The 143,439-nt window shown below is 50.1% G+C and overlaps 2 protein-coding genes and 1 long non-coding RNA gene across 3 annotated transcripts; 1 reads left to right on the forward strand and 2 right to left on the reverse strand.

The window, feature by feature from the left end:
* Positions 1-6,286: 6,286 nt before the first annotated feature.
* Positions 6,287-7,201, reverse strand: LOC137847004 (olfactory receptor 14J1-like). Its single transcript, XM_068665184.1, has one exon. It carries the CDS (start codon positions 7,199-7,201, stop codon positions 6,287-6,289), a length of 915 nt encoding a protein of 304 aa, XP_068521285.1.
* A 34,659-nt stretch (positions 7,202-41,860) lies between these two features.
* On the reverse strand, positions 41,861-100,835 carry LOC137847000 (uncharacterized). Its single transcript, XR_011090710.1, has 2 exons — positions 100,756-100,835; positions 41,861-42,677 (listed from the first exon to the last, which is right to left on the reverse strand). It is a non-coding gene; the product is annotated as an uncharacterized lncRNA (long non-coding RNA).
* On the forward strand, positions 84,033-84,977 carry LOC137846784 (olfactory receptor 14J1-like). The gene has a single exon (XM_068664894.1). It carries the CDS (start codon positions 84,033-84,035, stop codon positions 84,975-84,977), a length of 945 nt encoding a protein of 314 aa, XP_068520995.1.
* Positions 100,836-143,439: the final 42,604 nt, after the last annotated feature.

Here is a 143,439-nt window from a genome sequence, read left to right on the forward strand (position 1 = left end):
CATACCGGTCCCAGGACAGACCCCTGAGGTACAACACTTATCACCAGCCTCCACTTGGACACAGAGCCATTGAGCACCACTCTCTGGGTGTGACCTTCAAGCTGACTCCTTACCCACTGAATGGTGTACCCAACAAATGCGTATCTCTCTAATTTGGAGACCAGGATGTCATGTGGGACCATGACAATGGTCTTACAGAAGTCCAAGTAGATGACATAGGCTGGTCTTCCCTTGTTGTCTGATGTGGTCACTCCATTGTAGAAAGCCACCAGATTGGTCAGGCAAGATTTATCCTTTGGTGAAGCCATGCTGGCTGTCTGAGATCACCTCTTTGTCTTGCATGTGCCTTGACATCGATTCCAGGAGGATCTTTTCCATGATCTTTTGAGGCACAGAGGTGAGGCTCACCATTCAGTAGTTCCATGGGTTCTCATTTCTACCCTTTTTAAAAATGGGAGTGATGTTTCCTTTTTCAGGTCACCAGTGACTTCACCTGACTGCCAGGACTCTTCAGATATGATGGAGAGAGGCTTGGCAACTACATCAGCCAGTTCCCTCAGGACCCTGGGATGCAAGTTGTCATGCCCCATAGACTTGTACTTGTTGAGTTCCATCAGGTGGTCTCAAGCCTGCTCTTCATTTAGAGTGGGTGGGACTTTGCCCCCCAGCCTCCATCTATGAGTTCAGGGAAGTGAAAGACTTGGGAAGCCTGACTGGCAGGGAAGACTGAAGCAAAGATGTTGTTGAGTCCCTCAGCCTTCTCCACATCTGTCATTACCAGTTCACCCTTCTCATCTATCAGAGGGGGTACACTCTCCTTGGCCTTTCTTTTCTGAGCAGTGTATCTGTAGAATCCCTTCCTATTATTCCTTGTATCCCTTGCCAAGCTGAGGCTTTCTCACACAAATGCCTTCCCTGGACACTAGTATTATAATGCTCTATTTATCCCTCGATTTCTTGGCAGACCTCAATAAAATGCTACACTACAGAGCTTGCCATTACCCTAATCACAGAAGAACACCAAACATTCCCCAAAAAACTGTCTTTACTCTCTAACCCAGAAAAGTGAGTCCTAGTCCCTAAGGGACTTGGGAGATGCGAGATCTGCTTCAGGATCTCCTGCCGCAGCAGGAGGAATGTGACTGTGGCAGGGACTGTGAGGTCACTTCTGTCTCTGCACTTGATAGGGCAGCAGCAGGAACGTGTCACGGAAAGGGACTGGGAGGTCACTTGTGTCTGGAGGTGTCAGGTCACCCTTGACATAGATCTGGGATCTGGACTTTTAGGTTGACATCTGGCAGTGGCCCTGCTAGGCCAGCAGAAGGCCCGTGCTTGGCATGCTGACTGTGGGATCCCCTCTGCCTCTGTGTCTGGTTGGCTGACAGGCCACAAGGAGCCTGCTGGGTTGGGATGCCTACTTCAGGAGTGGTTTCCACCCTGATGGAGCATCTTTGGTAGTAGGAAAGAGCAGGAGAGAAAAAACTGACACAAAGTGTGCATTGGAAGGATGGCACTGGCCATGAGGAGGAAGAAATGTCCAGGGGAACAACTGATTTTGATGCTAATAACAGAGGCAAAGCACGCATTAAGTGTCTCAGCCTTTACCTCATCCCTTGTCACCGGGTTTTCCCCCCAAAATCCAATAAAGGATTATGATTCTCCCTAATCTTCCTTCATTAAAAGTATTTTTATTTTTATTTTTATATATTTTTTTTTATTGTCTTTGACAGTAATAGATGGATTGAGCTTATGTTGGGCTTTGGCCTGTCCAATTTTGACCTGCACAGCCCCATAACATTCAGGAGACGACTACAGACACACTGACAGCATGCATGAGAAGAAAGTGCAGCAAATGTGGAACCACTGGAGGTTTTCCCTGGTGGCTTATGGTCAGACAGCTGAATGTCCCCTTTTCCACCTGCCTGTCTGGACCCATGCACTTCCCATGGTTCTCCTGGTTTGCCCTCCCCTTACTCTTTAATGATTCAGACCGCTTTCACCAACCCAGTTGCTGCTTTGAGTTTCAGTGAGTTCAAGCTCACCCATCTCTCAGCAGTCTGTCTAATGGCTTCCTTAGTAAGACCCTCAACATTTATCATTGAATTTATACGATATGGATTATTATTAACACAACTATCTGAAATTTCCTATTAATCACTGTAAAATACATCATGTACAGTCATCCTTTTGGGAAGGTAAACATCACTGGAGGCAACAAAATAAGGAACTTGAGCTTTGTTTTTTTTGAAAATTGCAGCATGATTTCTGATGTTTGTTTTGAAATAGGAAAACCCCTGTTCTTCCCACCTAAGCAGGGCTTCAAAGGAGAAAGCCTAGACCAATATAACCAGGAGAATGATGCTCTAAACTGAAACAGCCTTTGAAATGAGGAAAGATTTTTATTAGATGCTCTTTGAAATCTTCCCCCTTAACTACAACATGAAAGCTCTCCAATTAGCTGAATAAATCTTGAATACTTGAAGAAAGTGGTGGGAGAGATGTGGCTCATTAAGAGTTTCTGTGTTTTGATGAGTTCCATGGTATATTTTGGTGCTGAGTCAATGAAACTTGGGTACTGAGAGGAGAATGATGCAACTGAGTGAAAAAGCTAACTCAAAAGGAAAAGCTGAAGTGACTTGGAGTATTAATGGGCCCTATCAAGTGCAGAGACAGAAGTGACCTCACAGTCACTGCCACAGTCACATTCCTCATGCTGGGGCAGGAGATCCTGAGGCAGAGCTGAACTCCTCAGAGCATTTCCACCCATCCCCTCTTTGTGGCCCACAAGCTGATCAGATCCGTGGCCCCTCACATTCATTTGGAGTTAGGGTTTTTTTTAGGTCTCTTAAGCAGTTGTCTAGTGTTAAATAGGCCATTTTAGTGCTAGTATTAAGGGCTGAGATCAGAGTGATTAAGAGAGTAAGAGCTGAGGGACTCAGCTATGGGCTGAGTTTTGTCTTCAAGGGATACTTTGAGGTCAGTCATTAGAGTAGTGGATTCCTGTCAGGGTGCTGAGTAGCATGTAGGTTTAGGAATTTAGTTTACAGGTTGAAGCCAGGGAATACCCTTGTATGACTATTTAAAGTCACAGTTACAGCAGCATCAGCATAACCTGAACCCTCTTACTTCTACAAAATCCTTAATTTCTGCTGTCCAAGCCCCTATTCCCTCCTCTCAATTTCACATTTCTCCTGGCCAGGCTTCTCCTGATTTCCCCATATCAGTTATCTTTTTAGGGGCATGTGTATGATGCCTTGCATGATCTTAGACTGTCAGTGCTCTGTTGGCTACTCTATTCCTGAGAAAAGCGTCACTTAAGACACAATGGTAAAGGACACAAAAGTCCATCAGAGCACCCTGCACTATGTGCCCAGCAGCTCGTCACCATCCCAAAAGTGCGGTTCCTGCCAACAAGTTTTCTTTCCAGAATGGCTCCTATGGCTCCAGGGTAACTTTTCCCAGGCCCTCACTTCCCCAGGCCAAACCACTCTTGTCTGCAGGCCCCATGTGTCTCTCCAAGCCTCCCCTCTCACCCTGCAGTAGTGGCACCTCACTGCAGCAGGTTGGTGCATCTCCAGGCTCAGGGGTGTTTCCTGAAGGCCTGTCCCATGTGGGGAGTGGTGGGAAGGAAGAGAGCAAGGTCATCTCCCGGGGCATGGCTGAGCACAGCACAGCCATCGCGCACCGCGGGCAGGCCCCTGCTCCCAGGCTGAGGAACACATGCAGGGTGGACACTTCTCCGTCAGCCCAGCTTCACGCAGGGACCTTCAGCCCTGCCCCAGTCCCAGGAGTGACCTCGTCCTCCTACTCCATCCACAGACAGCTGCTAAAGCTCTGAGTGTCTCTGTTTCTCACAGCCTAAACACAAGTCTTTCTCCTGGCCCTCCCCACTGCTCAGCACTGCCTCTCTGTGACCCTTCAGAAGGGCCTTTGGGCTTCCTCAGTTTTCCTGGTGCTTATTAGCACCTCCTTGGCTCCTTCCATAGCTCAGAGGGAGCCTTCTAGTCCAGCACAGGGCCCTGCACTGGTTGTGGCTGGGATGGCCTTACTCTGTGCAGATCATCTCCTGTGGTTCTGTGTTTTTGATGTGTCTAGAGCAGTGTTGGTCACCCATGGCTCTGGTCCGTGTTCCTGAGCATTGCTTGCACAACATCAAGGCCTTCTCTGCTTCTCACTCTGCCCGACCAGCAAGGTGGTTGAGGGTGGGGAAAAGTCTAGGAAGGGAACCCACTGTGACAGCTGACCCAGCCTGACCAAATGGATGTTCCATGGCACATAACATAGTGCTCAGCAATACATCATCTTTCCAAGGCAAGGTGGCACTCTCTCAGAGACTGCATGCACAATGGTCTGCTAGTGGGAACTGATGAGTTACAAAATGATCGTCATGTTTGGCTTTTGATTTTTGTTTCTCTCTTTTTTCTTTTCCTTTCCTATCCTTATGTGTCTTTCTCTCAATTTGTGAGTTTCACTTACTTATACTGTTCCCTCCCCTCTTCCCTCTAGAGGAGGAGGAAGCAGGCAGCCCATGAAAGTTGCTGTCTGGGGTGAGCAAGGAGGAGGCTGGCTATGGTGCCAGGAGATGGAAGTCTGTGAAGCTTCAGGAGCCCTGCTCTCTTGCCTGGCAGATCCCCAGCACACAGTGCCTGTGCTCCGCAGGGCCAGCCCCGCTCCCCAGGCCAGCACAAGAGGCCTGGCCCAGCCACAGAGCAGCCTGCCCCGAGCAGGGGCCTGCACAAAGAGCTTTCCCTTTCCCCTTTCCCCATCAGTGCAGGCCCAGCAACGCAGTTCTGCTCTTCCCCAGGGCCATCCCTGCTCCCAGAGAGGGCCCAAGGCAATGTGTCCATGCTGGTCTGGACGGCCATTGCTGCTTCCCTCCCAGTGCCCCCTGCAGGGCCCCAAGCTGGCGGTGCTGCTGTGAGAGCCAGGGGCTGTGGTGCCCTGGGACCCCCGCGGGTCTTCGCCCTGCCCGTGCTGCTCAGGGTGGGCAGCAGACCCAACTCCATGGGGGTCTCTGCTGCTGAGCCCTTTTCCATCTGCCCTGATGGCTCAGCAGCACAGGGCAGTGCTGGGCAGGAGCATGGGGTGTCTCTCAGGGCACAAAGGGCAGGCGAGTGCTGCACCAGACCTCGCCCACAGCACTTCAAAATGCCTATCCTCAATTACTCTGCAGTCTTACGGGCCTTCACCTGCTGGCTCTTCACCACTTCTGCTGGCATTGCAGAGCCCTCCTTTAGCCCATGGACTCCTCAGATTCCCCTTTTCCTTTACCAGATCCTTCTTTGCATGGTCACACATTTTACGAGGTTCTAATCACTACCCACTGAGCACATTGTCCCTGCAGATCCCCTGACATCTCCTGGAAGCTCCAGATTCCTCTCCAGGCTGGAATCTGTCGCCTTCCCCACTGCAGGGTGTGCAGTCCCATGCAGATGAGTTTGAGATCAGTTGTCATCTCCTTTGGCAAGTGCTGCCATAATGGAAGCTCTTAGTGCTGCCCTTGGTTCCTCAGCAATCACCCTGGGCCTGTGTCCTTCACTCTATGACGAACCCCCAGAATACAGAAGAGCAGGGAGCAAACCCTTGGCTGTGTTCCTGATAGCACATTTGGAAGAGGTGTCCAGGCTTCTGGGTTTGCCCTCAGCAGCCCCTCTTGTTACTGTGGTGCTAGCAGGGAGACAGCTGTGACCCAGGGCTGCACAGTGCCTGCTGCTGCCTGCAGCCACAGGGATGCCACTGCAGAGAGAACAGGACTGTCACCAAGGTACACAAGATATCAGGGCTTACACAGATACAAAAACCACAGTGTATAAGCAAAAAGAAAGCAGCAGTGAAAAGGCCACATCCTGCTGCTGGCCTTGGCCATGGCTCCAGGGAAGCAGCAGCCCCGACCCGAAGGCAGCAGAGAGGCAGAACCCAGCGGGCAGGGAGGGGCAGCCCCAAGGGACACCGGGGCTGCTCCTGCATGTGGCAGCTGGGCTCTTGGCGCTGAGCCCCTCCTGTGTGCTGGAGGTGCTCCCCCAGCTCCAGAGAAGGGAAGAAACAGAAGCTGAGACCTATGAAATTCGCAAGGTAACTTCAGTAGCTGTATGTACACAGGAAGCCAGTTTCTATAGGAAAATAATTGACAGCTATGAGACTAAGAATAACATTATGTAATCAAAATCAAATTAGTTAGATAAAATAATATTACAGGCATTTAATAACAGAAGCAATCTTTTTCAGGGAAAAGATGGAATTTCTAATTATAGCCATACTAATATAGGTGAATATGCTGAAGATGTGTCTATACAAGTAGAGTCCTCACTGAATCCCTTAGTTCCTGGTTCCTCATGCTGTAGATGAGGGGGTTCACTGCTGGAGGCACCACCGAGTACAGAAATGACACCTCCATGTCCAGGGATGGGGAAGTGAAGTAAGGGGGCTTCAGATAGGCAAACATGGCAGTGCTGACCATCAGGGAGACCACGGCCAGGTGAGGGAGGCACGTGGAAAAGGCTTTGTGTCGTCCCTGCTCAGAGGGCATCCTCAGCACTGCCCTGAGGATCTGAATATAAGAAATAACAATGAAAATAGAACAACTAAATAATACAGAAATACTTAGTACAAGTGCACCAAATTCCCTTTGATAGGCATCTGAGCAGGAAAGCTTGAGGATCTGGGGGACTTCACAGAAGAACTGGTTCACAGCATTGCCATGGCAAAGGGGTAGAGAAAACGTAGTGGCCGTGTGCAGGACGGCATTGAGAAAGCCACTGCCCCAGGCAGCTGCTGCCATCTGGGCACAAGCTCTGCTGCCTAGGAGGCTCCCGTAGTGCAGGGGCTTGCAGATGGCAACGTAGCGGTCGTAGGCCATGACGGTGAGAAGGAAATACTCTGCTCCAACCAAGAAGAAGAAAAAGAAGACCTGTGCAGCACACCCTTGATAGGAGATAACCCTGGTGTCCCAGAGGGCATTGGCCATGGCTTTGGGCAGAGTGGTGGAGATGCAGCCCACGTCGAGGAGGGCGAGGTTGAGGAGGAAGAAGTACATGGGGGTGTGGAGGCGGTGGTGGCAGGCTATGGCGCTGAGGATGAGGCCGTTGCCCAGGAGGGCAGCCAGGTAGATACCCAGGAAGAGCGCGAAGTGCAGGTGCTGCAGCTCGCGCGTGTCTGCGAATGCCAGCAGGAGGAACTCGCTCACTGAGCTGATGTTGGGCATTTACTTTGGACATGGAGACTGCAAAATGAGAAACAAATATACATACACAGAGTCTTACGAGTAAAGTCTCTGTCTAAAATTCAATTAATTCCCAGTGAAAGCCTTACATTCCCTGTTTCCTAGAGGACCTTTGTCTATCTCCCTGTCTGGAGACCTGCTTTGTGTTTGCCGAGTGTCCTGTACACAGCAGCCACCTCTGCCCATCAGCCTCCAGTGTGCCACTTATGCTCCACTGCACTGGCAAATGTCATTGCTGTGGGGGCAAAGCTCAGCCAGAGGTCACATTTAGGAGGGCTGCTCTGTCCATTCCCTGGTGCCCAGCTGCTGGCTGCTTGCATCACTCACCTTGGGGATGGATGCACACAGAGGCTGTGCTGAAAAACCACATCCCCTTGTCTGCAGGTCCTAAAGAACCACTCAGAAAAGCCCTGGTGCAATCTGTAAGCAAAGAGAATAGAAGGGATATTCTCACGTTCATCGCTAACCTGTTTGTGTCAATGCAATAGGAAGCTCAGTCACCAGTGCAAATCCAACTACCCCAATAACATCGAGCCTGCCCCACAGTCAGAGCAGGAAGAGGCAGGCAGAGAGTGCAGAAAGTGCCTTCTCTTTGCAGGCAGCCCCTGCCCTGCCCTTCCCTGCCCAAGCCCCTGGGCTCCCCGGGCAGGCTGAGTGCAGGGACCCTGCTCTGCACCACAGCCCTGGGCAGCCCTGCCTGCACCCCCGGCTTCTCCTTCCTCCAGGACCAAAAGCTGCATTGCCCTCCAGCCAGAGACTTACCGGGTTCAGGGCTGGGAAGTGTTCTCCCCCAGTGAGCTCTGTGCATCCTGCCACTTCTGCCTGCCTTTAAGCACTCTATCTCTGCAGGCAGTGCCCCCAGCCCTGCTGCGCTGTGCAGAGGAGCTGCTCCTGGGCACAGCTGTCTCTCTGCACCACGGCCCTCTTGCCACGAGCTCTCTCTGTCCTATGAGCCCAGCCCAGCTCAGCAGCACAGCACCAGCCCAAGGCACTGCAATCACTCCTCTGGGGGCTTTGCTGATGAGCCCACGAACCTCAGGCACTCTGAGACAATTGAAGACATCTCTCCAGAAGTGCAAGTCAGAGGCAAGTTTCCTGCAGTGTCCCCCTGAGGGCCAGCACTGACACAGCCTCCCTTGGAGCTCGTTAGAGCAGAACCCTGGAGGCAGTGAGGACAAGGAGACAAAGGCAATGTGAAGATGACCCTGAGGTGTAGACAAACTGGATGTGTGTCAGCAAGCACAAGGGCCAGGCCTTGACCATTGTCCTCTGGGAATGGAGATCCTTGCCCTTCACACCTTCCACAGGACGCTTCCTGGTCAGTAGGAGGTGGGGGTGTGCATGGCCAAGTGCAGGAGAATGGTACGAGCCCTGCCTGGTTCATGGGTGGCGGCAAGGAGGCAATGAGGCCCTGGTGCTTTAATGAGAAGCTGTGTCCTCATAGGCCTGAGTAAGAGAGACAACAGCCATAGCTGCCCCTTTGGCTACAGCTTAGGAGGAGATATGTTATACTCATTGTGATGGGGCTTCATTGATTCATTTCAGTGTTGTACAGCACCTCAGAGGTGTCATACCACTGTTCTCACGGCATTACACTGCCCACAACATCCCACAGACACCAGGAAGAGCCCTGACACAGAGGTGGGGGTGCAGGATCTCCCCTCCCACTTCCAGGGATGAGGCCTTGGCTCTTCTGCTTCGTCAGAAGAATACAAGACTTTTTTCAGCACAGTGCCTTTGACTGTCTGTAACCATGGCCTCCAATTATCTGCCCTAACAAGGCCCTGGGGAGGCTTCATTAGTAACAGCCCTCAGTGGGCCCATTAATACTCCAAGTCACTTCAACTTTTCCTCCCGACTTCACTTTCTCTAGCAGTTGCATTATTCTCCTCTCAGTACCTGAGCATCATAGCATCAGACCAAAATACACCATGGTACTCATTAAAATGCAGAAACTCCTGACATCTCTTCCATAGTTTTCTTCATGACTTCAAGACTTGTACAGCTAATGGCAGAGCTTGCATGAAGTAGTTAAGAAAGAAGATTTCAAAAAAAAAACAGCTAATACAAATCTTTTTTTTTGTTTTAAAGGCTGAATTTTGCTGCATTTCAGTTTTGAGCATCATTCTCCTATTGCTATTGATCCAGGGGGACTTCTTTGGAGAACTTCATTGGGAAGAAAAACAGAGTTTGGAGGTCTGACAGCTCCACTGCCAGCAGTGGTCTTTGTCCCTGTAACTGTAGCACAGTTCATCATATGGAAACATTTTTAAGATAATAAGGGAACAAATAAAAAATAAAATAAGATAAGATAAGATAAGATAAGATAAGATAAGATAAGATAAGATAAAATAAATTTGAAATGACAGTTGGATCCTGAGAAATTCTAAATGAATCTTAGTAGACAAGTGGACATCCAGAGTGTCTCTTGGGTCTTCTGTGGAAAACTCAAGGTAAAAAGTGAAAAAAAAATCTTCCTGTGGCTGTAGCTGTACCCATGAGCTTGGCCTCTTTTGGGAAATTGTCCCCCTCCAGCCACACAAACCTAAACTGAGTAATGTGAAAAGAGCTGCCCAGTCAATAAAGCAGGGCAAAGTCCTACTACTTCCTGTGCTTTAGATGCAGAAGGCAAAAAGAATTGCATTATGCCTTACACTACTCAAGGAAGTGTAACCCAGGTCAGGCAACTTTACCTTAGTGCTGACAAGTCCATCACTAAACCACGCTCCCAAGCTCTACATCTACACCTTGGCTCTCCAGTTGATGACCCAGCTCATGGATGGCAATCAGGGAGTCTTGGTTAGCACAACGCTGCCTCAGGTGCGCCACCATGGTAGCCATTGGCACCTGCTGTTCTTCAACCCTTAGCAAACCCACAGCAGAAGAAGTCTGTGGAAGGCCAAGCAAGGTAGACAACTGTTTCATGTCCTTTGTCTCCAAGGCAGCTCTACCAAAGCCCCACCGGTGGTGCCCTCTTGGAACTCTGAATTCTCTCTGCTGAAGCAGTCTATGCCAAGGATGCACATAGCCTCCGAGCAAGTTCCAGTGGGATGCTTTTGCCATTCCTTCCCAGTTATACTCACTTCAGCCTCCAGTACAGTTAACTTCTGGGATCCCCCTGTCACTCCAGAAATACAGGTGGGTTCTATCTCTTTCTAGCTTGATGGCATTAGGGTACACTGTGCACTGGTGTCTAGTAGAGCCTGATACATTTTGTGGGTCTGATGTGCCAGGCCATAATAATAATTATATCTGCGTCTATAATAAATAAATAAATAAATAGTGTCCAGAGGAGGGCTACGAAGATGGTGAAAGGCCTGGAGGGGAAGACGTACGAGGAACGGCTGAGGGCACTGGGCCTGTTCAGCCTGGAGAAGAGGAGGCTGAGGGGAGACCTCATCGCAGTCTACAACTTCCTCGTAAGGGGGTGTCGAGAGGCAGGAGACCTTTTCTCCATTAACACCAGCGACAGGACCCGCGGGAACGGGGTTAAGCTGAGGCAGGGGAAGTTTAGGCTTGACATCAGGAGGGGGTTCTTCACAGAGAGAGTGGTTGCACACTGGAACAGGCTCCCCGGGGAAGTGGTCACTGCACCGAGCCTGACTGAATTTAAGAAGAGATTGGACTGTGCACTTAGTCACATGGTCTGAACTTTTGGGTAGACCTGTGCGGTGTCAAGAGTTGGACTTGATGATCCTTAAGGGTCCCTTCCAACTCAGGATATTCTCTGATTCTATGAAATAAATAAATAAATAAATAAATAAATAATAATAATAATATATAATAATAACAATTTATTGTTGTTGTTATTATTATTTCCTTTGTGTCCTATTAATCTGCTTTTATATCAACTCATAAACTTTTACTTTTTTTTTCTCCCTCTTCCCTCCTGCAGCCCATTGGATGAATATCTGTACAGTTCTTAGCTGCCTGCTGGATCAAACCACAGGAAGGCTTTTTGGTGCCTAGCGTGGAGCACAAAGGTTGAGATGACAGAGCTGACCATAGTGTTTTAAAAGTAAATTGTTATAAGCATCAGATCAGTTTAAAAGTCGCTGATCACAATGTTGATATTTTTGATCTGGGGTCTGTGGTGCTTGTTTTCAGAATTGTGTTGTACAGCACATTACTAATTGTCATCCATGGCGTGCTCTTTATCAGTTCTGGGGGCTGGTTTAAGGTTACTGTTTTGCTGTATTGGATAACGCTGACTTATGACAGGATAAAATAATTGCTGCCTCCATACCTCAGGAACCATCTCTTCATCTCTTAGAAATTGTTTAGAATTACACTCTTTTAAACTCTTTGCCTTTTCTCCTTGGGGAGTAAACCTATGCAGGGTGGGTGGAACTGGGATGGACAGTGGGGGATGCTTTTCACCACTTCTTCCTTTTCCCTTTCTCCTGCACCTCCCCCTTCTCCTCCAGGACAGACATATAGCCTGTCCAAAGCCACTCCAAACCCTGCAACAGGCCCTGCAGGCACTCCAGCTCCTGAGGTGCGCCCAAAGTTAAATTGACACTCGTGACAGGCCCTATAGCTACTCCCAAACCTGCGATAGGCACTGCAGCCACTCCAACTCATCCAGAAGGCCCTGCAGCCAGAACAACTCCAGTGATGGGCCCTGCAGCCACTCCAGCACCTGCAATGGGCCCCATGGCTGGGCCAGAGAGCCGGCCTGTGCCTGTATCGGTTGCTTCTTTATGCAAGAGAAAACAATGGGTGTAAAAGTCATTTTTTCTTTAGAAAGGAAAGAAACCCAGGCACCCAGACAAGAAAGGAGGAGGAAATAGAAGAGGCATGTTTCTCCTAAGTTGGGCCATCATGGAGGCAGGATGACCAAGAAGAAGAGGTCATATAAGCATCAGAAACCATGTGATCCCTATCCCAGTGTAAGCTACGAGACATGGGAAAATATTTTAGCCATCATCTCGGTGAGCACATTGTCAGCTGGATGCTCCAGTGCTGAGAGAAGGGGGCTAACAGTCTGGATTTAGAGGGCAGGGAAGCCAAGCAGCTGGGATTCTCCTGTAGGTGAGGGGTGATTGAGAAAGCCAGTGGAAAAGGGCACAAGGAACTTAATCCTCTCAGGCCTGAAAGAAAGGTATCCCTTGAAGGAAGATCTTCTATGTCAACCAGGCAAGTGGACCACCATGCAAAGGGGTATCCTGTACCTGAGGGAATTACCCATGCTGAAGGCGATTTGTAGAAACCTAGAAAACTAACAGCTGTCCAAAGATCCCGATGAAGTCAACTGCACATGACCCATGTGACAGAAGTTTGTACAGAGCACACCATAATCATATGTCAATTCGTTGGCAGTAATGACCAGGAAAGACCAAGAGGAACCCATGGTGGATGAATCGGCTAGCCAGCTATGGCATTACAAAGAAACTCTCTCTTCTTCCCTATGAACCTGTGTCTTGTCTATGGAGAAACTGTCTGAGTAGGTCCAAGAACTACAAGAGAATACAGCTTCCTCCCCACCTGTACGAACCAATACCTCAGCTCTCAGGTGTAAGTGAGACTTCCCTCTACTCAAGAAAGGTGATATAGTGGGTACATACCACGCAGAAACCTGTGGTTTTAACTGTGTGACGACAGAGAAGCCATGAGTAAATGGGATGGAAAATCTACCTCCATCCTAGAGGCATGGATACATGAAGCACAAGGAAAAACATTCACAAAAAGTGGTTCTTCTGAGAAAATTGCTGCTCCTGTTTCTAGCAGGCACTCCTCCAAACAGAGTCATGAATACTATGAGCAGGACTAGAGGGGTTCTACCTCCAACTGGGGGGAGGAAGGAGGCAACTGGGTGTATTGGACTTTGAGGATTACTCGCTTGGCACATCAGACCCACAGCAGGTGCTAGGTTTTAAAGGACACCAGTGCACAGTGTAGTGTAATGCCATCGAGCTAAAAGGGCCAGAACCCAATTGTATTTCTGGAATGGTGGGAGAATCCTAGTAAACTGTATTGGAGGCTGAGGTGAGTCTAATGGGAAAGAGTGGCAAAAGCAACCCATTGGGACTGGCCCAGAAGCTCTGTGCATCCTTAGTATAGACTCCTTCAGGAAAGGGTACTTCAAAGATCCAAAGGCTTACCTTTAAACAGTTGTCTACCTTGCCCACTCTCTCACAGGGCCCTTCTGCTCTGGAGGTGCTGATGGCCAATGAGCAGCATGTGTCAATCACTACCACAACTGTGCACCTGAGGCAGTATTGCACTAACAGAGACTCCCTGATTCCCATGCATGAGCTGGTTCATTGACTGGAGAGCCAAGGAGTGATCAGCAAGGCTCTCTCACCCTTTAATAGACCCATATGGACAGTGCAAAATTCTAATGGGGAGTGGAAGATAATGGTGGACGTCTGTGGACTGAATGGAGTCCCACCACCACTGATTTTGACGTAAAACAAAGTAAGGTCAAAGGACCTACACAGGAGATCCTGAGGCAGGCTGCCCAGGTTCAGGGGGACCCCTGCTTGGGGACGGGCTGGGTAACGGTCAGTGTGTGGTGAGCAATTGCACTGTGCATCACTTGATTTATTAAACTACATTATCAGCAGCAGCAGCAGCAGCAGCAGCAACATCTCTTCCTTTCCTTTGCTATCAAACCATCTTTATCTCAACACATGAGCATTTCGGAGGTGAGGATGAGCTATGTGGTTCTGAGCTGTCTGCCAGGATAAAGCACAAGATGCTTGACAACCACAGTCCAAAGCACAAATCACACTTTAAAAAATCAGTCTGTGACATCTACAGGGAGAAGCCTTCCTCTGAGGCCAAACCTGTCTCTGCAGGGGCAGTGCCCGTGTGCAGGGGTGCAGAGGAAAAGAGTCCCATCCCAGCAGCACGGCCAGGGAGCACCAGTGGACAGAGGACATGCCAGAGGACATGCAGAGCTGCTCTCTTGCCACTGCCGCCCTGTCCTGCTGAGCCCTGCTGGTGGGGTCAGGCCCGGCTGCTCCTCTCACTTGGTGCCAGTGCTGCTGTGGGGCTGTGCTGGGAATGCAGGCAGGGACAGGTAGTGGGCATGGCAGTGGCACAGCTGGCTTCCACTGCAGCACTTCCCTCCTAAGGGGGGATCTCCTCCAAGGTGGACTGAGCAGAGCTCAAGTGCTTGATCTGGTGTGAGCAGGCAGAGGAGAGCTCAGCAGTCACAGGGCACGCAGCAGCCCCAGCAAAGGAGCCTGGAGAGTGATTCCTTGCAGCCCTGGGGCAATGGCAGTGACTCCATGAGCTGGGTGTGCCTCCCCGCCTGCCCAGCACGGCCCTGCAGAGTGCCCCCGTGCCCCAGGCACCACAGCCGCCTCACTCTGCAGAGCAGCACCGCCAGCTGGGGCTGGGCCTGGTGTTGGGGCTGGAGCTTGGAGGGTGCTTCCCCTGAGTGTCTTCTAGGCCAGCTTCAGGCTTATGGAATTGAGCGTGATCTTCACTGTACACAAGGAGCTGAGAGACCACCAACAGGCACGGGGCTGGAACATTGCCTGAAAGGTCTTTCCTGCCCTAGCACCTCCCAGAACTGGCACGGAACTGGCTCCTGTGTGTCAGAGAGGCTGGGAGCCCAGCAGGTGTGCCATGAGCTTGGAGGATCACAACCAGATCACTTCCACCTGGGCAGGTCCTGGCCCCAAAAGGGGGTGTTTTGTAGGTCTGGTATTATGATGGCAGAGGTGCCTCAGAAGTTGTCAGCCCAGTAGGAAGCTAATGGCTGTCAAGTGGCTGTGAGTTGAGCTCTTTCTGAAGTAGCCGACAGCTCAACCCTTGACTCCTGGCTGGGATATGTGCCTTTAGGCTTACATCTACTGGTCTCCATGACAGGACAGCAAATGCATCTGCTCTGCACACAGTTTGTCAGATCGCCTCTTTCTAAGTACCTGGTAGGCCCCATAGAGTTGCAGGTCTTTTACAGGTGTTGTCATGTGTCCTGGTTTCAGTTAGCACAGAATTAATTTTCTTCCTAGTAGCTGGTGGAATGCTGTGTTTTGGCTTGGGATGAGAAGAGTGCTGATAACACCCCGATGCTTTAATTGTTGCAGAGCAGTGCTTATACTAAGCCAAGGACATCTCAGCCTTTTGCTCTGTCCTGCCAGCGGGCAGGCTGGGGATGCAGTAAGAGCTGGGAGGGGACAGACCCAGGACAGGTGACCCAAACTAGCCAAAGGGGTATTCCATACCATCTGACGTCATGCTAAACAATATATAGGGGTGGCTAGCCGGGGGGAGGGGGCCGGACTGCTCGGGGTTAGGCTGGGCATCGGTCAGCGAGTGGTGAGCAATTGCATTGTGCATCACTTGTTTGTACATACTATTATTACTTTCCTATTATCACCATTGTATTATTATTGTTATTATTTTATTATTATTTTGTTATTATTATTTTCCTGTCTTATTAAACTGTCTTTATCTCAACTCACGGGCTTCACTTTCCATTTCTCTCCCCCGTCCCAGAGAGGGAGGGGGGAGGGTGAGCGAACGGCTGCGTGGTGTTTAGCTGCCGGCCGGGTTAAACCACGACAGTCTTTTTGGCGCCCAACGTGGGGCCCGAAAGGTTGAGATAACGGCAGATCTGATCAGAGTGTGTTAAACTAAAATTGGTGTAAGGATTAGACCTGCTTAATAGCCACTTGTTATAATGCTGATTGCTTTAATCTCAACTCTGCTGCGCCTGTTTTCCAAATTGAGTATTATAGTACATTATTTTCCGTATTTGCTCTCTGTCGTGTTGTTTATTCTCTCCGGGCCCTGGTTTCAGATCATTATGGTGCTGTGTGTTGTAGCAATGGCTTATGAGACGATGAAATATGTGATCATGACTCTAACTTGTTATTTGTATTCAGTAACATCGTCGACTCTGTACTTTGGAAACTGTATCTTGGAAACTATTAGCAATTATACCTATTGTTTTTTTCCATTATGGAGTCAATCTGTGGAGGGGAAAGGGGAAGATATTTTTCCTTACTTGCTTACTCTCCCTTTCTCCTTCACCACCCCTGTATCCTCCTGGGTCACTCTGCCTTCCTCCTTCACCACCCTCTTATCCCCTGAGCTTGTCACAATAGCTCTCCAAGATATTGAATATTTCTGGAATACTCAGAATACCATAGTCTTGTTGTTCTGCCTCATGAATGCACTTCAGATTCTGCTTATAGTTAAACAACTACTTATGAAGCTCATCCGGAGATCTGCCCGGAGGCAGGATAGTTGTGGGTGGCAGGGAGTATGGGTGGATATGGGCAGGCATCTAGAGCAGTTGGCACCCCCAGTGTGTTGGAAATTCACCCCTGAACAATGGCAAAATCCTCAAAAACTGGCAGAATGCTTGAAAAAAAGGTGTCATGATTCTGGCAGTTCTAAAGTAACACAAATCATTGTAACGTGCTGGGGCCTGGCTCATGCCTATCGAGCTGCCATTGATACTGCTATCAACTTAGTGACAGACCCTGCGGCCACTCCAAGCCCTGTGACAGATCCAACGGCCACTGTGACCCCTACGGTGGACTCGGCAGCTGCTCCAGATCCGGTTCCTGCAGCCACTCCAGATCCGGTTCCTGCAGCCACTCCAGTCCCAGCTCCTGCAGCCACTCCAGTCCCAGCTCCTGCAGCCGCTCCAGTCCCAGCTCCTGCAGCCACTCCAGTCCCAGCTCCTGCAGCCACTCCAGTCCCAGCTCCTGCAGCCGCTCCAGTCCCAGTTCCTGCAGCCGCTCCAGTCCCAGTTCCTGCAGCCGCTCCAGTCCCAGTTCCTGCAGCCGCTCCAGTCCCAGTTCCTGCAGCCGCTCCAGTCCCAGTTCCTGCAGCCGCTCCAGTCCCAGTTCCTGCAGCCGCTCCAGTTCCAGCTCCGGCCACTACTCCAGTCCCAGATCCTGCAACTGCTCCAGCTCCAGCTCCTGAAGCTGCTCCAGCTCCAGCTCCTGAAGCCGCTCCAGCTCCAGCTCCTACTGCTGCTCCAGTCCCAGCTCCTGCAACTGCTCCAGCTCCAGCTCCAGCTCCTGTAGCCGCTACAGCTCCGGTTCCTGCAACTGCTCCAGCTCCTGCAGCCGCTCCAGCTCCTGTGGCCGTGTCAGAGAAACGAGCTGTAGCAGTGCAAGTTGACCCTGCAGAGGGTATTCCAACCCCTGTAACGGGGTCAGAGAAACGAGCTGTAGCAGTACAAGTTGATCCTGCAGAGGGTATTCCAATCCCTGTAACGGGGTCAGAGAAACGAGCTGTAGCAGTGCAAGTTGACCCTGCAGAGGGTATTCCAATCCCTGTAACGGGGTCAGAGAAACGAGCTGTAGCAGTGCAAGCTGCCCCTGCAGAGGGCATTCCAACCCCTGTGGCAGACCCTGTAACAAAGTCAGAGAAACGAGCAGTAGCAGTGCAAGCTGCCCCTGTAGAGAAGGTGAAAATATGGTACAGAAATTCAAGTCGTTTAGAACGCAGAGAGTCTTCTGCCAATCCAGGTAAGGCTTCTGCCAAAACTAAGTATAGAGATGACGAAGATGATGACGACGCTGGGCCATCAAGGATTCAGGAGGAGGAAGATGAGGATGCCGAAAGAGCAACAGTAACTACCCGAAGCCTAAACGAGCGCGAGCTACGAGATGTGCGAAAAGATTTTGGTCGCTGTATAGGTGAGCAGCTTGTCACCTGGCTGCTCCGGTGCTGGGACTCTGGAGCCAATTGTGTGGAATTAGACGGCAGGGAAGCCAGACGGTTGGGATCCCTTGCTCGAGACGCCGGCATTGACAAAGCAATTGCAGATGGAGCACGACCCACCAGCCTCTGGAGGCGTCTCCTCTCAGCTGTGAGGGAAAGGTATCCCTTCAAGGAAGATATTTTATGTGTACCAGGCAAGTGGACCACTATGGAGAAGGGAATCCAGTACCTGAGGGAATTAGCCGTACGGGAAGTGATTTATGAGGATCCAGACCAGACACAAACATCCAAAGATCCAGATGAAGTCAAGTGTACACGACCCATGTGGCGGAAGTTTGTACGGAGTGCACCATCATCATATGCCAGCTCATTGGCAGTAATGGCCTGGAAAGAGGATGAGGAACCCACAGTGGATGAAGCGGCTAAACAACTCCGGCAGTACGAAGAAAGTCTCTCCTCTTCCTTACAGGCCTGCGTCTCAGCTGTGGAGAAACTGTCTGAAGAGGTCCACCAACTTAAAGAGAATCTATCTTCCCCCCAACCTGAACCAACCAGTGTCCAACGACCGAAAGAGAACACCTGGGAGAAACTTTCTGAAAAGTTTCACCAACTTGAAGAGAGATTATTCTCCTCCGCACCTGTACAAAGCAGTGTCTCAGCTATCAGGGGTAGGCGTTCACCCACACAAGGAAGACGATATAGTGGGTACTCACCCCGTGCCACCCTGTGGTTTTACTTACGAGACCATGGAGAGGACATGAGGAAATGGGATGGAAAATCTACCGCGACCCTAGAGGCACGGGTACGTGAGTTGCAAAAGAAAACAATCAGGAAAAAAGGATTCTCCGAAAAGTTTGCTGCTCCAACTTCCAGCAGACAATCCTTCAAACACAGAAACAAAGAAGATTCTGACCAGGATTAGGGGGGCCCTGCCTCCAGCCAGGGGGAGGAAAGGGACAATCGAGTTTATTGGACTGTGTGGATTCGATGGCCTGGCACATCACGCGCACAGAAGTATAAGGCTTTAGTAGACACCGGTGCACAATGTACTATAATGCCATCGAGCTATAAAGGACCAGAGCCCATCTATATTTGTGGAGTGACAGGAGGATCTCAGCAGTTGACTGTATTGGAGGCTGAAGTAAGTCTGACTGGGAATGAGTGGGAAAAGCACCGCATTGTGACTGGCCCGGATGCTCCATGTATCCTTGGCATAGACTATCTTAGAAGAGGATATTGCAAGGACCCAAAAGGGTTCCGGTGGGCTTTTGGTATAGCTGCCTTAGAGACAGAGGGCATTAAACAATTATCTACCTTGCCTGGTCTCTCAGAGGACCCCTCTGTTGTGGGGTTGCTGAGGGTCGAAGAACAGCAAGTGCCAATTGCTACCACAACTGTGCACCGGCGGCAATATCGCACTAACCGAGACTCCCTGATTCCCATCCATAAGCTAATTCATCAATTGGAGAGCCAAGGAGTGATCAGCAAGACCCATTCACCTTTCAATAGCCCCATATGGCCAGTGCGAAAGTCTAATGGCGAGTGGAGACTAACAGTGGACTATCGTGGCCTGAACGAAGTCACGCCACCACTGAGTGCTGCAGTGCCGGACATGCTGGAACTTCAGTATGAACTTGAATCGAGGGCAGCCAAGTGGTACGCCACAATTGATATCGCTAATGCATTTTTCTCCATCCCTCTAGCAGCAGAGTGCAGGCCACAATTTGCCTTCACTTGGAGGGGAGTCCAATATACTTGGAATAGGCTGCCCCAGGGGTGGAAACACAGCCCTACCATTTGCCATGGGCTGATCCAGTCTGCGCTAGAGCAGGGGGAAGCTCCTGAACACCTGCAGTACATCGATGACATTATTGTGTGGGGTGACACAGCAGAGGAAGTTTTCGAGAAAGGGAAGAAAATAGTCCAAATCCTTCTGAAAGCCGGTTTTGCCATAAAACAGAATAAAGTCAAAGGACCTGCACGAGAGATCCAGTTTTTAGGAATAAAATGGCAAGATGGACGTCGTCAAATCCCAATGGATGTGATCAACAAAATAACAGCTATGTGTCCACCAACTAACAAAAAAGAAACACAGACTTTCCTAGGTGTTGTGGGGTTTTGGAGAATGCACATCCCAAATTACAGTCTGATTGTAAACCCGCTCTACCAAGTAACCCGTAAGAAGAATGAGTTTGAATGGGGCCCTGAACAACGACAAGCCTTTGAACAAATCAAGCAGGAAATAGTCCATGCAGTAGCCCTTGGGCCAGTTCGAACAGGACCAGATGTAAAGAATGTGCTCTACACTGCAGCCGGGGAGAACGGCCCCACCTGGAGCCTCTGGCAGAAAGAACCTGGGGAAACTCGAGGTCGGCCCCTGGGGTTTTGGAGTCGGGGATACAGAGGATCTGAGGCCCGCTATACTCCAACTGAAAAGGAGATATTGGCAGCATATGAAGGAGTTCGATCTGCTTCGGAGGTGGTCGGTACTGAAGCGCAGCTCCTCCTAGCACCCCGATTACCGGTACTAGGCTGGATGTTCAAGGGAAGGGTCCCCTCTACGCATCATGCAACTGATGCTACATGGAGCAAGTGGGTTGCACTGATTACTCAGCGGGCTCGAATAGGAAACCCCAGTCGCCCAGGAATATTGGAAGTGATCATGGACTGGCCAGAAGGCAAATACTTTGGGATATCATCAGAGGAGGAGGTGGGTCGTGCTGAAGAAGCCCCACTGTACAACCAGTTGCCAGAGAATGAAAAGAAATATGCCCTGTTCACTGATTGGTCCTGTCGTATTGTGGGGAAGCATCGGAGATGGAAGGCTGCTGTATGGAGTCCTACGCGACGAGTTGCAGAAGCTGCTGAGGGAGAAGGTGAATCGAGTCAGTTTGCAGAAGTGAAAGCCATTCAGCTGGCTTTAGACATTGCTGAACGAGAAAAATGGCCAGTTCTCTATCTCTACACCGATTCATGGATGGTAGCAAATGCCCTGTGGGGATGGTTACAGCAATGGAAGCAAAACAACTGGCAGCGTAGGGGCAAACCCATCTGGGCTGCTGCATTGTGGCAAGATATTGCTGCTCGGGTAGAGAACCTGGCTGTGAAAGTACGCCACGTAGATGCTCATGTGCCCAAGAATCGGGCTACTGAAGAACATCAAAACAACCAGCAGGTGGATCAGGCTGCTAAGATTGAAGTAGCTCAGGTGGACCTAGATTGGCAGCATAAAGGTGAATTATTTATAGCCCGATGGGCCCATGACACTTCAGGCCATCAAGGTAGAGATGCAACATACAGATGGGCTCGTGATCGAGGGGTGGACCTGACCATGGACGCTATAGCACAGGTTATTCATGACTGTGAAACATGTGCTGCAATCAAGCAAGCCAAACGGTCAAAGCCTCTTTGGTATGGAGGACGATGGCTGAAATATAAATATGGAGAGGCCTGGCAGATTGATTACATCACACTCCCTCAAACTCGCAATGGCAAGCGCCACGTACTTACAATGGTGGAAGCAACCACCGGATGGCTGGAAACATATCCTGTGCCTCATGCCACCGCCCGGAACACCATCCTGGGCCTTGAAAAGCAAGTCCTATGGCGACATGGCACCCCAGAAAGAATAGAATCAGACAATGGGACTCACTTCCGAAACAACCTTATAGACACTTGGGCCAAAGAACATGGTATTGAATGGGTGTATCACATCCCCTATCATGCACCAGCCTCCGGGAAAGTTGAACGATACAATGGCCTGTTAAAGACTACCTTGAAAGCAATGGGCGCTGGGACGTTCAAAAACTGGGATACGCATTTGGCAAAGGCCACCTGGTTAGTCAATACTAGGGGATCTACCAACCGAGCTGGACCTGCCCAATCAAACCTGTTACGTACTGTAGATGGGGATAAAGTTCCTGTAGTGCATGTAAAAAATATGCTGGGTAAAACAGTCTGGGCTACTCCTGCCTCAGGAAAAGGCAAACCTATTCGTGGAATTGTTTTCGCTCAGGGACCTGGATACACTTGGTGGGTGATGCAAAAGAACGGAGAGGTCCGGTGTGTACCTCAAGGAGATTTAATACTGGGTGAGAATAGCCCATGAACTGAATTGTACCATGTTAAATAGTATATTATACTGTATGTTATCACTACCATGATTACTATAGGTGACTAATTAGAATGTATGGAAAAAAGTGTAACCTGAGCATGACATAAATGGTATGGAATAAGGGGTGGATAGATGTCCTGGTTTCAGTTAGCACAGAATTAATTTTCTTCCTAGTAGCTGGTGGAATGCTGTGTTTTGGCTTGGGATGAGAAGAGTGCTGATAACACCCCGATGCTTTAATTGTTGCAGAGCAGTGCTTATACTAAGCCAAGGACATCTCAGCCTTTTGCTCTGTCCTGCCAGCGGGCAGGCTGGGGGTGCAGTAAGAGCTGGGAGGGGACAGACCCAGGACAGGTGACCCAAACTAGCCAAAGGGGTATTCCATACCATCTGACGTCATGCTAAACAATATATAGGGGTGGCTAGCCGGGGGGAGGGGGCCGGACTGCTCGGGGTTAGGCTGGGCATCGGTCAGCGAGTGGTGAGCAATTGCATTGTGCATCACTTGTTTGTACATACTATTATTACTTTCCTATTATCACCATTGTATTATTATTGTTATTATTTTATTATTATTTTGTTATTATTATTTTCCTGTCTTATTAAACTGTCTTTATCTCAACTCACGGGCTTCACTTTCCATTTCTCTCCCCCGTCCCAGAGAGGGAGGGGGGAGGGTGAGCGAACGGCTGCGTGGTGTTTAGCTGCCGGCCGGGTTAAACCACGACATCATGTCAGAGGTATCAGCTTTTGCCTGAACTCATCCTTCAGGCCTGCTTCTGTGGTGTTGCAGAACTCCTGGGCACATTGTGCACGGTGCTCCTACAGACATTTCTCTCCTTCTCCATGCTCGTTCTCCAAACTTCCCCTAAGAAGATGATTGATATGGGGAAGTCAGGAGAAGCCTGGCTAACATAGATGTGAGATTTGTGGGAGGGCAACGAGTGTGGACAGCAGAAGCTAATGATTTTGCAGAGGTAAGAATGTTCAGGTAATGTTGATCCTACCATAAAGCAGTCATGTGAAGCCATTGCCCTATTTTAACCTGTAACATTAATCCGTAAACATCAAAGCTACTCCACACACTGATAGGAATCCACTGCTCTAATGTTTGACCACAAGATCCCTTGAAGCCAAAACTAGTCCACAGCCTCATTACATCACGCTTACTCTCTTGCTCACCCTGATCCCTGCCCTTAACACTACGATTAACATGCTCTATTTAGCCCTAGATTTCTTGCAGACCTAAACAAAACCAAAGAACTTGCACGTACCCTAACCACAGACCTGACACCACAAGCCAAACACCAAACCCTTCCACTACGCATTTGATTAATCTCTATCACAGAAAGCTGCGCCTTAATCCCTAACCTCATGCATGAATGCCTAACAGCCAAAGCCCTGATTCCTTTGCATTCACTTCTTCACATCCAACCCTTTTCCTAACCCTTATCTTAAGCACTTAAGGTGCTTGGCCCTTATCCCAAGCACTTAAGGTGCTAGGCCCATGGGGCAGGGTAGGAACCATGAGGTTGCTCTGCAGTCACATGGCATACAAAGCTTAATTTTGAGGGGTCATGGATCTGATCAGCCTGTGGGCCACAAAGAGGAGATGGATGGGAATTCTCTAAAGAGCTCAGCTCTGCCTCAGGATCTCCTGCCCCAGCAGGAGGAATGTGACTGTGGCAGGGACTGTGAGATCACTTCTGTCTCTGCACTTGATAGGGCAGCAGCAGGAACGTGTCATAGAAAGGGACTGTGAGGTCACTTCTGCCTGAAGTAGGTGGCAGGTCACCCTTGACTTCTCCCTGGGATCTGCACTTTTGGGCTGACATCTGGCAGTGGCCCTGCTAGGCCAGCAGAAGGCACCTGCTTGGCATGCTGACTGGGGGATCCCCTCTGCCTCCAGACCCAGGAGGACCCAGGCAGAAAGAAGGCCCCCATATGGGTTGTCCTGTCCCTTCTGCTTGAGTCCATGAGTGGGCAGCAGGAGGCAAAAGGCTTGGCTGTGTCTCCACAAGAAGCTGCAAGGCCAGCAACAGGCCCATGCCTTGGATGCTGCTGGTGAGTGTCTATGATCTGACCTTAGCTTCATTTTTCAAGGAACAGCTGGTGAGGGTTGATGAGACATTGGTGAAATGATGGAAATGCTGGGATGAGAGCAAGTTGGTAAACACAGATGGGTTTCTGCAGACTTCAAGGAAATAGGACAAAGTGTGGGACAGCATATTAAATCCTGCAGAGGAGAAAGCAGAGGGTGCTGGCAAGAATGGAAGGACCCAACAGCCCTGTCACTTTGGCTAGAGCTTATGAGGAGATGAGATAAAGTCATTGCAGTGTTTAATTCCTTGCAACCCTGTGCAGAGGCAGGGTGGTGTCATACCAGTGTTCTTCTCATGGCATCACACTGCCCATCGTATTCCTCAGACCCCCAAGAAAAGTCCTGAGCCAGACAGAATCACACACAGAATCACAGAATTTCTAGATTGGAAGAGACCTCAAGATCATGGAGTCCAACCTCTGACCTAACACTAACAGTCCCCACTAAACCATATCCCTAAGCTCTACATCTAAACGTGGGGGTGCAGTATTTCCCCTCGCAGTGGCTGGGGTCAGGCCTTAGACCTTGTCTTCACCAAAACCAACCAAGACTTTTCTCAACACAGTGCTTTACCTGTCTGTAATCATGGCCTCCAATTATCTGCCCTAACAAGGCCCTGGGGAGGCTTTGTTAGTAACAGCTCTCTGTGGGGCCCATTAATACTCCAAGTCACTTCAACTTTTCCTTCTGACGTTACTTGCTCAAGTGGTTACATCACTCTCCTCTCAGTACCTGAGCCTCATCGACGCAGCACCAAAATGCACCATGGAACTCATTAAAATGCAGAAACTCCTAACATCTCTTCCATAGTTTTCTTCAAGCCTTCATGCCTTGTGCAGCTAATTGCAGATGTTGCATGGCGTTCTTAAGGAAGAATATTTCATAAAGCAGCTAATAAAAAATATTTTCTGTTTTTAAAGAGTGAATTTTTCTGCATTTTCTCCACATAGTATCTCATAACAGTCACCAGCAGTCACCAGTTATTATCAGTTGTTCTGAAACTCCCAAACAGCTTGACGACTCATGAGCAATTAAAACATTCTTTCCCAGCTATTCACAGTCATCTATATAACATCTATAGCAGTGTTAAATCAATCTCGAAGAAGACAAAAAAAACCTGTAACTGTTAGAACTAGAAGTCAGGAATAACAAAAGCAAACAGGTTCATAAATTTAAGGAGTGTTTTCTGAAGACTTGATAAATTGACTAGAATGAGGGGGAGACTGGGACACACTGCATCTGTGGTTCAAGAATTAAATTGCCAGTGCAGGGCCCAGAGGCAGACAGGATTCAAACAGAATTGTTCTTTATGGACACGAATTTATGGACACGAATTGGAATTGTTAAATCGGCTCACAGACACCAATGTGAGCCGATGGACCGAGTGGCCTGGGGTTGGTCGCCATGCCGTTCCTGAACCAGGTTGCCACTGCCCCCTGAAGGCAAGAAGTGGTGCTGAAACCCGGGAAAACTCCTGGATTCGGGTGAATGGCGACCGGAGCGGCGGGACCAGCCTGGCGGGGAGGATGCTCCCGGACCAACAAGGAAGATGGAAGCCCTTGTGAAGGTCGTATCAAAATTATGGAAGCTATGGGGTGGCTCAGCTGACGAAGCCAGGGGTGCCGGTGGGGAACCAGAGCCTGAGGAAATCTGGGAGAGACCACCGCCATGTGTGCCCCAATACAGAGCCGAACTAGAAGACGAAGGGTGGGGCGAAGAAGCCTCCTGCGGGAACAGGAAAGAAGTGCTAGGTTTTACTAACACGTGCAAATGGGATAAAGAGAACAGCTATGGGGGCGACCGGGGAGGAGGTAAAAGCGCGAGAGAGGGGCAGAGAGCCAATCGGAACGGCCATCCGAAAAAACGCTCTTGTGGGGCAAACACCTCGCTGAGAAGGCGGCGGGGCGAGCCACGAGGGAGAAAACGGCCCGCCCGCAGGGGTAGTGGGGGGGCCCGAACTCGATGGGAGGGTACCGGAACTCGGAGGTGACCAGTCAGTCGAGCTTCGACTCCAGATCAGATACCGATTCAAATTCGGAGGAGGAAATGGGGACAGATAGCAAAAATATCCACAAGCGAAATAAAGCTGCACCGCAAGGGGGAGAAATTCCTCTCACGGATTGGAGGAAAATTAAGATTGCGTGCGCCGACTGGGCCCCATCGGCCACGCTAACTTTCCCGGTCTGGGTGACAGACGGGGGCTAGAGGGTTCATTCACCAATAAACCCTAAGGATGTACAAGCAATTGTTAAAGCCATTGAGGACAAAGGGCTTCATTCTGCAATGGTCTCCACCCTCATAGATGGTGTTTTCGGGGGAGACGACATGCTCCCGTTCGATATAAAACAAACTTGTTGACTGATCTTTGACGGGTCAGGGATGATCGTTTTTAAACAAGAATGGGCGGATAACTGTACGAGACAACTGGCCCAAGTAACTGGGGCAGATCACCCGCTTTATGGCTCTAGCCTGCAGCGGCTAATAGATACGGACCCAACAATGATCACCCCCAGGCACAAGCCCAGGGCCTGCGGGCCCATGAAGTTATGGCAACTACTCGTGCGGCCAGAGAAGCTATTCATACAGCCTCTAGAGTTATTGCCAAACCATCCCCATGGTCAACAATAAAACAAAGTGAAAGCGAGAGCTTTGCACAATTTGTAGATCGTCTCCAGGCAGCGGTCAACTCTTCGTCACTGCCCGTGGAGGCAAAAGGCCTAGCCGTAGCAGAATGCCTACGCCAGCAGTGTAATTCAGCAACCAGAGAAATCTTGCGATCACTGCCAGCGGGGTCTAGCATCGCGGACATGATTAAACATGTCATGAGAGAGGAGCACCTAACCCCGATCCAAGTAGCTGTTCACACCGCATGATGGCATGTTTTAAATGTGGCCAGGCAGGCCACATCATTGCAAATTGCCTCAGTTGGGGGGTCCGTCAACAACACTCCCCCCATACCAAAACCAACCCAGAGGACCGTGTTCGGTTTGTGGAAGGAAAGGGCACTTCGCCAAGGAATGCAGATATAAAACCCAGGGAAATGGGAGGGGGAGAGGGCAATTGGGCCACGCACAGCCCTCTCCCACTTGGGATCTGAGGCGGTCCAACTATGCCAACCCCGGATGGGGCGCGGTGCCCCCGAACCCACTGCACCCCCAAGAGGTGACCAATTTTATGGCTCAACCGACGGTCCAGCCGAACCTGTCCTTATCTCAGGGACAGCAAGCCCCCCCTCTCTGGGGGCGAGACCCCAGGGTGGCCCTGGCAATAAAGTGTGATAACCTGCCAGTGGTGTGGGGGATCTGTTCCCTTTATGATACCCTATATGATACCACCATTAGTGTCCCCTTTTTGATTGATACTGGAGCAGAATTTACAGTTATTCCTGAGACAAACTGGCCTCCGAGTTGGAAATTGGAAGATGCCCCCATGGTGGGTGGAGTTGGAGGATTAACCCGAGCTCGGAAGAGCGCTCAATTGGTTGCAATCACACTACACACTGAAAAGGGACCAGAGAAAACCATTACTCTCTTCCCATATGTCATGTCAAGAGTCTCTCTCCTGTTGGGAAGGGACGTTTTAGCCCTATTAAAAGCCAGGGTGACAAATTTACCGTAAGGGCCACTGCCACATACCCACTTCCACCGATTAGACTGAAGTGGAAATTGTCCAACCCAGTGTGGGTCGAGCAGTAGCCCCTGTCGAAGCCTTGAATGGATGCTCTTCTCAAGCTAGTCGACCGTGAACTACAACGAGGTCATATAGAGCCTTCTACTAGCCCATGGAACACCCCAGTTTTTGTAATACCCAAGCGAACCGGTGAAGGATTTCACCTCCTCCATGACCTGCGTGAAGTAAAGAAGATAATTCAACCAATGGGTCCTGTCCAAACATTGTTGCCTATGAACTCTATGATACTGGAAGGGCAACTTTGTGCCGTTCTTGGTATTAAGGACTGTTTTTTCTCAATACCTCTACATGAAGAAGACAAGGAGCGGTTTGCTTTCTCTGTCGTGTTTCCAAACTGCCAACGCCCCAACTTACACTTCCAGTGGAAAGTGCTGCCTCAAGGAATGATCAACTCACCTACTATCTGCCAGATCACTGTGGACCGGGTGCTGGCGCCAGTTCGGCACAGTGACCCGACCGCGACTATCATCCAATACATGGACGATATCCTGATCGCTGCACCGTCAGGAAGTCAAGTGGACCAGCTAGTGTCAACAGTCTCAGAAACTTTAAAAACAAATGGGTTTGAAATCACGAGCGCAAAAATTAAAAAGGGACCATGTGTAAGTTTTTTGGGAGTGGGGATCACAAGTTCTTACATAACCCCCCCCCCAGATAAAAATCCGTCGGGACATCAAAACACTCCATGATATGCAACAATTAGTGGGATCCTTACAATGGCTCCGCAATATTGTCCTGATTCCTCCTGAAACCATGGCTCCCCTGCACGATCTTTTAAAAGGAAAAACCCATGGGAGCAAAAGACTCTGACGACAGAAGCAATGAACTCTCTCGATTTTATCGAGCGACAAGTATCATCAAGCACTCTCGCCAGGTGGAACCCAAATGAACCCCTTGATCTGTATGTATACTTCATGGAAAGGGGGGGAGTAGGGGCACTAGCCCAGGGCCCCCCTCAAAAAGTTCAACCAATACAGTGGATAGTCCTAGGAAAACTGTCACGCGCATTCTCTCCAGGAGTCGAGTGCCTTGGTAACCTCATCATGAAAGGACGAAAACTCACCCTAAGACACCTAGGTATCGAACCTGCCACGATATATCTACCCTTTCGTAAACAGCTGCTACCACAATCAGTAGCGATGTCAGAATCTCTAGACATAGCCCTTGCTGGATTTTGTGGAGAAGTTCAATACGCTATTAAGCCCCCTTGGTCTCAAATGCTGAAAATTGTCAACATCGACCTCCCACAGAAGATCATGGACCCAACAGGGACCAACGGTCTTCACAGATGCATCCTCAGCAACCTCAACCGCAGTGGCAGTATGGCAATCGGGAAGAGAATGGCACAGCATTAAAATGACCGATCGTGCGCTTTCAGTCCAGCAATTAGAAGCGATGGCTGTAGTACTAGCCTGTGGACTGTTCCCAATGGAACACCTCAACATAGTGACCGATTCAATGTTTGTAGCCAAACTTTGCTTGGCCATGTCGGGGCCCGGCGTGTCAACATCCACGGTTGCTCTAATGCTAGAAGAAGCACTTTTCTCCCGAAAAGGCACCATATCGGTCATCCACGTCAACAGCCACAACCCAATCAAAGGGTTTTACCAAATCGGTAATGACAAAGCAGATGCTGCTGCAAAAGGATTAAAAGGATTAGGGACACTAAAAGATGCCCACCAGCTACATGAGTTCCTCCACGTCGGAGCTAAAGCACTAGCTAAGAGATGTGGGATTTTGTCCACTGACGTGAAACACATAGTAGCCATGTGTCCCCACTGTCAAAAAGCACCACTGTGGTCCAGTGGAGTCAACCCCAGAGGTCTCAAAGCCTCTGAGGTGTGGCAGATGGATTTTATGCTCTGTCAGTTGCTGAGACCTAGAGCGTGGCTAGCGGTAACCGTAGACACATATAGTGGAGTGATCGTAACCACACAACACCTTAAGGCCGACTCCAAAGCAACCACCCAACATTGGCTGACAGCCATGGCGTGGTTTGGCATCCCTAATCAGATTAAAATGGACAATGGTTCGAATTTTGTGTCCAAATCAGCCCAGGCATTCTCTCAGAAATGGGGTATTACTCTAATATACGGCATCCCGTATAATAGTACAGGACAAGCCATAGTCGAACGAGCGAATCGAACTCTGAAATCTAAGTTAGAGGTATTAGCAAAAACAGAAGGTTTTACCACCACCGTTCCCTCAGGAGAGCAAGCACACTTGCTAGCGACCGTTTTGTTAGCACTAAATCAATTCCCCAGGGGAGAAAAGGTGAATAGCCCCGTCCAAAAACATTGGGCCACTCGAGCGCTAGAAGAAGGCCCGTCAGTTATAGTTAGAAACAAGCTGGGAGAATGGAAACAAGGGTGGAAATTAGTTCTGACAGGGCGAGGGTATGCTGCAGTTAAAAAAGATGGCAGGGTCAAATGGTGTCCGCTTAAGTCCATCAAACCAGACCTTACTAATGAAAACTGAGTTTCTGTTCACAGGAATGGATCATCGGACACCTCCGTAATCTATATACCCCGGTGACAAGAGAAGACAATAAGTCAACAAGCGTCCTGTCTAAGCCTGAGAGTTCCACACTGGCAGAACCCAGACAACAGCGAGGCGGCCTCCGTGGGTGGGGGGCTGGGATGCCTTTGTATGATCTTATCTTTGGACCTTGTATACTAAACAAGCTTGTGTTGGTTGTTAAAAGTTGGTTAGAGAAAGTTTACGTTATGTTGGTAGAACACCAACAACTACTTTAAGAGTGTATTTACTCAGGGTTACCAATTACCTCCTAGTTTTCTCCTGGTTATTGTGCCTTATGTTTTTTATTTAAGTTATGATGTCTACATCTTAAGATTGTTATATTTTAGCTAATTTGGTTGTGCATAGGGAGGGGGGAAATGTGGGTAATTAGGGTCTGGCGGCCGGAAGATGTCGCACTGTACGGAAAGGTGGAGCCCCTCCCTTGATGGACAGTAGCGCGTGGTCTGTGATGTAAGCAAGCGGAAGTGGCGTTGTGGGCCTCATGTGGGCCTCACACCCCATGTGACTTGACAATAAACGCCATTTGCCATCCACCACATTGGTGTCTGTGAGCCGATGGACCGAGCGGCCTGGGGTTGGTCGCCATGCCGTTCCTGAACCGGGTCGCCACTGCCCCCTGAAGGCAACAGGTGCTTGACACAGAACTGTAGCTGGGAGGAGGAGCAATAATTACTGCACATGAGAGAAATTCACCTGGTTCAGGTACAGCTGCCTTCTGGAGTCAGACCTTCCACTTCTCGAATCTTGCAGAGAACAGGGATGGCATACAGCCCAGGGCTGACCGTAGGACATGGCCCCCAGCAGGAAGCAGTGTGGTCATGCAGAAGGTGCAGCTGAGAGTGCTCCCACCTCTGTGAGCAAAGGGGGTGCTGTCCCCAGCCAAGAAGCTGGCCAGCATCTGGCGCAGGGTGCTGGAGCCGTGCAAGGAGGACAACTCTCCCTCAGGAAGAAGGCCATGGGCATCTGCAGGTGTTTGGTGTCAGACACCAGCAAAGTGATGAGGGTGTTTCACATCCCAGTCACCATGCTGGTCAAGTAAGAGAGGAGGAAGGGATTTGTGTATGGGTAGAGGATCTCCCAAATAGGAAAAAGATGAGCTGGTTCATCGACTGGAGAACCACGGTGTAAATGTCGAGCTTGAGAGCATGTTTTAGTGATGGACTTGTCAGCACTAAGGTAAAGTTGCCTGACCTGGGTTACACGTCCCAGAGTAGTGTCAGGCACAATGCAATTCTTTTTGCCTTCTGCATGTATAGCAGAGCAAGCAGGACTTTGCCCTACTGTATTGACTGGGCAGGTCTTTTCACATTACTCAATTGAGTTTTCCATGGCTGGAAGGGGCAATTTCCCAAAAGAGGCCAAGCTCATGGGTACAGCGAAGAGTTGACCGCTGCCTGGAGACGATCTACAAATTGTGCAAAGCTCTCGCTTTCACTTTGTTTTATTGTTGACCATGGGGATGGTTTGGCAATAACTCTAGAGGCTGTATGAATAGCTTCTCTGGCCGCACGAGTAGTTGCCATAACTTCATGGGCCCGCAGGCCCTGGGCTTGTGCCTGGGGGTGATCATTGTTGGGTCCGTATCTATTAGCCGCTGCAGGCTAGAGCCATAAAGCGGGTGATCTGCCCCAGTTACTTGGGCCAGTTGTCTCGTACAGTTATCCGCCCATTCTTGTTTAAAAACGATCATCCCTGACCCGTCAAAGATCAGTCAACAAGTTTGTTTTATATCGAACGGGAGCATGTCGTCTCCCCCGAAAACACCATCTATGAGGGTGGAGACCATTGCAGAATGAAGCCCTTTGTCCTCAATGGCTTTAACAATTGCTTGTACATCCTTAGGGTTTATTGGTGAATGAACCCTCTAGCCCCCGTCTGTCACCCAGACCGGGAAAGTTAGCGTGGCCGATGGGGCCCAGTCGGCGCACGCAATCTTAATTTTCCTCCAATCCGTGAGAGGAATTTCTCCCCCTTGCGGTGCAGCTTTATTTCGCTTGTGGATATTTTTGCTATCTGTCCCCATTTCCTCCTCCGAATTTGAATCGGTATCTGATCTGGAGTCGAAGCTCGACTGACTGGTCACCTCCGAGTTCCGGTACCCTCCCATCGAGTTCGGGCCCCCCCACTACCCCTGCGGGCGGGCCGTTTTCTCCCTCGTGGCTCGCCCCGCCGCCTTCTCAGCGAGGTGTTTGCCCCACAAGAGCGTTTTTTCGGATGGCCGTTCCGATTGGCTCTCTGCCCCTCTCTCGCGCTTTTACCTCCTCCCCGGTCGCCCCCATAGCTGTTCTCTTTATCCCATTTGCACGTGTTAGTAAAACCTAGCACTTCTTTCCTGTTCCCGCAGGAGGCTTCTTCGCCCCACCCTTCGTCTTCTAGTTCGGCTCTGTATTGGGGCACACATGGCGGTGGTCTCTCCCAGATTTCCTCAGGCTCTGGTTCCCCACCGGCACCCCTGGCTTCGTCAGCTGAGCCACCCCATAGCTTCCATAATTTTGATACGACCTTCACAAGGGCTTCCATCTTCCTTGTTGGTCCGGGAGCATCCTCCCCGCCAGGCTGGTCCCGCCGCTCCGGTCGCCATTCACCCGAATCCAGGAGTTTTCCCGGGTTTCAGCACCACTTCTTGCCTTCAGGGGGCAGTGGCAACCTGGTTCAGGAACGGCATGGCGACCAACCCCAGGCCACTCGGTCCATCGGCTCACATTGGTGTCTGTGAGCCGATTTAACAATTCCAATTCGTGTCCATAAATTCGTGTCCATAAAGAACAATTCTGTTTGAATCCTGTCTGCCTCTGGGCCCTGCACTGGCAATTTAATTCTTGAACCACAGATGCAGTGTGTCCCAGTCTCCCCCTCATTCTAGTCAATTTATCAAGTCTTCAGAAAACACTCCTTAAATTTATGAACCTGTTTGCTTTTGTTATTCCTGACTTCTAGTTCTAACAGTTACAGGTTTTTTTTGTCTTCTTCGAGATTGATTTAACACTGCTATAGATGTTATATAGATGACTGTGAATAGCTGGGAAAGAATGTTTTAATTGCTCGTGAGTCGTCAAGCTGTTTGGGAGTTTCAGAACAACTGATAATAACTGGTGACTGCTGGTGACTGTTATGAGATACTATGTGGAGAAAATGCAGAAAAATTCACTCTTTAAAAACAGAAAATATTTTTTATTAGCTGCTTTATGAAATATTCTTCCTTAAGAACGCCATGCAACATCTGCAATTAGCTGCACAAGGCATGAAGGCTTGAAGAAAACTATGGAAGAGATGTTAGGAGTTTCTGCATTTTAATGAGTTCCATGGTGCATTTTGGTGCTGCGTCGATGAGGCTCAGGTACTGAGAGGAGAGTGATGTAACCACTTGAGCAAGTAACGTCAGAAGGAAAAGTTGAAGTGACTTGGAGTATTAATGGGCCCCACAGAGAGCTGTTACTAACAAAGCCTCCCCAGGGCCTTGTTAGGGCAGATAATTGGAGGCCATGATTACAGACAGGTAAAGCACTGTGTTGAGAAAAGTCTTGGTTGGTTTTGGTGAAGACAAGGTCTAAGGCCTGACCCCAGCCACTGCGAGGGGAAATACTGCACCCCCACGTTTAGATGTAGAGCTTAGGGATATGGTTTAGTGGGGACTGTTAGTGTTAGGTCAGAGGTTGGACTCCATGATCTTGAGGTCTCTTCCAATCTAGAAATTCTGTGATTCTGTGTGTGATTCTGTCTGGCTCAGGACTTTTCTTGGGGGTCTGAGGAATACGATGGGCAGTGTGATGCCATGAGAAGAACACTGGTATGACACCACCCTGCCTCTGCACAGGGTTGCAAGGAATTAAACACTGCAATGACTTTATCTCATCTCCTCATAAGCTCTAGCCAAAGTGACAGGGCTGTTGGGTCCTTCCATTCTTGCCAGCACCCTCTGCTTTCTCCTCTGCAGGATTTAATATGCTGTCCCACACTTTGTCCTATTTCCTTGAAGTCTGCAGAAACCCATCTGTGTTTACCAACTTGCTCTCATCCCAGCATTTCCATCATTTCACCAATGTCTCATCAACCCTCACCAGCTGTTCCTTGAAAAATGAAGCTAAGGTCAGATCATAGACACTCACCAGCAGCATCCAAGGCATGGGCCTGTTGCTGGCCTTGCAGCTTCTTGTGGAGACACAGCCAAGCCTTTTGCCTCCTGCTGCCCACTCATGGACTCAAGCAGAAGGGACAGGACAACCCATATGGGGGCCTTCTTTCTGCCTGGGTCCTCCTGGGTCTGGAGGCAGAGGGGATCCCCCAGTCAGCATGCCAAGCAGGTGCCTTCTGCTGGCCTAGCAGGGCCACTGCCAGATGTCAGCCCAAAAGTGCAGATCCCAGGGAGAAGTCAAGGGTGACCTGCCACCTACTTCAGGCAGAAGTGACCTCACAGTCCCTTTCTATGACACGTTCCTGCTGCTGCCCTATCAAGTGCAGAGACAGAAGTGATCTCACAGTCCCTGCCACAGTCACATTCCTCCTGCTGGGGCAGGAGATCCTGAGGCAGAGCTGAGCTCTTTAGAGAATTCCCATCCATCTCCTCTTTGTGGCCCACAGGCTGATCAGATCCATGACCCCTCAAAATTAAGCTTTGTATGCCATGTGACTGCAGAGCAACCTCATGGTTCCTACCCTGCCCCATGGGCCTAGCACCTTAAGTGCTTGGGATAAGGGCCAAGCACCTTAAGTGCTTAAGATAAGGGTTAGGAAAAGGGTTGGATGTGAAGAAGTGAATGCAAAGGAATCAGGGCTTTGGCTGTTAGGCATTCATGCATGAGGTTAGGGATTAAGGCGCAGCTTTCTGTGATAGAGATTAATCAAATGCGTAGTGGAAGGGTTTGGTGTTTGGCTTGTGGTGTCAGGTCTGTGGTTAGGGTACGTGCAAGTTCTTTGGTTTTGTTTAGGTCTGCAAGAAATCTAGGGCTAAATAGAGCATGTTAATCGTAGTGTTAAGGGCAGGGATCAGGGTGAGCAAGAGAGTAAGCGTGATGTAATGAGGCTGTGGACTAGTTTTGGCTTCAAGGGATCTTGTGGTCAAACATTAGAGCAGTGGATTCCTATCAGTGTGTGGAGTAGCTTTGATGTTTACGGATTAATGTTACAGGTTAAAATAGGGCAATGGCTTCACATGACTGCTTTATGGTAGGATCAACATTACCTGAACATTCTTACCTCTGCAAAATCATTAGCTTCTGCTGTCCACACTCGTTGCCCTCCCACAAATCTCACATCTATGTTAGCCAGGCTTCTCCTGACTTCCCCATATCAATCATCTTCTTAGGGGAAGTTTGGAGAACGAGCATGGAGAAGGAGAGAAATGTCTGTAGGAGCACCGTGCACAATGTGCCCAGGAGTTCTGCAACACCACAGAAGCAGGCCTGAAGGATGAGTTCAGGCAAAAGCTGATACCTCTGACATGATGTCGTGGTTTAACCCGGCCGGCAGCTAAACACCACGCAGCCGTTCGCTCACCCTCCCCCCTCCCTCTCTGGGACGGGGGAGAGAAATGGAAAGTGAAGCCCGTGAGTTGAGATAAAGACAGTTTAATAAGACAGGAAAATAATAATAACAAAATAATAATAAAATAATAACAATAATAATACAATGGTGATAATAGGAAAGTAATAATAGTATGTACAAACAAGTGATGCACAATGCAATTGCTCACCACTCGCTGACCGATGCCCAGCCTAACCCCGAGCAGTCCGGCCCCCTCCCCCCGGCTAGCCACCCCTATATATTGTTTAGCATGACGTCAGATGGTATGGAATACCCCTTTGGCTAGTTTGGGTCACCTGTCCTGGGTCTGTCCCCTCCCAGCTCTTACTGCACCCCCAGCCTGCCCGCTGGCAGGACAGAGCAAAAGGCTGAGATGTCCTTGGCTTAGTATAAGCACTGCTCTGCAACAATTAAAGCATCGGGGTGTTATCAGCACTCTTCTCATCCCAAGCCAAAACACAGCATTCCACCAGCTACTAGGAAGAAAATTAATTCTGTGCTAACTGAAACCAGGACATCTATCCACCCCTTATTCCATACCATTTATGTCATGCTCAGGTTACACTTTTTTCCATACATTCTAATTAGTCACCTATAGTAATCATGGTAGTGATAACATACAGTATAATATACTATTTAACATGGTACAATTCAGTTCATGGGCTATTCTCACCCAGTATTAAATCTCCTTGAGGTACACACCGGACCTCTCCGTTCTTTTGCATCACCCACCAAGTGTATCCAGGTCCCTGAGCGAAAACAATTCCACGAATAGGTTTGCCTTTTCCTGAGGCAGGAGTAGCCCAGACTGTTTTACCCAGCATATTTTTTACATGCACTACAGGAACTTTATCCCCATCTACAGTACGTAACAGGTTTGATTGGGCAGGTCCAGCTCGGTTGGTAGATCCCCTAGTATTGACTAACCAGGTGGCCTTTGCCAAATGCGTATCCCAGTTTTTGAACGTCCCAGCGCCCATTGCTTTCAAGGTAGTCTTTAACAGGCCATTGTATCGTTCAACTTTCCCGGAGGCTGGTGCATGATAGGGGATGTGATACACCCATTCAATACCATGTTCTTTGGCCCAAGTGTCTATAAGGTTGTTTCGGAAGTGAGTCCCATTGTCTGATTCTATTCTTTCTGGGGTGCCATGTCGCCATAGGACTTGCTTTTCAAGGCCCAGGATGGTGTTCCGGGCGGTGGCATGAGGCACAGGATATGTTTCCAGCCATCCGGTGGTTGCTTCCACCATTGTAAGTACGTGGCGCTTGCCATTGCGAGTTTGAGGGAGTGTGATGTAATCAATCTGCCAGGCCTCTCCATATTTATATTTCAGCCATCGTCCTCCATACCAAAGAGGCTTTGACCGTTTGGCTTGCTTGATTGCAGCACATGTTTCACAGTCATGAATAACCTGTGCTATAGCGTCCATGGTCAGGTCCACCCCTCGATCACGAGCCCATCTGTATGTTGCATCTCTACCTTGATGGCCTGAAGTGTCATGGGCCCATCGGGCTATAAATAATTCACCTTTATGCTGCCAATCTAGGTCCACCTGAGCTACTTCAATCTTAGCAGCCTGATCCACCTGCTGGTTGTTTTGATGTTCTTCAGTAGCCCGATTCTTGGGCACATGAGCATCTACGTGGCGTACTTTCACAGCCAGGTTCTCTACCCGAGCAGCAATATCTTGCCACAATGCAGCAGCCCAGATGGGTTTGCCCCTACGCTGCCAGTTGTTTTGCTTCCATTGCTGTAACCATCCCCACAGGGCATTTGCTACCATCCATGAATCGGTGTAGAGATAGAGAACTGGCCATTTTTCTCGTTCAGCAATGTCTAAAGCCAGCTGAATGGCTTTCACTTCTGCAAACTGACTCGATTCACCTTCTCCCTCAGCAGCTTCTGCAACTCGTCGCGTAGGACTCCATACAGCAGCCTTCCATCTCCGATGCTTCCCCACAATACGACAGGACCAATCAGTGAACAGGGCATATTTCTTTTCATTCTCTGGCAACTGGTTGTACAGTGGGGCTTCTTCAGCACGACCCACCTCCTCCTCTGATGATATCCCAAAGTATTTGCCTTCTGGCCAGTCCATGATCACTTCCAATATTCCTGGGCGACTGGGGTTTCCTATTCGAGCCCGCTGAGTAATCAGTGCAACCCACTTGCTCCATGTAGCATCAGTTGCATGATGCGTAGAGGGGACCCTTCCCTTGAACATCCAGCCTAGTACCGGTAATCGGGGTGCTAGGAGGAGCTGCGCTTCAGTACCGACCACCTCCGAAGCAGATCGAACTCCTTCATATGCTGCCAATATCTCCTTTTCAGTTGGAGTATAGCGGGCCTCAGATCCTCTGTATCCCCGACTCCAAAACCCCAGGGGCCGACCTCGAGTTTCCCCAGGTTCTTTCTGCCAGAGGCTCCAGGTGGGGCCGTTCTCCCCGGCTGCAGTGTAGAGCACATTCTTTACATCTGGTCCTGTTCGAACTGGCCCAAGGGCTACTGCATGGACTATTTCCTGCTTGATTTGTTCAAAGGCTTGTCGTTGTTCAGGGCCCCATTCAAACTCATTCTTCTTACGGGTTACTTGGTAGAGCGGGTTTACAATCAGACTGTAATTTGGGATGTGCATTCTCCAAAACCCCACAACACCTAGGAAAGTCTGTGTTTCTTTTTTGTTAGTTGGTGGACACATAGCTGTTATTTTGTTGATCACATCCATTGGGATTTGACGACGTCCATCTTGCCATTTTATTCCTAAAAACTGGATCTCTCGTGCAGGTCCTTTGACTTTATTCTGTTTTATGGCAAAACCGGCTTTCAGAAGGATTTGGACTATTTTCTTCCCTTTCTCGAAAACTTCCTCTGCTGTGTCACCCCACACAATAATGTCATCGATGTACTGCAGGTGTTCAGGAGCTTCCCCCTGCTCTAGCGCAGACTGGATCAGCCCATGGCAAATGGTAGGGCTGTGTTTCCACCCCTGGGGCAGCCTATTCCAAGTATATTGGACTCCCCTCCAAGTGAAGGCAAATTGTGGCCTGCACTCTGCTGCTAGAGGGATGGAGAAAAATGCATTAGCGATATCAATTGTGGCGTACCACTTGGCTGCCCTCGATTCAAGTTCATACTGAAGTTCCAGCATGTCCGGCACTGCAGCACTCAGTGGTGGCGTGACTTCGTTCAGGCCACGATAGTCCACTGTTAGTCTCCACTCGCCATTAGACTTTCGCACTGGCCATATGGGGCTATTGAAAGGTGAATGGGTCTTGCTGATCACTCCTTGGCTCTCCAATTGATGAATTAGCTTATGGATGGGAATCAGGGAGTCTCGGTTAGTGCGATATTGCCGCCGGTGCACAGTTGTGGTAGCAATTGGCACTTGCTGTTCTTCGACCCTCAGCAACCCCACAACAGAGGGGTCCTCTGAGAGACCAGGCAAGGTAGATAATTGTTTAATGCCCTCTGTCTCTAAGGCAGCTATACCAAAAGCCCACCGGAACCCTTTTGGGTCCTTGCAATATCCTCTTCTAAGATAGTCTATGCCAAGGATACATGGAGCATCCGGGCCAGTCACAATGCGGTGCTTTTCCCACTCATTCCCAGTCAGACTTACTTCAGCCTCCAATACAGTCAACTGCTGAGATCCTCCTGTCACTCCACAAATATAGATGGGCTCTGGTCCTTTATAGCTCGATGGCATTATAGTACATTGTGCACCGGTGTCTACTAAAGCCTTATACTTCTGTGCGCGTGATGTGCCAGGCCATCGAATCCACACAGTCCAATAAACTCGATTGTCCCTTTCCTCCCCCTGGCTGGAGGCAGGGCCCCCCTAATCCTGGTCAGAATCTTCTTCGTTTCTGTGTTTGAAGGATTGTCTGCTGGAAGTTGGAGCAGCAAACTTTTCGGAGAATCCTTTTTTCCTGATTGTTTTCTTTTGCAACTCACGTACCCGTGCCTCTAGGGTCGCGGTAGATTTTCCATCCCATTTCCTCATGTCCTCTCCATGGTCTCGTAAGTAAAACCACAGGGTGGCACGGGGTGAGTACCCACTATATCGTCTTCCTTGTGTGGGTGAACGCCTACCCCTGATAGCTGAGACACTGCTTTGTACAGGTGCGGAGGAGAATAATCTCTCTTCAAGTTGGTGAAACTTTTCAGAAAGTTTCTCCCAGGTGTTCTCTTTCGGTCGTTGGACACTGGTTGGTTCAGGTTGGGGGGAAGATAGATTCTCTTTAAGTTGGTGGACCTCTTCAGACAGTTTCTCCACAGCTGAGACGCAGGCCTGTAAGGAAGAGGAGAGACTTTCTTCGTACTGCCGGAGTTGTTTAGCCGCTTCATCCACTGTGGGTTCCTCATCCTCTTTCCAGGCCATTACTGCCAATGAGCTGGCATATGATGATGGTGCACTCCGTACAAACTTCCGCCACATGGGTCGTGTACACTTGACTTCATCTGGATCTTTGGATGTTTGTGTCTGGTCTGGATCCTCATAAATCACTTCCCGTACGGCTAATTCCCTCAGGTACTGGATTCCCTTCTCCATAGTGGTCCACTTGCCTGGTACACATAAAATATCTTCCTTGAAGGGATACCTTTCCCTCACAGCTGAGAGGAGACGCCTCCAGAGGCTGGTGGGTCGTGCTCCATCTGCAATTGCTTTGTCAATGCCGGCGTCTCGAGCAAGGGATCCCAACCGTCTGGCTTCCCTGCCGTCTAATTCCACACAATTGGCTCCAGAGTCCCAGCACCGGAGCAGCCAGGTGACAAGCTGCTCACCTATACAGCGACCAAAATCTTTTCGCACATCTCGTAGCTCGCGCTCGTTTAGGCTTCGGGTAGTTACTGTTGCTCTTTCGGCATCCTCATCTTCCTCCTCCTGAATCCTTGATGGCCCAGCGTCGTCATCATCTTCGTCATCTCTATACTTAGTTTTGGCAGAAGCCTTACCTGGATTGGCAGAAGACTCTCTGCGTTCTAAACGACTTGAATTTCTGTACCATATTTTCACCTTCTCTACAGGGGCAGCTTGCACTGCTACTGCTCGTTTCTCTGACTTTGTTACAGGGTCTGCCACAGGGGTTGGAATGCCCTCTGCAGGGGCAGCTTGCACTGCTACAGCTCGTTTCTCTGACCCCGTTACAGGGATTGGAATACCCTCTGCAGGGTCAACTTGCACTGCTACAGCTCGTTTCTCTGACCCCGTTACAGGGATTGGAATACCCTCTGCAGGATCAACTTGTACTGCTACAGCTCGTTTCTCTGACCCCGTTACAGGGGTTGGAATACCCTCTGCAGGGTCAACTTGCACTGCTACAGCTCGTTTCTCTGACACGGCCACAGGAGCTGGAGCGGCTGCAGGAGCTGGAGCAGTTGCAGGAACCGGAGCTGTAGCGGCTACAGGAGCTGGAGCTGGAGCTGGAGCAGTTGCAGGAGCTGGGACTGGAGCAGCAGTAGGAGCTGGAGCTGGAGCGGCTTCAGGAGCTGGAGCTGGAGCAGCTTCAGGAGCTGGAGCTGGAGCAGTTGCAGGATCTGGGACTGGAGTAGTGGCCGGAGCTGGAACTGGAGCGGCTGCAGGAACTGGGACTGGAGCGGCTGCAGGAACTGGGACTGGAGCGGCTGCAGGAACTGGGACTGGAGCGGCTGCAGGAACTGGGACTGGAGCGGCTGCAGGAACTGGGACTGGAGCGGCTGCAGGAACTGGGACTGGAGCGGCTGCAGGAGCTGGGACTGGAGTGGCTGCAGGAGCTGGGACTGGAGTGGCTGCAGGAGCTGGGACTGGAGCGGCTGCAGGAGCTGGGACTGGAGTGGCTGCAGGAGCTGGGACTGGAGTGGCTGCAGGAACCGGATCTGGAGTGGCTGCAGGAACCGGATCTGGAGCAGCTGCCGAGTCCACCGTAGGGGTCACAGTGGCCGTTGGATCTGTCACAGGGCTTGGAGTGGCCGCAGGGTCTGTCACTAAGTTGATAGCAGTATCAATGGCAGCTCGATAGGCATGAGCCAGGCCCCAGCACGTTACAATGATTTGTGTTACTTTAGAACTGCCAGAATCATGACACCTTTTTTTCAAGCATTCTGCCAGTTTTTGAGGATTTTGCCATTGTTCAGGGGTGAATTTCCAACACACTGGGGGTGCCAACTGCTCTAGATGCCTGCCCATATCCACCCATACTCCCTGCCACCCACAACTATCCTGCCTCCGGGCAGATCTCCGGATGAGCTTCATAAGTAGTTGTTTAACTATAAGCAGAATCTGAAGTGCATTCATGAGGCAGAACAACAAGACTATGGTATTCTGAGTATTCCAGAAATATTCAATATCTTGGAGAGCTATTGTGACAAGCTCAGGGGATAAGAGGGTGGTGAAGGAGGAAGGCAGAGTGACCCAGGAGGATACAGGGGTGGTGAAGGAGAAAGGGAGAGTAAGCAAGTAAGGAAAAATATCTTCCCCTTTCCCCTCCACAGATTGACTCCATAATGGAAAAAAACAATAGGTATAATTGCTAATAGTTTCCAAGATACAGTTTCCAAAGTACAGAGTCGACGATGTTACTGAATACAAATAACAAGTTAGAGTCATGATCACATATTTCATCGTCTCATAAGCCATTGCTACAACACACAGCACCATAATGATCTGAAACCAGGGCCCGGAGAGAATAAACAACACGACAGAGAGCAAATACGGAAAATAATGTACTATAATACTCAATTTGGAAAACAGGCGCAGCAGAGTTGAGATTAAAGCAATCAGCATTATGACAAGTGACTATTAAGCAGGTCTAATCCTTACACCAATTTTAGTTTAACACACTCTGATCAGATCTGCCGTTATCTCAACCTTTCGGGCCCCACGTTGGGCGCCAAAAAGACTGTCGTGGTTTAACCCGGCCGGCAGCTAAACACCACGCAGCCGTTCGCTCACCCTCCCCCCTCCCTCTCTGGGACGGGGGAGAGAAATGGAAAGTGAAGCCCGTGAGTTGAGATAAAGACAGTTTAATAAGACAGGAAAATAATAATAACAAAATAATAATAAAATAATAACAATAATAATACAATGGTGATAATAGGAAAGTAATAATAGTATGTACAAACAAGTGATGCACAATGCAATTGCTCACCACTCGCTGACCGATGCCCAGCCTAACCCCGAGCAGTCCGGCCCCCTCCCCCCGGCTAGCCACCCCTATATATTGTTTAGCATGACGTCAGATGGTATGGAATACCCCTTTGGCTAGTTTGGGTCACCTGTCCTGGGTCTGTCCCCTCCCAGCTCTTACTGCATCCCCAGCCTGCCCGCTGGCAGGACAGAGCAAAAGGCTGAGATGTCCTTGGCTTAGTATAAGCACTGCTCTGCAACAATTAAAGCATCGGGGTGTTATCAGCACTCTTCTCATCCCAAGCCAAAACACAGCATTCCACCAGCTACTAGGAAGAAAATTAATTCTGTGCTAACTGAAACCAGGACACATGACAACACCTGTAAAAGACCTGCAACTCTATGGGGCCTACCAGGTACTTAGAAAGAGGCGATCTGACAAACTGTGTGCAGAGCAGATGCATTTGCTGTCCTGTCATGGAGACCAGTAGATGTAAGCCTAAAGGCACATATCCCAGCCAGGAGTCAAGGGTTGAGCTGTCGGCTACTTCAGAAAGAGCTCAACTCACAGCCACTTGACAGCCATTAGCTTCCTACTGGGCTGACAACTTCTGAGGCACCTCTGCCATCATAATACCAGACCTACAAAACACCCCCTTTTGGGGCCAGGACCTGCCCAGGTGGAAGTGATCTGGTTGTGATCCTCCAAGCTCATGGCACACCTGCTGGGCTCCCAGCCTCTCTGACACACAGGAGCCAGTTCCGTGCCAGTTCTGGGAGGTGCTAGGGCAGGAAAGACCTTTCAGGCAATGTTCCAGCCCCGTGCCTGTTGGTGGTCTCTCAGCTCCTTGTGTACAGTGAAGATCACGCTCAATTCCATAAGCCTGAAGCTGGCCTAGAAGACACTCAGGGGAAGCACCCTCCAAGCTCCAGCCCCAACACCAGGCCCAGCCCCAGCTGGCGGTGCTGCTCTGCAGAGTGAGGCGGCTGTGGTGCCTGGGGCACGGGGGCACTCTGCAGGGCCGTGCTGGGCAGGCGGGGAGGCACACCCAGCTCATGGAGTCACTGCCATTGCCCCAGGGCTGCAAGGAATCACTCTCCAGGCTCCTTTGCTGGGGCTGCTGCGTGCCCTGTGACTGCTGAGCTCTCCTCTGCCTGCTCACACCAGATCAAGCACTTGAGCTCTGCTCAGTCCACCTTGGAGGAGATCCCCCCTTAGGAGGGAAGTGCTGCAGTGGAAGCCAGCTGTGCCACTGCCATGCCCACTACCTGTCCCTGCCTGCATTCCCAGCACAGCCCCACAGCAGCACTGGCACCAAGTGAGAGGAGCAGCCGGGCCTGACCCCACCAGCAGGGCTCAGCAGGACAGGGCGGCAGTGGCAAGAGAGCAGCTCTGCATGTCCTCTGGCATGTCCTCTGTCCACTGGTGCTCCCTGGCCGTGCTGCTGGGATGGGACTCTTTTCCTCTGCACCCCTGCACACGGGCACTGCCCCTGCAGAGACAGGTTTGGCCTCAGAGGAAGGCTTCTCCCTGTAGATGTCACAGACTGATTTTTTAAAGTGTGATTTGTGCTTTGGACTGTGGTTGTCAAGCATCTTGTGCTTTATCCTGGCAGACAGCTCAGAACCACATAGCTCATCCTCACCTCCGAAATGCTCATGTGTTGAGATAAAGATGGTTTGATAGCAAAGGAAAGGAAGAGATGTTGCTGCTGCTGCTGCTGCTGCTGCTGATAATGTAGTTTAATAAATCAAGTGATGCACAGTGCAATTGCTCACCACACACTGACCGTTACCCAGCCCGTCCCCAAGCAGGGGTCCCCCTGAACCTGGGCAGCCTGCCTCAGGATCTCCTGTGTAGGTCCTTTGACCTTACTTTGTTTTACGTCAAAATCAGTGGTGGTGGGACTCCATTCAGTCCACAGACGTCCACCATTATCTTCCACTCCCCATTAGAATTTTGCACTGTCCATATGGGTCTATTAAAGGGTGAGAGAGCCTTGCTGATCACTCCTTGGCTCTCCAGTCAATGAACCAGCTCATGCATGGGAATCAGGGAGTCTCTGTTAGTGCAATACTGCCTCAGGTGCACAGTTGTGGTAGTGATTGACACATGCTGCTCATTGGCCATCAGCACCTCCAGAGCAGAAGGGCCCTGTGAGAGAGTGGGCAAGGTAGACAACTGTTTAAAGGTAAGCCTTTGGATCTTTGAAGTACCCTTTCCTGAAGGAGTCTATACTAAGGATGCACAGAGCTTCTGGGCCAGTCCCAATGGGTTGCTTTTGCCACTCTTTCCCATTAGACTCACCTCAGCCTCCAATACAGTTTACTAGGATTCTCCCACCATTCCAGAAATACAATTGGGTTCTGGCCCTTTTAGCTCGATGGCATTACACTACACTGTGCACTGGTGTCCTTTAAAACCTAGCACCTGCTGTGGGTCTGATGTGCCAAGCGAGTAATCCTCAAAGTCCAATACACCCAGTTGCCTCCTTCCTCCCCCCAGTTGGAGGTAGAACCCCTCTAGTCCTGCTCATAGTATTCATGACTCTGTTTGGAGGAGTGCCTGCTAGAAACAGGAGCAGCAATTTTCTCAGAAGAACCACTTTTTGTGAATGTTTTTCCTTGTGCTTCATGTATCCATGCCTCTAGGATGGAGGTAGATTTTCCATCCCATTTACTCATGGCTTCTCTGTCGTCACACAGTTAAAACCACAGGTTTCTGCGTGGTATGTACCCACTATATCACCTTTCTTGAGTAGAGGGAAGTCTCACTTACACCTGAGAGCTGAGGTATTGGTTCGTACAGGTGGGGAGGAAGCTGTATTCTCTTGTAGTTCTTGGACCTACTCAGACAGTTTCTCCATAGACAAGACACAGGTTCATAGGGAAGAAGAGAGAGTTTCTTTGTAATGCCATAGCTGGCTAGCCGATTCATCCACCATGGGTTCCTCTTGGTCTTTCCTGGTCATTACTGCCAACGAATTGACATATGATTATGGTGTGCTCTGTACAAACTTCTGTCACATGGGTCATGTGCAGTTGACTTCATCGGGATCTTTGGACAGCTGTTAGTTTTCTAGGTTTCTACAAATCGCCTTCAGCATGGGTAATTCCCTCAGGTACAGGATACCCCTTTGCATGGTGGTCCACTTGCCTGGTTGACATAGAAGATCTTCCTTCAAGGGATACCTTTCTTTCAGGCCTGAGAGGATTAAGTTCCTTGTGCCCTTTTCCACTGGCTTTCTCAATCACCCCTCACCTACAGGAGAATCCCAGCTGCTTGGCTTCCCTGCCCTCTAAATCCAGACTGTTAGCCCCCTTCTCTCAGCACTGGAGCATCCAGCTGACAATGTGCTCACCGAGATGATGGCTAAAATATTTTCCCATGTCTCGTAGCTTACACTGGGATAGGGATCACATGGTTTCTGATGCTTATATGACCTCTTCTTCTTGGTCATCCTGCCTCCATGATGGCCCAACTTAGGAGAAACATGCCTCTTCTATTTCCTCCTCCTTTCTTGTCTGGGTGCCTGGGTTTCTTTCCTTTCTAAAGAAAAAATGACTTTTACACCCATTGTTTTCTCTTGCATAAAGAAGCAACCGATACAGGCACAGGCCGGCTCTCTGGCCCAGCCATGGGGCCCATTGCAGGTGCTGGAGTGGCTGCAGGGCCCATCACTGGAGTTGTTCTGGCTGCAGGGCCTTCTGGATGAGTTGGAGTGGCTGCAGTGCCTATCGCAGGTTTGGGAGTAGCTATAGGGCCTGTCACGAGTGTCAATTTAACTTTGGGCGCACCTCAGGAGCTGGAGTGCCTGCAGGGCCTGTTGCAGGGTTTGGAGTGGCTTTGGACAGGCTATATGTCTGTCCTGGAGGAGAAGGGGGAGGTGCAGGAGAAAGGGAAAAGGAAGAAGTGGTGAAAAGCATCCCCCACTGTCCATCCCAGTTCCACCCACCCTGCATAGGTTTACTCCCCAAGGAGAAAAGGCAAAGAGTTTAAAAGAGTGTAATTCTAAACAATTTCTAAGAGATGAAGAGATGGTTCCTGAGGTATGGAGGCAGCAATTATTTTATCCTGTCATAAGTCAGCGTTATCCAATACAGCAAAACAGTAACCTTAAACCAGCCCCCAGAACTGATAAAGAGCACGCCATGGATGACAATTAGTAATGTGCTGTACAACACAATTCTGAAAACAAGCACCACAGACCCCAGATCAAAAATATCAACATTGTGATCAGCGACTGTTAAACTGATCTGATGCTTATAACAATTTACTTTTAAAACACTATGGTCAGCTCTGTCATCTCAACCTTCGTGCTCCACGCTAGGCACCAAAAAGCCTTCCTGTGGTTTGATCCAGCAGGCAGCTAAGAACTGTACAGATATTCATCCAATGGGCTGCAGGAGGGAAGAGGGAGAAAAAAAAAGTAAAAGTTTATGAGTTGATATAAAAGCAGATTAATAGGACACAAAGGAAATAATAATAACAACAACAATAAATTGTTATTATTATATATTATTATTATTATTTATTTATTTATTTATTTATTTATTTCATAGAATCAGAGAATATCCTGAGTTGGAAGGGACCCTTAAGGATCATCAAGTCCAACTCTTGACACCGCACAGGTCTACCCAAAAGTTCAGACCATGTGACTAAGTGCACAGTCCAATCTCTTCTTAAATTCAGTCAGGCTCGGTGCAGTGACCACTTCCCCGGGGAGCCTGTTCCAGTGTGCAACCACTCTCTCTGTGAAGAACCCCCTCCTGATGTCAAGCCTAAACTTCCCCTGCCTCAGCTTAACCCCGTTCCCGCGGGTCCTGTCGCTGGTGTTAATGGAGAAAAGGTCTCCTGCCTCTCGACACCCCCTTACGAGGAAGTTGTAGACTGCGATGAGGTCTCCCCTCAGCCTCCTCTTCTCCAGGCTGAACAGGCCCAGTGCCCTCAGCCGTTCCTCGTACGTCTTCCCCTCCAGGCCTTTCACCATCTTCGTAGCCCTCCTCTGGACACTATTTATTTATTTATTTATTATAGACGCAGATATAATTATTATTATGGCCTGGCACATCAGACCCACAAAATGTATCAGGCTCTACTAGACACCAGTGCACAGTGTACCCTAATGCCATCAAGCTAGAAAGAGATAGAACCCACCTGTATTTCTGGAGTGACAGGGGGATCCCAGAAGTTAACTGTACTGGAGGCTGAAGTGAGTATAACTGGGAAGGAATGGCAAAAGCATCCCACTGGAACTTGCTCGGAGGCTATGTGCATCCTTGGCATAGACTGCTTCAGCAGAGAGAATTCAGAGTTCCAAGAGGGCACCACCGGTGGGGCTTTGGTAGAGCTGCCTTGGAGACAAAGGACATGAAACAGTTGTCTACCTTGCTTGGCCTTCCACAGACTTCTTCTGCTGTGGGTTTGCTAAGGGTTGAAGAACAGCAGGTGCCAATGGCTACCATGGTGGCGCACCTGAGGCAGCGTTGTGCTAACCAAGACTCCCTGATTGCCATCCATGAGCTGGGTCATCGACTGGAGAGCCAAGGTGTAGATGTAGAGCTTGGGAGCGTGGTTTAGTGATGGACTTGTCAGCACTAAGGTAAAGTTGCCTGACCTGGGTTACACTTCCTTGAGTAGTGTAAGGCATAATGCAATTCTTTTTGCCTTCTGCATCTAAAGCACAGGAAGCAGTAGGACTTTGCCCTGCTTTATTGACTGGGCAGCTCTTTTCACATTACTCAGTTTAGGTTTGTGTGGCTGGAGGGGGACAATTTCCCAAAAGAGGCCAAGCTCATGGGTACAGCTACAGCCACAGGAAGATTTTTTTTTCACTTTTTACCTTGAGTTTTCCACAGAAGACCCAAGAGACACTCTGGATGTCCACTTGTCTACTAAGATTCATTTAGAATTTCTCAGGATCCAACTGTCATTTCAAATTTATTTTATCTTATATATCTTATCTTATCTTATCTTATCTTATCTTATCTTATCTTATCTTATCTTATCTTATCTTATCTTATCTTATCTTATCTTATTTTTTATTTGTTCCCTTATTATCTTAAAAATGTTTCCATATGATGAACTGTGCTACAGTTACAGGGACAAAGACCACTGCTGGCAGTGGAGCTGTCAGACCTCCAAACTCTGTTTTTCTTCCCAATGAAGTTCTCCAAAGAAGTCCCCCTGGATCAATAGCAATAGGAGAATGATGCTCAAAACTGAAATGCAGCAAAATTCAGCCTTTAAAACAAAAAAAAAGATTTGTATTAGCTGTTTTTTTTTTGAAATCTTCTTTCTTAACTACTTCATGCAAGCTCTGCCATTAGCTGTACAAGTCTTGAAGTCATGAAGAAAACTATGGAAGAGATGTCAGGAGTTTCTGCATTTTAATGAGTACCATGGTGTATTTTGGTCTGATGCTATGATGCTCAGGTACTGAGAGGAGAATAATGCAACTGCTAGAGAAAGTGAAGTCGGGAGGAAAAGTTGAAGTGACTTGGAGTATTAATGGGCCCACTGAGGGCTGTTACTAATGAAGCCTCCCCAGGGCCTTGTTAGGGCAGATAATTGGAGGCCATGGTTACAGACAGTCAAAGGCACTGTGCTGAAAAAAGTCTTGTATTCTTCTGACGAAGCAGAAGAGCCAAGGCCTCATCCCTGGAAGTGGGAGGGGAGATCCTGCACCCCCACCTCTGTGTCAGGGCTCTTCCTGGTGTCTGTGGGATGTTGTGGGCAGTGTAATGCCGTGAGAACAGTGGTATGACACCTCTGAGGTGCTGTACAACACTGAAATGAATCAATGAAGCCCCATCACAATGAGTATAACATATCTCCTCCTAAGCTGTAGCCAAAGGGGCAGCTATGGCTGTTGTCTCTCTTACTCAGGCCTATGAGGACACAGCTTCTCATTAAAGCACCAGGGCCTCATTGCCTCCTTGCCGCCACCCATGAACCAGGCAGGGCTCGTACCATTCTCCTGCACTTGGCCATGCACACCCCCACCTCCTACTGACCAGGAAGCGTCCTGTGGAAGGTGTGAAGGGCAAGGATCTCCATTCCCAGAGGACAATGGTCAAGGCCTGGCCCTTGTGCTTGCTGACACACATCCAGTTTGTCTACACCTCAGGGTCATCTTCACATTGCCTTTGTCTCCTTGTCCTCACTGCTTCCAGTGTTCTGCTCTAACGAGCTCCAAGGGAGGCTGTGTCAGTGCTGGCCCTCAGGGGGACACTGCAGGAAACTTGCCTCTGACTTGCACTTCTGGAGAGATGTCTTCAATTGTCTCAGAGTGCCTGAGGTTCGTGGGCTCATCAGCAAAGCCCCCAGAGGAGTGATTGCAGTGCCTTGGGCTGGTGCTGTGCTGCTGAGCTGGGCTGGGCTCATAGGACAGAGAGAGCTCGTGGCAAGAGGGCCGTGGTGCAGAGAGACAGCTGTGCCCAAGAGCAGCTCCTCTGCACAGTGCAGCAGGGCTGGGGGCACTGCCTGCAGAGATAGAGTGCTTAAAGGCAGGCAGAAGTGGCAGGATGCACAGAGCTCACTGGGGGAGAACACTTCCCAGCCCTGAACCCGGTAAGTCTCTGGCTGGAGGGCAATGCAGCTTTTGGTCCTGGAGGAAGGAGAAGCCGGGGGTGCAGGCAGGGCTGCCCAGGGCTGTGGTGCAGAGCAGGGTCCCTGCACTCAGCCTGCCCGGGGAGCCCAGGGGCTTGGGCAGGGAAGGGCAGGGCAGGGGCTGCCTGCAAAGAGAAGGCACTTTCTGCACTCTCTGCCTGCCTCTTCCTGCTCTGACTGTGGGGCAGGCTCGATGTTATTGGGGTAGTTGGATTTGCACTGGTGACTGAGCTTCCTATTGCATTGACACAAACAGGTTAGCGATGAACGTGAGAATATCCCTTCTATTCTCTTTGCTTACAGATTGCACCAGGGCTTTTCTGAGTGGTTCTTTAGGACCTGCAGACAAGGGGATGTGTTTTTTCAGCACAGCCTCTGTGTGCATCCATCCCCAAGGTGAGTGATGCAAGCAGCCAGCAGCTGGGCACCAGGGAATGGACAGAGCAGCCCTCCTAAATGTGACCTCTGGCTGAGCTTTGCCCCCACAGCAATGACATTTGCCAGTGCAGTGGAGCATAAGTGGCACACTGGAGGCTGATGGGCAGAGGTGGCTGCTGTGTACAGGACACTCGGCAAACACAAAGCAGGTTTCCAGACAGGGAGATAGACAAAGGTCCTCTAGGAAACAGGGAATGTAAGGCTTTCACTGGGAATTAATTGAATTTTAGACAGAGACTTTACTCATAAGACTCTGTGTATGTATATTTGTTTCTCATTTTGCAGTCTCCATGTCCAAAGTAAATGCCCAACATCAGCTCAGTGAGCGAGTTCCTCCTGCTGGCATTCGCAGACACGCGCGAGCTGCAGCACCTGCACTTCGCGCTCTTCCTGGGTATCTACCTGGCTGCCCTCCTGGGCAACGGCCTCATCCTCAGCGCCATAGCCTGCCACCACCGCCTCCACACCCCCATGTACTTCTTCCTCCTCAACCTCGCCCTCCTCGACGTGGGCTGCATCTCCACCACTCTGCCCAAAGCCATGGCCAATGCCCTCTGGGACACCAGGGTTATCTCCTATCAAGGGTGTGCTGCACAGGTCTTCTTTTTCTTCTTCTTGGTTGGAGCAGAGTATTTCCTTCTCACCGTCATGGCCTACGACCGCTACGTTGCCATCTGCAAGCCCCTGCACTACGGGAGCCTCCTAGGCAGCAGAGCTTGTGCCCAGATGGCAGCAGCTGCCTGGGGCAGTGGCTTTCTCAATGCCGTCCTGCACACGGCCACTACGTTTTCTCTACCCCTTTGCCATGGCAATGCTGTGAACCAGTTCTTCTGTGAAGTCCCCCAGATCCTCAAGCTTTCCTGCTCAGATGCCTATCAAAGGGAATTTGGTGCACTTGTACTAAGTATTTCTGTATTATTTAGTTGTTCTATTTTCATTGTTATTTCTTATATTCAGATCCTCAGGGCAGTGCTGAGGATGCCCTCTGAGCAGGGACGACACAAAGCCTTTTCCACGTGCCTCCCTCACCTGGCCGTGGTCTCCCTGATGGTCAGCACTGCCATGTTTGCCTATCTGAAGCCCCCTTACTTCACTTCCCCATCCCTGGACATGGAGGTGTCATTTCTGTACTCGGTGGTGCCTCCAGCAGTGAACCCCCTCATCTACAGCATGAGGAACCAGGAACTAAGGGATTCAGTGAGGACTCTACTTGTATAGACACATCTTCAGCATATTCACCTATATTAGTATGGCTATAATTAGAAATTCCATCTTTTCCCTGAAAAAGATTGCTTCTGTTATTAAATGCCTGTAATATTATTTTATCTAACTAATTTGATTTTGATTACATAATGTTATTCTTAGTCTCATAGCTGTCAATTATTTTCCTATAGAAACTGGCTTCCTGTGTACATACAGCTACTGAAGTTACCTTGCGAATTTCATAGGTCTCAGCTTCTGTTTCTTCCCTTCTCTGGAGCTGGGGGAGCACCTCCAGCACACAGGAGGGGCTCAGCGCCAAGAGCCCAGCTGCCACATGCAGGAGCAGCCCCGGTGTCCCTTGGGGCTGCCCCTCCCTGCCCGCTGGGTTCTGCCTCTCTGCTGCCTTCGGGTCGGGGCTGCTGCTTCCCTGGAGCCATGGCCAAGGCCAGCAGCAGGATGTGGCCTTTTCACTGCTGCTTTCTTTTTGCTTATACACTGTGGTTTTTGTATCTGTGTAAGCCCTGATATCTTGTGTACCTTGGTGACAGTCCTGTTCTCTCTGCAGTGGCATCCCTGTGGCTGCAGGCAGCAGCAGGCACTGTGCAGCCCTGGGTCACAGCTGTCTCCCTGCTAGCACCACAGTAACAAGAGGGGCTGCTGAGGGCAAACCCAGAAGCCTGGACACCTCTTCCAAATGTGCTATCAGGAACACAGCCAAGGGTTTGCTCCCTGCTCTTCTGTATTCTGGGGGTTCGTCATAGAGTGAAGGACACAGGCCCAGGGTGATTGCTGAGGAACCAAGGGCAGCACTAAGAGCTTCCATTATGGCAGCACTTGCCAAAGGAGATGACAACTGATCTCAAACTCATCTGCATGGGACTGCACACCCTGCAGTGGGGAAGGCGACAGATTCCAGCCTGGAGAGGAATCTGGAGCTTCCAGGAGATGTCAGGGGATCTGCAGGGACAATGTGCTCAGTGGGTAGTGATTAGAACCTCGTAAAATGTGTGACCATGCAAAGAAGGATCTGGTAAAGGAAAAGGGGAATCTGAGGAGTCCATGGGCTAAAGGAGGGCTCTGCAATGCCAGCAGAAGTGGTGAAGAGCCAGCAGGTGAAGGCCCGTAAGACTGCAGAGTAATTGAGGATAGGCATTTTGAAGTGCTGTGGGCGAGGTCTGGTGCAGCACTCGCCTGCCCTTTGTGCCCTGAGAGACACCCCATGCTCCTGCCCAGCACTGCCCTGTGCTGCTGAGCCATCAGGGCAGATGGAAAAGGGCTCAGCAGCAGAGACCCCCATGGAGTTGGGTCTGCTGCCCACCCTGAGCAGCACGGGCAGGGCGAAGACCCGCGGGGGTCCCAGGGCACCACAGCCCCTGGCTCTCACAGCAGCACCGCCAGCTTGGGGCCCTGCAGGGGGCACTGGGAGGGAAGCAGCAATGGCCGTCCAGACCAGCATGGACACATTGCCTTGGGCCCTCTCTGGGAGCAGGGATGGCCCTGGGGAAGAGCAGAACTGCGTTGCTGGGCCTGCACTGATGGGGAAAGGGGAAAGGGAAAGCTCTTTGTGCAGGCCCCTGCTCGGGGCAGGCTGCTCTGTGGCTGGGCCAGGCCTCTTGTGCTGGCCTGGGGAGCGGGGCTGGCCCTGCGGAGCACAGGCACTGTGTGCTGGGGATCTGCCAGGCAAGAGAGCAGGGCTCCTGAAGCTTCACAGACTTCCATCTCCTGGCACCATAGCCAGCCTCCTCCTTGCTCACCCCAGACAGCAACTTTCATGGGCTGCCTGCTTCCTCCTCCTCTAGAGGGAAGAGGGGAGGGAACAGTATAAGTAAGTGAAACTCACAAATTGAGAGAAAGACACATAAGGATAGGAAAGGAAAAGAAAAAAGAGAGAAACAAAAATCAAAAGCCAAACATGACGATCATTTTGTAACTCATCAGTTCCCACTAGCAGACCATTGTGCATGCAGTCTCTGAGAGAGTGCCACCTTGCCTTGGAAAGATGATGTATTGCTGAGCACTATGTTATGTGCCATGGAACATCCATTTGGTCAGGCTGGGTCAGCTGTCACAGTGGGTTCCCTTCCTAGACTTTTCCCCACCCTCAACCACCTTGCTGGTCGGGCAGAGTGAGAAGCAGAGAAGGCCTTGATGTTGTGCAAGCAATGCTCAGGAACACGGACCAGAGCCATGGGTGACCAACACTGCTCTAGACACATCAAAAACACAGAACCACAGGAGATGATCTGCACAGAGTAAGGCCATCCCAGCCACAACCAGTGCAGGGCCCTGTGCTGGACTAGAAGGCTCCCTCTGAGCTATGGAAGGAGCCAAGGAGGTGCTAATAAGCACCAGGAAAACTGAGGAAGCCCAAAGGCCCTTCTGAAGGGTCACAGAGAGGCAGTGCTGAGCAGTGGGGAGGGCCAGGAGAAAGACTTGTGTTTAGGCTGTGAGAAACAGAGACACTCAGAGCTTTAGCAGCTGTCTGTGGATGGAGTAGGAGGACGAGGTCACTCCTGGGACTGGGGCAGGGCTGAAGGTCCCTGCGTGAAGCTGGGCTGACGGAGAAGTGTCCACCCTGCATGTGTTCCTCAGCCTGGGAGCAGGGGCCTGCCCGCGGTGCGCGATGGCTGTGCTGTGCTCAGCCATGCCCCGGGAGATGACCTTGCTCTCTTCCTTCCCACCACTCCCCACATGGGACAGGCCTTCAGGAAACACCCCTGAGCCTGGAGATGCACCAACCTGCTGCAGTGAGGTGCCACTACTGCAGGGTGAGAGGGGAGGCTTGGAGAGACACATGGGGCCTGCAGACAAGAGTGGTTTGGCCTGGGGAAGTGAGGGCCTGGGAAAAGTTACCCTGGAGCCATAGGAGCCATTCTGGAAAGAAAACTTGTTGGCAGGAACCGCACTTTTGGGATGGTGACGAGCTGCTGGGCACATAGTGCAGGGTGCTCTGATGGACTTTTGTGTCCTTTACCATTGTGTCTTAAGTGACGCTTTTCTCAGGAATAGAGTAGCCAACAGAGCACTGACAGTCTAAGATCATGCAAGGCATCATACACATGCCCCTAAAAAGATAACTGATATGGGGAAATCAGGAGAAGCCTGGCCAGGAGAAATGTGAAATTGAGAGGAGGGAATAGGGGCTTGGACAGCAGAAATTAAGGATTTTGTAGAAGTAAGAGGGTTCAGGTTATGCTGATGCTGCTGTAACTGTGACTTTAAATAGTCATACAAGGGTATTCCCTGGCTTCAACCTGTAAACTAAATTCCTAAACCTACATGCTACTCAGCACCCTGACAGGAATCCACTACTCTAATGACTGACCTCAAAGTATCCCTTGAAGACAAAACTCAGCCCATAGCTGAGTCCCTCAGCTCTTACTCTCTTAATCACTCTGATCTCAGCCCTTAATACTAGCACTAAAATGGCCTATTTAACACTAGACAACTGCTTAAGAGACCTAAAAAAAACCCTAACTCCAAATGAATGTGAGGGGCCACGGATCTGATCAGCTTGTGGGCCACAAAGAGGGGATGGGTGGAAATGCTCTGAGGAGTTCAGCTCTGCCTCAGGATCTCCTGCCCCAGCATGAGGAATGTGACTGTGGCAGTGACTGTGAGGTCACTTCTGTCTCTGCACTTGATAGGGCCCATTAATACTCCAAGTCACTTCAGCTTTTCCTTTTGAGTTAGCTTTTTCACTCAGTTGCATCATTCTCCTCTCAGTACCCAAGTTTCATTGACTCAGCACCAAAATACACCATGGAACTCATCAAAACACAGAAACTCTTAATGAGCCACATCTCTCCCACCACTTTCTTCAAGTATTCAAGATTTATTCAGCTAATTGGAGAGCTTTCATGTTGTAGTTAAGGGGGAAGATTTCAAAGAGCATCTAATAAAAATCTTTCCTCATTTCAAAGGCTGTTTCAGTTTAGAGCATCATTCTCCTGGTTATATTGGTCTAGGCTTTCTCCTTTGAAGCCCTGCTTAGGTGGGAAGAACAGGGGTTTTCCTATTTCAAAACAAACATCAGAAATCATGCTGCAATTTTCAAAAAAAACAAAGCTCAAGTTCCTTATTTTGTTGCCTCCAGTGATGTTTACCTTCCCAAAAGGATGACTGTACATGATGTATTTTACAGTGATTAATAGGAAATTTCAGATAGTTGTGTTAATAATAATCCATATCGTATAAATTCAATGATAAATGTTGAGGGTCTTACTAAGGAAGCCATTAGACAGACTGCTGAGAGATGGGTGAGCTTGAACTCACTGAAACTCAAAGCAGCAACTGGGTTGGTGAAAGCGGTCTGAATCATTAAAGAGTAAGGGGAGGGCAAACCAGGAGAACCATGGGAAGTGCATGGGTCCAGACAGGCAGGTGGAAAAGGGGACATTCAGCTGTCTGACCATAAGCCACCAGGGAAAACCTCCAGTGGTTCCACATTTGCTGCACTTTCTTCTCATGCATGCTGTCAGTGTGTCTGTAGTCGTCTCCTGAATGTTATGGGGCTGTGCAGGTCAAAATTGGACAGGCCAAAGCCCAACATAAGCTCAATCCATCTATTACTGTCAAAGACAATAAAAAAAAATATATAAAAATAAAAATAAAAATACTTTTAATGAAGGAAGATTAGGGAGAATCATAATCCTTTATTGGATTTTGGGGGGAAAACCCGGTGACAAGGGATGAGGTAAAGGCTGAGACACTTAATGCGTGCTTTGCCTCTGTTATTAGCATCAAAATCAGTTGTTCCCCTGGACATTTCTTCCTCCTCATGGCCAGTGCCATCCTTCCAATGCACACTTTGTGTCAGTTTTTTCTCTCCTGCTCTTTCCTACTACCAAAGATGCTCCATCAGGGTGGAAACCACTCCTGAAGTAGGCATCCCAACCCAGCAGGCTCCTTGTGGCCTGTCAGCCAACCAGACACAGAGGCAGAGGGGATCCCACAGTCAGCATGCCAAGCACGGGCCTTCTGCTGGCCTAGCAGGGCCACTGCCAGATGTCAACCTAAAAGTCCAGATCCCAGATCTATGTCAAGGGTGACCTGACACCTCCAGACACAAGTGACCTCCCAGTCCCTTTCCGTGACACGTTCCTGCTGCTGCCCTATCAAGTGCAGAGACAGAAGTGACCTCACAGTCCCTGCCACAGTCACATTCCTCCTGCTGCGGCAGGAGATCCTGAAGCAGATCTCGCATCTCCCAAGTCCCTTAGGGACTAGGACTCACTTTTCTGGGTTAGAGAGTAAAGACAGTTTTTTGGGGAATGTTTGGTGTTCTTCTGTGATTAGGGTAATGGCAAGCTCTGTAGTGTAGCATTTTATTGAGGTCTGCCAAGAAATCGAGGGATAAATAGAGCATTATAATACTAGTGTCCAGGGAAGGCATTTGTGTGAGAAAGCCTCAGCTTGGCAAGGGATACAAGGAATAATAGGAAGGGATTCTACAGATACACTGCTCAGAAAAGAAAGGCCAAGGAGAGTGTACCCCCTCTGATAGATGAGAAGGGTGAACTGGTAATGACAGATGTGGAGAAGGCTGAGGGACTCAACAACATCTTTGCTTCAGTCTTCCCTGCCAGTCAGGCTTCCCAAGTCTTTCACTTCCCTGAACTCATAGATGGAGGCTGGGGGGCAAAGTCCCACCCACTCTAAATGAAGAGCAGGCTTGAGACCACCTGATGGAACTCAACAAGTACAAGTCTATGGGGCATGACAACTTGCATCCCAGGGTCCTGAGGGAACTGGCTGATGTAGTTGCCAAGCCTCTCTCCATCATATCTGAAGAGTCCTGGCAGTCAGGTGAAGTCACTGGTGACCTGAAAAAGGAAACATCACTCCCATTTTTAAAAAGGGTAGAAATGAGAACCCATGGAACTACTGAATGGTGAGCCTCACCTCTGTGCCTCAAAAGATCATGGAAAAGATCCTCCTGGAATCGATGTCAAGGCACATGCAAGACAAAGAGGTGATCTCAGACAGCCAGCATGGCTTCACCAAAGGATAAATCTTGCCTGACCAATCTGGTGGCTTTCTACAATGGAGTGACCACATCAGACAACAAGGGAAGACCAGCCTATGTCATCTACTTGGACTTCTGTAAGACCATTGTCATGGTCCCACATGACATCCTGGTCTCCAAATTAGAGAGATACGCATTTGTTGGGTACACCATTCAGTGGGTAAGGAGTCAGCTTGAAGGTCACACCCAGAGAGTGGTGCTCAATGGCTCTGTGTCCAAGTGGAGGCTGGTGATAAGTGTTGTACCTCAGGGGTCTGTCCTGGGACCCGTATGGTTTAATATATTTATTATTGACAAAGACAGTGGGTTCGAGTGCACCCTCAGCAAGTGTGCAGATGACACCAAGCTGAGAGGTGTAGTTGATGCATCAGAGGAAGGGATTCCTGTGCAAAGGGCCCTGGGCAACCTGATCTCATGGGGGGCATCCCTGTTTATGGCCAGGGGGTTGGCAATAGGTGATCTTTAAAGTCCCTTCCAACAGGAGCCATTCTCTGATTCTATGGTCTCACTAGCTCTACCTCAAGCATGACTCCCATGCCATCAGCCTTCCTGTGGTCTCTCACCTGACAAGAACAGAAGATGCCTCACAATCATCTTCAATGCCATGTGTTTGCTTCTGGCCTTTACGGTCCCTATCTGTGCCACATTCCTGCTGCTGGTCCGTCAGCTCCAGAGACAAAAGTGACCTCCCAGCCTCCTTCACATCTACATGCCTCCTACATGCCCAACAGATCCTGAGGCACACCTGACCTCATCACATCATTCCTGTCTAGCTCCTCCTTGTGGCCTCTGATCTGATCACATACCTGTCACCTCACATGCCTCTTCCAATGCCATGGGACTGCTGCAGGACCTCACAGTCCCTGCCCTACCCCAAGCATAAAAACCACACAAAGTAGGGGTAGGAGTGGGGTTGAAGCTGAGATGTGCTGTGTGCATGGTGGAGGGCTTTGGGGGTTAGATGATCAGATTAATGGTTAGGAATAAGAGGTCACATTCCAGGGTTAAAGGAATGGCAAGGACTTCAAGGAACTGTTTGGTGTTGTGCCTAAGGATAATGCTCAGGGTTTAGAATAAAGACAAGCTTTGAGGACTTGAGTTTAATTCTGGTTTGCGGCCTAAGGCTAAGGCTGGCACTTTTCTCCTTGGTTAGGCTTAATCATGCTTCTGCTTGCCCCTCTACTAGAAGCTGGGTTTGACATCTGCCTTTTCCAAGTCCCGAGGAAAGTCTTTGATCCATCTCTCCTTTCCAAGGTATTTGAGATAGGTCTTATGACAATGTCAGCATCTCCACCAGCACCTCTCTCACCCTTCCCACACCACCGCTAAGAAACCTGAGGATTGACCAGGGGGATGATGAAGGTTTGGAAAGAGCTTGGTTAAGATCTGTGAGGTGGGCTGTTCCGTGCTTCACACAGATAATGATGATTGTGCCATAGAAAACAGTGACACCCGTGAGGACAGAAGAGCAGGTGGATAAAGCCTTGGGCCTGTCAACACAGGACGCACACACATGAAATCTGCATGATTAGGAATAGGAAGATTAGATAAAAATGTAAATTTTGAAAGCAAAACCAAGAGTATCACTGTGGCACTGCAGGACAGCTCCAGCAATGGGGGAAAAACAAAGAAGGTGTCTATGACACTGGGGCCACAGAACTGTAGCTGGGAGGAGGAGAAAGAATTCCTGTACATGAGAGAAATTCCCCTGGTTCAGGTACAGCTGCCTTCTGGAGTCAGACCTTCCACTTCCCGAACCTTGCAGAGAACAGGGATGGCATACAGCCCAGGGCTGGCCGTAGGACATGGTCCCCAGAAGGAAGCACTGCGGTCATGCAGAAGGTGTAGCTGAGAGTGCTGCCACCTCTGTGAGCAAAGGGGGTGCTGTCTCCAGCCAGGAAGCTGGCCAGCATCTGGCGCAGGGTGCAGGAGCTGTGCAAGGAGGACAAATCTCCCCAAGGAAGAAGGCCATTGGCATTTTTTTAGGTGTTTGGAGGCAGGCACCAGAACAGTGATGAGGGTGTTCCACATCCCAGTCACCGTGCTGGTCAAGCAAGAGAAGAAAAAGAGATTTGTCTGTGGGTAGAGGATCTCCCAGATAGAAAACTGATGAGCTATTTCATCCACTGGAGAGCCAAGGTGTAGATGTAGAGCTTGGGAGCGTGCTTTAGTGATGGACTTGTTAGCACTAAGGTAAAGTTGCCTGACCTGGGTTACACGTCCCAGAGTAGTGTCAGGCACAATGCAATTCTTTTTGCCTTCTGCATCTGTAGCACAGGAAGTAGGACTCTGCCCTACTCTATTGACTGAACAGGTCTTTTCGCATCACTCAATTGAGTTTTCCGTGGCTGGAAGGGGACATTTTCCCCAAAGAGACCAAGATCATGGGTACAGCTACAGGAACTTGAAGATATATTTTCTTTACTTTTCATCCTGAGTTTTTCACAGAAGACCAAAGAGAGTCCATGGATGTCCAGGTGTCTACTGAGATTCGAGCTGAATTTCTCAGATTCCAAATGTCATTTCAATTTTATTTTTAATACTTTATTTTACTTTGTATTTTATTTCATTTCATTTCATTTTATTTTTTTTTCTCAAGGACCCCGAGTTGTCTTGGAAAGGGTTTCATGCGCTGGGCTGGGCTGCAGTTACAAGGAGGAAGACCACTGCTGGCAGGGGAGGTGTCAGACCTCCAGACTCTGCTTTTGCTCACAATGCAGGTCTCCAAAGAAGTCACCGTAGATGAACAGCAATAGGAGAATGATTCTCCAAACTGAAATGTAGAAAAAATCACTCTTTAAAAACAGAAAACATTTTTTATTAGCTGCTTTTTGAAATTTTCTTAAGTACGCCATGCAAGCTCTATAATTAGCTGCACAAGGCATGAAGGCTTGAAGAAACTATGGAAGAGATGTTAGGAGTTTCTGCATTTTAATGAGTTCCATGGTGTATTTTGGTGCTGAGTCTACGAAGCTCGGGTACTGAGAGGAGAGTGATGCAACCGCTTGAGAAAGTAAAGCCAGGAGGAAAAGTTGAAGTGACTTGGGGTATTAATAGGCCCCACTGAAGGCTGTTACTAACAAAGCCTCCCCAGGGCCTTGTTAGGGCAGATAATTGGAGGCCATGGTTACAGACAGGCAAAGCACTGTGCTGAGAAAAGTCTTGGTTTGCTTGGTGAAGAAGAAGAGCCAAGGGCTGACCCCTAGAACTGTGAGAGGAGATCCCACACCTCCACATCTGGCTCAAGGCTTTTCCTGGGGTCTATGGGATGTGGTGGGCAGTGTGATGCCATGAGAACAACACTGGTGTGACAACTCCAAGGTGCTGCACAGGGTTGAAAGAAATCGAAGAGGCCTCATCACAATGAATAAAACATATTTCCTCCTAAGCTCTAGCCAACAGGACAGAAATTTCAGGGCTGTTGGGCCTTCCATTTCTACCAGCACCCTCTGCCTTCTCCTCTGCAGGCTTTCCTTTGCTGTCCCACAGTCTGACCTATATCCTTGAAGTCTGCAGACACCCATCTCTGTTCACCACCTTGATCTAATTTTTTTGCTTTCACCCATGTCTCGTCAACCCTCACCAGGTGTTCCTTGAAACACAAAGCCAGGGTCTGATCAGAGGGTGACCTCTGGCACCACAGCAAAACCCTTTGAGGGACATTTCTTCCTCCTTGTGGACAATGTTTAACTTCCAAGGTGCACTGTGTGGAAGATTTTTCTTCTGCTCTTTCTTACGGACAAGGGAAGCTCCATCAGGGTGGAAACCACTCCTGAAGTAGGCATCCCAACCCAGCAGGCTCCTTGCGGCCTCTCAGCCAACCACACACAAGTCACCTCAGCAGCAGCTTCCAAGCCAGGGGCCTGCTGCTGGCCTTGCAGCTTCTTGTGGAGACACAGCCAAGCCTTGTGCCTCCTGCTGCCCACTCATGGACTCAAGCAGAAGGGACAGGACAACCCATATGGGGGCCTTCTTTCTGCCTGGGTCCTCCTGGGTCTGGAGGCAGAGGGGATCCCCCAGTCAGCATGCCAAGCAGGTGCCTTCTGCTGGCCTAGCAGGGCCACTGCCAGATGTCAGCCCAAAAGTGCAGATCCCAGGATGAAGCCAAGGGTGACCTGCCACCTCCAGACACAAGTGACCTCACAGTCCCTTTCTGTGACATGTTCCTGCTGCTGCCCTATCAAGTGCAGAGACAGAAGTGACCTCACAGTCCCTGCCACAGTCACATTCCTCCTGCTGGGGCAGGAGATCCTGAGGCAGAGCTGAGCTCATCATAGCCCACCCATTTCCTCCTTGTGGCCTACAAGCTGATCAGATCAGGGTGAGCAAGAGAGTAAAGGTAAGGGAAAGGGGCTATGGGCTGACTTTTGGCTTGAAGGGATACTTACACCTCTCCTGGCCAGGCTTCTCCTGACTTCCCCATATCAGTCATCTTCATAGGGCAGCTTTCTGATGGCTTTCATGATCTCAGAGTATCTGTCTCATGTCTGTTGGCTACTCCTTTCTTGAGACTGACGTGGCACCTAAGTCAGGATGGTGAAGAACACAAAGGCTGTAGGTGAACCCTGCACAATATGCCCAGCAGTTCTTGTACTACCCCAAAATTTTGTTTCCTGCCTCCAACTTTTAGATATGGAATGGCTTCTGTTCACCAAGGGTACCTCTTTCCAAACCCTGGCCCCAGGGAGGCAGCAGACTTCCCTACGGGTAGGGTCAGGCCAACAAATAGGGCCCTCTGTTCCCCTAAGGATAGAGGCTCCCACAACAATCACCCTTCTTTCTTTCTTGATGGAGGCAGTCCTGAGGTGTGGAGTCGACCTCCTTGCCGATAATTGGAGGCCATGGTTACAGACAGGCAAAGGCACTGTGCTGAAAAAAGTCTTGTATTCTTCTGACGAAGCAGAAGAGCCAAGGCCTCATCCCTGGAAGTGGGAGGGGAGATCCTGCACCCCCACCTCTGTGTCAGGGCTCTTCCTGGTGTCTGTGGGATGTTGTGGGCAGTGTAATGCCATGAGAACAGTGGTATGACACCTCTGAGGTGCTGTACAACACTGAAATGAATCAATGAAGCCCCATCACAATGAGTATAACATATCTCCTCCTAAGCTGTAGCCAAAGGGGCAGCTATGGCTGTTGTCTCTCTTACTCAGGCCTATGAGGACGCAGCTTCTCATTAAAGCACCAGGGCCTCATTGCCTCCTTGCCGCCACCCATGAACCAGGCAGGGCTCGTACCATTCTCCTGCACTTGGCCATGCACACCCCCACCTCCTACTGACCAGGAAGCGTCCTGTGGAAGGTGTGAAGGGCAAGGATCTCCATTCCCAGAGGACAATGGTCAAGGCCTGGCCCTTGTGCTTGCTGACACACATCCAGTTTGTCTACACCTCAGGGTCATCTTCACATTGCCTTTGTCTCCTTGTCCTCACTGCCTCCTGTGTTCTGCTCTAACAAGCTCCAAGGGAGGCTGTGTCAGTGCTGGCCCTCAGGGGGACACTGCAGGAAACTTGCCTCTGACTTGCACTTCTGGAGAGATGTCTTCAATTGTCTCTGAGTGCCTGAGGTTCGTGGGCTCATCAGCAAAGCCCCCAGAGGAGTGATTGCAGTGCCTTGGACTGGTGCTGTGCTGCTGAGCTGGGCCGGACTCGTGGGACAGAGAGAGCTCGTGGCAAGAGGGCCGTGGTGCAGAGAGGCAGCTGTGGCCAGGAGCAGCTCCTCTGCACAGCGCAGCAGGGCTGGGGGCTCTGACCGCAGCTGGCACGGGGAGGGGAGAGAAGGAGAGAGGGCTTGGAGGCAGTTGGCAGTGGGAGGATGCTGAGAGCTGCCTGTAGGAGAAACCTGCACAGCCCTCGACAAGGGAAGGTTCTGGCTGTAGGGCCATGTAGCTGCAGGTCCTGGAAGGGTCTCCTCCTGGGTCTTGTTTCTGGGAGGGCAGTGGGCAATGCAGTAGGCTTTGAGAGTCCTGCTGGGTTGCAGTGCAAGGTGAGGAAGTCTGGCAGAAACCTCATGTATAGCCATAGGCCAGGTCTCCCTGGTCTGCCCTGAACACCCTGCTCGAGCAGGCCATGTCAGGCTCTCTGTCAGATGCCTCATAGTTCTTGCAGCCATGGAAAAGAAGACAAGCTTCCAAGCTCCATCTGGCTTACTGTGGCACTCCTCCCTCAGAAGCCTTCTCAAGTGTCTTCTCCAGTTTTTCAGGGAAACAGTCTAACAGGATCGTCCTGCAACTCATATGGGGGTGACACAGGGCAGCTAAGAACAGGACTGGTGGGCAGAGCTGCTCTGCTTGATCTTCACCAAGGGACACTCCCACAGGGTATCAAGAGGAATGCACAGGAAATTTGAGGACGTTCAGCAACCCAATACCTATCCTAAGCTTTGCCAGGCCTACTGGGATAGAATAAAGCAAACAAAATGTTATAAATGGCTCAGGATTCAAATTAGGATTAAATAAAAACATAGGATTTATTAAAAGAATATAAAGGAATAGAGGTAAGCAAACAGCGCTGGGTGCACCGGGAGTCTCCGCTCCACCAGGACACACACCAGTTACATCAAGCAGCTGATTTTTATGCACCTAGACTAATACATATTCATTACTACTTCTAAAAAAATAGATTATTATAATTAGCTTCTGGGGTCCAGTCCCTCCTACTGGAGCATGCGCATCAGTCTCCTCTGGGGGTCTCTAGGGGTCTTTCATGCTGAAGGCTCGTAGTCTTCCTCTCACCCCTTTTACTCATTTGGCACCATTCCAAGTTTATGGAACACTTTCTGCAGTTCTTGTCTCCCAACCGTCCTTCAGCTTCTTTTTTCTTCCTCTTAATCTCTTGGCCCCCCTAGCCAGATACCAAGGATCCTCATAGTATCCCATAACAGTCACTAGTTGTTATCAGTTGTTCTGAAACTCCCAGACATCAAACACAAACAGCTTTCTAATTTGACGCTTCACGAGTAATTAAAACATTCTTCCCCAGCCATTCACAGACACATCTATAGCAGTGTTAAGTTAATCTCGAAGAAGACAGGAAAAAAGGCTGTAACTGTTAGAAATAGAAGTCCGGAATAACAAAAGCAAACAGGTTCATAGATTTAAGGAGTGTTTTCTGAAGATGTGATAAATTGACTAGAATGAGGGGGAGACTGGGACACACTGCATCTGTGGTTCAAGAACTAAATTGCCAGTGCAGGGCCCAGAGGCAGACAGGATTCAAACAGAATTGTTCTTTATGGACATGAATTGTTAACACATTCCTCACACAAAATACCTACAGCTCAGCTCTGCACTCAGATGAGTTGTTTGCAACAACTAACAAGTAGAAGGCACTTGAGGTTCCATCATGTTCCTGCTTTCCTCCTGCTGCACAGAAGGAAGGAACGCTAGGGAGCCTACAACTACCCATTCTTCCAGTGCCACTCTCAGCTAGCACCAGCTACAGCTCAAGCATGACAGCTGCAGAAAATGTCTTCACATACTGAGGCTTGGTCTGGGGTGTACTCTAAGGCTTGCAGTAGTTCTTCCTCAAAGAAATCTTTTCTAAAATTTTCTACCATTTTCTCTCAAATAGGCAGCCGTGTTCAAAGTCAGAAAATGCCCAACAGCAGCTCTGTGAGTGAGTTCCTCCTGCTGGCAATCGCAGACATGCACGAGCTGCAGCTCCTGCACTTCGCGCTCTTCCTGGGCATCTACCTGGCTGCCCTCCTGGGCAATGGCCTCATCATCACCACTGTAGCCTGCGACCACCGCCTCCACACCCCCATGTACTTCTTCCTCCTCAACCTCGCCCTCCTCGACGTGGGCTGCATCTCCACCACTCTGCCCAAAGCCATGGCCAATGCCCTCTGGGACACCAGGGCCATCTCCTATCAAGGATGTGCTGCTCAAGTTCTTTTTGTCTTCTTCTTTGGTTCAGAGTATTCAATTCTAACTATCATGGCCTATGACCGCTACATTGCCATCTGCAAGCCCCTGCACTACGGGAGCCTCCTGGGCACCAGAGCTTGTGCCCAGATGGCAGCAGCTGCCTGGGGCAGTGGCTTTCTCAATGCTGTGTTGCACACAGCCACTACATTTTCCCTGCCCCTCTGCCAAGTCAACTCTGTGGACCAATTCTTTTGTCAAATTCCACAAGTTGTGAAGCTGTCCTGCTCAGATGCCTACCTCAAGGAAGTTGATCTACTTGCGTTCAGTTTTTCTTTAGTCCTTGGTTGTTTTTTTTTCATTGTGTTGTCCTATGTGCAGATCTTCAGGGCAGTGCAGAGGATACCCTCTGTGGAGGGCCGACACAAAGCCTTTTCCATGTGCCTCCCTCACCTGGCCGTGGTCTCTCTGTTTGTCAGTACAGACATGTTTGCCTACCTGAAGCCCCCCTCCCTCTCTTCCCCATCCCTGGACTTTGTCGTGGCAGTTCTGTACTCAGTGGTGCCTCCAGCAGTGAATCCCCTCATCTATAGCATGAGGAACCAGGATCTCAAGGATGCCTTGAGGAGGCTGATGACTAGAGATGTTTCAAAATCAAAAAATAACCCCTTTTCTTCTGCATATGACCCAGAATGCATTGCACAGATAACACACATAGAGAGATGAATACAAGCAAGCACAAATGCCATCAGCCATTCCTACAAGTCTCACGAAGGCCAGTGGGACAGACAGTGTCACAAGGTTAATTAACATGCCTTGGGAAGTCACCTTTATCCAGCTCTGAGATGTGCTTGCTTGCCTGAGACCATTCCTCATGCCTTGGGGCACCTCAGAGGAGGGCAGAGCAGGGCAAAGCACTGCAGGGCTGAGGTGCCTCCCAGCCTCTGGCAGTGGCTGCAGGAGCCAGAGGGACACTGCAGGCACTGCAGTGCACTGTGCGTGGTGTGCAAGGCAGAGACCGTGTCTCGCAATAGCCCTGTGTGTATGAGGAGCATAGGAGGCCAGCTCAGATGCAGACACCTCACAGAGCGCTGCCATTGCCCTGTGTGACTCCAGAACCAACCCCCAGTGTCTCTGTGAGATTTCTCTAACCCCCCCCTCTCACAGGCTCATTGCAGATGCCCCTCTCTGCTATGTCACACTACCCTGCCTTTCTGGACCAGGCCATCAAGCGTTTGGATCACAGAGATTTCTGGGGACTTGGAAAAAGCAGACATCAAACTTGTCTTCAGGAAGCACAAGAAAAAGGACTGGGAGATTTGCAGTTGTCATCTCTGCCCATGGGAATGTGATGGGGAAAGTCCTACCGCAGGTGAAGCAGTAGGGGAGGGGAGAGAAGGGAATGTGGTGAACCTGGATTTGGCAAGGCCTTTGCCATAGTCTCCTGGAGTCTCCCTTTAGCCACATTGCTGATATTCACACTGAAGAAGGGGATGAAGTTGGGGGGGAGAAGTTGGCTGGACATTAGTGATACCAAGTCCTCCTGCCAGCCAGTTACCAGCAGCACCCTTCAGTCATGGGCACTTGGGCCAACACTGTTGACCCTTTTTTATCTCCCTTTATGATGGCATGGAGCACTTTTCCAAGTCATCATCTCATCAACATGAATTATTCTTTAATTCAGTGACTTCTTCCCTTGGAGTTCTGCTTGAAGACCAGGAGGTGGAGGAAGAAGGGAAAAAAAAAAAGTTGGGAAATATCTTTTGGTAAATGTTTGCATAAGACTATTCACAGAAAAAGCATACTTTGGTAGATAATCCTTGTCCACCATGCTGTCAATAATAAATAAATAAATAAATAAAATAATAAAAAACCTATGAGACTAAATCAAGAGAATTCATAGGAAAAAAAGCTGGTGGTGCTGTCATAAAAGACTCTTTCACCTGTTACTTAGAGTCCTTTTATGCACAGGTTTCCATTTTTTCCTAGGTCTACTTTCATGGCTGGTTTCCATTCTCTATTCAGAGGTGGCCACTGCCTCCAGGATGCCCTAGGGTAGCTGAGGAACGCAGATGGGACAAGTGACGTGAGGGAGCACTTTTGGAGCACAAGCTGAGAGGCATGAACTGAGGCTAGGCCCTACAGGGGCTGTACAGGGCTGCTAAGCACAGAATCATAGTTGGAAGACATGAAGACAGCTCATGTTGGAAGGGACCTTAAAGATCCTGTGGTTCCATAATGTTCACAAACACCCAAATCTCAAGCCTGTGCCACACCGGTGCTGGCCTAGGCCTTTTACTTCAGACGTAGGCCTTTTCCTGCAGCATATACCACGTTGGTCATGGCACAAAAATGCTGTTTCTATACCAGTGATCTGGAGCCTCCTTCATGTTAGGCCACATTTCAGTGTCCTTCGTGCTGCTTACAGGGTTTTGTCTCATGGATGAACTGGATCACAGAATCCCAGAATCACCTAGGCTGGAAGAGACCTCCAAGATCACCTAGTCCAACCTCTGAACTACCACTAACAAGTCCTCCACTAAACCATATCACAAAGGATAACTGAGTATTCTGAAACTCAATATCATGCTTTTATTATTGTTATTGTTATTGTTATTACTGTTATTACTGTTACTATTACTTTGCCTCTGAATCACAATCACAGAATCAGAGAATCATACAACAGTTGAGTTGGAAAACACCTCGACGATCATCTAGTTCCAACCCCCCTGCCATAGGCAGGGACAACACCCCCTAGATCAGGTTGCTCAGGGCCTCATCTAACGTGGCCTTGAATATCCCCAAGGATGGAACATCCACAGTCTCAGCCACAGGATTCCGATCCCTGAAAGACATCAAGCCCCATAGACTTGTACTTTTTGAGCTTCTTCAGGTGGCCTCAAACCTTCTCTTCACTTACAACAGGTGGGAATTTGCACCCCCAACCTCTATCTATGGGTTCAGAGAATGAAAGACTTGGGAAGCCTGACTGGCAGGGAAGACTGAGGCAAAGATGTTGTTGAGTCCATCAGCCTTCTCCATGTCTGTCATTACCAGTTCACCCTTCTCATCCATCAGAGGGGGTACAATCTCCTTGGCCTTTCTTTTCTGAGCAAGGTACCTACAGAATCTCGTCCTGTTATTCTTTTCATCCCCTGCTAAGCCCAGTTCCATCCGTTCCTTGGTTTTCCTTATCATATCCCTGCACATCCAAAACTGAAACATGTGAGAGGGCCTGGGAAAAGTAGACTGGGATCCACAGAAGCCACTTGGCTACTTGATCCACAGAAGCAACTTGTAGGTAGGAAGTGTGATTTTCTGGAGGTGCAGAGCTGATGGGCACGTTGTGCAGGATGTTCCTAAAGACCTTTGTGTCCTTTTCCCTCCTGACTACAATGCTACTTCCTTCTCAGGAATGGAGGAGCCAACAGAGGTGAGACAGATGCACTGAGATGTTAAATGTCATCAGAAAGCTGATCCCAACAAGATATGGGGAGGTCAGGAGCAGCAGTGAGATTTTGGGGTGGTAAGAGGAGCATGGCCAGCAGAAATTAATGATTTCATAAAGGTAAGAGCATTCATGCAATGCCGGTAGTGCCGTAAAACTGACTTAAAACATTCACATATGGCCCTTACCTTACTTGAAACAGTAATTTTATTCCCCAAGCTAAATACTAATATAATACTCTGAAATGAAGCAGTTTTCTCTCTTGATTACCCTAATCCCTTCCCTTAACACTAACATTAAAATGCTCTATTTAACCCTAGACTTCTTAGCAGACCTAAAATATCCCTAAACCACAGAGCTTGTCCATACCTCAACCACAGACCTGACAGCACAAGCAGAACACCAAACACTCCCACTAAAACTTTGCTTAATCTCTAACCCAGAAAGTGAAAAAGAGGTACTGAGGAGACTAGAGTGAGCTCAGCTCTATCTCAGGATCTCCTGCCCCAGCAGGAGGAATGTTTTTGTGGCAGGGACTGTGAGGTCACTTCTGTCTTTGCACTTGATAGGGCAGCAGCAGGAACATGTCACAGAAAGGGACTGTGAGGTCACTTGTGTCTGGAGGTGGCAGGTCAGCCTTGCCTTCTCCCTGGGAGCTGCACTTTTGGGCTGACATCTGGCAGTGGCCCTGCTAGGCCAGCAGAAGGCACCTGCTTGGCATGCTGACTGGGGGATCCCCTCTGCCTCCAGACCCAGGAGGACCCAGGCAGAAAGAAGGCCCCCATATGGGTTGTCCTGTCCCTTCTGCTTGAGTCCATGAGTGGGCAGCAGGAGGCACAAGTCTTGGCTGTGTCTAGCCAAGAAGCTGCAAGGCCAGCAGCAGGCCCCTGGCTTGGAAGATGCTGGTGAGTATCTATGATGTGACCTTAGCTTCGTTTTTCAAGGAACAGCTGGTAAGGGTTGATGAGACGGTGAAATGATGGAAATGCTGGGATGATGGCAAGGTGGTGAACAGAGATGGGTGTCTGCAGACTTCCAGGAAATAGGACAAAGTGTGGGACAGCATATTAAATCATGCAGAGGAGAAGGCAGAGAGTGCTGGCAAGAATGGAAGGCACCAACAACCCTGTCCCTTTGGCTAGAGCTTATGAGTAGACGACATTGCAATGAGTAGTCATTGCAATGCAGCCTCTTTGCTTCCTTGCAACCCTGTGCAGAGGCAGGGAGGTGTCATACCAGTGTTTTTCTCAGGCATCACACTGCCCACCACATTCCTCAGACCTCCAGAAAAAGTCCTGAGCCAGACAGGGGGGTGCAGGATCTCCCCTCCGAGTGGCTGGGGTCAGGCCTTGGCTCTTCTGCTTCACCAAAACCAAGAAAGACCTTTCTCAGCACAGTGTTTTGCCTGTCTATAATCATGGCCTCCAATTATCTGCCCAAAGCAGTCCCTGGGGAGGCCTTGTTAGTAACAGCCCTCAGTGGGGCCCATTAATACTCCAAGTCACTTCAGCTTTTCCTTTTGAGTTTGTTTTTTCACACAGTTGCATCATTCTCCTCTCAGTACTCAAGTTTCATTGACTCAGCACCAAAACATACAATGGAACTCATTAAAACACAGACACTCCTAAGGAGCCATGTCTCTCCCAACATTTTCTTCAAGTCTTCAAGACTTGATCAGCTAACTGGACACCTTTCATGTTGTAGTTAAGGGGGAAGATTTCAAGGAGCATCTAATAAAAATCTTTCTTCATTTTAAAGGCTGAATTTTGTTGTGTTTCAGTTTAGAGCATCATTCTCCTGGTTATATTGGTCTAGGGTTTCTCCTTTGAAGCCCTGCTTAGGTGGGAAGAACAGGAGTTTTCCTATTTCAAAACAAACAACAGGAAATCATGCTGCAATTTTCAAAAAAAAAAAATAATGTTCAAGTTCCTTATTTTGTTGCCTCCAGTGATGTTTACCTTCCCAAAAGGATGACTGTACATGATGTATTTTACAGTGATTAATAGGAAATTTTAAGTAATTGTGTTAATATTAATCCATATCATACAAATTCAGTGATAAATGATGAGGGTCTTTCTAAGGAAACCATTAGACAGATGGCTGAGAGATGGGCGACCTTGAACTCACTGAAACTCCAAGCAGCAACTGGGTCACTGAGAGTGGCTGAATGATTAAACGGTAAGAGGAGGACAAACCAGGAGAATGATGGGAAGTGCATAGGTCCAGACAGGCAGCTGGAAAGGGGGCATTCAGCAGGGTCTATGTAATCAAGATGAGTTTTGTGCCTGGATGATGAGGGAGGGAGCACACCATGATAGAAAAGCGATGACAATGCAACTACAGGTGAACACCAGTATATCTACTCCTGGGATGAATATGAATCCTGAAAAATCACATTTCTTCATGATAGAAATTACACTTCACATGAGACATTTTACAGAAAGGATTGAGTCTTTTGAGCTGATGAGTTGTAATGCTTTATTATTCAAGTACTGAAAAAAACCACTGGGTATTCTGGCAGAGCTTTGCTGTCTGACCATAAGCAACCAGGGAAAACCTTCAGTGGCCCCGTTGTGTTTGAGGCACTTCCCCGGACCAGCAGATGTCAGAAAAGACCTGCAGGAGGCCGGAGCCCTTTGGGAAAACCAGGTGGAGCCAGGTGGAGTTCCCAGGGCACCTCCACTGCCAGCAGTGGTCTTTGTCCCTGTAACTGCAGCCCAGTGCAGCACAGGAAACCCCTTCAAAGACAAACCTCTTCTTCAGTGGGTTCCTTGGACTGACCTAGATCTGAAATGGCCACTGGAAACCTGAGATACTGTCCCTTACTTAAACTAGACACTTGAACATCTGTTGATGACCTTCCTGGGTCATCTTTAGCAAACTCAGGCTGAAAAACTCAAGTATAGCATGCTTCAAATGGCTGAGGCAGGACACATCAGCTTGCCCCACTTTGCAAATGGCCCCCGTCCAAATAACATTTTGAAAGCAACCAATATGGAATGACCCATGAGGTTAATGTGCAGAGTAAGGGAAAGTCACACATATTGTGCTGGAGTAGCAGAAGGCAAAAAGCACTGCATTGTGCCTCAGAATAATCAAGGAGACCTAATCCAGTTCATCCATGAGGAAAAGCAGAGAGCAGGACGTTGAGTTTGGCCTAACATGAAGAAGGATGTGCATCACTGGTGAAGGAACCGTCATTTGTGCCATCACCGATGTGAATTACACCAGCACCAGCACACCTAATGGTAACCTGTCTGCCCCGGCTTGGTATTCCCACGGGACAGTGGAAAGGGAGCCGACAGCCAAGGGACACATGTTAGTGTGGAAGGTGGGGCCCAGCAGAGACAAGGAGTCAAACCCGGGGCCAGGCGGGTGGCAGAGCTCCATGCCCCATGCAGGGGCTGTCTGGGGGTCCCCTCTGCTGCAGCCAGTGCTTGCAGTGTGGAAAGAGGAGGGCTCCCTGCACATCACAGGTCACAGCCTGGCCCCGCAGGGGCTCTTCCTGACATCCCTGCAGCTCCTGGCAGGTTGCAGTGAGGTGCCCCTCAGCCTTCCCTCCTGTGCTCCCAGGGCATATGGCTGCCTCCTGCCCAGCTCACTGCCCACCATGAACGTCCAACACAGCTGCTTCCCAGGTTGGGCCTTGCCCAGGGTCAGTCTCCTTCAGGGGCATAAAATGGCCCTTGTCCTGGTGGCTTTTTATAAACTTCCTCTCAGTACATGCTCTTCTCATCCTTGATCTCTTTTTACTGAATACAGAGGCCTCGGTGACCATTTTGGTTCTGACTAATACCAAGAAAACATGTCTAGTTCATCTCTGTCTGCTGCTATGAGCTGTCTGTGAGACATGGATTTGCATTCAGATCTTTTCCTCTGATAGTCTCAGCAATGCCCGGTGATTGGACAAGACATGGGAATTGCACACAGGAAAACACTTTTACTGTGAGCAATATCAAGAACTGGATCATGTTTCCAATACCAAGCACTTGATCATGTTTCCCCAAAATGGGGGAGTCCTCCTCAACTGGAGATACACCAAACCCAACTGGAAATGGGCCTGGGCTGCCTGGTGTATGTGTCCATGCGTGGCTAGTGGGGGTGGCTAGATGGGCTTTGGAGGTCCCCTCCAAAGGCTGCAGGGAGGGAGTGCCTGCCAGGGCAGAAAGGGCAGCCAAAAACGACACCAGGGGTTTCCACCGCGTTGCAGCAGGGATCTTCATCCCACAACCATTGCTGTACCCGAGAAGAATTTATGAGAAATGAGATCCACAGAAACTACCTACCTGCTGGTTCCTTTATTTAGTTAGTTACAAAGAGCTTAGCAGCACCTCTATATGAGGACTTTGGGTTAGAAGAAAAGGTAGACGAGGAATAGAAATATCTTAAATTTATAAAATAAAGAGATAAAAAATTATTTAGCATATTGGAATAATATTGAAAAGAATGAACAATTTTTGAAATATATGAAGAAAGATGTTTCTGCCTTGTCCACATATATTTCAGGGAATCAGATGCAAAAGATGGGTTCCTCTCTGAAATACTGAATATTGCGATAACATCCTCAGTGCCTCCTTGAGCTCTTTATTCCTCATGCTGTAGATGAGGGGTTCACTGCTGGAGGCACCACCGAGTAGAGAAATGACACCACCAGGTCCAGGGATGAGGAAGAGATGGAGGGGAACTTCAGGTAGGCAACCATGACAGTGCTAACAAACAGGGAGACCACGGCCAGGTGAGGGAGGCACGTGGAAAAGGCTTTGTGCCGGCCCTGCTCAGAGGGAATCCTCAGCACTGCCCTGAAGATCTCCACATAGGAAATAAGAATGAAAACAAAAGAACCAAAGACTAAGGAAAAACTGAAAACAAGTAGCTAAAATTCCCTGAGGTAGGCATCTGAGCAGGAGAGCTTGAGGATCTGGGGGATTTCACAGAAGAACTGGTCCACAGCATTGCCTTGGCAGAGGGGTAGGGAAAATGTGTTGGCCGTGTGCAGGACAGCATTGAGAAAGCCACTGCCCCAGGCAGCTGCTGCCATCTGGGCACAAGCTCTGCTGCCTAGGAGGCTCCCGTAGTGCAGGGGCTTGCAGATGGCAATGTAGCGGTCATAGGCCATGACGGTGAGAAGGAAATACTCTGCTCCAACCAAGAAGAATAAAAAAAAGACCTGTGCAGCACATCCTTGATAGGAGATGGCCCTGGTGTCCCAGAGGGCATTGGCCATGGCTTTGGGCAGAGTGGTAGAGATGCAGCCCACGTCAAGGAGGGCGAGGTTGAGGAGGAAGAAGTACATGGGGGTGTGGAGGTGGTGGTGGCAGGCTACAGCACAGAGGATGAGGCCGTTGCCCAGGAGGGCAGCCAGGTAGATGCCCAGGATGAGCGCAAAGTGCAGGAGCTGCAGCTCGCGCGTGTCTGCGAATGCCAGCAGGAGGAACTCACTCACAGAGCTGACATTGGACATCTCTTATTCCTGTCATGAGGTCCTGCAGAAGGAAGACAAAGGCAGTGATAATGTACCACAGATAATTCACATGAATACCCTTTCCATTTTCTCATTTAAAATCAGCAAAAGATTGCCCATCTCCAGGCAGATATTTTGAAGCTCTCTTTCATTGATTCTGCCTGAGAGTGCCTCTGGGAGCTGGGGAATCCTCTGTGGCAATGGAAGAATCAGTCCTGCACTACTGCCAGAAGAAGCAGCATGGTAGCAACATGGTAGTAACGTGGTAGGAACATGGGGTAGTCTCAGATTAACTTTACTGCTGATATCAAAGAGATATCCCCAGTTTTACTCCTAGTTCACCCAACTGCAGAGCAGAGGTGTGGAGGTTTAGATATGTAATTATTTGTTTTGTGGATTTGGTTCTAGCTGCCCCACCATAATGGAGAACTGTTTCTAAGGCATAAATCCTGGGCATTCTGCTGCACTCCAAGTAAAACCTTGTGGATCCTCAGAGGCAAAGAGACTGTCCCTTCAGTGCGGAGTGTCCCTCAGAGACGACAGCCAGTCTCTCCATCAGTGCTGGTCTCAGCTGCCCTGTGAGAGCTGCAGGAAAGTTGTACTCAGTTGTTCATCTGAAAAGAACCTGAACACTGTTGAAAGCAGAAGAATCCAGGCTCAAATTGCACATCTCCAGACCCCTCACCCCGTCCCCATACTCTACTTCCCCCAAGCACACCGAGGGCTCATTCCATGGGCATGTGAAACCCCCATCCCCAGCCAGCCTGGGAACAAGACCAGCAGCAGCACGGCCAGCTGGAGAAGCCAGGAGGAATACCAGCGTGCTGCTGCCAGGGGAGGCAAGGCAAGGGAGGGACAGACGGACACTCAGCAGACCCTCCTGTGCTGCAGCTCTGCCTGCAGAGGAGGCAGCTCCTGCTCATTGCAAATGCTTTCTGCTCTGCTTTGGCCTGCAGACACCTCCCAAAGACAGGAGATTTCAGTGAGTTTGAAGCTCTTAAAGATCAGCTAGGATAAAACGTGAGAAGACCACTTTATGATGATATTGATGCAGTCTATGAGATGAGGTTTGGGAAGGTAGTTTTCAAATTTCATCAATGACATATTAATTTCTTAATGCCGTGCTCCAGGAGTCTCAGTCTCCTGTACAATCCTGACAATCCATTACCATGAAACCTGCCTCCGCTCCACTGCAGTAACCTGAAAGCACAGACTGCAGAAAAAGTCTTGCTTTTCAGGTAGACTCTGCCTTGGTCTTTCTCTTGAAAAATCCAATCATATATACCATTCTTTAAAACATCTACTTCTTGCTGTAGAAACAGAGACCAACCCTGGCAGATACTATCAGCTGTTGGATGTGCCAGCTGTACAAGACCCCTCTGGCAACCCCACTTGCAGTGCTCTCCTGCCAGAGCCTCACGGTGCCAAGAGCCTGCAGATGTGTCCTGCCACACACTGCCCTCTCTTGTTGCGCTCCTCAGTGCCTCCAAGCCCTCTCTCCTTCTCTCCTCTCTGCATGCCAGCTGCGGTCAGAGCCCCCAGCCCTGCTGCACTGTGCAGAGGAGCTGCTCCTGGGCACAGCTGTCTCTCTGCACCACGGCCCTCTTGCCACGGGCTCTCTCTGTCCCACGAGCCCGTCCCAGCTCAGCAGCACAGCACCAGCCCAAGGCACTGCAATCACTCCTCTGGGGGCTTTGCTGATGAGCCCACGAACCACAGGCACTCAGAGACAATTGAAGACATCTCTCCAGAAGTGCAAGTCAGAGGCAAGTTTCCTGCAGTGTCCCCCTGAGGGCCAGCACTGACACAGCCTCCCTTGGAGCTCGTTAGAGCAGAACCCTGGAGGCAGTGAGGACAAGGAGACAAAGGCAATGTGAAGGTGACACTGATGTGTAGGAAAACTGGATGTGTGTCACCAAGCACAAGGGCCAGGCCTTGACCCCTGTCCTTTGGAAGGGAGATCCTTGCTCTTCACACCTTTCCCAGAGCTCTTCATGGGGCAGTAGGAGATGGGGATGTGCGTTGCCAAGTGCAGGAGAATGGTATGACCCCTGCCTGCTTCATGGGTGGGGGCGAGGAGGCAATGAGGCCCTGGTGCTTTCACAATCAGCTGTTTCCTCATAAGCCTCTGTGGCAGAGGCAACAGCCGTAGCCATGGATACGAAGACCTGGGTCCTGCTGGCAGTCTCAGTCTTGTCACAGCCTTTAATGCTTTCCACAGCAGCCTTACCTAAGGACTCTCATACCTGTACCTCTTTCCCTGCTGGCTGCAGAGCCGTCTGTTGGTGGTCTCTTACACAGATGAGCTGAGTCTGATAACTCAGATCTTCTTGGTTGCCATGCTCCTCGTAAGGCAGCTCTGTAGGAAGCTGGCGTGGTTCCTGGTGAGCAGGCACCACTGCTCATATGGCATCCCTTGTGGTGCCCAGGCCCTCGTCCTCCTGGGCACTGCTCACTCCGCAGCGTCCCATGCTGTCCTGATGTGTGGGGTTACTCTTCATCAGTGCAGGACAGGGCTCTTCTTGTAAAGGGCACGATGTTCCTTTAGACAAATCTTGAGGTTTCTCAAGGTTCCCGTGGACTGACTCTCCATTCTGTCAGGCGTTAAGGTCTGCAGGCAGACAGTTCTAATTCCATGTGATTGTGCTATCTCTGACAAGACAGCAGCATCAGGACTTGAGGAAAGTCTTCTGTGCTTTCCTCCCATGCATGCTTTCAGTTTGTCTGGAGTTGTGTCCTGAATGTTATGGGGCTGTGCAGGTCAAAATCAGAAGGGCCAAAGCCCAGCTGCAGCTCCATCGGTATATTACTGTCAAAGACAATAAAAACTGCTTATGTAAATACTTCACATAAAGGAAGATTAGGGAGAATCATCATCCTTTATTGGATGTGAGGGGAAACCTGGTAACAAGAAAGGAGATAAAGGCTGAGATTAGAATCATAGAATCATAGAATATCCTGAGTTGGAAGGGACCCTTAAGGATCATCAAGTCCAACTCTTGACACCGCACAGGTCTACCCAAGTTCAGACCATGTGACTAAGTGCACAGTCCAATCTCTTCTTAAATTCAGTCAGGCTCGGTGCAGTGACCACTTCCCTGGGGAGCCTGTTCCAGTGTGCAACCACTCTCTCTGTGAAGAACCCCCTCCTGATGTCAAGATTCTTAACACCTTCTTTGCCTCTAACTCTAGCAGACGGACCAGTTGTTCCCCTGGATATTTCTTCCTCCTCATGGCCGGTGCCAACATTCCAGGGTGCACTTTGTGGCAGTTTTTCTCTCCTGCTCTTTCCTACTAGCAAAGTAAACTCCGTCAGGGTGGAAACCCCTCCTGAAGTAGGCATCCCAACCCAGCAGGCTCCTTGCGGCCTCTCAGCCAACCACACACAAGTCACCTCAGCAGCAGCTTCCAAGCCAGGGGCCTGCTGCTGGCCTTGCAGCTTCTTGGCTAGACACAGCCAAGACTTGTGCCTCCTGCTGCCCACTCATGGACTCAAGCAGAAGGGACAGGACAACCCATATGGGGGCCTTCTTTCTGCCTGGGTCCTCCTGGGTCTGGAGGCAGAGGGGATCCTCCAGTCAGCATGCCAAGCAGGTGCCTTCTGCTGGCCTAGCAGGGCCACTGCCAGATGTCAGCCCAAAAGTGCAGATCCCAGGTCTATGTCAAGGGTGACCTGTCAGCTGCTTCAGGCAGAAGTGACCTCCCAGTCCCTTTCTGTGACACGTTCCTGCTGCTGCCCTATCAAGTGCAGAGACAGAAGGGATCTCACAGTCCCTGCCACAGTCACATTCCTCCTGCTGGGCCATGAGATCCTGAGGCACAGCTCACCTCTCTCTTGTCCTCTATGGACTGGGGCTTACCTTTCTGGTTTAGAGAGTAAACAAAGTTTTAGTTGGAAGGTTTGCTGTTCTGTTTGTGGTGTCAGGTCTCTGGTTAGGGTATGGGCAAGCATTACAGCTTAGGGTTTTCTTTAGGTCTGGCAAGAAGTCTAGGGATAAATAGAACATTTAATGTTACTGTTAAGGGTGAGCAAGAGAGTAAATGAAAGGCACAGGGGCTATGCGCTGAGTTTTTCTTCAGGTGATGTTTTGAGTTCTGCTTTACAATAGTGGGTTCCTGTCAGGATGTTGTACAGGGGGATGATCACCTCCCTGCTCCTGCTGGCTGCACTATTTCTAATACAGGCCAGGATGCCCTTGGCCTTCTTGGCCATTTGGGCACACAGCTGGCTCATGTTCAGCCAAGCATCCATCAACACTCCCAGGTCCTTTTCCTCTTCACAGTCTTCTAGCCACTCTGCCCCAAGCCTATAGCATTGCATGGAGTTATTGTGGCCAAAGTGCAGGACCCTGCACTTGGCCTTGTTGAACCTCATCCCATTCACCTCAGCTCAGCAATCCAGCCTATCCAGATCCCTCTGAGAGGCCACCCTACCCTCATATGGATCGTCACTACCTCCCAACTTGGTGTCATCTGCAGACTTAGTGAGGGTACACTCAATCCCCTCATCTAGGTCATCAATAAAGACATTAAACAAGATAGGTCCCAGTACTGACCCCTCGGGGACACCACTTGTAACAGGATGCCAGCTGGGCTAACCAAAAATCTTGGTTAAAATCCAAGGATAAAGGAGAGCCTTTATGGGCTTTGTAAGGACAACGGTAGCAGTGTCACAGGTGATCGCAGAAAAATGGGATCACAGAATCATAGAATGATTTTGGTTTGAAGGGACCTTAAAGATCACCTTATTCTTCTTAACAGAGCTAAACAAACCCTAGACCACAAAGCTTGCCCAAAACCTAACCACAGATGTCACACCTTAAACATAATACCAAACACTTGGTAACACAAAAACCTAATTATTCCTTAATCTTTAATTCAGATAGGTGAGCACTAGTCCCTAATACCATACATGAACAAATAACATCCAAAGTCTGTGTACCTATGCATTAACCTTCTCACCTTCAACACCCCTCCTAAACCTTACCTTAAGGCTCTTGGCAACTTGCGGCAAGGCAGGAACCGAGGTTGCTGTGTAGTCAAATGGCAGTCAAAGCTGAATGTGAGGGGCCATGGATCTGATCAGCTTGTGGGCCACAAGGAGGAAATGGGTGAGGATGCTCTTAGGAGCTCAGCTCTGCCTCAGCGTTTCCTGCACCAGCAGCAGGAATGTGACCGTGGCAGGGACTGTGAGGTCACTTCTGTCTGTGCTGTGGATAGGGCAGCAGCAGGAACGTATCACAGAAAATGACAGTGAGGTCACCTCTGTTTGAAGGCGGCAGGTCATCCTGGGTCCGGATGGGATTCATCCCCGGGTGCTGAAAGAGCTGGCGGACATCATCGCGGAACCTCTCTCAATTATTTTTCAACAATCCTGGGAATCTGGAGAGGTCCCGGTAGACTGGAAGCTGGCAAATGTTGTGCCGATTTTCAAGAAGGGTCAGAAAGAAGACCCTAGCAATTACAGGCCTGTCAGTCTCACGTCAGTGCCTGGTAAAATCATGGAGAAGATGGTTCTCGAACTTCTTGAGGCGCACCTGGGGGACAAAGCAGTCATTGGTCCCAGCCAGCATGGGTTTGTGAAGGGTAGGTCCTGCCTAACTAACCTGATTTCCTTTTATGATAAGATCACCCGTATGGTGGACCAAGGGAAACCAGCTGATGTGATTTTTTTGGACTTCAGCAAGGCTTTTGACACGGTTTCCCATAGGATCCTACTGGACAAAATGTCCACCATACAGCTAAATAAAAACATCATACGATGGGTGAGCAACTGGCTAATGGGCAGGGCCCAAAGGGTTATGGTAAATGGGGCTGCGTCAGGCTGGCAGGCGGTCACCAGTGGGGTCCCTCAAGGCTCCATGTTAGGGCTGGTACTTTTCAATATTTTTATAAATGATCTGGATGTAGGAATAGAAGGTATTTTGGGCAAGTTTGCTGATGACACCAAACTTGGAGGAGTTGTGGACTTGAATGAGGGTGGAAAGGCCTTGCAGAGGGATCTGGATAGGTTGGAGAGCTGGGCGATCACCAACCGCATGAAGTTCAATAAGAGCAAGTGCCGGGTCCTGCACCTGGGACGGGGAAACCCCGGCTGCACGTACAGACTGGGCGATGAGATGCTGGAGAGCAGCCTAGAAGAGAGGGATCTGGGGGTCGTGGTAGACAGAAAGTTGAATATGAGCCAGCAGTGTGCCCTGGCAGCCAGGAGGGCCAACCGTGTCCTGGGGTGCATCAAGCACGGCATCACTAGTAGGTCGAGGGAGGTGATTGTCACGCTCTACTCTGCGCTGGTGCGGCCTCACCTCAAGTACTGTGTGCAGTTCTGGGCACCACAGTATAAAAAGGACATGAAACTGTTGGAGAGTGTCCAGAGGAGGGCTACGAAGATGGTGAAAGGCCTGGAGGGGAAGACGTACGAGGAACGGCTGAGGGCACTGGGCCTGTTCAGCCTGGAGAAGAGGAGGCTGAGGGGAGACCTCATCGCAGTCTACAACTTCCTCGTAAGGGGGTGTCGAGAGGCAGGAGACCTTTTCTCCATTAACACCAGTGACAGGACCCACGGGAACGGGGTTAAGCTGAGGCAGGGGAAATTTAGGCTTGACATCAGGAGGAAGTTCTTCACAGAGAGGGTGGTTGCACACTGGAACAGGCTCCCCAGGGAAGTGGTCACTGCACCGAGCCTGACTGAATTTAAGAAGAGATTGGACTGTGCACTTAGTCACATGGTCTGAACTTTTGGGTAGACCTGTGCGGTGTCAAGAGTTGGACTTGATGATCCTTAAGGGTCCCTTCCAACTCAGGATATTCTATGATTCTATGATTCTATGATTCTACCTCAGCCTTTAACTTGTCTCTAGATCATTACCACATTTCCCCCACATCCAATAAAAGATGATGATTCTCCTTAATCCTCCTTTTTTAAAGTATTTCTATAAGCAGTGTTTGTCTTTGAGAGTCATAAACAGATTGAGATCCACCTGGGCTTTGGCCCTTCCAATTTTCACCTGCAGAGCCCCAAACATTTTGGACACTGCTCCAGACAAACTGACAGCATGCATGAGAAGGAAGCGCAGGAAATGTGGGACCTGGCAGCCTTCCATCCCCTACCGTCTGTGACTCTGTGCTGCAATTCCATTCAATTGGTTACTCCTGTATAATCCAAACTTTCCTGCAGCTCCTGATGCTGCTGTCTTCTCAGAGAGAGCACAGTGACAAGAAGGTTGAACTGTCTGCCTGCAGCCATGAATGGCTGACAGAATGGAGCATCAGTGTGGGGGAATCTTTAGAAACTGCAGGATTTTGCCTAGAGAAACCTGTTGACATTTACAAGAAGAAGAGCCCAGTCCTGCAGCAGAGGGAGAGGAACCCTACACATGGGGGCAGACTGGGACCCTGCTGAGTGAGCAGTGCCCAGGAGGAAGAGGGCCTGGACACCACGAGGGATGCCATACGAGCAGTGGTGCCTACTCACCAAGAACCAAGCCAGCATCCTACAGAGCTGCCTTGAGATATTTTTGTTCATGGCTATGGCTGTTGTCTCTGCCACTGAACCTTATAACGAGACTGCTAATCACGGAAGCAACGGAGCCTAATTAACTCCTCGCCTAACCATGAAGCAGGCAGGGGTCATACCATTCTCCTGCACTTGGCAACGCACATCCCCATCTCCTACTGCCCCATGAAGAGCTCTGGGAAAGGTGTGAAGAGCAAGGATCTCCCTTCCAAAGGACAGGGGTCAAGGCCTGGCCCTTGTGCTTGGTGACACACATCCAGTTTTCCTACACATCAGTGTCACCTTCACATTGCCTTTGTCTCCTTGTCCTCACTGCCTCCAGGGTTCTGCTCTAACGAGCTCCAAGGGAGGCTGTGTCAGTGCTGGCCCTCAGGGGGACACTGCAGGAAACTTGCCTCTGACTTGCACTTCTGGAGAGATGTCTTCAATTGTCTCTGAGTGCCTGTGGTTCGTGGGCTCATCAGCAAAGCCCCCAGAGGAGTGATTGCAGTGCCTTGGGCTGGTGCTGTGCTGCTGAGCTGGGACGGGCTCGTGGGACAGAGAGAGCCCGTGGCAAGAGGGCCCTGGTGCAGAGAGACAGCTGTGCCCAGGAGCAGCTCCTCTGCACAGTGCAGCAGGGCTGGGGGCTCTGACCGCAGAGACAGAGTGCTTAAAGGCAGGCAGCGTGTGGCAGGATGCACAGAGCTCACTGGGGGAGAACATTTCCCAGCCCTGAACCTGGTAAGTCTCTGGCTGGAGGGCAATGCAGTGGCAGGTCCTGGAGGAAGGAGATACCGGGGGTGCAGGCAGGGCTGCCCAGGGCTGTGGTGCAGAGCAGGGTCCCTGCTGTGCCCCAGGGGCTGTGTGCCAGGGCAGGGCCTGTGCATCTTGCCAGGCTCAGCACTCAGCCTGACTGAGGAGCCCAGGCGCTTGGGCAGGGGAAGGGCAGGGCAGGAGCTGCCTGCAAAGAGACGGCACTTTCTGCACTCTGCCTGCCTCTTCCTGCTCTGATTGTGGGGCAGGCTCTGTGTTAACAGAGTGGTTTGATTTTCACAGGTCACTGAGCTTCTACTGCCTTGAACTGAGACATAAACACGTTAGTGAAGAACCTCAGAATATCCCTTCCCTTCTCTCTGCTTTCAGACTGCACCAGGGCTTTTCTGAGCTGTTCTTCAGGACCTGCAGACAAGGAGTTGTGATTTTTCAGCACAATCATTGAGTGCAGCCATCCCCCAGCTGAGTGCTGCAAGCAGCCAACAGCTGGGCAGCAGGGGATGGACAGAGCAGCCCTCCTGGATGTGACCTCTGGCTGAGATTTTTGCCCATAGCAACGACATTTACCACTGCAGTGGGGCTTTGTGGCTCTGTGCTGTGTACAGGACATTCAGCAAGCACAAAGCAGGGCTACAACCAGGGAGAGACACAAAGGTCACCTTGAAAGAAACATAATTTGAAGGCTTTAATGAGAAAAGAAATGAGTATTGTTCGGGGAAATTTACCCTAACAATCTGTATTTTTCCGTCTATGCTGTGCCCTTGATGAAAGGGAAGAAATGCCCAACATCAGCTCTGTGAGCGAGTTCCTCCTGCTGGCATTTGCAGACACGCGTGAGCTGCAGCTCCTGCAATTTGTGCTCTTCCTGGGCATCTACCTGGCTGCCCTCCTGGGCAACGGCCTCATCCTCAGTGCCATAGCCTGCAACCACCGCCTCCACACCCCCATGTACTTCTTCCTCCTCAACCTCGCCCTCCTCGACCTGGGCTGCATCTCCACCACTCTGCCCAAAGCCATGGCCAATGCCCTCTGGGACACCAGGGCCATCTCCTATCAAGGATGTGCTGCACAGGTCTTTCTGTTTGTCTTCTTGATTGCATCAGAGTTTTATGTTCTCACCGTCATGGCCTATGACCGCTACATTGCCATCTGCAAGCCCCTGCACTACGGGAGCCTCCTAGGCAGCAGAGCTTGTGCCCAGATGGCAGCAGCTGCCTGGGGCAGTGGCTTTCTCAATGCTGTCCTGCACACGGCTAACACATTTTCCCTGCCCCTCTGCCAAGGCAATGCTGTGGACCAGTTCTTCTGTGAAATCCCCCAAATCCTCAAGCTCTCCTGCTCAAATGCCTACCTCAGGGAAGTTGGGCCACTTGTGTTTAGTGTTTCTTTAACATTTGGTTGCTTTCTCTTCATTGTGTTGTCCTATGTGCAGATCTTTAGGGCAGTGCTGAGGATGACCTCTGAGCAGGGCCGGCACAAAGCCTTTTCTACGTGCCTCCCTCACCTGGCCGTGGTCTCCCTGTTTGTCAGCACTGGCATATTTTCTTACCTGAAGCCCCCCTCCATTTCCTTGCCATCCCTGGACCTCGTGGTCACACTTCTGTACTCGGTGGTGCCTCCGGCAGTGAATCCCCTCATCTACAGCATGAGGAACCAGAAGCTCAAGGATGCAGTCAGGAAACTGTTTCCATACATGCTTCTTAAGCATCCATTATGTGTTTAGAGGATGTATTCTTAATAATATGCAAATATTTTGATTCATATTGTATCCTATCATTTTTATCTTTACTAGTGTATTCATAACATTGTTATTAATTGTAATCCTAACAGAAATCAAAGGGTGTTTCGGAAAATGATACAACATATTTTGCATTATTTTTCTCTGTTAGTATTTGAACAATATTTTATTTTGGTTTTCATAATCTCATTCTTACCATTCAGAATGTTACATCTTTTGTAAGGTTTAACCACATCATCTAATGTACATATTGAACCGGTCTTTCTTGATAGATAAAGACAATAAAGATGTCAGCAGAAGTTCATTAGTCTCAGTATCCTTCTCTTCCCGTATCCTCTGGAGCTACGGGAATAGACCCAGCATCCAGGAGGGACTCAGGGCCAAGAGCCCAGCTGCCACAGGTAGGAGCAGTGTGTGGGATTATTCTGAGTTGTGCCTGCGTGCACGAGGGGAAGGGTCTGGGGTGCCTGCGAGCACAATGGGAGGGGTCCTGAGTTCCTGGGTGGGATGCTTTGACCCTATATAAGATACTGTCACGCAGCAATAAATTGGCTTACGGCACAGAACTCTGGCCGTTGTGTCCATTTGTCCTGGGGTTTTGGTCGGGATATCCGACATACAGTGACCCCGATGTGATTTGAATCTCAACATGAAACCGGTTGGCATGAGTTAGGCGTGGTGCGAGTTAGGTGTGGTGCATACATGCTAGGTACGCGGGTGGCCATGGGGCATAGCGTCAATGAGGTGGTGAGTACTGTTAAATCCTTGGCCAAGGAAGTAGGGATAACACTACGAAAGAAGGACGTACAGTCCCTCTTGTTCTGGGCGACACGCTGGAATCTGGCAGAGTCTCCTGTCCATTGCTTGAGACAGACCTTTTTAGTAAATGGTGGGACGGGATTTATTTGATAGCGCCTGCATTGGGAACAAAGAGGCGCTGACTTTATTACCGACGTATGGGTCGGTGCAAGCGGTTTTGGAAAAGGTAGCCAACGGGACATGCCTGTGGGCTGCTGTGCACCAAATGCTTTTGTCTGATGGGGATGGTGAGGATAAGCGGGCTCCTATGGAGCTGCCAGTAAATAACAATCTAAAGGAGGGGTCAGGGCAGGCCAAGGAGAAGGCTCGATCGGGGGATGAAAATAATGTGGAGCAGGAGAAAGAAGAAGGTGGGAACCCCCTTGTGGCCCCCCTGCGAGTTCGGTTGGATCATGAAAGAATAGCAGTGCCTAGTGCTTCACTGGCAGAAGGGAACGCGGTACATACTTCATCGGACAGGTCCTTTTGGGGGGTAAATAAGAAGGGCTCCCTTATTCTGTTCCCTGCCAGGGGTCCTGAAGGGGCAGGGGTGGCATCTGGGCAGGCGCCAGCATTTTTGGGCTCCCTCCAGCCGCCGCTGTATGCCCCTCCATTGTTTGACCCTGGAGAGTGGGAGGGGGGGCAAGCGCGGGTGGAGTCTTTTTCGGAGAAGCCCCTGCCATCGTCCGCGTGTCGCGTTCCCGTTCCGTCGGGTGCTGCGCCCCGAGAGAGAGAACGAGTAGATAGTGAGAGTTCAACAGATGAGGAGTCTCGGGATCCTAGACAGGCTACTTCATGGCAGCTGATGCACATCCATGAGGAGGTGCAGAAGGCAAGAGAAAAATGGACTATTAGTGTGCGAGAATGTCTTCTCTCAGGTTGTGAAATAACACCAAGTCCTGTGCGAATAGGGTGCTATCCTGTTTTCACGGGGTCTCAGGGACATCAGTGGCAGCCGGTAGACTATAAGATGCTGCTACAGTTAAAAAAGGCTGTACAGGAGGGTGGATTCTGTAGCCCACAGACACAGGTTTTGTTGGATGCGGTGGCTTTGCAAGGGCCCCTGATGTTTGACTGGTGGCAGGTTGCCCGAGCCTGCCTGACGGCAGCGCAGGTACCCATGTTTGAGTCTTTGCTGGAAGAGGAAGGCGAAGCCTTAATGGCTCGTGCATGGGCGAACCCCCAGGATCCTTTACATGGTATGCCTGGGGAAGCGTTGTTGGGATGGGGGCGGTGGAATACTCTGCAGGAACAGCTGTTGCTGCCGCAAGCTGTGCTGATTGCCGCTGCCGATTTGGGCCACAGAGCATTAGAGCAGATGAATGCTGTAGTCAGCCCGACTCCCAGTTATCTCCATATTCAGCAAAAACCTGAGGAACATTTTGGGCGCTTTGCAGACAGGGTGCAGACAGCTGTGGCAAGCAGTAATTTACCACCGGAAGCGCAAGATGTTGTTTTGAGGGAATGCTTAAGAATGGGAGCTCTGCCTGAATTCAAGGCCGCTCTTGCAGCGCTTCTGGCTTCAGCAAGCGCGGGCGAGCTGATCGCTCATGGCTGTGCATTTGGCAAGGCCCAGGAAATGCAACCTCTTGCTGCTGCCCTCAGTGAGCAGATGGCGGGAGTCATGTCTGCCTTCCAGACGTTTGCTCTCCAGATGCATCCTGGTGGTTTTTTTCACTGCGGACAGCATGGTCATGTAGCTCGTGAATGTCCCAAGAAAAGGGAACCTGTGGTCGAAGACAGCCGTGTTCGTTGTTGGGTGTGTGGGCGGTCGGGCCACCGTGCTCGGGAGTGCTCACAACGCAAAGGGGAAGTGAAAGAGGAAGAAATGGGGGGGCAGTCGGGAGACGCCAATGCCGGGACGAAAAGGGACCTGCCGTCTCGGCCGCAAGCGTGGGTCCCAACCCCCATCGAGCAGGGGTGGACAAGTCCACCATCCAGTCTCGGGCCGGAAAATGATTGGTACAGGGAGCTATTATTATTCTACATCAGGGCCAGCTGCAGAGCCTACTGATTTTTGGCTATGTGTCTGTGCCCCGCATTGCGTTTCCACAATGGGATGAACTCCTTGCCCTCGCTATAGAGTGGGCTCGAACGAAGCGACTCCTGCTTGTCCTCGCCTTGTGTCCTGCAGTGTACGGGGGCTACTGGCAGGAGTATGCTGTGGGTTACCGGACCGCTCCGCTACTTCCAACGCCGTATGCTTACAACCTACGGTCTGCTGAGCCAGTACCCAATGGGACACTTCGTGGGCTGTTCCCGCCTGTTACTTGCCGGGGAAGGAAGCTGACTACCATCCGTATCAATGCCACCATGCAGGCAGGTATCAATCTGACACATGAAACATACTTGTCATCAGACGGCACCACACATGCGACGGAGGATGGAAAAGAAGCTGTTCTGCTGGGGGTGCAATTGTGCTGAAGATAAATTTTAATGAAGAGCAGCGTGACGCAGAACAGAATTGGCTGGGGGCAACTCTTGAGGGGCTAGGCATTCATCTAGAAGGATGGCTTAAATCGCTTTTGCAAACAATATTGCTACTAGTAATAGTATTCATTGTGATAGGGCTAGTATATGCATGTATTAAAGCAAAAATAGCTAGAAGCAGTGTAATGAATCTCAGCATGCTGACCATTCTCACCAAAAATCATTAAGGGTTCCCATTATCACCACCTGTTCCTGGGACGGATACTAGTCCCTTAGTAGTTATGATTAAATCAAGCTTAGCGTAATGGGTTAAAGGGGGTGCGCTGCTGCATAAAGAGGGGGGAGGTGTGGGATTATTCTGGGTTGTGCCTGCGTGCATGAGGGGAAGGGTCTGGGGTGCCTGCGAGCACAGTGGGAGGGGTCCTGGGTTCCTGGGTGGGACGCTTTGACACTATATAAGATAATGTCACGCAACAATAAATTGGCTTACGGCACAGAACACTGGTCGTTGTGTCCGTTTTTCCCGGGGTTTTGGTCAGGATATCCGACAGCAGTGTATTTGGATTAGACCTTGTGCATCTAGATGACACTCCTGTCGTCTCTATAGCAGGACTGGCACAAAGCATTTTCCACGAGCCTCCCTCACCTGGCCACGGTGTCCGTCTCCCTCAGGCCTGTCATGGATGCCTACCTGAAGCCCCCTCCATCTCCTCCCCATCCCTGGACCTGGTGGTGGCAGTTCTGTACTCAGTGGTGCCTCCAGCAGAGCACGTGCTCATCTGTAGCAGGAGGAGCCAGGAGCTCAAGCATGCCTTGTGGAAATTGCTGACTATATGTGTTTTGGATGCAAGAAATTTCTGATCAGCTTCTGCATATGACTTGTAATGTCAATAATTTAAAGAATAGCCAGTAATTTTGTTTTGTTTGTGGCTGTGCATGTATTATTACAGATATTAATTAACCTAATATTGCCAATTAAAATGATGTTGTTCACCTATCCATTTCAGTTTGTATCTTTCAAACGTATCTCATAGGCACTGTGCATGTGCAGCCATGCTCTATGTGAACATAAACAAGCTGAAGGAGCTTGCACTGCTTTCTTTGTTTTACGTCCTTCCTCTGACTCTGATCCTGGCTCTGCAGGAGCAGTGCCCGTGTGCAGGGGTGCAGAGGAAAAGAGTCCCATCCCAGCAGCATGGCCAGGGAGCACCAGTGCTTGGGACATGCAGAGCTGCTCTCTTGCCACTGCTGCCCTGTCCTGCTGAGCCCTGCTGGTAGGGTCGGGACCGGCTGCTCCTCTCACTTGGTGCCAGTGCTGCTGTGGGGCTGTGCTGGGACTGCAGGCAGGGACAGGTAGTGGGCACGGCAGTGGCACAGCTGGCTTCCACTGCAGCACTTCCCTCCTAAGGGGGGATCTCCTCCAAGGTGGACTGAGCAGAGCTCATGTGCTCAATCTGGTGTGAGCAGGCAGAGGAGAGCTCAGCAGCCCCAGGGCACGCAGCAGCCCCAGCAAAGGAGCCTGGTGAGTGATCCCGTGCAGCCCTGGGGCAATGGCAGTGACCCCATGAGCTGGGTGTGCCTCCCAGCCTACCCAGCACGGCCCTGCAGAGTGTCCCATGCCCCAGGCACCACAGCCGCCTCACTCTGCAAAGCAGCACTGCCAGCTGGGGCTGGGGCTGGGGGTGGGGCTGGGGCTGGGAGGGTGCTTCCCCTGAGTGTTTGCTAGGCCAGCTCCAGGCTCATGTCTTCTGGATACAAACATGATCTTCACTGTGCGCAAGGATCTGACAGACTGCCAGTAGGCATGGGGCTGGAACATTGCCTGCAAGGTCCCTCCTGCCCTACAACCTCCCAGGACTGTCACAGAACTGGCTCCTGTGTGTCAGAGAGGCTGGGAGCCCAGCAGGTGTGCCATGAGCTTGGAGGATCACAACCTGATCATTTCTACCTGGGCAGCTCCTTGGCCAAAAAGGGGGTGTTTTGTAGGTGTGGTATTATACGCTCAGTGGTGCCTCAGAAACACTAAATCCAGCAGGAAGCGAATGGCTGCTAAATGGCCTGTGAGTTGAGCTCTTTCTGAAGTAGCTGACAGGTCACCCTTGACTCCTGGCTGGGACCTGTGCCTTTAGGCTCACATCTACCAGTGTCCATGGTAGGGCAGCAGAAGGCACTTGCTGTGCATGTAGTTTCTGAGATCGGCTCTTTCTAAGTACCTGGTAGGCCCCATAGTGGAAGAGGTCTTGGATAGGGGTTGTCACGGCAGAGGTGTCAGCTTTTGCCTGAAGTCATCCTTAAGGGCTGCTTTCAGTTTTCTACACGAGGGGACTACTGCCTCCAAGACGCTTGGGGCGAACTGAACCATGCATGAGGGTTCAGAAAAAGGTACCCTGGATGCACAGAAGGCATTCCGTATCCATAAGTTGGAGGCAGGAAACAAAATGGTACAAGAGCTGCTGGGCACATTGTGCAGGGTTCACCTACAGCTTTGGGTTATTTTCCATTCTGACTTAGGGGCCGCATCACTCTCAGGAAAGGAGTAGCCAACAGAAGTGAGGCAGATACTCTGAGATCATGAAAGCCATCAGAAAGTTGTCCCTAGGAAGATGGCTGATATGGGGAAGTCAGGAGAAGCCTGGCCAGGAGAGATGTGAGATTTGAGGGAGGAAAGAGGAGTTTGGCCAGCAGAAATTGATGATTTCTGTGAGTTTAGAATGTTCAGACAATGTTGATTCTGCTGTAACGCTGGCTTCAAACAGTCATGTAAAGCCATTCCCCTTTTTTTAACCAGTGACATTAACCTGCAAACCTAAATGCTACTCCACACCCTGACAGAAATACACTATTCTTATGACTGACCACAAACTATCCCTTCAAGCCAAAACACAGCCTATAGCCCTTTATCTTTAGTCTCTTGCTCAACCTGATCTGATCAGCTTGTGGGCCACAAGGAGGAGATGGGTGGGGATGCTCAGAGGAGCTCAGCTCTGCCTCATCATCTCCTGCTCCAGTATGAGGAATATGACTGTGGCAGTGACTGTGAGGTCACTTCTGTCTCTACACTTGATAGGGCAGCAGCAGGAAGGTGTCACGGAAAGGGACTGTGAGGTCACTTTGTCTGGAGGTGGCAGGTCACTCTTTACTTTTGAGAAGTCAAGGCACCAAGGTAGCATGCTGACTGTAGGATCCCCTCTGCCTCCAGACCCAGGAGGACCCAGGGAGAAAGAAGGCCCCAACATGGGTTGTCCTGTCCCTTCTGCTTGAGTCCATGAGTGGGCAGCAGCAGGCACAAGGCTTGGCTGTGTTTAGCCAAGAAGCTGCAAGGACAGCAGCAGGCCCCTGGCTTGGAAGGTGCTGCTGAGGTGACTTGTGTGTGGTTGGCTGAGAGGCCGCAAGGAGCCTGCTGGGTTGGGATGCCTACTTCAGGAGTGGTTTCCACCCTAATGGAGCTTCCTTTGGTAGTAGGAAATAGCAGGAAAGAAAAAACTGCCACAAAGTTTTCCATGGAAGGCTGACACTGGTTACAAGGAGGAAGAAATGTCCCTCAACGGGTCATGCTGTGATGCCAGAGATCACCCTCTGATCAGACCCTTGCTTTGTGTTTCAAGAAACAGCTGGTGAGGGCTGACGAGACATCAGTGAAAGCAAGGCATGAAAGCAAGATGGTGAAAGGAGATGGATGTCTGCAGACTTCAAGAAAATAGGGCAGTGTGTGGGACAGCAGTGGAAAACCTGCAAAGGAGAAGTCAGAGGGTGCTGGTAAAAAAGGGAATGCCCCAACTGCCGTGAAGGTTTTGTCCCCTTGGGTAGAGCTTAGGAGGAGATATGTTATATTCATTGTGATGGGGCCTCATCGATTCCTTCCAACACATGCAGCAGCTCAGAGGTTTCATACCACTGTTCTTCTCACGGCATCACACTGCCCACCCCATCCCACTGATCCCCAGGAAAAGCCTTGAGCCAGACATGGGTGTGCAGGATCTCCTCTCCCAGTTCCAGGGGTCAGGCCTTGCCACTTCTGCTTCACTAAAACCAACCAAGACTTTTCTCAGCACAGTGCTTTGCCTGTCTGTAACCATGGCCTCCAATTATCTGCCCTAACACATCCCTGGGGAGGCTTTGTTAGTAATAGCCCTCAGCGGGGCCCATTAATACTCCAAGTCACTTCAGCTTTTCCTCCTGACTTTACTTTCTCTAGCAGTTACATAATTCTCCTCTCAGTACCTGAGATTCATAGACTCAGCACCAAAATACACCATGGAACTCATTAAAATGAAGAAACTCCTAACATCTCTTCCATATTATTCTTCAAGCCTTCACGCCTTGTGTTGCTAATTGCAGAGCTTGCATGGCGTAGTTAAGGGAAAAGATTTCACAAAGCACATAATAAAAATATTTTCTTGTTTCAAAGGCTGAATTTTGTTGCATTGCAGTTTGGAGCATCATTCTCCTATTGCTACACATCCAGGGTTACTTCTTTGTAGAACTCCATTGGGAGGAAAAGCAGAGTCTGGAGGTCTGACACCTCTACTGCCAGCAGTGGTTTTTGTCCCTGTAACTGTAGCCCAGCCCAGCACATGAAACCCTTTCTAAGAGAAGTCAGGGATTCCTTGGGAAAGAATTAAAGTATAAATAAAATAAAATAAAATAAAATAAAATAAAATAAAATAAAATAAAATAAAATAAAATAAAATAAAATAAAATTAAAATAAAATAAAATAAAATAAAATAAAATAAAATAAAATAAAATAAAATAAAATAAAATAAAATAAAATTGAAATGACATTTGGAATCTGAGAAATTCAGCTTGAATCTTAGTAGACAACTAGATATTCATGGTATCTCTTTGGTCTTCTGTGGAAAACTCAGAATGAAAACTAAAGAAAATGTATCTTCAAGTTGCTGTAGCTGTACCCATGAGCTTGGCCTCTCTGGGGAAAATGTCCCCTTCCAGCCATGGAAAACTCAATTGAGTAATGTGAAAAGACCTGCCCAGTCAATAGAGTAGGGCAAAGTCCTACTTCCTGTGCTACAGATGCAGAAGGCAAAAAGAATTGCATTGTGCCTGACATTACTCTGGGACATGTAACCCAGGTCAGGCAACTTTACCTTAGTGCTGACAAGTCCATCACTAAACCATGCTCCCAAGCTCTACATCTACCCTTTGGCTCTCCAGTCAAGGACCCAGCTGATGGATGGCAATCAGGGAGTCTCGGTTAGTGCGACACTGCCTCAGGTAGCCATTGGCACCTGCTGTTCTTCACCCCTCAGCAAACCCACAACAGAAGGATTCTGTGAAAGGCCAAGCAAGGTAGACTCCAAGACAGTTAACTGTTGGGATCCCCCTGTCACTCCATAAATACAGGTGGGTTGCGCCTCTTTGTAGCTTGATGGCAAAAGGGAACACTGTGCACCAGTGTCCAGTGGAGCCTGACACATTTATGGGTCTGATGTGCCAGGCCATTAAACATACCCAGTCCAGTAAACCAAATTGTTCCTTTCCTCCCCGCCTTCCTCTGGCTGGAAGCCCTTCTACTCCTGCTCATATTATTCATTACTGTGTCTGGTAGACAGCCCACTGGAAAAACATCCCACCACACCAGGGGAGAGGGTGACAGCCAAGGGATGAATTTCAGTGAAGGATTTGTGCCCCAGCAGAGACAAGGAGTCAAGGCAGTTGGTTTGGGGAGGCCAGCAGAAGCAGCCCAAGGGGTGGTGCTGCTGGTGAGGACACATTTGTGGCAGCAGCTGGAGTGGGCAGCAGCTGTGCACAGGCGAGGGGAGGCCAGGAAGCGCATGCCAAGAGCGCTCCTGCCAGCAGAGCCAAGGCCGGGGCCAAGCCCAAGGGCAGAGGCAGGCCCAGGGCAGGGGGCTGCAAGGGCCATGCTGAGCTCCCTGCCCCTGCAGCAGCCGCCCTGGCCCTCGGCCTCCTCTCCCCTGCCCCTGCAGCTCTGGGCTCCCTTGGCACAGCCCTGGCTCTGCAGTACCAAGCCCTGCTGGGAGCCCTCCCCTGCATGCTGCCACCACTCCCTGACACTGCTGTTGTCCTCTGCCAGGCACTGACCAGCCCCGCCCAGCCCCTGTCCACCTCTCACCACCTCCCTGCCTCCTGCCCAGCACAGCGCCCCAGGCTGGGTTGGCCCCAGGGCAGTGCCCACCGCCGGCTGCTGCAGGGCTCTGGGCACAGCCACCACAGCCCCAGTCCCTCAAAGGCACCGCAGCTGCTGGCACAAAGGTGGATCTGGGTCTCCCCATTAGTCCCCATGCTGGGGCCAGACCCACTTCAGGAGATGGAGGTCCGTGAAGCTGCACGAGCCCTGCTCTCTTGCCTGGGAGATCCCCAGCACACAGTACCTGTGCCCTGCAGAGCCAGCCCTGCTTCCCAGGCCAGCACAAGAGGCCTGGCCCAGCCACAGAGCAGCTCCAGATTCTTCTCCAGCATGCCATTTGCCATCAGACCCAGGACACTCCCAGGCCTGTCAATGTCAATTATTTTTTGCTGACCATGGGCAACCCAAGAAGGGAGCTCCCAGTCCAGTACTACACTGAGCACTCTGAAATTCTGATCCATAGTGAAGCCCAGTAAAGTAGGGTTCCGTTCATGCATCAGTTCCTTGGGTATATTCCTATCACCAGCTTCGGGAGAGCTGTGCAAGGAAAGAGATGCCACTGTAAAGACAACAAGACTGTCACCAAGATACATGCGATCTCAAGGCTTAATTGAATGCGAGAGCATAAGAGAACAATGTGGAAGCCAAAAGAAAGCAGCAGTGACAAGGCCACATCCTGCTGCTGGCCATGGCCATGGCTCCAGAGAAGCAGCAGCCCCGACCCGAAGGCAGCAGAGAGGCAGAGCCCAGTGGGCAGGGAGGGGCAGCCCCGAGGGCCACCGGGGCTGCTCCTGCATGTGGCAGCTGGGCTCTTGGCCCCGAGCCCCTCCTGCGTGCTGGGGCTGCTCCCCCAGCTTCAGAGGAGATGGGAAGAGAGGGAAACTGAGATGAATGATATTCTGAGGGATTTGTTATTGTCTTTATGTATGCATTAAACTTGCTTCTTTAGCTATATTAGATGACTGTATAAAAGAAATTAAAAAAAAAAATTACAGGATGTTAAAAACACATTTATTTAAATCAAACCCAAGAAACTTACATTAATTGTAAAAACAAATTAACAAAACATTTTCCCAATAAATTCTTTAATAATCTGGGAAATGAAAGGCATTACTGACTCTGAAGAAGCATGTATCAAAACAGTTTCCTCATTGCATAATTAAGCTCCTTGTTCCTCATGCTGTAGATGAGGGGGTTTACTGCTGGAGGTACCATTGAGTACAGAAATGACACCACTAGGTCCAGGGATGGGGAAGAGATGGAGGGAGGTTTCAGGTGGGCAAATATGATAGTGATGACAAACAGGGAGACCACGGCCAGGTGAGGGAGGCACATGGAAAAGGCTTTGTGTCGGCCCTGATCAGAGGGCATCCTCAGCACTGCCCTGAAGATCTGAACATAAGACAACACAATGAAAACAAAACAACCAGTGGTTAAACAGGTAGTAAACATGAGAAGCCGATGTTCCCTGAGGTGGACAGATGAGCAGGAGAGCTTGAGGATTTGGGGGATTTCACAGAAGACCTGGTTCACAGCATTGCCTTGGCAGAGGGGCAGGGAAAATGTGTTGGCCGTGTGCAGGACAGCATGGAGAAAGCCACTGCCCCAGGCAGCTGCTGCCATGGTGGCACAAGCTCTGCTGCCCACGAGGCTCCCGTAGTGCAGGGGTTTGCAGATGGCAATGTAGCGGTCGTAGGCCATGACTGTGAGAAGGGAATACTCTGCTCCAATGAAGAAGACTAAAAAGAGTACTTGGACAACACATCCTTGATAAGAGATGGCTCTGGTGTCCCAGAGGGCATTGGCCATGGCTTTGGGCAGAGTGGTGGAGATGCAGCCCAGGTCGAGGAGGGCGAGGTTGAGGAGGAAGAAGTACATGGGGGTGTGGAGGCGGTGGTGGCAGGCTACGGCTCTGACAATGAGGCCATTGCCCAGAAGGGCAGCCAGGTAGATGCCCAGGAAGAGTGCGAAGTGCAGGAGCTGCAGCTCACGCGTATCTGCGAATGCCAGCAGGAGGAACTCGCTCACAGAGCTGATGTTACACATTTGCTGGTTCTGGGCATTGGTCCTGTCTAAGGAGGAAAAATACTGTAAGGAATACAACAGAATTATCCTATTGTAAGGCCTAATTCAAGCACATGTTTGGCAAGTCCCTTTCATGAATTCTGCCCAATTCTTCCTGAGGGTGTCCCTGGGAGCAGAGGATTCTGCTTTGGTAATGCAGGAGGTATTCCTACTCTACAGTAACAGATAAAGAGGGACATAGGGTAATGCCAGATTCAATTCTTTCCTGATATGTGATTATCCACAGTTTTGCTCCCAATTCTCCTGAGAGGAAGCAGGGTTGTAGGATTTTCTTTTCTGTATATTTTCCTTCCTGCTACACTCCAGGTGAAACCTGGATCTTCATAGAAAGGGACGCCCCCTTTAGTCCATAATGTAATTCAGAGGGGAAAGACAGTCTGTCCATCAAGTCTGGTTTCCTCTGGCATCTCTTCGAACGGTATGACAATGACATTCACATCCTTACCTGAAAAGAACCAGGACACGGCTGAGAGCAGAGGAATCCAGGATCAAAGTGCGTATCTGCACACCCCTCACCCTGTCCCCGTACTCCCTTTCCCCCAAGAACACCAAGGGCTCACCCAAAGGGCATGTGAAACCCCCATCCCCAGCCAGACTGGGAACAAGACCAGCAGCAGCACGGCCAGCTGGAGAAGCCAGGAGGAATGCCAGCGTGCTGCTGCCAGGGGAGGCAAGGCCAGGGAGGGACAGACGGACACTCAGCAGACCCTCCTGTGCTGCAGCTCTGCCTGCAGGGGAGGCAGCTCCTGCTGGGGACAGCGGGGGCTTGAGGGCAGAGGCTGTACTGGTGGGAGAGGAGAGCAGGGAAGGCGCCTGCCCTGCAGGGGATGGCAGGGAGGTGCCTGAGCCCTCCCTCACACAGCTTTTCTGGCAGCAGCTCCCTCTCACTGCCTGCCCTGCTCATATCTCTACTGCCTTCCTATGTCCCTGCTGGAAACAGGATCTCTGTCCCCATGTATCTTCCATGTCCTTGATCACAGACCCCATCCCACAAGCTGTGTGCTTCCTGAGTACAGGGCATCACGGAGGTTGCAGCTCCTGAAGACCTGATAAACCCTGAGGAGACAACAAACGTTGTTGTTTCACTCTTTAGGCTGAGGTGCCTGAAGGGATTTGATCACGTTAATTGCTGCCGTATTGATCGCTCCCTCCAATACTCTTGGAGTCTCGGTTTCCTGTACAATCCAGACAATTCATTGTCATGAACCCTGCCTCCCCTCCACACCAAGAATCTGAAAGCACAGAATCCAAGCAAATCTTCCATTTCAGATAAACGAAGCCTCAGACTTCCTGCTAAAATGCCCCCTCAAAAATACCATTCCCTAAAACATCTCCTATGCCACATTACAGGTAGAATAAGACACATCCTGACAGATGCTATCAGCCATTGGATGTGCCAGCTGTAGAAGACCCCTCTGGCAACCCCACCTGCAGTGCCCTGCTGCCAGAGCCTCATGGTGTCAAGAGCCTGCAGGTGTGTCCTGCCACACGCTGCCCTCTGTTGTTGCGCTCCTCAGTGCCTCCAAGCCCTCTCTCCTTCTCTCCTCTCTGCATGCCAGCTGCGGTCAGAGCCCCCAGCCCTGCTGCGCTGTGCAGAGGAGCTGCTCCTGGGCACAGCTGTCTCTCTGCACCAGGGCCCTCTTGCCACGGGCTCTCTCTGTCCCATGAGCCCGGACCAGCTCAGCAGCACAGCACCAGCCCAAGGCACTGCAATCACCCCTCTGGTGGCTTTGTTGATGAGCCCACAAACCTCAGGCACTCAGAGACAATTGAAGACATCTCTCCAGAAGTGCAAGTCAGAGGCAAGTTTCCTGCAGTGTCCCCCTGAGGGCCAGCACTGACACAGCCTCCCTTGGAGCTCGTTAGAGCAGAACCCTGGAGGCAGTGAGGACAAGGAGACAAAGGCAATGTGAAGGTGACACTGATGTGTGGACAATCTGGATGTGTGTCACCAAGCACAGGGGCGAGGCCTTGACCCTTGTCCCCTGGGAAGGGAGATCCTTAGCAGTCACACCTTGCTCAGGACTCTTTGTGGGGCAGTAGGAGATGGGGATGTGCATTGCCAAGTGCAGGAGAATGGTACGACCCCTGCCTGCTTCATGGGAGGGGATGAGGAGGCAATGAGGCCCTGGTGCATTAAGAATAAGCTGTTTCCTCATAGGCCTCAGTGACAGAGACAACAGCCATAGCCATGGACACAAAGACCTGAGTCCTGATGGGACTTACAGCCTTGCCACAGCCATTGCTCCTCTCCTCACCAGGCTGTCTGAAGGACTCCCAGACTTCCAAATCTTTCACTACTGGATGCAGACCCTTCTGTGTGTAGTGTCACATGAGAGCTGAGCTGAGTCTGATAACTCAGATCTTCTGGGAGGTCCTGCTCCTTGTAAGGCAGTTATAAAGGAAGCTGGCCTGGTTCCTGGTGAGCAGGCACCACTGCTCATATAGCATCCCTCGTGGCGCCCAGGCCCTCGTCCTCCTGGGCACTGTTCACTCAGCAGGGTCCCAGTCTTCCCTGATATGTGGGTTTCCTCTTCTTCTGGTGCACTTCTGGGTTTTTCTCCTTGAAAGTGTCAAGTGGTTCCTTTAGGCAATATCCGGCAATTCCTAAAGATTCCTTCACACTGATGCTCCATTCTGTCAGATGCTCATGTCTGCAAGCAGGCAGTTCAGCCTTGGTGTGATTGTGCTCTCTCTGACAAGACAGCAGCATCAGGAGCTGCAGGAAAGTTTGATAATACAAGAGTAACCAATTGAATGGAATTGCAGCATGGAGTCACTGAAGGGCAGGGGGTGGCAGGCTGCCAGGTTCCACCTCTTCTGTGCTTCCATCTCATGCAAGCTGTCAGTTTGTCTGGAGCTGTGTCCTGAATGTTATGGGGCTGTGCAGGTCAAAATTAGAAGGGCCAAAGCCCAGCTGCAGCTCCATCTGTCTATGACTCTCAAAGACAATAAAAACTGCTTATGTAAATACTTCACATAAAGGAAGATTAGGGAGAATCATCATCCTTTATTGGATGTGGTGGGAAACCTGGTAACAAGAAAGCAGGTAAAGGCTGAGGCTCTTAATTCCTCCTTTGCGTCTGACTATAGCAGCAAGACCAATTGTTCCCCTGGATATTTCTTCCTCCTCACGGCTGGTGCCAACATTCCAGGGTGCACTTTGTGGCAGCTTTTCTCTCCTGCTCTTTCCTACTGCCAAAGTAAACTCCGTCAGGGTGGAAACCACATCAGTCAGTAACGAGCAATTGCACTGTGTTTAACTTGCTTTCTACATAACAATAACAATAACAATAACAATAACAATAACAATAACAATAACAATAACAATAACAATAACAATAACAATAACAATAACAATAACAATAACAGCAACTATTATTATTTCTCTTCCCTTTCAGTCCTTTAAACTGACCTTATCTCAACACATAAGCATTTGGGGGGGGGTGGGGGGGTGCTGGTGTGAGCCAACTGCTGTGTGGTACTGAGCTGCCCACCAGGTTAAAGCACAACACGTCTGACAACCACACTCCAACAGCACAAATCACCCTTGCAAAAGTCATCTCCCCTGTGTTCAGAGAAGTGAAGTTGGTGATGAATTCAGTGTCCTGGTTTCAGTTAGAACAGAATTAATTTTCTTCCTAGTAGCTGGTGGAATGCTGTGTTTTGGCTTAGGATGAGAAGAGTGCTGATAACACCCCGATGCTTTAATTGTTGCAGAGCAGTGCTTATACTAAGCCAAGGACATCTCAGCCTTTTGCTCTGTCCTGCCAACGGGCAGGATGGGGGTGCAGTAAGAGCTGGGAGGGGACAGACCCAGGACAGGTGACCCAAACTAGCCAAAGGGGTATTCCATACCATCTGACGTCATGCTAAACAATATATAGGGGTGGCTAGCCGGGGGGAGGGGGCCGGACTGCTCGGGGTTAGGCTGGGCATCGGTCAGCGAGTGGTGAGCAATTGCATTGTGCATCACTTGTTTGTACATATTATTATTACTTTCCTATTATCACCATTGTATTATTATTATTATTATTGTTATTATTTTTTTTTTGTTATTATTCTTTTCCTGTCTTATTAAACTGTCTTTATCTCAACTCACAGGCTTCACTTTCCATTTCTCTCCCCCGTCCCAGAGAGAGGGGGGGGAGGGTGAGCGAACGGCTGCGTGGTGTTTAGCTGCCGGCCGGGTTAAACCACGACAGTCTTTTTGGCGCCCAACGTGGGGCCCGAAAGGTTGAGATAACGGCAGATCTGATCAGAGTGTGTTAAACTAAAATTGGTGTAAGTATTAGACCTGCTTAATAGTCACTTGTCATGATGCTGATTGCTTTAATCTCAACTCTGCTGTGCCTGTTTTCCAAATTGAGTATTATAGTACATTATTTTCCGTATTTGCTCTCTGTCATGTTGTTTATCCTCTCCGGGCCCTGGTTTCAGATCATTATGGTACTGTGTGTTGTAGCAATGGCTTATGAGACGATAAGATATCTGGTCATGACTCTAACTTGGTATTTATACTCAGTAACATCGTGGACTCTGTGCTTTGGAAACAGTATCTTGGGAACTATTAGCAATTATACCTATTGTTTTTCTCCGTTAGAGAGTCAATCTGTGGAGGGGAAAGGGAAGGATATTTTTTCTTACTTGATTACTCTCCCTTTCTCCTTCACCACCCCTGTATCCTCCTGGATCACTTTGCCTTCCTCCTTCACCACCTTCTTATCCCCTGAGCTTGTCACAATAGCTCTCCAAGATATTGAATATTCTTGGGATACTCAGACCACCATAGTCTTGTTGTTCTGCCTCCTGAATGCACTTCAGATTCTGCTTAAAGTTAAACAACTACTTAGGAAGCTCATCCGGAGATCTGCCCGGAGGCAGTATAGTTGTGGGTGGCAGGGAGTATGGGAGGATATGGGCAGGCATCTAGAGCAGTTGGCACCCCCTGTGTTTTGGAAATTCACCCCTGAACAATGGCAAAATCCTCAAAAACTGGCAGAATGCTTGAAAAAAAAGGTGTCATGATTCTGGCAGTTCCAAAGTAACACAAATCATTGTAACGTGCTGGGGCCTGGCTCATGCCTATCGAGCTGCCATTGATACTGCTATCAACTTAGTGACAGACCCTGCGGCCACTCCAAGCCCTGTGACAGATCCAATGGCCACTGTGACCCCTATGGTGGATTCTGCAGCCGCTCCAGCTCCGGTTCCTGCAGCCGCTCCAGCTCCGGTTCCTGCAGCCGCTCCAGTTCCAGCTCCTGCAGCCGCTCCAGTCCCAGCTCCCACAGCCGCTCCAGCTCTGGTTCCTGCAGCCGCTCCAGTCCCAGCTCCTGCCGCTACTCCAGTCCCAGCTCCTGCAACTGCTCCGGCTCCTTCAGCCGCTCCAGCTCCTGTGGCTGTGTCAGAGAAACGAGCTGTAGCAGTGCAAGTTGATCCTGCAGAGGGTATTCCAACCCCTGTGGCAGACCCTGTAACAAGGTCAGAGAAATGAGCAGTAGCAGTGCAAGCTGCCCCTGTAGAGAAGGTGAAAAAATGGTATAGAGATTCAGGTCGTTTAGAACGCAGAGAGTCTTCTGCCAATCCAGGTAAGGCTTCTGCCAAATCTAGGTATAGAGATGACGAAGATGACGATGACGCTGGGCCATCAAGGATTCAGGAGGAGGAAGATGAGGATGCCGAAAAATCAACAGTAACTACCCAAAGCCTAAACGAGCGCGAGCTACGAGATGTGCGAAAAGATTTTGGTCGCTGTATAGGTGAGCAGCTTGTCACCTGGCTGCTCCGGTGCTGGGACTCTGGAGCCAATTGTGTGGAATTAGACAGCAGGGAAGCCAAGCGGCTGGGATCTCTTGCTCGAGACGCCGGCATTGACAAAACAATTGCAGATGAAGCACAATCCACCAGCCTCTGGAGGCGTCTCCTCTCAGCTGTGAGGGAAAGGTATCCCTTCAAGGAAGAACTTTTATGTCTACAAGGCAAGTGGACCACTATGGAGAAGGGAATCCAGTATCTGAGGGAATTAGCCATACGGGAAGTGATTTATGAGGATCCAGACCTCAGACAAACATCCAGAGATTCAGATGAAGTCAGGTGTACACGACCCATGTGGCGGAAGTTTGTACGGAGTGCACCATCATCATATGCCAGCTCATTGGCAATAATGGCCTGGAAAGAGGATGAGGAACCCACAGTGGATGAAGTGGCTAAACAACTCCGGCAGTACGAAGAAAGTCTTTTCTCTTCCTTACAGGCCTGCGTCTCAGCTGTGGAGAAACTTTCTGAAGAGGTCCACCAACTTAAAGAGAATCTATCTTCCCCCCAACCTGAACCAACCAGTGTCCAACGACCGAAAGAGAACACTTGGGAGAAACTTTCTGAAAAGGTTCACCAACTTGAAGAGAGATTATTCTCCTCCGTACCTGTACAAAGCAATGTCTCAGCTGTCAGGGGTAGGCGTTCACCCACACAAGGAAGACGATATGGTGGGTACTCACCCCGTGCCACCCTGTGGTTTTACTTATGAGACCATGGAGAGGACATGAGAAAATGGGATGGAAAATCTACCGCGACCCTAGAGGCACAGGTACGTGAGTTGCAAAAGAAAACAATCAGGAAAAAGGGATTCTCCGAAAAGTTTGCTGCTCCAACTTCCAGCAGACAGTCCTTCAAACACAGAAATGAAGAAGATTCTGACCAGGATTAGGGAGGCCCTGCCTCCAGCCAGTGGGAGGAAAGGGACAATCGAGTTTATTGGACTGTGTGGATTCGATGGCCTGGCACGTCAGACGCACAGAAGTATAAGGCTTTAGTAGACACCGGTGCACAATGTACTGTAATGCCATCAAGCTATAAAGGACCAGAGCCCATCTATATTTGTGGAGTGACAGGGGGATCTCAGCAGTTGACTGTATTGGAGGCTGAAGTGAGTCTGACTGGGAATGAGTGGCAAAAGCACCGCATTGTGACTGGCCCAGATGCTCCATGTATCTTTGGCATAGACTATCTTAGAAGAGGATATTGCAAGGACCCAAAAGGGTTCCGGTGGGCTTTTGGTATAGCTGCCTTAGAGACAGAGGGCATTAAACAGTTATCTACCTTGCCTGGTCTCTCAGAGGACCCCTCTGTTGTGGGGTTGCTGAGGGTCGAAGAACAGGAAGTGACATTCGCTACCACAACTGTGCACTGGCGGCAATATCGCACTAACCGAGACTCCCTGATTCCCATCCATAAGCTAATTCGTCAATTGGAGAGCCAAGGAGTGATCAGCAAGACCCATTCACCTTTCAATAGTCCCATATGGCCAGTGCGAAAGTCTAATGGCGAGTGGAGACTAACAGTGGACTATCGTGGCCTGAACAAAGTCACGCCACCACTGAGTGCTGCAGTGCCGGACATGCTGGAACTTCAGTACAAACTTGAATCGAAGGCAGCCAAGTGGTACGCCACAATTGATATCACTAATGCATTTTTCTCCATCCCTCTAGCAGCAGAGTGCAGGCCACAATTTGCCTTCACTTGGAGGGGAGTCCGATATACTTGGAATCGGCTGCCCCAGGGGTGGAAACACAGCCCTACCATATGCCATGGACTGATCCAATCTGCGCTAGAGCAGGGGGAAGCTCCTGAACACCTGCAGTACATCGATGACATTATTGTGTGGGGTGACACAGCAGAGGAAGTTTTTGAGAAAGGGAAGAAAATAGTCCAAATCCTTCTGAAAGCCGGTTTTGCCATAAAACAAAACAAAGTCAAAGGACCTGCACGAGAGATCCAGTTTTTAGGAATAAAATGGCAAGATGGACGTCGTCAAATCCCAATGGATGTGATCAACAAAATAACAGCTATGTCTCCACCAACTAATAAAAAAGAAACACAGACTTTCCTAGGTGTTGTGGGCTTTTGGAGAATGCACATCCCAAATTACAGTCTGATTGTAAACCCGCTCTACCAAGTAACCCGTAAGAAGAATGAGTTTGAATGGGGCCCTGAACAACGACAAGCCTTTGAACAAATCAAGCAGGAAATAGTCCATGCAGTAGCCCTTGGGCCAGTTCGAACAGGACCAGATGTAAAGAATGTGCTCTACACTGCAGCCGGGGAGAGTGGCTCCACCTGGAGCCTCTGGCAGAAAGAACCTGGGGAAACTCGAGGTCGGCCCCTGGGGTTTTGGAGTCGGGGATACAGAGGATCCAAGGCCCGCTATACTCCAACTGAAAAGGAGATATTGGCAGCATATGAAGGAGTTTGATCTGCTTCGGAGGTGGTCGGTACTGAAGCGCAGCTCCTCCTAGCACCCCAATTGCCAGTACTAGGCTGGATGTTCAAGGGAAGGGTCCCCTCTACGCATCATGCAACTGATGCTACATGGAGCAAGTGGGTTGCACTGATTACTCAGCGGGCTTGAATAGGAAACCCCAGTCGCCCAGGAATCTTGGAAGTGATTATGGACTGGCCAGAAGGCAAATACTTTGGGATATCATCAGAGGAGGAGGTGGGTCGTGCTGAAGAAGCCCCACTGTACAACCAGTTACCGGAGAATGAAAAGAAATATGCCCTGTTCACTGATGGGTCCTGTCGTATTGTGGGGAAGCATCGGAGATGGAAGGCTGCTGTATGGAGTCCTACGCGACGAGTTGCAGAAGCTGCTGAGGGAGAAGGTGAATCGAGTCAGTTTGCAGAAGTGAAGGCCATTCAGCTGGCTTTAGACATTGCTGAACGAGAAAAATGGCCAGTTCTCTATCTCTACACCGATTCATGGATGGTAGCAAATGCCCTGTGGGGATGGTCACAGCAATGGAAGCAAAACAACTGGCAGCGTAGGGGCAAACCCATCTGGGCTGCTGCATTGTGGCAAGATATTGCTGCTCGGGTAGAGAACCTGGCTGTGAAAGTACGCCACGTAGATGCTCATGTGCCCAAGAATCGGGCTACTGAAGAACATCAAAACAACCAGCAGGTAGATCAGGCTGCTAAGATTGAAGTAGCTCAGGTGGACCTGGATTGGCAGCATAAAGGTGAATTATTTATAGCCCGATGGGCCCATGACACCTCAGGCCATCAAGGTAGCGATGCAACATACAGATGGGCTCGTGATCGAGGGGTGGACCTGACCATGGACACTATAGCACAGGTGATTCATGACTGTGAAACATGTGCTGCAATCAAGCAAGCCAAACGGTCAAAGCCTCTTTGGTATGGAGGACAATGGCTAAAATATAAATATGGAGAGGCCTGGCAGATTGATTACATCACACTCCCTCAAACTCACAATGGCAAGCGCCACGTACTTACAATGGTGGAAGCAACCACCGGATGGCTGGAAACATATCCTGTGCCTCATGCTACCGCCCGGAACACCATCCTGGGCCTTGAAAAGCAAGTCCTATGGCGACATGGCACCCCAGAAAAAATAGAGTCAGACAATGGGACTCACTTCCGAAACAACCTTATAGACACTTGGGCCAAAGAACATGGTATTGAATGGGTGTATCACATCCCCTATCATGCACCAGCCTCCAGGAAAGTTGAACGATACAATGGCCTGTTAAAGACTACATTGAAAGCAATGGGCGCTGGGACGTTCAAAAATGGGATACGCATTTGGCAAAGGCCACCTGGTTAGTCAATACTAGGGGATCTACCAACCAAGCTGGACCTGCCCAATCAAACCTGTTACGTACTGTAGATGGGGATAAAGTTCCTGTAGTGCATGTAAAAAATATGCTGGGTAAAACAGTCTGGGCTACTCCTGCCTCAGAAAAAGGCAAACCTATTCGTGGAATTGTTTTCGCTCAGGGACCTGGATACACTTGGTGGGTGATGCAAAAGAACGGAGAGGTCCGGTGTGTACCTCAAGGAGATTTAATACTGGGTGAGAATAGCCCATAAACTGAATTGTACCATGTTAATTACTATATAATACTGTATGTTATCACTACCATGATTACTATAGGTGACTAATTAGAATGTATGGAAAAGAGTGTAACCTGAGCATGACATAAATGGTATGGAATAAGGGGTGGATAGATGTCCTGGTTTCAGTTAGAACAGAATTAATTTTCTTCCTAGTAGCTGGTGGAATGCTGTGTTTTGGCTTAGGATGAGAAGAGTGCTGATAACACCCCGATGCTTTAATTGTTGCAGAGCAGTGCTTATACTAAGCCAAGGACATCTCAGCCTTTTGCTCTGTCCTGCCAACAGGCAGGATGGGGGTGCAGTAAGAGCTGGGAGGGGACAGACCCAGGACAGGTGACCCAAACTAGCCAAAGGGGTATTCCATACCATCTGACGTCATGCTAAACAATATATAGGGGTGGCTAGCCGGGGGGAGGGGGCCGGACTGCTCGGGGTTAGGCTGGGCATCGGTCAGCGAGTGGTGAGCAATTGCATTGTGCATCACTTGTTTGTACATATTATTATTACTTTCCTATTATCACCATTGTATTATTATTATTATTATTGTTTTTTTTTTTTGTTATTATTCTTTTCCTGTCTTATTAAACTGTCTTTATCTCAACTCACAGGCTTCACTTTCCATTTCTCTCCCCCATCCCAGAGAGGGAGGGGGGAGGGTGAGCGAACAGCTGCATGGTGTTTAGCTGCCGGCCGGGTTAAACCACGACAATTCAGTCTGATTCAAACAGCACACCCCAACAGAGTCCCTGCTGCCTTGGGAAGCTGTCAGCCCTGAGGCCTTGGGGACACCTCCAGGGAGCCCAAGGGCACAGAACAAGCGATGCCATGGTCAGGTGCTGTGCTGCTGAGCTGGGCCGGGCTCCTGGGCCTAAGGGGAGCTCGTGGCAAGAGGGCCATGGTGCAGAGAGACAGCTGTGCCCAGGAGCAGCTCCTCTGCACAGCGCAGCAGGGCTGGGGGCTCTGACCGCAGCTAGCACACAGAGAGGAGCACAACAAGAGAGGGCAGCGTGTGGCAGGACACATCTGCAGGCTCTTGACACCGTGAGGCTCTGGCAGCTGGGCAATGCAGGTGGGGTTGCCAGAGGGGTCTTGTACAGCTGGCACATCCGATGGCTGATAGCATCTGCCAGGGTGGTTCTCTCTGTTTCTCCAGAAACGAGTAGAAGATGTTTTAGAGAATCGCATTTATGATTGGATGTTTCAAAAGGAAGACCAAGGCAGGGGCTACCTGAAAGGCAAGACTTTTCCTGTAGCCAGTGCTTGCAGACACCTGCAGTAGAGTGGAGGCCATTTTCATGGTAATAGGTGGTCAAGTTTGTACTGCAGACTGAGACTGCTAGAACATTGCAGTGAGGGATCAATATTTCATCAATGAACTTCATGAAGTCCCTTCCCACACCTCAGCCCACAGACTGCACCAATATCATTCTTGTGGTCCTCTCAGGTTTTATCCTAGGTTATGTTTAGGAGCTGCAAACCCTCCAGTGCCCAGTGCCCTGTCTTTGCAAGATCTCAGCCAGTTTGAGATGAGCACAGGTTGCCTGCATTGAGCATGAACTGACTCCTCTTTGTGCAGAGCTGCAGCACAGGAGAGTCTCCTGGGTGTCCATCTGTCCCTCCCTGGCCTTGCCTCCCCTGGCAGCAGCACGCTGGCATTCCTCCTGGCTTCTCCAGCTGGCCGTGCTGCTGCTGGTCTTGTTCCCAGTCTGGCTGGGGATGGGGGTTTCAGAGGAATTGGTGTGCCATTGAGATGTTTGGGGAAAGGCGAGTATGGGGACAAGGTGAGGGGTGTGGAGATGGGCACTTTGAAGCTGGAATCCTCTGCTTTCAACAGTGTTCAGGTTCTTTTCAGATGAACAACTGAGTACAACTTTCCTGCAGCTCTCACAGGGCAGCTGAGACCAGCACTGATGGAGAGACTGGCTGTCGTCTCTGAGGGACACTCTGCACTAAAGGCACAGTCTCTTTGCCTCTGAGGATCCACAAGGTTTTACTTGGAGTGCAGCAGAATGTCCAGGATTTATACCTTAGAAACAGTTCTCCATTATGGTGGGGCAGCTAGAACCAAATCCACAAAACAAATAATTACATACCTAAATCTCCACACCTCTGCTCTGCAGTTGGGTGAACTAGGAGTAAAACTGGGGATATCTCTTTGATATCAGCAGTAAAGTTAATCTGAGACTACCCCATGTTCCTACCACATTACTACCATGTACCATGTTGCTACCATGCTGCTTCTTCTGGCAGTAGTGCAGGACTGATTCTTCCATTGCCACAGAGGATTCCCCAGCTCCCAGAGGCACTCTCAGGCAGAATCAATGAAAGAGAGCTTCAAAATATCTGCCTGGAAATGGGCAATCTTTTGCTGATTTTAAATGAGAAAATGGAAAGGGTATTCATGTGAATTATCTGTGGTACATTATCATTGCCTTTGTCTTCCTTCTACAGGACCTCATGACCAGAAATAACAGATGTCCAATGTCAGCTCTGTGAGTGAGTTCCTCCTGCTGGCATTCGCAGACACGCGCGAGCTGCAGCTCCTGCACTTTGCGCTCTTCCTGGGCATCTACCTGGCTGCCCTCCTGGGCAACGGCCTCATCCTCTGTGCCGTAGCCTGCCACCACCACCTCCACACCCCCATGTACTTCTTCCTCCTCAACCTCGCCCTCCTCGACCTGGGCTGCATCTCCACCACTCTGCCCAAAGCCATGGCCAATGCCCTCTGGGACACCAGAGCCATCTCCTATCAAGGATGTGTTGCCCAAGTACTTCTTTTAGTCTTCTTTTTTGGTGCAGAGTTTTTTCTTCTCACCGTCATGGCCTATGACCGCTACGTTGCCATCTGCAAGCCCCTGCACTACGGGAGCCTCCTGGGCACCAGAGCTTGTGCCCAGATGGCAGCAGCTGCCTGAGGCAGTGGCTTTCTGTATAGTGTCCTGCACATGGCCAACACCTTTTCCCTTCCCCTCTGCCAAGGCAATGCTATGGACCAGTTCTTCTGTGAAATCCCCCAGATCCTCAAGCTCTCCTGCTCAAATGCGTACCTCAGGGAAGCTGGGGCACTTGTGTTTAGTATTTTTTTAGCCTTTGGTTATTTTGTTTTCATTGTGGTGTCCTATGTGCAGATCTTCAGGGCAGTGCTGAGGATGCCCTCTGTGCAGGGCCGTCACAAAGCCTTTTCCACATGCCTCCCTCACCTGGCTGTGGTCTCCCTCTTTCTTAGCACTGTCATGTTTGCCTACCTGAAGCCCCCTTCCATCTCCTCTCCATCGCTGGATCTCGTGGTGGCAGTTCTGTACTCAGTGCCGCCTGCAGCAGTGAACCCCCTCATCTACAGCATGATGAATAATGAGCTCAGGGAGGCACTGGGGATGTTATTGCAATATTCAGTATTTGAAAAAGGAACCGGTCTTCTGCATCTGATTCCCTGAAGTATACCTGGAGAAGGCAGAAACACCTCTGTTCATATATTTCAAAAAATTCTCATCCTTTTCAATATCATACCAATATTTTAAATAATTTTATAATTTCATTTTATAAATTTAAGATATTTTTCTTCCTCTGTCTCCTTCTAACATTTCTTCTTACCCAAAGATCTCATGTAGAGGTGCTGTTAAGCTCTTTGTAGCTAACTAAATAAAGGAACCAGCAGGTAGGCAGTTTCTCTGGATCTCATTTCTCATAAACTCTTCTCAGGTATAGCAGTGGTTGTGGGATGAAGATCCCTGCTGCAACGTGGTGGAAAGCCCTGGTGTCCTTTGGGGCTGCCCTTTCTGCCCTGGCAGGCACTGCCTCCCTGCAGCCTTTGGAGGGGACCTCCAAAGCCCATCTAGCCACCCCCACTAGCCACGCATGGACACCTACACCAGGCAGCCCAGGACCATTTCCAGTTGGTTTTGGGGTATCTCCAGTTGAGGAGGACTCCCCCACTTTTGGGGAAACCTGATCAAGTGCTTGGTATTGGAAACATGTTGGGAATTGGCATACAGGATGTGGACATGTGCCCGTGGAACAATTGTTCGATCTGAGCTTGCTTTAAGCAACCAGGGGTAGGCCTTAGAAATCTCAGGGCCTGCTGTAGCTGAGCAAACCAAGCTGCCAGAGTAACTGTGAGAAGCTCCCACATCAATGACTCCCACATCGCCCAGTTAAGGAACTCAGAAAATACTGTTACCAGCAGCTGGCCTCAAGGACTAGGTCTACGTGACCGCTAATCAAAAAGGGGGTTGTTTTCCTGACTGCTAATCAAAAGGGGGGTTCTTTTCTTGCAGGTGGGGTTGTTTTCTTATAGTTGTTTGTCTGAGTGCTTTTGACCAATAATCTTGTGTGAAACACTGTCCGCCCCTGTAAAGTTCACTATAAAAGTTAGGCTATTCGGGCAATAAAGTGGAGCAGCATGATCTGACTCAACTGGTGTCTGTCATGCTTTCGGCCGTGCTTCGAAACAGAAACATGATCCAGTTCTTGATATTGCTCACAGTAAAAGTGTTTTCTTGTGTGCAATTCCCATGTCTTGTCCAATCACTGGGCATTGCTGAGACTATCAGAGGAAAAGATCTGAATGCAAATCCATGTCTCACAGACAGCTCATAGCAGCAGACAGAGATGAACTAGACATGTTTTCTTGGTATTAGTCAGAACCAAAATGGTCACCGAGGCCTCTGTATTCAGTAAAAAGAGATCAAGGATGAGAAGAGAACAGGAAGTTCATAAAAAGCCACCAGGACAAGGGCCATTTTATGCCCCTGAAGGAGACTGACCCTGGGCAAGGCCCAACCTGGGAAGCAGCTGTGTTGGACGTTCATGGTGGGCAGTGAGCTGGGCAGGAGGCAGCCATATGCCCTGGGAGCACAGGAGGGAAGGCTGAGGGGCACCTCACTGCAACCTGCCAGGAGCTGCAGGGATGTCAGGAAGAGCCCCTGCGGGGCCAGGCTGTGACCTGTGATGTGCAGGGAGCCCTCCTCTTTCCACACTGCATGCGCTGGCTGCAGCAGAGGGGACCCCCAGACAGCCCCTGCATGGGGCATGGAGCTCTGCCACCCGCCTGGCCCCGGGTTTGACTCCTTGTCTCTGCTGGGCCCCACCTTCCACACTCACATGTGTCCCTTGGCTGTCGGCTCCCTTTCCACTGTCCCGTGGGAATACCAAGCCGGGGCAGACAGGTTACCATTAGGTGTGCTGGTGCTGGTGTAATTCACATCGGTGATGGCACAAATGACGGTTCCTTCACCAGTGATGCACATCCTTCTTCATGTTAGGCCAAACTCAACGTCCTGCTCTCTGCTTTTCCTCATGGATGAACTGGATTAGGTCTCCTTGATTATTCTGAGGCACAATGCAGTGCTTTTTGCCTTCTGCTACTCCAGCACAATATGTGTGACTTTCCCTTACTCTGCACATTAACCTCATGGGTCATTCCATATTGGTTGCTTTCAAAATGTTATTTGGACGGGGGCCATTTGCAAAGTGGGGCAAGCTGATGTGTCCTGCCTCAGCCATTTGAAGCATGCTATACTTGAGTTTTTCAGCCTGAGTTTGCTAAAGATGACCCAGGAAGGTCATCAACAGATGTTCAAGTGTCTAGTTTAAGTAAGGGACAGTATCTCAGGTTTCCAGTGGCCATTTCAGATCTAGGTCAGTCCAAGGAACCCACTGAAGAAGAGGTTTGTCTTTGAAGGGTTTTCCTGTGCTGCACTGGGCTGCAGTTACAGGGACAAAGACCACTGCTGGCAGTGGAGGTGCCCTGGGAACTCCACCTGGCTCCACCTGGTTTTCCCAAAGGGCTCCGGCCTCCTGCAGGTCTTTTCTGACATCTGCTGGTCCGGGGAAGTGCCTCAAACACAACGGGGCCACTGAAGGTTTTCCCTGGTTGCTTATGGTCAGACAGCAAAGCTCTGCCAGAATACCCAGTGGTTTTTTTTCAGTACTTGAATAATAAAGCATTACAACTCATCAGCTCAAAAGACTCAATCCTTTCTGTAAAATGTCTCATGTGAAGCGTAACTTCTATCATGAAGAAATGTGATTTTTCAGGATTCATATTCATCCCAGGAGCAGATATACTGGTGTTCACCTGTAGTTGCATTGTCATCGCTTTTCTATCATGGTGTGCTCCCTCCCTCATCATCCAGGCACAAAACTCATCTTGATTACATAGACCCTGCTGAATGCCCCCTTTCCAGCTGCCTGTCTGGACCTATGCACTTCCCATCATTCTCCTGGTTTGTCCTCCTCTTACCGTTTAATCATTCAGCCACTCTCAGTGACCCAGTTGCTGCTTGGAGTTTCAGTGAGTTCAAGGTCGCGCATCTCTCAGCCATCTGTCTAATGGTTTCCTTAGAAAGACCCTCATCATTTATCACTGAATTTGTATGATATGGATTAATATTAACACAATTACTTAAAATTTCCTATTAATCACTGTAAAATACATCATGTACAGTCATCCTTTTGGGAAGGTAAACATCACTGGAGGCAACAAAATAAGGAACTTGAACATTAATTTTTTTTTGAAAATTGCAGCATGATTTCCTGTTGTTTGTTTTGAAATAGGAAAACTCCTGTTCTTCCCACCTAAGCAGGGCTTCAAAGGAGAAACCCTAGACCAATATAACCAGGAGAATGATGCTCTAAACTGAAACACAACAAAATTCAGCCTTTAAAATGAAGAAAGATTTTTATTAGATGCTCCTTGAAATCTTCCCCCTTAACTACAACATGAAAGGTGTCCAGTTAGCTGATCAAGTCTTGAAGACTTGAAGAAAATGTTGGGAGAGACATGGCTCCTTAGGAGTGTCTGTGTTTTAATGAGTTCCATTGTATGTTTTGGTGCTGAGTCAATGAAACTTGAGTACTGAGAGGAGAATGATGCAACTGTGTGAAAAAACAAACTCAAAAGGAAAAGCTGAAGTGACTTGGAGTATTAATGGGCCCCACTGAGGGCTGTTACTAACAAGGCCTCCCCAGGGACTGCTTTGGGCAGATAATTGGAGGCCATGATTATAGACAGGCAAAACACTGTGCTGAGAAAGGTCTTTCTTGGTTTTGGTGAAGCAGAAGAGCCAAGGCCTGACCCCAGCCACTCGGAGGGGAGATCCTGCACCCCCCTGTCTGGCTCAGGACTTTTTCTGGAGGTCTGAGGAATGTGGTGGGCAGTGTGATGCCTGAGAAAAACACTGGTATGACACCTCCCTGCCTCTGCACAGGGTTGCAAGGAAGCAAAGAGGCTGCATTGCAATGACTACTCATTGCAATGTCGTCTACTCATAAGCTCTAGCCAAAGGGACAGGGTTGTTGGTGCCTTCCATTCTTGCCAGCACTCTCTGCCTTCTCCTCTGCATGATTTAATATGCTGTCCCACACTTTGTCCTATTTCCTGGAAGTCTGCAGACACCCATCTCTGTTCACCACCTTGCCATCATCCCAGCATTTCCATCATTTCACCGTCTCATCAACCCTTACCAGCTGTTCCTTGAAAAACGAAGCTAAGGTCACATCATAGATACTCACCAGCATCTCCCAAGCCAGGGCCCTGCTGCTGGCCTTGCAGCTTCTTGGCTAGACACAGCCAAGACTTGTGCCTCCTGCTGCCCACTCATGGACTCAAGCAGAAGGGACAGGACAACCCATATGGGGGCCTTCTTTCTGCCTGGGTCCTCCTGGGTCTGGAGGCAGAGGGGATGCCACAGTCAGCATGCCAAGCAGGTGCCTTCTGCTGGCCTAGCAGGGCCACTGCCAGATGTCAGCCCAAAAGTGCAGCTCCCAGGGAGAAGGCAAGGCTGACCTGCCACCTCCAGACACAAGTGACCTCACAGTCCCTTTCTGTGACATGTTCCTGCTGCTGCCCTATCAAGTGCAGAGACAGAAGTGACCTCACAGTCCCTGCCACAGTCACATTCCTTCTGCAGGGGCAGGAGATCCTGAGGTAAATGTGAGCTTTCTCTAGCCCCCTCGGTACCTCTTTTTCACTTTCTGTGTTAGAGATTAAGCAAAGTTTTAGTGTGATTGTTTGGTGTTCTGCTTGTGCTGTCACATCTGTGGTTGAGGTATGGACAAGCTCTGTGGTTACAGGTGTTTTACATCTGCCAAGAAGTTTAGGGTTAAATAGAGCATTTTAATGTTAGTGTTAAGTGAAGGGATTATGGTTTTCAAGAGAGAAAATTGATTCCTTTCAGAGTGTTGTAGTAGCATTTAGGTTTAGGGATTAAAATCACTGTTTCCAGTAAGGTAAGGGACATACATTACTGATTTAAGTCAGTGTTACTGCAGCATCGGTATTGCATGAATGCTCTTACCTCTATGAAATCATTAATTTCTTCTGGCCATGCTCCTCTTCCCACCCCAAAATCTCACATCTCTCCTGTTCAGGCTGCTCCTGACCTCCCCATATCTTGTTGGGATCAGCTTTCTGATGGCATTTAACATCTCCGTGTATCTGTCTCACCTCTGTTGGCTCCTCCATTCCTGAGAAGGAAGCGGTGTTGTACTCAGGAGGGAAAAGGACACAAAGGTCTTTAGGCGCATCCTGCACAATGTGCCCATCAGCTCTGCACCTCCACAAAATCACGCTTCCGACCTACAAGTTTTGTTTCCCAAGTGGCTTCTCTGGATCCAGGGCTACTTTACCCAGGCCCTCTCACATGTTTCAGTTTCAGATGTGGAGGGATATGATAAGGAAAGCCAAGGCACAGATGGAACTGAGCTTAGCAGGGGATGAAAAAAATAACAGGATGAGATTCTGTAGATACATTGCTCAGAAAAGAAAGGCCAAGGAGAGTGTACCCTTTTCTGATGGATGAGAAGGGTGAACTGGTAATGACAGACATGGAGAAGGCTGAGGGACTCAACAACATCTTTGCCTCAGTCTTCCCTGCCAGTCAGGCTTCCCAAGTCTTTCATTCCCTGAACGCATAGATGGAGGCTGGGGGTGCAAATTCTCACTTGCTGTAAGTGAAGAGGAGGTTTGAGACCACCTGAAGAAACTCAACAAATACAAGTCTATTGGGCCTGATGACTTGCATTCCAGGGTCCTGAGGGAACTGGCTGATGTAGTTTCCAAGACTCTCTCCATCATATTTGAAGAGTCCTGGCAGTCAGGTGAAGTCCCTGGTGACTGGAAAAAGGAAACATCACTCCCATTTTTAAAAAGGGTAGAAATGAGAACCCATGGAACTACTGAATGGTGAGCCTCACCTCTGTGCCTCAAAAGATCATGGAAAAGATCCTCCTGGAATCGATGTCAAGGCACATGCAAGACAAAGAGGTGATCTCAGACAGCCTGCATGGCTTCACCAAAGGATAAATCTTGCCTGACCAATCTGGTGGCTTTCTACAATGGAGTGACCACATCAGACAACAAGGGAAGACCAGCCTATGTCATCTACTTGGACTTCTGTAAGACCATTGCCATGGTCCCACATGACATCCTTGTCTCCAAATTGGAGAGATACGCATTTGAAGGGTGCACCATTCAGTGGATAATGAGTTAGCTTGAAGGTCACATCCAGAGCATGGTGCTCAATGGCTCTATATCCAAGTGGAGGCTGGTGACAAATGTTGTACCTCAGGGGTCTGTCCTGGGACCAGTGCTGTTTAATATCTTTATCTATGACAGACAGTGAGATCAACAGTGAGACAGTGAGACGGTACATTCTGTGCTTGTAGCCCAGAAGGCCAACTGCATCCTGGGCTACATCAGCAGAGGAGTGGCCAGCAGGTAGAGGGAGGTAACTTCTACTTCTACTCTTTGTTCTCTGCCCTTGGGAGGCCCCACTTGGAGTCCTGCATCCAGGACTCGGGCCCCCAGCATGAGACCCCGGCATGTGGGTCTTTTAGAACAAGTCCAGAGGATGGCCACGAAGATGATCAAGGGGCTGGAGCACCTCTCCTATGAAATAAGGCTGAGAGAGCTGGGGCTATTCAGCCTGGAGAAAAGAAGGCTCCAGGGTGACCTTTTTGTGGCCTTTCAGTACTTAAAGGGGGCTTATAAAAAAGATGGAGAGTGACTCTTTGCTCAATCAGATAATGAGAAGGCAAAGGGGAATGGTTTTAAGCTAAATTTTAAGCTGTTCGCGCAGGGCGAGCAGGAAGGGCGGAGAGCAACCGCCTGCCCACACGAACACCTCTTGACGACAGCCGTTAGCTAGGTGATAATGGTCTCCACCAGGCACGGAGCGCTCTGCAGGAGGTCGGTACACACCCAGACCGAGTACCCGCTAAAGAATGCAGCGGTTCAGGTCACGGGATGCAGGGAGTGTCAGAGCCTGTTCCTGCCATCGGCAGGAGGCAGAGACGCTGCGTGTGTTAGGTGTGAGCAAGTGGATGACCTGATCCGCATGGTGGCGGAGCTCAAGGAGGAGGTGGAGAGGCTGAGGGCCATCAGGGAGTGTGAGCGGGAGATAGACTTCTGGAGCAACTCCCTGCAGGGCCTCAAGGAGAGGTACCGGGGTGAGACACCCCAAATGGGGGTGGACACCCTGCCCAGTCGCCGTCGGGCAGAGGGAGGGGATCTGGGAGTTGAGGAGGAATGGAAACAGGTCCCTGCTCGACATCGCAGGCGATGCCCTCCTCTTCCGACCCCACCTTCCCAGGTGCCCTTACAAAATAGGTTTGAGGCCCTGGAGAATGAGAGATCAACAGCAACTGAGGAAGAGGTAGAAAGTGTTCCCAGGAGGATTCCTAGGGTGAGGAGGTCAACTCCACGCATCAGGACTGCCTCCACCAAGAACGAAAGAAGGGTGATTGTTGTGGGTGACTCTGTCCTTAGGGGAACAGAGGGTCCTATTTGTCGGCCTGACCCTACCCGTAGGGAGGTCTGCTGCCTCCCTGGGGCCAGGGTCAGGGACATTGCCAAGAAGGTCAAGTGCCTGGTACGGCCCACTGACTACTACCCGCTATTGGTCTTTCAGGCTGGTAGCGATGAAGTAGCAAAGAGAAGTCCGAAGGCGATCAAAAGAGACTTTAGGGATTTGGGGCGACAACTTAGAGGTTCAGGCGCGCAGGTTGTGTTTGCCTCTGTCCTTCCGATAGGGGGGATGGAAGCTGAAAGGTGCGCTGTTCGCATAAACTCGTGGCTTCGTGACTGGTGTGACCGGCACAACTTTGGGTTCTTTGATCACGGGAAGGTCTATGCTACACCGGGCCTGATGGCACCGGATGGGATGGGCCTCTCTCGGAGAGGGGTAAGGATCTTGGGTCAGGAGTTGGCAGGGCTGATAGATAGGGCTTTAAACTAGAGTCGAAGGGGGAAGGGGCTAAAACCAGGCGCGCCGGTGAAGACCTAAGGGATGGTACGCTAGAATCAGAGGGGCTGTGTGCCAGTGAGGTCCTTCGGTTCGATCCACAAGGTGCTGAGTGTAAGGAGACGCACCTGAAATGCTTCTACACAAACGCACGCAGTATGAGGAATAAAATGGATGAGCTAGAAGTCCTGGCCCAGTCCCGCAACTATGACATCATCGGCATAAGCGAAACCTGGTGGGATGAGTCCTGTGACTGGGGTGTTGCGATAGATGGTTACAGGCTCTTCAGGAGGGACAGGCAGGGTAGGCGAGGTGGTGGGGTGGCGATGTATGTGAAGCAGGGGCTGGACTGTGTGGAACTTCAGGTCGGCAATGGCAAAGTTGAGAGCCTCTGGGTAAGGATCAAGGGAAGAACGAATAAAGGGGATGTCGTTGTGGGAGTCTATTACAGACCGCCTGGCCAGGACGATAGCGCCGATAACTTATTCTTTACAGAACTAAGAGAGGCCTCGAGATTAACTCCCCTTGTCCTTATGGGGGACTTCAACTTGCCAGACGTTAACTGGGAGTGCCACACGGCTGACACGAGCAAGTCCAGGAGGTTCATGAAGCACCTAGATGATAACTTCTTGGTGCAGGTGCTAACGGAGCCAACTAGGAAAGGTGCCCTCCTAGACCTGTTGCTAGAAAACAGAGAGGGTCTGGTGGGAGATGTGGTGATTGGTGGCCGCCTCGGTCATAGCGACCATGAAGTGGTTGAGTTCAAACTTTACGGTGACAAAAGGAAAAGTGCCACCAAAACCTCATCCCTAGATATGGGGAAGGCGGACTTCAGGCTGCTCGGGGAACTAGTCAGCAAGGTCCCCTGGGAAGCTGCTCTTGAAGGCCTTGATGTCCACCAGTGCTGGTCACTCTTTAAGCGATGCCTCCTAGAAGCACAAGATCAGGCGATTCCTAAATATCGCAAGTCAGGCAGGCGGGGCAGGAGGCCGGTGTGGCTGACCAGGAACATTCTAATGGAGATTAGGCGGAAACAGAGAGTGTTTTGCTACTGGAAGGAGGGCCAGGTGACATGGAAAGAATACAGGGATGCTGTTCGTGTTTGTAGGAAGAAAATTTGTGTGGCTAAAGCACACCTAGAGTTGAAGCTGGCTGTGTCTGTGAGAGAAAATAAAAAGGGTTTTTTTAGATATGTGAATGGAAAAAGGAGAACTAAAGAATACATAGGGCCGCTCCTTGATAGGGAATGTCTCCTCACAGACAATGACATAGGCAAAGCAGAGACGCTTAACGCCTTCTTTGCCTCTGTCTTCAATGCTGATGATGGGCTTCGGGACCCAGGGTGCCCTGAGCTGGAGGACCAGGACAGTGGGGATGATAAACTCCCAACCGACCCTGAACGTGTGTGGGATTTGCTACTCCACCTGGATCCCTACAAGTCCATGGGTCCGGATGGGATTCATCCCCGGGTGCTGAAAGAGCTGGCGGACATCATCGCGGAACCTTTCTCAATTATTTTTCAACAATCCTGGGAATCTGGAGAGGTCCCGGTAGACTGGAAGCTGGCAAATGTTGTGCCGATTTTCAAGAAGGGTCAGAAAGAAGACCCTAGCAATTACAGGCCTGTCAGTCTCACGTCAGTGCCTGGTAAAATCATGGAGAAGATGGTTCTCGAACTTCTTGAGGTGCACCTGGGGGACAAAGCAGTCATTGGTCCCAGCCAGCATGGGTTTGTGAAGGGTAGGTCCTGCCTAACTAACCTGATTTCCTTTTATGATAAGATCACCCGTATGGTGGACCAAGGGAAACCAGCTGATGTGATTTTTTTGGACTTCAGCAAGGCTTTTGACACGGTTTCCCATAGGATCCTACTGGACAAAATGTCCACCATACAGCTAAATAAAAACATCATACGATGGGTGAGCAATTGGCTAACGGGCAGGGCCCAAAGGGTTATGGTAAATGGGGCTGCGTCAGGCTGGTGGGCGGTCACCAGTGGGGTCCCTCAAGGCTCCATTTTAGGGCTGGTACTTTTCAATATTTTTATAAATGATCTGGATGTAGGAATAGAAGGTATTTTGGGCAAGTTTGCTGATGACACCAAACTTGGAGGAGTTGTTGGCTCGAATGAGGGTGGAAAGGCCTTGCAGAGGGATCTGGATAGGTTTGAGAGCTGGGCGATCACCAACCGCATGAAGTTCAATAAGAGCAAGTGCCGGGTCCTGCACCTGGGACGGGGAAACCCTGGCTGCACGTACAGACTAGGCGATGAGACGCTGGAGAGCAGCCTAGAAGAGAGGGATCTGGGGGTCGTGGTAGACAACAAGTTGAATATGAGCCAGCAGTGTGCCCTGGCAGCCATGAGGGCCAACCGTATCCTGGGGTGCATCAAGCACGGCATCACTAGTAGGTCGAGGGAGGTGATTGTCCCGCTCTACTCTGCGCTGGTGAGGCCTCACCTCGAGTACTGTGTGCAGTTCTGGGCACCACAGTATAAAAAGGACATGAAACTGTTGGAGAGTGTCCAGAGGAGGGCTACGAAGATGGTGAAAGGCCTGGAGGGGAAGACGTACGAGGAACGGCTGAGGGCACTGGGCCTGTTCAGCCTGGAGAAGAGGAGGCTGAGGGGAAACCTCATCGCAGTCTACAACTTCCTCGTAAGGGGGTGTCGAGAGGCAGGAGACCTTTTCTCCATTAACACCAGTGACAGGACCCACGGGAACAGGGTTAAGCTGAGGCAGGGGAAATTTAGGCTTGACATCAGGAGGAGGTTCTTCACAGAGAGAGTGGTTGCACACTGGAACAGGCTCCCCAGGGAAGTGGTCACTGCACCGAGCCTGTCTGAATTTAAGAAGAGATTGGACTGTGCTTAGTCACATGGTCTGAACTTTTGGGTAGACCTGTGCGGTGTCAAGAGTTGGACTTGATGATCCTTAAGGGTCCCTTCCAACTCAGGATATTCTATGATTCTATGATTCTATAACTCCATGCAATGCTATAGGCTTGGGGCAGAGTGGCTAGAAGACTGTGAAAAGGAAAAGGACCTGGGAGTGTTGATGGATGCTCGACTGAACATGAGCCAGCCATGTGCCCAGGTGGCCAAGAAGGCCAAGGGCATCCTGGCCTCTTTCAGAAATAATGCAGCCAGCAGGAGCAGGGAGGTGATCATCCCCCTGTACTCAGCTCTGGTTTGGCCACACCTTGAGTACTGTATTCAGTTTTGGGCGCCTCAGTAAAAGAAAGACTTCGAGGTCCTGGTACATGTCCAGAGAAGGGCAACCAAACTGTTGAGAGGTCTGGAGCACAAGTCTTACGAGGAGTGGCTGAGGGAATTGGGATTGTTTAGCCTGGAGAAGGGAAGGCTCAGGGGAGACCTCATTGAACTCTACAACTTCCTGAAAAGAGGTTGATGTAAGGCGGGGGTCAGCCTCTTCTCTCAGACAGGACTCGAGGAAAAGGCCACAAGTTGCGCCTGGGGAGATTTAGGTCAGATATCACAAAAACCTTTTTCTCTCAAAGAGTAGTCAGGCACTGGAATGGTCTGCCCAGGGAGGTGGTGGAGTCACTGACCCTCGCAGTGTTCAAGAAGCACCAGGAAAAAGGTGCTACGAGATATGATTTAGTAGCTTAGTGGGTAGTATTAGTGATAGGATAGTGGCACTAAATGATCTTGTAGGTCCTTTCCAACTTTGTGTTTCTATGATTTCTATGATTTTATGATAGGACAAGGGGAATGGTTTTAAACTAGAAGAGGGTAGATTTAGAGTGGGTAGTCAGATGAAATTCTTGACTTAGAGGTGAGGCACTGGAACTGGTGCTATGGGTCCAGAGGTCACCCAGAGGGAGTTTGGATCAGCCCACACCCTTGTGTCTGAAGGAACAGCTGGTGAGAGTGGAGAGGCATCCATGAAATCATGGGAATACCAGAGTGAGAGCAAGGTGGGGAAGAGAAGTGCCTGTCCGCAACCTTGAGAGAAGTGTGGGACAGCATAGGAAAGCCTGCAGAGAGGTAGGCAGGGGGCTCTGACAAGAATGGAAGGCTGCAGCAGCACTGACACCTTTGTCCCCTTGGCCATGGCTTATGAGGAGACATGTTATACTCATGGCATTGGGACCAAGTATTCTCCTTTCAACCCTGTGCAAACACCGGAAGATGTCATAACATTGTCATGGATGTCATAACATCCATCCCTACGGTGACAGGGAGGGGTATGGATAGGACAAGGAAAGCCCACCTGTTAAACACGTGGCTCCGGGGCTGGTGCCAACGCAGAGATCTTGGGTTTTTTGACCATGGGGCAGTTTATTCAGCACCTGGTCTGATGGCCGTAGACGGGTCCCTATCCTTTAGGGGAAAAAGGATCCTTGGCCAGGAGCTGGCGGGGCTCATTGATAGGGCTTTAAACTAGGTAAGAAGGGGGATGGGGGTGAAACAAGGATTGTTGGAGCTGTGCCAGGGGGAACAATGGCAAGGCCGGGGAATAAGGTAATGGCCCAGCTGAAGTGCATCTACACCAATGCACGCAGCATGGGTAACAAACAGGAGGAGCTGGAAGCCATCGTGCAGCGGGCAGGCTACGACTTGGTTGCCATCACGGAAACGTGGTGGGACCAGTCTCATGACTGGAGTGCTGCAATGACTGGCTATAAGCTCTTCATAAGGGTCAGGCAGCACAGAAGGGGTGGCGGTGTGGCTCTCTATATTAGAGAGTCTTTCGATGTTGTAGAACTCGAGGCTAGGAATGACAAGATCGAGTCCCTTTGGGTTAGGATTGGCAGGGACAACAAGGCTAGTGTCCTGGTCGGGGTCTGCTATAGACCGCCGAACCAGGATGAGGAGACGGATGAGGAGTTCTACAGGCAGCTGACAGAAGTTGCAAAATCTTCAGTGCTTGTACTCGTGGGGGACTTCAACTTCCCTGACATATCCTGGAAGCACAACACAGCCCAGAGAAAGCAGTCTAGGAGGTTTCTGGAGAGCGTGGAAGATAGCTTCCTGACGCAGCTGATTAGTGCACCTACCAGGGGTGGTGCCCCGCTAGACCTTCTCTTCACAAACAGAGAAGGACTGGTGGAGGATGTGATTGTTGGGATCTGTCTTGGGCAGAGTGACCACGAAATGGTGGAGTTCACTATTCTTGGCGAGGCCAGGAAGGGAACCAGTAAAAACCACTGTACTGGACTTTCGGAGAGCTGACTTTGGGCTGCTCAGGACACTAGTTGGTGGAATCCCTTGGGAGGCGGTTCTGAAGGGCAGAGGGGTCCAGGAAGGCTGGGCGCTCTTCAAGAGGCAAATCCTAATGGCGCAGGAGTGGTCTGTTCCCATGTGCCCAAAGATGAGCCAGCGGGGAAGAAGACCAGCCTGGCTCAACAGAGAATTGTGGCTTGAGCTTAGGAGAAAAAAGAGGGTTTATAATCTTTGGAAAAGTGGGCAGGCCACTAGGGAGGACTATAAGGATGTAGCGAGGCTGTGCAGGGACAAAATTAGGAAGGCCAAAGCTCATCTGGAGCTCAATCTGGCTACTGCCATTAAAGATAACAAAAAACGCTTTTATAAATACGTCAACACAAAAAGGAGGACTAAGGAGAATCTCCATCCTTTACTGGATGCGGGGGGAAACTTAGTTACAAGAGATGAGGAAAAGGAGGAGGTGCTCAATGCCTTCTTTGCCTCAGCCTTCAGCGGCAATACCCGTTGTTCTCTGGATACCCAGTACCCTGAGCTGGTGGAAGGGGATGGGGAGCAGGATGTGGCCCTCACCATCCACGAAGAACTGGTTGGTGACCTGCTACGGCACTTGGATGTGCACAAGTCGATGGGGCCGGATGGGATCCACCCAAGGGTACTGAGAGAACTGGCAGAGGACCTGGCCAAGCTGCTATCCATCATTTATCAGCAGTCCTGGCTATCGGGGGAGGTCCCAGTTGACTGGCGGCTAGCGAATGTGACGCCCATCTACAAGAAGGGCTGGAGGGCTGACCCAGGGAACTACAGGCCTGTCAGTTTGACCTCAGTACCAGGGAAGCTCATGGAGCAGATCCTCTTGGGAGTCATCATGCGGCACTTGAAGGGCAAGCAGGCGATCAGGCCCAGTCAGCATGGGTTTATGGAAGGCAGGTCCTGCTTGACAAACCTGATCTCCTTCTATGACAAAGTGACGCGCTGGGTGGACGAGGGAAAGGCTGTGGATGTGGTCTACCTTGACTTCAGCAAGGCTTTTGACACCGTCTCCCACAGCATTCTCCTCAAGAAACTGGCTGCTCTTGGCTTGGACTGGCGCACGCTTCGTTGGGTTAGAAACTGGCTGGATAGCCGGGCCCAAAGAGTTGTGGTAAATAGAGTCAAGTCCAGTTGGAGGCCAGTCACTAGTGGCGTTCCCCAGGGCTCAGTGCTGGGGCCGGTCCTCTTTAACATCTTCATCAATGATCTGGATGAGGGCATTGAGTGCACCCTCAGTAAGTTTGCAGATGACACCAAGTTAGGTGCGTGTGTCGATCTGCTCGAGGGTAGGAAGGCTCTGCAGGAGGATCTGGATAGGCTGCACGGATGGGCTGAGGTCAACTGCATGAAGTTTAACAAGGCCAAGTGCCGGGTCCTGCACCTGGGGCGCAATAACCCCAAGCAGAGCTACAGGCTGGGAGATGAGTGTTTGGAGAGCTGCCAGGCAGAGAAGGACCTGGGAGTGATGGTGGACAGTCGGCTGAATATGAGCCAGCAGTGTGCTCAGGTGGCCAAGAAGGCCAACGGCATCCTGGCTTGTATCAGAAACAGTGTGACCAGCAGGGCTAGGGAGGTGATCGTCCCCCTGTACTCGGCTCTGGTGAGGCCGCACCCCGAGTACTGTGTTCAGTTTTGGGCCCCTCGCTACAAGAAGGACATCGAGGTGCTTGAGCGGGTCCAAAGAAGGGTGACGAAGCTGGTGAGGGGCCTGGAGAACAAGTCCTACGAGGAGCGGCTGAAGGAGCTGGGCTTGTTCAGCCTGGAGAAGAGGAGGCTCAGGGGTGACCTTATCGCTCTCTACAGATACCTTAAAGGAGGCTGTAGAGAGGTGGGGGTTGGCCTGTTCTCCCACGTGCCTGGTGACAGGACGAGGGGGAATGGGCTAAAGTTGCGCCAGGAGAGTTTTAGGTTAGATGTTAGGAAGAGCTTCTTTACTGAAAGGGTTGTGAGGCATTGGAACAGGCTGCCCAGGGAGGTGGTGGAGTCACCATCCCTGGAAGTCTTCAAAAGACGTTTAGATGTAGAGCTTAGGGATATGGTTTAGTGGGGACTGTTAGTGTTAGGTTAGAGGTTGGACTCGATGATCTTGAGGTCTCTTCCAACCTAGAAATTCTGTGATTCTGTGATTCTGTGATATCCTGGTTTGGAGAGAAGCAAGGGCTATGGAAGGCTGAAAGTCTGAACAGAACTAAAGTCTTTGTGTACATGGCTATGGCTGTTGCCTCTGTCACTGAGGCCTATGAGGAGACAGCTTATTGCTAAAGCACCAGGGCCTCATTGTCTCCTTGTCCCCACCCATGAACGTGGAAGGTCATACCATTCTCCTGCACTTGACAATGCACATCCCCATCTCCTACTGCCCCACAAAGAGCCCTGAGCAGTGTGTGAAGGGAAGGGATCTCCCTTCACAGAGGCTGGAGGTCAAGGCCTGGCCCTGGTGCTTGGTGAAACGCATCCACTTTGTCTACACCTGAGTGTCAACCTTCACATTGCCTTTGTCTCCTTGTCCTCACTGCCTCCAGGGTTCTGTTCTAACAAGCTCCAAGAGAGGCTGTGTCAGTGCTGGCCCTCAGGGGGACACTGCAGGAAACTTGCCTCTGACTTGCACTTCTGGAGAGATGTCTTCAATTGTCTCAGAGTGCCTGAGGTTTGTGGACTCATCACCAAAGCCCCCAGAGGGGTGACTCCAGTGCCTTGGACTGGTGCTGTGCTGCTGAGCTGGGCCGGGCTCGTGGGACAGAGAAAGCTCGTGGCAAGAGGGCCCTGGTGCAGAGAGACAGCTGTGGCCAGGAGCAGCTCCTCTGCACAGTGCAGCAGGGCTGGGGGCTCTGACCACAGGCACCCAGGCAGAAAGGGATTCCAGGCAGCCTGGAGGGTGCGCGCAGAGGAGAGCTCAGTGCAGGAGAAACCTTCACATCTCAGCCCACGGTAAGTATCTGGTTGCAGGACAGTGCAGGGGAGGTTCCTGGAAAAGGCTTCTGGATGCGGGATGTCTATGCCTGGACAGGAGCTGCAAGGATGTCTCGTGTGGCTTGTGCGGTGTGGAGGAGAAGGTGTTTCAGGGCAGCTGCAGGGGTGCCCAGGGCTGTGGTGCAGATCAGGGTCCCTGCTGTGCCCCAGGGGCTGTGTGCTGTGTCTCTGCTGCCTGCCAGACACAGCACTCAGCCTGCCAGGGGAGCTGCCCAGGGGCTTGAGCAGAGGAAGGGCAGGGCAGGTACTGCCTGCAAAGAGAAGGCTCTTTCTGAACTCTCTGCCTGCGTTTTCATAGTCTGATTGTGGGGTAGGCTCTGTGTTAAGAGAATGGTTGGGTTTGCACGGGTAACGGAGCTTCCTATTGCATTGGAATGAGACATAAACAGGTTAGTGACAAACCTGAGAGTGTCCCTTCCCTTCTCTCTCCTTACAGACTGCTCCAGGGCTTTTCAGAACCATTCTTTAGGACCTACTGAGAGGGGGATGTCCCCAGAGCTGTCCCCATCCCCAGGAGGTGTCTGCAGGACAGAGCTGGGCACGCAGAGGATGGGATGGGGTCTGTGAGCATGGACAGGAGGAGACATGGGGACAGACAAAGAGCTGTTGACAGGGCAGCTGCAGGCAGCAGGGACATTGGCAGGCAGTGAGAGGGAGCTGCTCCCTCCCTGCCATTTCCTGCAGTGCAGGCACCTTCCTTGCAGCAGCCCCTGGTCTCATCTCTTCCCCAGAAACTCCTTCACAGTTTCTATCATGGCATATATAACCTATGGGCTGAAAATATGGGGTGTCTGAACCCTAAATCTCTGTGTAAGTAGACACATTTGCTGCAGGCCCCTTCCACCTTCCTCCATGGAAGAAGGCACAGAATCACAGAATCATAGAATATCCCGAGTTGAAAGGGACCCACAAGGATCATCAAGTCCAGCTCCTGGCTCCCCAGAGGTCCTACCCCCAAATTCCTACCATATGACAAGGAGCATATTCCAAATGTTTCTTCCACTCCAGAGCTCTTGTCCCTCTCCTGGCTGTGCCAGCCAGATGGCACAGGTCTGTGAGGACAGGCTCTACCTTACCAACACTGCAGCTTCTTCACTGGGTTGGGTCTGCCCTGCCTGCCCATGCCTGCTTCTCCCCCTTCCCCACCGTGGCAGCTGGTGGTGTCTGATTCTGACAAGGAGTGCTGTGCACGGGGGGTGAAGCAGGAGGAGATGGTCCCTGCCAGACATGCACGATCCACCTGCTGATTTTGTCTCCTGGGTATTGAACAGGGAAGACGTACACAGAGTCACATAGCCAAACGCCCCTCACTCAACAGAGGGAGCCACTTCCCAAGAACCTTCCTTCTTGGAACCTCGAATGCAGCAGAGCAGGCTCACTGGGAGCTGATGGGGAGAGGAGGCTGCAGTGTACAGGACACTCAGCAAGCACACAGCAGGACTCCAGACAGGGAGAGACACAAAGGTCCTCTTGGAAACAGGAAATGTAAGGCTTTAACTGGGAATTAACTGATTTTTTCTCACAGACTTTAGTCCTAACACTCCTTATTTATTTATTTATTTATTTATTTATTTATTTATTTATTTATTTATTTATTTATTTTTCTCATTTTCAGTGTCCATGTCCAGAACCAGCAAATGCCCAACATCAGCTCTGTGAGTGAGTTCCTCCTGCTGGCATTCGCAGACAAGCGGGAGTTGGAGCTCCTGCACTTCGCGCTCTTCCTGGGCATCTACCTGGCTGCCCTCCTGGGCAACGGACTCATCCTCACTGCCGTAGCCTGCGACCACCGCCTCCACACCCCCATGTACTTCTTCCTCCTCAACCTTGCCCTCCTTGACCTGGGATGCATCTCCACCACTCTGCCCAAAGCCATGACCAATTCTCTGTGGGACACCAGGGCCATCTCCTATCAAGGGTGTGTTGCGCAGGTCTTTCTATTAGTCTTCCTGATTACAGCAGAATTTTATGTTCTCACCGCCATGGCCTATGACCGCTATGTTGCCATCAGCAAGCCCCTGCACTATGGGAGCCTCTTGGGCAGCAGAGCTTGTGCCACCATGGCAGCAGCTGCCTGGGGCAGTGGCTTTCTCCATGGTGTCATGCACACAGCCAGTACATTTTCCCTGCCCCTTTGCCATGGCAATGTTGTGGACCAGTTCTTCTGTGAAGTCCCCCAGATCCTCAAGCTCTCCTGCTCAGATGCCTACCTCAGGGAAGTTGGATTTATTGCATTTAGCTTTTGTTTAGGTGCTGGCTGTTTTGTTTTCATTGTGTTATCCTATGCGCAGATCTTCAGGGCCGTGCTTAGGATCCCTGCTGAGCAGGGCTTGCACAAAGCCTTTACCACATGCCTCCCTCACCTTGTGGTAGTCTCCCTGTTTGTCAGTACTATTGTGTTTGCCGGTGTGAAGCCCCCAGCCACCTCCTCCCTATACTTGGACTTTGTGGTGGCAGTTCTGTACTCGGTGGTACCTCCAGCAGTGAACCCCCTCATCTATAGCATGAGGAACCAGGAGCTCAAACATGCACTGAAGAAGCTGTTCCAGTTTTCTTCCAGGAGCAATTAGCTGCTGCTCTGCTGCTGCAATGGGAAAAACTCACCAAAAAAACCCCGGTGGGAGACACAGCCTTTCAATGCCATTTTCCAGGTCCACCAATGCAGCCCCCAAACTGTGAGAAACAAAGTAAAAATGTTATGTACAGAAGGAGAACAGATGGATCTCAGGATACAGGGCTACAGGCACCTGTGGGCAGTATGGACACTGACCTGCGGTCTCAAGCCTCCCTGAGTGGCAATAGAAGAAAGAGACCAGTGCCTGTCCTGTGCCACCTCCCTGCCAGCCCTGCCCTTCCACAGGTGGAGTATTTCTCTCTTACTTGGGCACCAGCAGAGCTTTGCCTCGTCATCCTCCACAGGGAGATGAGCCACAGGCCTGGCTGTGTGTGAGGAGGCAGCAGACCTGAGCAGAAAAAAAGCCAGTTTCTTGTCACTCCAGCATCTGAAGCGTCCAGCCCCTGTGGTTGTCTGTTCTCTGCAGCAAAGGGATGTCACCAAGCCCCAGCTCCATGGTTGCTCCTGCAGCTCTGAGGACCTCTCCAAGGGCATCACAGTATCAACGGTCAGGACCTAGGAGGGTCAGCTCGCCCATGGATCACAGAAGTAGGTTGGTAGGATTCCATAGTACACAAGGACACGGACACCTCGTTGCTCTGTTTTCATGAATGTCTGTATTACAAATTGCTACAAACCCTTGTGGCGGTTTTACCGTGCTGGGCTGCTAAACACCACAACCGCTCTCTCACTCTCCCTCTTTAGATGAGGAGGGGGAGAAGTAAAGCAAAGAACAACTCACGGGTTGAGATAAGGATAATTTAATTAAAGGGAAATAATAATAATAATTAAAGAAAGATTATTATGAACTAAACAATTTAACTAAAGGGAAATAAAAAGGGAAAGGAAAAGGGAGGAAGACAAACAAATAAAACAGGTGAAGTCTATGTGGAAGTGCAGGGGAAAGAAATTACTCTCTACTTCCCACAAATGAGCGGTGCTTGACCACGTCCTTGAAGCAGGGCCACAATGCATGTAGCCGGTGTTCAGGAGGAGGACCAACGTTTTCACAATGAGAGCCCACCCCTCCCCTCTTATTCCTGTCTCCACCTTTTATTGCTGGGTGTGACGTCATATGGTATGGAATATCCCTTTGGTTGGTTGAGGTCGGCTACTCTGGTGATGTTTCTCTTCTCATTTTTTGCCCACCCCCTATGAGGGTTAGAGAGAGGCCTGATGCTGTGCCAGCACTGCTCAGTAGTAGACACAACACTGGTGTGATAACACTGCTGTTCCAGCTACAAGTGCAGAGCACAGCACTGTATGGGCTGCTGCAGAGAAAGTTAACATTCAGGCCAGACCCAGTACAACCCTTCCCTGTAAAGCAACTACATATTGCAAGAAACTACTAAGTTACCACTAGGAAAGCAAATATGGGCTTGTGATGCTTTCCCTAAATCTGCACCAATAATATTATTTGAGGTGTTACTGGTACGACGCTCATGAATCCACTTGGTGGAGGGAACAAGGCATGGCACCTTCCCCTTCTTTCTTTCGGGCTAGTCATGATAGCTCTTGAGTAATGTGAACATCATTGGGTAACCCTAATGATATGCCTCCAGACTGCGTTTCTGGCTTTTTCCAAGGGCAAACAACTAAACAAAAGAGTACTATAGTTCTGTTGGCATAACTGCCGTGAATATAGAGAACATCAAATAGTTGTCTACCTTGCCTGGTCTCACACAGGACCCTTCTGTTGTGGGGTTGCTGAGAGCTGAAGAGCAGGTGCTGATGGCTGCCACAATGGTGCACCGGCAGCAATAGCGCATTGACCCCCAAGTCCTCCAAGCTCAAAAACTATGTATTCCTGTGAGCAAAATGTCAAAGAGGACAGGAGACCTGCTTGAATGATCAAGGAGATCCTGGAGTGACTTAAATGGAAGAAGGATGTATACATAATGTGGAAAAAAGGGACAAGCCACTTGGGAAGAATATAGGGACATTGTCTGAGAAAAGGTCTTTTTCAAATATATCAATAGCAGAAGGAAGAGGAAGGAAAATGTGGGCCAACTGCTTAACGAGGTGGGTGACCTGGTGACAAAGGATACAGAGAAGGCAGAATTACTGAATGCCTTCTTTGCTTCAGTCTTCACTGCTAAGAGCAGCCCTCCATAATCTCTGACCTTCAGGACAAGGGAGGAAATCTGGAGAAACGAGGACTTTCTCTTGGTTGAAGAGGATCGGGTCAGAGATCTCTTGGGCAAACCTGACAGCCACAGATCCATGGACCCCAATGGGATACATCCATGAGTTCTGAGGGAGCTGGCAGATGTTACTGCTGGCCAATCATTTTTGAAAGGTCATGGAGAACAGGAGAACTGCCTGAAGACTGGAAGAAAGTTCATGTCATACTGGTCTTCAACAAGGGCAAGAAGGAGGACCCAGGCAACTACAGGCTGGTCAACCTCACCTCCATCCCTGGAAAGACAATGGAACAGCTCATCCTGGAGGTCATCTCCAGCATGTGGAAGAGAAGAAGGTGATCAGGAGTAGTCAGCATAGGTTCACCAAGGGAAACCATGCTTCACCAACTTGATAGCCTTCTATGATGGAATGACTAGCTGAGTGGGTGAGGGGAGAGAAGCAGATGTTGTCTACTTTGACTTCAGCAAGGCTTTCAGCACTGTCTCCCATAACATCCTCATAGGCTAGTTCAGGAAGTGTGAGATGGAGGAGTGGTCGGTGAGGTGGGATGTGAGCTGGCTGGATGGCAGAGTTCAGAGGGTCGTGCTTAGTGGAACAGAGTCTAGTTGAAGGCCTGTAGCCAGCAGTGTCTCCCAGGGACCTACACTGAGTCCAGTCCTTGTCAAGTTATTTGTCAGTGGCCTGGATGATGGAATAGAGTGCACCCTTGTCCTGGTTTCAGTTAGGACAGAGTTCATGTTCCTCCTACTAGGTGGAAGGGTGCTATGTTTTGGATTAGGATGAGAAGAGTGCTGAGAAGAGTGCTCAGCAAGTGTAAAGATGTGCTGTTTTGTGTCAAAGTGCTCTGTTTTGAGTCAAAGCTCTCCTCAGGCTCTCCTCAAAGCTCAACTCAAGCCCTCCAGCTCAGATCCCTACCTCAGGGAAGTTGGGGTACTTGCGTTCAATGTCTTTTTAGCATTTGGATGTTTTGTTTTCATTGTGCTCTGTCCTATGTGCAGGTCGTCAGGGCTGTGCTGAGGACGCCCTCTGAGCAGGGCCAGCACAAAGCCTTTTCCACATGCCTCCCTCACCTGGCCGTGGTCTCCCTGCATAGCATCACTGCCATGGTTGCCTACCTGAAGCCTCCCTCCACCACCTCCCTATCCCTGGGCCTGGCGGTTTCACTTCTATACTCGGTGTTGCCTCCAGCAGCGAAACCCTCACCTACATCATGAGGAACAAGGAGCTGAAGGATGCACTGAGGATGTTATTCTAATCTACAGTATTTCCCCATCAATGAGGTACCTGCACATCTTCCTCACATAAACCTGGACAAGGCAGAAACAGCTTTGTTCATGTATTTCAAAACTGCTTTTCATTCTTTGCAATACTAGTCCAATAAAAATATTTTTCTCCATCTCATTTCTTCAACCTTTTGTTATTGTTGTCTTTCTTGTTTTTTAACTCAAATACCTCATTTACAGGTGCTGGTAATCTTTGTAATTAACCAAATAAAATAACCATCAGGTAGTCATTTTCTGTGAGTCTTGTTTCTCATAATTTCTCTTCAGGTACAGCAGAGGTTGTGGAATGAAGAAACCAGCTGCAATGTGGGGGAAAAGCAGAGATGTGGCTGAGGGACTCGATGTTTTATTCTGTAGTACTCTGTACCAAAAAGTTCTCCTAGGCCTCTCTATTCAGTAAAAGAGATAAAGGATGAGAAGAGCATGTACCAAAAGGAACACCATGAAAAGCCACGAAGACAAGGGCCATTTTCTGCCCCTGCAGGGGACTAACGCTGGGCAAGGCCCAGCTTGGGAAGCAGCCCTGTCAGACATTCTTGGTGGGCAGTGAGCTGGGCAGGAGGCAGCCATGTGCCCTGGGAGCACAGGAGGGAAGGCTGAGGGGCACCTCGCCTGTCAGGAGCTGCAAGGCGCTCATAGAGCGTCCAGGGCCAGGATCTGCCCCGTGGCCACGAGTCCTGCCTGCCCTCCTCCTGCCATACTTCGTGTGGTGGCTGCAGCAGAGGGGACCCCCAGCCAGCCCCTGCATGGGGCTCTGCCACCCACCTCGCCCCGGCCCTCTCCAGCGCCCTCCTTGCTGCTCTCTGATGCACGCTAGCACCTCCCCGTGCGTGCCATCCAGCACATCTGATGAGGGCCAGTGCAGCTGCTGCAGGGGCAGGGAGCTCAGCATGGCCCTTGAAGCCCCTTGCCCTGGGCCTGTCTCTCGCCTTGGCCTCGGCCCGGCCTTGTCTCTGCTGGCAGGAGCGCTCTTGGCATGCGCTTCCTGGCCTCCCCTCGCCTGCGCACAGCTGCTGCCCACTCATGCTGCTGGCACAAATTTGTCCTCACCAGCAGCACCACCCCTTGGGATGCTTCTCCTGGTGTTTCTGAACAATCGAGTTTACTGGACTGTGTATGTTTAATGGCCTGGCACATCGCACCCACAAATGTGTCAGGCTCTACTGGATACCGGTGCACAGTGTACCCTAATGCCATCAAGACTTAAAGAGGTAGAACCCACCTGTATTTCTGGAGTGACGGAGGGATCCCAAGAGTTAACTGTACTGGAGGCTGAAGGGAGTCTAACAGGTAAGGAATGGCAAAAACAGCCCATTGGGACTGGCCTGTGCATTCTCAGCATAGACTGTTTCAGGAGAGGGAACTTCAAAGTTCCAAGTGGGCACTACCGGTGGGGCTTTGGCATCGCTGCCTTTGAGATGGAGGATCTTAAACAGTTGTCTACCTTGCTTGGCCTTCCACAGAATCCTTCTGTTGTGGGTTTGCTGAGGGTTGAAGAACAGCAGGTGCCAATGGCTACCATGGTGGCACACCTGAGGCAGCATCATGCTAACCGGGACTCCCTGATTGCCATCCATGAGCTAGTTCATTGACTGGAGAGCCAAGGTGTAGCTGTAGAACTTGGTAGCGTGGTTTAGTGATGGACTTGTCAGTACTAAGGTAAAGATGCATGACCTGGTTTACACGTCCTTGAGTAGTATAAGGCACAATGCAATTCTTTTTACCTTTTGCATCTATAGCACAGGAAGCATGACTTTGCCCTACTCTATTGACTGGGCAGGTCTTTTCACATTACTCAGTTTATGTTTCTGTGACTGGAAGGGGACAATTTCCTAAAAGAGGCTTAGCTCGTGGGTACAACTACAGCCACTTGAAGAAATATTTTCTTTACTTTTCTTCCAGAGTTTTCCACAGAAGACCCATGAGAGACCATGGATGTCCAGGTGTTTACTAATATTCAAGCTGAATTTCTCAGATTCCAATGGTTATTTCAATTTTATTGTTATGTTATGTTATGTTATGTTATGTTATGTTATGTTATGTTATGTTATGTTATGTTATGTTATGTTATTATTTATTTTGTTCCCAAAGTACAACTGACTTGTCTTAGAAAGGGTTTCATGTGCTGGGCTGGGCTGCAGTTACAGGGACAAAGACCACTGCTGGCAGTGGAGGTGTAAGACCTCCAGACTCTGCCTTTCCTTCCTGATGGAGGTCTCCAAAGAAGTCACCCTGGATGAACAACAATAGAAGAATAATGCTCAAAACTGAAATGCAGCAAAATTCAGACTTTGAAACAAGAAGTTTTTTATTAGGTGCTTTTTGAAATCTTCTTCTTTAACTACATCATGCAAGCTCTGCAATGAGCTGAACAAATCCTGAAGCCTTTAAGAAAATTGTGGTAGAGATGTTAGGAGTTTCTTCATTTTAATGAGGTCCATGGTGTATTTTGGTGCTCAGTCTATGAAGCTCAGGTACTGAGAGGAGAGTGATGTAACCGCTTGAGCAAGTCAAGTCAGGAGGCACAAAAGTTGAAGTGACTTGGAGTATTAATGGGCCCCACTGAGGGCTGTTACTAACGAAGCCTCCCCAGGGCCTTGCTAGGACAGATAATTGGAGGCCATGATTACAGACAGGCAAAGCGCTATGCTGAGAAATGTCTTGATTTCTTTTAGTGAAGCAGAAGATTCAAGGCCTGCCACCAGCTACTGGAGGGGAGATCTTGTACCCCATGTCTGGCTCAGGGCTCATCCTGGCAATCGGTGGGATGTTCTGGGCAGTGTGATGCCATGAGAAGAACACTGGAATGACACCTTCCAGCCTCTGCAAGGATTGCAAGGGAAGGAAGGAGGCCCCACTGCAATGACTACATCTCATCACCTCATAAGCTCTAGACAAGGGGAAAACAATTCAGGGCTGTTGGGGCTTTCCATTCTTGCCAGCACCCTCTGCCTTCTCCTCTGCAAGCTTTCCAATGCTGTCCCACACTTTGCCCTATTTTCTTGAAGTCTGCAGAAACCCATCTCTGTTTACCACCTTGCTCTCCTCCCAGCATTTCTTCCTCGTCGAGGCTACTGCCAACCTTCCACATCACATTCTGTGGCAGCTTATTCTCTCCTCTTCTTTGCTAATATCAAAGGAAGCTCCATCAGGGTGGAAACCACTCCTGAAGAGGCATCCCAACCCATCAGGCTCCTTGCAGCCTGGCAGCCAACCAGACAGAAGTCACCTCAGCAACATCTTCCAAGCCATGGGCCTACTGCTGGCCTTGCAGCTTCTTGGCTAGACACAGCCAAGCCTTGTGCCTCCTGCTCTCCAGTCATGGACTCAAGCTGAAGGGACAGGACAACCCATATGGGGGCCTTCTTTCTGTCTGGGTCCTCCTGGGTCTGGAGGCAGAGGGGATCCCACAGTCAGCATGCCAAGCAGGTGCCTTCTGCTGGCCTTCCAGGGCCGCTGGCAGATGTCAGCCCAAAAGTACAGATCCCAGGGAGAAGGCAAGGGTGACCTGCCAGCTACAGACAGAAGTGACCTCACAGTCCCTTTCCGTGACACGTTCCTGCTGCTGCCCTATCCACTGCAGAGGCAGAAGTGACCTCACAGTCCCTGCCACAGTCACATTCCTCCTGCTGGGGCAGGAGATCCTGAGGTAGAGCTGACCTCTCTCTAGTCTCCTAGGGACTAGATTTGACCTTTCTGGGTTATAGATTAAGCAAAGTTTTAGATGGAGCGTTTTGTGTTCTGCTTGTGGTGTCAGGTCTCTGATTAGGGTATGGGCACACATTATGCTTAAAGGTTTTGTTTACTTTTGTCAAGAAGTCTAGAATGAAATAGAGCAATTTAATGTTAGTTTTAGGGGCAGTGATTCGGGTGAGCAAGAGAGTAAATGTAAGGGAAAGGGGCTATGGGCTGAGTTGTTCTTCAGGTGATACTTTGATTTCTGCATTACAATAGTGGATTCCTGTCAGGGTGTTTGTGTAATGTTTAGGCCCTGATTACAGACAGGCAAAGACACTGTGCTGAGAAAAGTCTCGGTTTGTTTTGCCAAAGCAGAAGGCCAAGGCCTGACCCCAGCCACTGGGAGGGGAGATCCTGCACCCCCAGCACCTCCATGTCTCACTCAGGGCTCTTCCTGGCGTCTGTGGGGTAGGGGACGATGCCCATAATATCATGTGAAGGACAGTATTATGACACCATCCAGCGTTTTCACATAGTTGAAAGGAGAATACATTGTCCGAATGCCATGAGTATGTGAAATATGTTCATCTGACTCGTGTCAATATGGAACAATGCTAGGTCTGCATGGTATGATGAATGTGACCTTCTGTCTTACATACCCTTGGATAACCACACGTCTAAGTGAAACAGAGTCTAGAAGTTTGTGTCAATAGAGGGTTTGAAGGGTGAATCGTGAGACTCGGGTCTAGGGGATAAGAGAACAAAGGAGTTTCCAAAAACTGCTGACTTTTGCATGGGACAAGTCTCTGATATCTGGGATAAGAGAACAAAGGGGTTTCAAAATAACTGCTAATTATTGCATGTGGCGCTGCACGGATCTCTGATATGCAGCTAAGAGATGACCAAATAAGAAGAAGGGGGGAAGATGAAGAACAATCGAAGGACAAAGCCTGGAAGGAAGACTATGAGCCTTCAGTACGAGCAACCCCTCAGAGGAACCACTGGAGACCGATACGCATGCGCACATGGGGTGGTTTGGATCCCAGGAAAGTAATTATAATAACCCTGCCTTTTCCAAAAAGTGGTGTAGAATATGTATTAGCCTAGGAGCATAAAAACCAGCCACCTGATGTAATAGGTGTGCGTCTTGGTGCATCAGAGACTTCCGGCACACCCAGTGCTGTTTCCTTGCCTCTATTCCTTTAGTAAATTGTAAACTTTAATTGCAATCCTATTTGGGACTCAGTCATTTATTGCAAGTATAACACATCTCCTCATAAGCCATGGCCAAGGGGACAAAGGTGTCAGTGCTGCTGCAGCCTTCCATTCTTGTCAAAGCCCTCTGCAGACTTTCCTATGCTGTCCCACACCTCTCTGAAGGCTGCAGACAGGCACTTCTCTTCCCCACCTTGCTCTCACTCCGGTATTGCCATGATTTCTGTGATGCCTCTCCACTCTCACCAGCTGTTCCTTCAGACACAAGGGTGTGGGCTGATCCAAACTCCCTCTGGGTGACCTCTGGGCCCACAGCACCAGTTCTAATGACTCACCTCCAAATCAAGAATTTCATCTGACTACCCGCTCTAAATCTACCCTCTTTAAGTTTAGAGACATTCCCCTTGTCCTATCAGTGCACACCCTGAGTAAAAGTCTCTCCCCAGCTTTTCTGTTGGCCCACTTTAAGTACTGGATGGATGCTATAAGGTCTCCTCAGAGCCTTCTCCAGGCTGAACAACACCAAGTCCCTCAGCCTGTTTTAATAGGAGAGGTGCTCCAGCCCCTTGATCATCCTTGTGGTCCTTGTCTGGACTCACTCTAATAGCTTCAAGTCATTCTTGTATTGGGAGCCCCAGAGCTGAACGCAGTACTCCAGGTGGTGTCTCATGAGAGCAGGTGGGAGTCTCATGAGGTTCCCGCAAGCAACCTCTCAAGCCTGTCCAGTTCCTTACCGCCAGGAAGGAACATGACAACCTATAGCCAGGTCTTCTTCCTGTAAGGGTCCTACTGGGTATGTAGGCAGAGGGGATCTCACAGTCGGCATGGCAATCAAGTGTCTGCTTGTACTGGGTCTGACAGAGATGGAGTTAACTTGCCCTGCAGCAGCCCACATAGTGTTGTGCTCTGCACAAGGTGAAGTTGCTCAAGGAGTTCTCCTAGCTTGGCATCAGCCACAATTGAGCTGAAAATGTGCTCCGTGTCATCATAAAGGGAGATAACAAAGAGGGTCAATGGTGTTGACCCAAGTGCCCATCACTGAGGGATGCTGCTGGTATCTGGCTGGCAGGAGGACTTTGTACCACTAATGTCCAGCAACCCTCCCCCTCACGTTATCATCCCTTTCTTCAGTCCAAATATTACCAGTCTGGCTAAAGGGAGACTCCAGAAGACCATGGCAAAAGCCTTGATAAAGTCCAGGTTCACCACATTGCCTTCTTTCCCCTTCCCTACTGCTTCAGCAGTTTCTTTATTTTTTATGCCACATACCTGAAGATGGCTGTGGCAGGACTTTCCCCATCATGTCAGCAGGAGCAGAGGTGACAGTTGCAATTCTCCTCGCCCTTTTATTTAATTATTTATTTACTGTCATTCCATAAGATGTTTTTGATGCCTGCCTTTTCCAAGTCCCCAGAAATCTCTGAGCCAAACCTCTGACAGCCCAGTCCAGAAAGTCATGGTAGTGTGACATGGAGGAGAGGAGCATGTGCATTGAATCTGTGCAAGAGGCATGACAGAAATCTCACAGGGACAACAGGGGTTGTTTCTGGAGTCACACAGGGCAGCGTCAGTGCTCTGTGAGGTGCCTATGTCTGAGCTGGCCTCCCATGCTCCTCATACACATGGGGCTGTTGAGAGACACAGGTCCCTGCCTTGCACATTCACAGGCAGTGCACTGCAGTGTCTGCAGTGTCCCTCTGGCTCCTGCAGCCACTGCCAGAGGCTGGGAGGCACCTCAGCCCTGCGGTGCCTCGCCCTGCTCTGCCCTCCTCTGAGATACCCCAAGGCATGAGGAATGGGCACAGAGACGTTCAAGGAAGCACATCCCAGAGCTGCCTTCAGGTGGCTTCCCAGGGGATGTTACTTGGTCTTGTGACACTATCTGCCCAGCTGGCCTTCATGAGACTTCTAGGAATAGCTGATGGCCTTTGTGCTCCTTCGTGTTCATCTCTCCACACACATATGATGTGCCTGCTATCACCAGCATTGGGTTTCTCTTTCCATGTCTTCCATGCACATACAGCAGGCCCTGCTTTTCTGGGAAATCCTATCCCCTGAAGAGCAAGTGAGCAATGAGCAATGGCCTGCTCAGTCATTGCTGAACCCTCTGCCCATACACCCCACAGCTCTGAGCTTGTCATGGCACTCTCCAGAGTATGAAAAATGACCAAAAGATAACCTTGTTCCTGCAATGCTTTGAGTCATATGCAGAAGACAATTAGATTTTATTTATTTTTATTTTTTAAAGATTATCATGTCTTATCAGGTCATCAGTTTCCTCAAGGCATCCTTGAGCTCCTGGTTCCTCATGCTATAGATGATGGGGTCCACTGCTGGAGACACCACTGAGTACAGAACTGCCACAACAAGGTCAAGGGATGGGGAAAAGATGGAGGGGGACTTCAAGTGGGCAAACAGGACAGTGCTGACAAAGAGGGAGACCACGGCCAAGTGAGGGAGGCATGTGGAAAAGGCTTTGTGCAAGCCCTGCTCAGACGGCATCCTCAGCACTGCCCTGAAGATCTGCACATAGGACACCACAATAAAAACAAAGCAACTAACAACTAAACAAAAGCTAAATGCAATAAATCCAACTTCCCTGAGGTAGGCATCTGAGCAGGAGAGCTTGAGGATCTGGGGGACTTCACAGAAGAACTGGTCCACAGCATTGCCATGGCAAAGGGGCAGGGAAAATGTACTGGCTGTGTGCATGACACCATGGAGAAAGCCACTGCCCCAGGCAGCTGCTGCCATGGTGGCACAAGCTCTGCTGCCCAAGAGGCTCCCATAGTGCAGGGGCTTGCTGATGGCAACATAGCGGTCATAGGCCATGGCGGTGAGAACATAAAATTCTGCTGTAATCAGGAAGACTAATAGAAAGACCTGCGCAACACACCCTTGATAGGAGATGGCCCTGGTGTCCCACAGAGAATTGGTCATGGCTTTGGGCAGAGTGGTGGAGATGCATCCCAGGTCAAGGAGGGCAAGGTTGAGGAGGAAGAAGTACATGGGGGTGTGGAGGCGGTGGTCGCAGGCTACGGCAGTGAGGATGAGTCCGTTGCCCAGGAGGGCAGCCAGGTAGATGCCCAGGAAGAGCGCGAAGTGCAGGAGCTCCAACTCCCGCTTGTCTGCGAATGCCAGCAGGAGGAACTCACTCACAGAGCTGATGTTGGGCATTGTCTGACATTGAACACAGTTTTCTGTTAAGGAGGAATATGTAGAGCAAAATTAGAAAACCTCTCTGAGGAAAACCTATTTCAAGTCTAAAAGCACCCTCCAGCTCGAGCCTCTCTCTTTGCAGGAAAACCTTTCTGCAGCTCTCTTGCTTGAGCTGTGGCTGGGGCTGACTGAGAGTGGCACTGGGAGCAGGGGCTGCTTTGGGCTGCAGAGGAGTCCTTCCTGCTGTGCAGCAGAAGGAAAGCAGGAACGTGGGGGAAACTCAAGTGCAAGCCACTTATCAGATCAATGAGCTTTGCAGTGTTGTTACAAGCAACTCATCCGAAAACACTGTAGAGCAAGGTGTAAATTCTTTGCTTTATTTTCTAGTAGTTAGCCCTATAATTCTTAGGACGATCACACTTCTGTGTTTTTCCAAGATGAAAGTGGAGACAGCTGAGAGCAGAGAAGCCCCAGTCAAAGTGAGGCTGCACAGAATCCTCACCTCATTTCTGGTATACCTGATCAGAATCTCAGCTCTTCTCTCCTAGCCGGGGGTGCTGAGGCCTCACTCCAGCTGCCCACAGACAGCCATCCAGCAGCACAACAGCGCCTTAGCACGGAGGTGTCTTCTCCTTCAGGATCCTGGATAACACAAGTATGCCATGAGAGAGGTAAGACCTGATGGAGAGGAACCTGCAGCCCAGGAGAACATCCCACAGACAGAGTTGGATATGCACTAGCTGGGGTGTCCCAGTATCCCACTGCAGTGTCTGGAGGAGGTTTGGCCACCCTGCTCGTGGAAGACCAGGGGCAGCTGGGATATGGTACTCCAAGTGGTTTCTGCCAGACTTCCTCACGTTGCAGTGCAACCCAGCAGCAGTCTCAAAGCCTACTGAATTGCCCACTGCCCTCCCAAAAACAAGACCCAGGAGGAGACCCTTCCAGGACCTGCAGCTGCATGGCCTTGCAGCCAGACACTTACCTTGTCAAGGGCTGTGCAGATTTCTCCTGCAGGCAGCTCTCAGCATCCTCCCACTCCCAACTGCCTCCAAGCCCTCTCTCCTTCTCTCCTCTCTTTGTGCCAGCTGTGGTCAGAGCCCCCAGCCCTGCTGCACTGTGCAGAGGAGCTGCTCCTGGGCAGAGCTGTCTCTCTGCACCAGGGCCCTCTTGCCAGGAGCTCTCTGTCCGGCCCAGCTCAGCACAACCTCTCCCTACAGAGGAAAGCTAAAACATCTCCAAAACCACCCTTTAGGCAGTCTCAGGCTACTTTTGCTCTGCTTGGATGCTCCATGCCACTGGGCCAGAGAAACCCAAGTCTCTCAGCCTCTCTACACAGAGCAGGTGCTTTAGGCCCTGAACCCCACCTTGGCACAACCTCTCTGGGCATAGTCCTGCATCTCTCGTAAATGAGGAACTACTCACTGGGACAGCCTTGTGCAGGTGGGGTCACACCATATAGGAGCTGAGTCTGATAACTCGTATTTTCTTGATGGACATGCTTCTCATAAGGCAGCTCTGTAGGATGCTGGCCTGGCTCCTGGTGAGCAGGCACCACTGTTCATATGGCATCCCTCATGGTGCTCCCCTCCTCCTCCTGGGCGCTACTCACTCAGCAGGGTCCCCGTCTGCCCTGATATGTGGGGTTCCTCTTCCTCTTCTGTAGGACTAGGCTCTTCTCCTTGTAAATGTCAAGAGGTTTTTTGTATGTAAGATCCTGCAGTTTCTCAAGGTTCCCCTGGACAAATGCCCCATTCTGTGAACTGTTAATGTCTGCAGGGAGATGTCTCATCCTAACTGTGCTGTCTCTCACAAGATAAAAGCATCAGCAGCTGCAGGGATTTTGAGCAGTACAGGAGTAACCAGTAGAATGGAGCTCCAGCACAGTGTCATAGAAGGGTAGAGGATGGAAGGCTGCCAGATTCCACCTTTCTGTTCTTCTCATGTATGCTGTCATTTTCTCGGAAGCTGAGTCCTTAATGTTGTTAGGCTGTGCAAAGAAAAAATTTAGAAGGGCTAAAGCCCACCTGGAGCTCGATACATCTATTACTTTTAAAGACAATAAAAATGTTTTTTGTTTGTTTGTTTGTTTTTTAAATATAAATACATAAGGAAAAAAAAAAAAGAGAGAGAGAGAGAATTAAAGGGAATCTTCATCCTATATTGGATGTGAGAAAACAGAATAAGAAGAGATGAGGAAAAGACTGAGGTACTTAGTGCAATCTTTACCTCAATATTTAGCAGCAAGACCAGTTGTTCCCCTTGTACTCAACCCCCTGAGCTGGTAGATAAAGATATTGAATAGAATGAAGCCCTCATAACCCACAAGGAAATGGTTAGAGAACTGCTATTCTGCTTCGATGTACTCAAGTCTAGGGGGCTATTTGGGCTCCACACATTGGTACTGAGGGAGCTGGCTGAAGTGTTCACCAAGCCTCTTTCCATCATTTGCCAGCAGTCCTAGCTATCAGGGGAGGTCCCAGTTGACTGGCGACTAGCAAATGTGACGGCCATGTAAAAGAAAGGCCAGAAGGAAGATCTGGGGAACTACAGGCCTGTCAGTCTGACCTGTTAGCTGGGGAAGCTCATGGAGCAGATTGTCTTGAGTACCATCACACAACACTTTCAGGACAATCAGGTGAGGAAGCCCAGTCAGCATGGGTTTATCAAAGCCAGGTCATGCTTGACAAATCTGATATCAATCTATGGGAAATTGATGTGTGTAGTGGGTTTATGTGGCAAGGTTTTGGTAGCAGGAGGCCATAGGGGTGGTTTCTGTGAGAAGGATCTAGAAGCTGCCCCATGTTTGGGAAGGGCCCCACTGCTGACCAGAGCTGAGCCAATAAGCAATGTTGTTTTGCGCCTCTGTGAGAGCATATTTAAGACAGGGGAAAAAACGCTGCACCACACAGCAGCTGGGAGAGGGAGAGGAGTGAGGAACGGCCTTGCAGGTGCCAAGGTCAGTGCAGAAGGAGGGGGAGAGGTGCTCCAGGCGCCGGAGCAGAAGTCCTCTGTGGCCTGTGGTGAGGACCACAGTGAAGCAGGCTGTCCGCCTGCAGCCCATGGAGTACCACCGTGGACCAGGGTTCCACACTGCAGCCCGTGGAGGAGACCATGGTGGAGCAGGTGGCCCCGCACCGATGGAGACTGCCGCCTGTGGAAGACCCCTGCCGGAGCAGATTCCGGGCCGGACCTGTAGCCTGTGGAGAGGAGCCCACGCAGGAGCAGGTGATCTGGCAGGAGCTGCTGCCCGTAGGGGAGCCAGGTTGGAGCAGTTTTCTCCTGAGGGATGGACCCCGTGGTACGGACCCATATCTGGAGCAGTTCTGGAAGAGCTGCTACCTGTGGGAAGCCCACGCCAGATCTGTTCAGCAAGGACTGCATCCTATTGGAGGGACCCCACAGCACAGGGGACGAGAGTGATTGAGATGGAGCAGTGGAAAAGAAGCGCTATAGACTGACCATAACCTCCATTCCCCCAGTCCCCTGCACCACCCGGGGGGAGGAGGTAGAAGAGGGTGGATGGGGGGGGGGAGGTGCTTTTGGTTTCTTTCCTTTGTTTCTCACTTCTCTAGCTTGTTAGT

The sequence above is a fragment of the Anas acuta genome, chromosome W (assembly GCF_963932015.1).
Source record: "Anas acuta chromosome W, bAnaAcu1.1, whole genome shotgun sequence".
NCBI lineage: Eukaryota > Metazoa > Chordata > Aves > Anseriformes > Anatidae > Anas > Anas acuta.

Coding starts and splice junctions, on each gene's coding strand:
- LOC137847004 (XM_068665184.1), bottom strand. CDS start 7,201: ATGCCCAACATCAGCTCAGTGAGCGAGTTCCTCCTGCTGGCATTCGCA.
- LOC137846784 (XM_068664894.1), top strand. CDS start 84,033: ATGCCCAACATCAGCTCTGTGAGCGAGTTCCTCCTGCTGGCATTTGCA.